General features: G+C 42.6%; 4 protein-coding genes across 5 annotated transcripts in view; 3 read left to right on the top strand and 1 right to left on the bottom strand.

Moving 5' to 3' along the window:
• Window positions 1-15067, top strand: part of man1a2 (mannosidase, alpha, class 1A, member 2) — a 131899-nt gene extending 116832 nt beyond the window's left edge. The window contains exons 11-14 of the mRNA XM_041951161.1: window positions 1-158; window positions 1464-1636; window positions 9357-9472; window positions 10528-15067. The exon at window positions 1-158 is cut by the window's left edge and continues 62 nt beyond it. Coding sequence (XP_041807095.1) covers window positions 1-158; window positions 1464-1636; window positions 9357-9472; window positions 10528-10663 — 583 coding nt within the window. The 3' untranslated portion in view covers window positions 10664-15067. The remainder of the gene's footprint in view (window positions 159-1463; window positions 1637-9356; window positions 9473-10527) is intronic.
• A 16988-nt stretch (window positions 15068-32055) lies between these two features.
• On the top strand, window positions 32056-38682 carry tent5c (terminal nucleotidyltransferase 5C). The gene is made up of 2 exons (XM_041951438.1): window positions 32056-32188; window positions 33174-38682. Exon 2 carries the CDS (start codon window positions 33196-33198, stop codon window positions 34345-34347), a length of 1152 nt encoding a protein of 383 aa, XP_041807372.1. The 5' UTR covers window positions 32056-32188; window positions 33174-33195; the 3' UTR covers window positions 34348-38682.
• Window positions 38683-58180: 19498 nt separating this feature from the next.
• On the bottom strand, window positions 58181-89664 carry gdap2 (ganglioside induced differentiation associated protein 2). Its single transcript, XM_041950606.1, has 14 exons — window positions 89466-89664; window positions 87255-87481; window positions 83539-83678; window positions 82684-82837; window positions 81874-81962; window positions 81158-81234; window positions 80089-80248; window positions 77037-77187; window positions 76623-76699; window positions 74615-74691; window positions 73637-73776; window positions 67805-67859; window positions 67032-67175; window positions 58181-61325 (listed from the first exon to the last, which is right to left on the bottom strand). The coding sequence occupies exons 2-14, from the start codon at window positions 87434-87436 to the stop codon at window positions 61284-61286; spliced, it is 1488 nt and encodes a 495-aa protein (XP_041806540.1). The 5' UTR covers window positions 87437-87481; window positions 89466-89664; the 3' UTR covers window positions 58181-61283.
• A 1803-nt stretch (window positions 89665-91467) lies between these two features.
• wdr3 (WD repeat domain 3) lies at window positions 91468-106503 on the top strand. 2 transcript variants are annotated; one of them, XM_041950898.1, is made up of 27 exons: window positions 91468-91548; window positions 92893-93094; window positions 93211-93420; window positions 93751-93869; window positions 95140-95218; window positions 95909-96004; window positions 96658-96759; window positions 97103-97204; window positions 98158-98258; window positions 99032-99136; window positions 99312-99542; window positions 99634-99727; window positions 99992-100093; window positions 100272-100354; window positions 100854-100992; window positions 101140-101196; window positions 101717-101817; window positions 102740-102851; window positions 103934-104068; window positions 104156-104206; window positions 104569-104634; window positions 104919-105011; window positions 105271-105321; window positions 105461-105504; window positions 105636-105764; window positions 105942-106035; window positions 106162-106503. In XM_041950898.1, exons 2-27 carry the CDS (start codon window positions 92921-92923, stop codon window positions 106315-106317), a joined length of 2826 nt encoding a protein of 941 aa, XP_041806832.1. In that variant the 5' UTR covers window positions 91468-91548; window positions 92893-92920; the 3' UTR covers window positions 106318-106503. The 2 variants fall into 2 exon arrangements, with proteins under 2 accessions (XP_041806832.1, XP_041806834.1); XM_041950900.1 differs by lacking the exon at window positions 91468-91548 and adding an exon at window positions 91975-92044.
• Window positions 106504-144179: the final 37676 nt, after the last annotated feature.

Here is a 144179-nt window from a genome sequence, read left to right as displayed (position 1 = left end):
GAATGGCCACCTGGAGAGGAAGATGGGTCACCTGGCTTGCTTCGCCGGCGGCATGTTCGCGCTGGGTGCTGATGGTTCGCCCGACGACAAGGCCGGGCACTACCTGCAGCTGGGAGCTGAGATTGCGCACACCTGCCATGAGTCCTACGACAGGACAGGTGAGGGCGAGGGAGCATGCTCAAACACAAACATGCAGACACACACGTACTTCTGGTATGAATGAAGTTGGTGCTGTGTTATAGTACAGATTTGTCTGTAAACAAATGTTAGAAGTTACTATTAAAGGCAAAAAGCTGAAGATGAGATTTCACATTAGATTACAGTGGTGTCTCTTACCTTTAAGCCATGATAGCTGCTCATTATTGTTACCATGCTCGGTAAAGACACACCTATGACCTCAAAATTAACTTGTGCTTTAATATCAAGCCAGACTTTTATTTTTAGTTCATGTTGTCCCCTGAACACAATCCATGGAGCAGGTGCTGTGATTTATAGGATCACAAGCAATAAAACACAGAGACGGGTACAATGAGTGGTCACAATTTTTTAGCAGGTATTACAGTTTCAGTTGCTGGAAGCCTAAAGGTATCATCATGATTCGAAGGAGGCCTTTCAAAATACCTGCGTCAGATGTTTTCCAGAGAGGATCAGTAGTTATCAGCAAAGCAACAGCAGTGTGTGAGCGTGCATCATTTTATATGTGCAAGTCTGGGTGCTTGTGCGTGTGTCTGTGTGCGTAGTCAGAAAGCGTGAGGTTGCACTGAGAAAGAGAAGAGGTTGCTGTGGCAACTAATGAAGAGAGAGAGAGAGGGAGGATGGGAGGGAGAAGAGAGAACTTTCTGGGTTGGTGGCAGGGAGTTTGATAGCAGGTCAGACTGTCTGAGGTTGGCCTGTTGAGTCTTAATGAGCAGTCATTCCTGGCAACCATTTTGTGTGTGTGTGTGTGTGCGTGTGTGCGTGTGTGCGTGCGTGCGTGCGTGCGTGCGTATTTCAGTTTGTTTTAATCATTTCAGGCATCCTTGTCACCACCTCTTCAGCTTCTCAGTAAAAAGATGAAAACCCTGTAGAGTCGGTGGTGTAGGAGGCTTTTCATTGCGTTATCACATAAGCACACACACACACACACACACACACACACACAGGCACTAATTCATATCAGCTCTGACCCGTAATCACCAGCTGCTGAACCAGAAAGACAAACAAGCAAAAGATTATGTTCATCTTATCTTAATCCGTCTCTCGCTCTTTCACCTTCCTTACTTTCTTCCTTTGTCTGTCCAATTACTTTCATTTTCTGCTTCTTTTCTGCTCTCTCCTTTCTGTCTATCACTCGTTTTTTGTTGCCTCACTTGTCTTCTTGTCCTTTCCTTCCTTCTATGAGACCTTTTCTCCTTTCCGCCCTCCATCTCTCTATTTCTCTGTTCGACTGTACTCACCCTCCACCTTCGTCTTCTTCCCTGAAGTGCTGAAGCTTGGTCCGGAGGCCTTTAAGTTCGACAGTGGACTGGAGGCGGTGGCCGTACGGCAGAATGAGAAGTACTACATCCTGCGGCCGGAGGTCATCGAGACCTACTGGTACATGTGGAGGTTCACTCACGATCCCAAATATCGGCAGTGGGGCTGGGAGGCAGCACAGGTAAATAATATGTGCATAAACTCTTAAACTGTTTTTTCTTTTTTTTAAAATGAATCTCATGGTCAGTTTTGATTTAAATGACTGTAGCCATTTTTTACACACGTCTGCAGTGCTTTGTACAGTGTGAACCACCATGAAGCATCTGATAAGACATCTGTTGGATTTGCTTTGCAGCACAAAACAAGTGCGGTATAAGACCCTGTTCTCCTGAACAAAGAGGAGCTAAAAGCTCACAGAGATGCTGGCATTTTTACATGGAGGACAGCCATGAAACAGGGAAAGCATGATGGCAGAGTTCTCTCCATGAGTCATCAGCTCTTACTCTCACATCTTGCTCTTGAGAGCACAGAGGAGGGAGAGGGGGCACAAAGAGCAAAATTCAGGTTTATGGGAAATGTGGTCGAATGGTTGTAAGAACTCATCCTGGAGTTGAGTTAGAAGTTGATTACGTAATGCAAGTGGGGCTTTACTAAATGACAGTTTATTAAAGGTTTGATGCTGAGCAATTTTAAAAGGGAGTATTTTTTGCATCTTTAGTGAGGTTTTGAAAGGGAAAGCCCAGACCATCTTCATATGCAGTTTTCCTTTTCAGTTGTTTGTAACACGTGTTCAAGCTGATCCAAAGTACATCTTCCAAAGTAGTTTTTAGAGTCCAAAGCAGAGTATATTCACAATGATTACCTAAAGGAATGCAGTAGGAAAGTACAGGCAGTGAAGTACAGCTTTGGGTGAATTTGGCACTGATTTTGGAGGCACTTAGAAATATAAGTGCATTCAGTTTCCTTTGTGACATGAGGTAAAGCATTAAAGGCATGGTCATGCAATCATATATGAATGGCAGGTTCACGCTCTGCAAAAATTCCTTTTAGCAATTCTAGTTGGAAATATGAAAAGCAGCCTTCTTGCACCATTGAACTATTAAACGAGTTCTGTATTTGGGTTTGGGTGTTGATCAGTAAATGTCAAACCTCCTGAATATCTTTTGCTTTGTGTCCGTTGGAAAGTGAAAGTGTTTAAACAGTGAGCCGAGCTCTTTTTGGTGCAGTTGATTTTGAGTCACTAGCTGACTTTAAGTTGGTGAAGGTCAGCCTGTGCGTAATTATGAGTCTCTGAGCGCGCATTTGTCTCCCTGCTAAAAGCATGTCAAAAGAAATGAAGAGCTGTTTCTGTGCCATTCCCCCTGTGCCTATGACAACCTCTGGCAGCGAGTTGTTTCAACCTCCATTTCTGCTTGTGAAACCAGAGGGGTGCACTTCTCCACCAGCTCCACCAGCTCCAGACAGGAAAATGCTTTCCTGTATGGTCTTCTTCAGATTGTCACCCTGCGGTACATGCAGCACATATAGATTCTTTGTGTGACAATCACAATGCAGAGTATCATTTTGTCTGCATTTTTCTTTGTTGGAAATGTGTGCCTGTAGGTGGATGTGAGACCTTCAGCGAGCCTTTCAGGGGTTATTAGTTATTTATTCCTCTTGTAGAAATGTTATTAAAAGCCTTATGAAAGAAGAACAGGAATGAAAGCCCTTTCTATCCTTTTCACTCCCATGCTCCATTCCTTCTGACAGAGGATTAGAGAGCTGGTCCTTTATACAGCAGGCGATGTGTCTTCTCTGTCTGAATCGCAGCTGGCCTGCCTGTCATCCTTTTTCTCTCTCTCACTCTGAGTCTTTTCATACTCTCCTTTCTCCTCTTTCTCTTGCCAATTTGCTTGTCACCTTTTTCCCTCCGTTTTTAAGCAGCAAAACTACTTGTCTTTGTTTTTCTGAAAGGGAGTAAGTGCATATGCACTCATGCGCCAAGTAAATACATTAGCAGCGTACTTATGATGTGTAGTTGTACCAAGTTTGAGTGACACTAAAGAGAGCAGGCGCTGAAGGCCTCATCTTTGTCTCTTTTGCATTATTTGATATTGCATACATACACAATACAAAGCAATGCAGATGACAGATCCTACATATTGTACTGATATTATTTAATTTGGCTGACATTAGATATTCAGCAGTCAGTAAGTTTAAAGTTTTTAAGGAAACATCTTAAATGAAGAAAAAGATGGTGTCTGACTTGCTGACTAACTGGACATTCTTTCCATTTAATCCTGTTATGTTATTTGGATAAAAAGAGAAAACAAAATACAGTTGAGGATGATGCAAACTGCTCTCTAACATAAGCAATTCTCTCTTTTCTGATCTGTTTTTATTAAAAGGTAAAATAGAGAAAATATTTTTTTTCTTCATCTTGCCATTTATGACAGAGTTCACAGCTCCCTGTTTTACACTTGTTTTTAAAGAACATGGATGTGCTAGCCTTAGCTGGTTCTGGTCTCCACAGCATGAAGTGGCTTTCTTGCTGTAATTACAATTTTTACCAGAATTACTATTTGTACAGAAAGGTTTTGGTTATCTATGTCATTCGTCTTTTACCAAGCTGCTCCACTCCCACATATTATAATATTCTACACATGCATTGATATGTACAACCCTGAAACCTCTGAAATCATGACTATTTATAAATTGAAGTCCTCGCCAATTCAGAACCAGTTGTGGATACGCAACTCTATCGCAGCATCCTAGTTCCACATTACATATTAATTGTATACGGCAGAGCTTCTTAAAGTCCAGACTCGGCCCACAGCAGAACCAAATGATAAGCCCAACACTTCGATCATCAACTGGTGGCCCGCAGACCACATCCGTCAGGCATATATTCATTCAAATAGGCACATCTAATGTTATTTTCACCAGCGGAAGAGATCCAGTCCATCCTGACAATGATCGTTAATTAGCTTACCAACCCCTGACGATGAGCCAGAAAGTCTGTAATTCAAAGTTACCTGTTACAGAAAGAGATTATTGTCTAACTCCATCCTCTCTTCTTGTGGACTCATCATTAAACCACCCTGGCTGGACATTCCTTGGAGCCGCCAGCAGCCCACTGGCCAGACTATGGGAGGTAACTCTGGAGTTGTCAGAGAATGACAAAGCCTGTCCATCAGACACAAGAGATGTTGCTTGGGTTTATTTTCATTGGCTTACTGTTGTATTCAGTCTCAAACTGAGTTTTCTTTTCTCCTGGTATTCTGAACAGGACTTTTCAGTTGAGATCAGGACTCATTCATTGGTGGTTGAACTGTGGGTTTTGTATGAGCACTGCCTGCCTCCTTGGTGGAGGTCAGAGAGCATTTTCCAGGTCAGTTTTTAGTTATCAGTATGGATTTTCCATGTTTATTCCATGTTTGTTCACACTGATGTAGACTCGTAAAAATAACACTCATTTTGTGAGAAAGTGAAAATATTAAAGAACAACTAATCATCTATCAATCTCAGTTGAGAAGCTCTGCCATGCCTCATGTTATGATTAGACTACCTTATGAAATGTACTATTTTCTATTTTGAAATAGATTTTCTACTGATCAATAAATTGTTCGGGACATTGAATATACAGTGTTGTTGGAGATGATTCACAGTGATCCTGTAATAGATGAAGGTGGTTTTAATGCGGCTTGTTTCCCTACGGGTGACATCGTTGTCCTGGCGACGTTAACGGCTGTAAAGAGTTTGTTCGTAAATCACAGATACACAATGTGTCTCATATTCTCTTGGACGCAAATTCCTACAGCTATGTCAGAGATAAATACGGACTAACTGTCTGAGCCTTGTCTGCCTCGGTTTCATGCTGGCCCAATCATTAGAGATGTGACTTTTGATTGATTGATTAGATGTGCCTGCCATACTGTCTGTGCTGGATCTGCTGTACTCTTTACAGTATATAATTTGGTGCAGCTTGTGTAAGAAAACTACTTCCTTTACTCTTTTATACTAACAGCAGGATATTAACCTCAGACCTGCACAGTCTGATGTCAGTCAAACTGCAACTTCAGAATGCCAAATGACAAAAGAAAAATGTTTTTCAGTATTTGACATGTTATATTTTGCTTTTAAAAGATTTTTTCTGGAGCTATCTTACCTCCATCCATTACAGTTTTTCCAGTTGTGAGCTGCTCCTCCGTTAAGTCAAGTGTTTGTCAGCAGGCATACTAACTTTGTTTTAGTACTTTTATTTGGTACTATGCTAGTGAGAAGATACTTAAAACCTGCCTAGAATTAGTATGTAGTCTGGAACTGGGTCATCTTGGATATTTCACTTATTTAGATGGTAAGACTTTATTATTCTCACAGTGGAGAAATTCATTCGGTCAATGCTTCCTCCTGCTTTTTCACTCTCTCTTCTGAATTTTTTTCTTTCTCCTTTCTGTACTGTTTCATTTCTTTTCACGTTTCTTGCTCACTTCTTTCATACAAACACTTATGCAGTAGCTTTTTCACACAACAGCTGAGGTGCTCGTCATCCCTCACATATACACACACACATCACTTACACAAACACCTGTGATCTTCTTTGTATGTTGCCTCAAAGCTCACACTCACACACACTCTCTCTCTGTCCCTGTAAGCCAGCTTCATCCATCTGGCACACCAAACCTGCCTCTGTGTGTCTCGCTTCCTCTTTTCTCAGCAGCCATTAACACTGGCTGGCTTTTACCTGTGAGTGAGGGAGGGAAGAAAACATGTGATCCAGGCAACATTCAGAGGTGGTTTGAAATGCGATTCCAATCACATTTCTCTGGATGCGTCTCAGTCCGGATGCTCTGGTCGCTCAAATCGGATTTCAGATGATTTTTGCTTTTGCGTCACTCGCAGCGTGACACACAATGTCGACGGCTTACCAGCCCCCTCCATCTGTGAGTAGGTCTGGTGCGACGGAGAAGTTGTGCGCCGGCGGGATTGTTTGATGGACAAGATGATGGATCTCCAGATCTTTTGGTTCTGTGTTGGAAAGCCATGTCACAAGCCTATTTTGTTACCATAGCAACCCTTGCAGCCAGGTTGGTGATGTCTGGACATACAAATCCAATCTGATCACTTGGAAATAACAGTGCAGTCGGTCTGTCTGAAAGATCTGCAGCCTGTTGCACCAGCTGTTTTTTTAGTTATAACCTAAATTATTACTGTTGTGATTCATTAATTACTAAAATAACAGCGGTTGCACCATGGTGATAAGTTACAGCATAGCTTCAAGCAATAGCTGGAGTGGTTACAGATGCCCTCAGGGTAGGCGTTCATAAAATGTCACAGAATTATACTCACTTATGGTAGAACAGCAGTTTCTCTCACACACAGCATCATTTTTTATTGACTGCAGGCCATTTTGCAACTCAGAAATCTAATTTATTGATATTTTTCAATATCAGTCTAGCTTGTTCTACAATGCCATCTGGCTCATGCCAGTCAGAAAGCTAATGCTCACTGTAACTATGACGATGGAACTCGTTGATTGGCCGCTTGCCGTAGTTACGACTTTACGTCCAAACCAGTTAGGTTCAGCCCCAAGTAGCTGGGTTGCAACCACTTTTGGTAGCTGATGTTGTTACAAACTAGAAGTTACGGAGCCTGGGGTGTGGACTGTACACCCTGACTTAGGAGAACTTAGACATAGCTGGTGCAACCCAGTGCTGATTTGAAAAACAAATCTGATTTGCCTGCAGTCCCACATAACTGCAGAGACCCTGCTCGTCCTCCCCCTCCTCCTCCTCCTCCTCCTCCTCCTACAGGTAGACTTTTTATCTGATCTTTTATTTAGCACAGATGTTTGTGGTGTGTTTGTGTGAGTGTGTGTTCTACAGTTACAGATATACTGGATTATACTGTAACCCAGTGAGAAGATTTAAAGCTCCTGCTGATTTGTTTGAGATCAAATGTGACTCGTCTCTTTTAAGCACACAGACATAATGAAGGATATACTCAGCTTGATGTTGGCGTGTGCGCCTGTGTGCGTGATTGTGTTGCGGGACACTGCAGTGTGGATCCAGAAGGGCAAATGCACGTTGGGTGCAGCAGCCCATTAATAACAGGAATTACTGTCCAAACTCCTCGCGACGGAAATCTGCTGTCAGCAAAATGGTCACTCGAGGACGGGATGGGAGGTGATTTGTGTGCGTGCGTGTGTGTGTTATGTGCATGAGAGAGACTGAAAGACAAGGACAGAGATAATGCTTTCAATTACATGTGTTAATAGTGAAAGTCGATAAGGTATGAGCAGGAGTGTAATGCAGCCAGAATTTTTATGGCGGCACCAAATTCACTGTAAGAAGTCTTCATTGTAAATCAGTAGAGCACAGAGGTGTAATAGCTTACTGTCAGTATCACCAGCTGGACGGTCGCTGCATTTTTAATGAGGTATTGCCAACTTGTGTGCGTGTGTGTGTAGAAAGGGGAAAGCACCTGCTCACAAATTGGACTTGTTTTGTTGTTACGTTTTTAGGCCTCAGAGCCAGAGCAGCACTCAGGATCTGCAGCAGGGCATCGTCAAGGTGTGCTCTGTGGGTGATAAGTGCCATAACTATATAGTGAAGACCTTTTCTTGGTTTTGCTAGCCCATTGATTTTGCCACTCTTTTGAGGAAACAAGAAAATAAAAATCAATATCAAAATTTTGCGAGTCGATATAAAATTACTGCCTCATTCGTTGTCATAGTAACAGAGAGGTTTTTCTCATTAACGACACTGGATGTAACAGGCCAGTAATTTGCTTATTCTGCATGTTTTTTTCAAGTTGCAGTGAAGGAAATGCAGACATCAAACCACTGAAGTGGTCCAGGTTCTGCTGTTATCTGACTGACCGTCCTCCATGTTTGTTGGTTTTGTTGTTGTTGTAACGTTGACATCACATCTATCGTGTTTGGAGCATAAGACACAAAAGCCTGGAAATCAAAAAGGAATGGGCAGAGAGGGGATTTACATCACAATCCAAGCCCCCGACAGAAGTGGTTTAAATTTGTCCTGAAAAGACTGGACAGCACGTGTCTTTTTGTATGACAATCCAAACTATATTTCATGTCAAACTAAATCAGATCCACCTGCGTTGACTGCAGATTAAAATCCATGCAAACACAGATTACATGTTCAGAGGCTGTGGTTATCTTAATGACAGACACAGCCCATAAAAAGGAATGAGAACGTCAAAGCTGAGATCAGAAGGCACGGTGAGAAAGAAACATCGCACAATTTTTAATCAGCTCTTACTTTGCTATATTTGCTGGAAGGGTGCAGACGAAGCTGCAAAGGTAGCGTGATTAGGAGAGTGTAAATATGACCCCTGAGAGGCCGCCACAGGTGCTGCCCCGCTGAAAGACATGAAGAGAACTTTAGCTTTACAGCTCCGCAGCAGCTCCCTCACATGCAGCATGATATGAAACAAATGAGTGTGTTCCCTCATTACAACGCTGGTCTGGTTGATGAGGGATGAAAAGAAGATGTTAGAGAATGAAATGTAAATGCAGGGGGGGCGGGGGCGGGGGCGGGGCGAGCCATTTCTGGTAATCTTCTTTTCCTCCTGCTTTCTACAGCTGCCGTTTCTCGTGTCTCCCCAGGACTCAGTCTAATCTGTCACAAGCAAGGAAATTAATTATAGCATGCTTTTGCAAGCTTATTAAACTAAACTTGTGCTCTCCACCCCCACCCACCTTTTCTCTTTGCCCTTTTCCTTTTGCTTCTCCTTGTTTTTTCTTCCTCCATGTGATCCCCCATCATTCTTTTGTCTTTTTCTTTCCAACTTTTTCTATGTCCATGTCCATTTCTATGCCATTATGTGCTCCACACCTCTTTATCCTCCATCTTTTTGCCACCTCCTAACTCCTTATTTATTCCTCTTCTCTCCTCCAGGCCATTGATAAGTACTGCAGGGTGAGCGGAGGTTTCTCTGGGGTGAAGGACGTCTACTCTTCCAACCCGACCTACGACGATGTGCAACAGAGCTTCTTCCTGGCCGAGACGCTCAAGTAAGTCACTAAGAGGTTGATTAACTGGCTTGATCTATATATATGTTGAGTAATAATCACTGTTTTGATTAATACAATGAATTGTTGGGTGGGTGAAAGGACAACATCATCGTCTCTGATGGATGAAGGGAGAACTGAATGCAGAATTTGACCCCAAGGGTTAAGTGAAGCCTAATGTGGCTCTCTGCTTCCCCCTGCTGGCACATCTTTGAATGTTATCTCCTCCTGGCAATACCGTACATGTACTGACCGGATATAATTCAGTGTACACAGCTGTGGCTGTCAGTCAAACTGTGTGTCAGGCCAAGATAATGATAAAACAGAGCAAACAGGGCTCTATTGGCTGCTCTTTGTTAGCAGACAGCTACTCATTAGTGCTCCATTTTTAACCTAAATGTGTCTGAAATTAACAACCACAAAGCGTTGAGCGCCAATAAAATTAGTCTTTGGAGTATAAGTCGTTAAAGGTCACCTGCCACACTGTACCGGTAAGGCTCTCCGACGGTGACATTTGAATGCTTCAGTGTTATGCAGCCTTTTCTGTGTATCTGCTCTCAGTCGTCCCTGCTGGCTGTGAGTCAAACACATCAAAGCAATGCAGCAACTGTGTGTCGGACAGGCTGCTGATTAGCTGCCAGTCACACTGACCTGCACACACATGCAGCTCGTGCTGCTGACGTGCTGTGTGGCTGGATCATTTGGTGATTATTGTTCAAACGTGAAACTTAATTACCACAGTTTGTGTGTTTGTCAGATTCATTTTAATTTGATTAGATTTTATCAAGAATTACAAGCCAAGTAGGCAGGTTTCAAGTAAAAGCTCTAAATCCCTGATTGAATTTTAACAATTATTGGAGTCTGTACACAGCGATGCATCAAACAGGAAGATATTTTTGAAACACCTAATTAGCTACAAATGTGCTTTACCTTAACAAATCTGCAGAAATGATTTGCAGCTTCTTTCTTCTTCTTCAACTTCCTTACCCAATCCCTCTCATCCTCACCCCCTTTTCCCCGTCCCCACACATATCCTTCCCGCCACTGACCCCCCTCAGGTATCTGTACCTGTTGTTCTCCAGCGATGACCTGATGCCATTGGAGAGTTGGGTCTTCAACACGGAGGCTCACCCGCTTCCTGTCCTCCACCTGGGCAATATCACCCTGCCGGGCAGCGAGCCAGCTCAGCTGTAGACAGACGGGCCCTCCTCCTCCACCACAGCACCAGGGGGCGCCACCTGCCCGCCTGCCTGCTTGCCCAAAAACCCACCCACCAACACTGGACAAACTTACATTCAGCTCTACAGACTCAACTGCTTTTGGACTGCAGACATCAACCAGAGGAGACTGAGAGAGCCTCCGGCACAGACCACTGCAGCATGGAGAGGATGATGAAGCTCCCTCTCTTCTTCTGCGTTTTTCTCTTTGACTCTCTCCGTCGATCTCTCTGTCTTCTCTGCTTAAATCAGAAAGATGGTGGATTTGCTGCTCAGCCTCACGACTGGCTTGAATTGACTCTTTTCTCTGAAGGACCGAGCTCCAAAACCGAGGCTTGATTGAATTTTTTTGTTCTTATTTTCAGTGTTTTTTTGAGATTTGACCAAGCTTTGCTCCCATACAGACTGAAGCTGAGGCACTGAGAGTGCGTATGAGGTTTTGTGAAGGATCACTCAGTCAGTTTGACACTTCACTGATGGAAGTGTCATTTTCCAGGCAGACAGACTGGAGGACTTTACAGGGTCTGTTGATAAGGTGTCTTTTTTTTTTCTTTTCTTTTTTTTTGACAAATCATTAATGAGGACACAGGGTTGAATCAAAGCCCTCTGCTTCCCCCTGACCCGTTCCCTCCCTATTCCACTTCCTGTTAAATCTTCATCAGATGAACTTTGACCTGGGACTGTTAGCAGCTCGTCACATCATCAGAGCGAGGGCGGGTTGTGGCAGCAGCCCCCACCTCCCTCTCTAATCCTCCTTTTTCAGAAAAGTGGACCATTGTAAGTGGAACAGTAATGACACAGGAAAAGCAGCAGGCCTCCCCATCTTCACAACCCCCCACCTGATATTTTTCCAGTTTCTCTTCCACTTAGAGACGTCACAGAGCCACGTTTTCCCCCGAAACATTCTGCTGCTACTTGTTTGGATGCTGCTTTTTTTTTTATCTCTCCTTCACCTTTTACCCATCACAAGCTTATCAACCCCTCTCGCATCTGCTCTATTCTCTTATGTCCCACCTTTTCATAAATCACTCCAAGTCATTTTCATTTGTGAGATGAGGTTTAGAACCCAACTCTGTGTGTGTGTGTGTGTGTGTGTGGTTAAAGTGACCTCTGCTGTAAATCATTTATTTGTGCACTTTGTATGGGAGGACAATGAGCAAGAGGAAAGTGGAGGTGTAGCACTGAAAGAGCTGAATAAATGAAGACTTTTCTGTGTGTCCCTGCCGAGCTCCCAGGCCACATTTTCTCTGTTCAACCCCACATCACTTATTGGACCACCTATCTGTAAGTTGCCGGACTCATTCTCCGTTTTTCTTTTCCCCTCCTCCCACAATCCTGGTATCTCATTTCAATTTTGGATATTTTCTCCATTTGCCTGCTGAGTTTACAGTACGAAGCTGCGAATCCATTCCCTCCTGTGGTTACTGCTTAGTGAACAATCATGACCAGCTACTGTATGTTGATTTGACCCTGTTCATTGTATTGTCCAACTGCTAAACGCTCACATCATATCATCAACCAGTCATCAAATCTTAATATCTGTGAAGAAACTGAGGTCTGGGAAAAGTCTGAAATTTTCAAAGAGAACAAATCAAGGACATTTTTGGCTGGTTTGTTTACATTTTGAATCGCGCCTTTTTCGGGTCGTTAGAATTTCTCCTCTCTGTAAGAGTTTGATAGTATGAATATTTTACTTGCTCCGTATGGTGCGATTTATCAAGAGCTTGGCCTTGTTGAGAGAAGTCAGAGCCACCACGCACCACGCTGTCTGCTCACATACCAGCATGACTCTGCCTCCAGTTATCGCTCCCGCCACAACTCTCTCTGCTCCATCCCAAGCAGCGTGAGGAATCTGGTGCTCGGGTTGCTCACATAATAGATATTACAGTCTGTTGGCAAAATGTTATGTTAGCAAACAACCAAAACAACTCGACTCTGAAACAGTCCTCCCTGGTGACAGATGTGCTGACTGCTGGACCTTGACTAAAGGGTTTACACATCTCAGTTCAATGTGACCTGCTGTATCAAACGCTCCTTCTAAGACTCTCTGTGCAGGATTTTATGCTAAAATCTACACAGACTTACAGACAACAATGGGGACTGTAGAATAAAGAAAAAGCATCTTATTCCTGTCAATTTAGATGCTGCAGATTCAGTCCAAACCCCACTTTAAACCTGAAATTTGGCATCTCAAACATAAACCTCAATACATTCATTGTACATCATTTAAAGCACAAGGAAACACTGCAGTTGTTTCTCCAGACCTGCTCCCATTTCTGTTTGACGTTAAAGAATTAGTGAAAACTGTCGAGTGAGTGCGAGTAATACGTTAATGAAGCCAACCAGCTCACAGAGAACATCGTTACTTTCCTGAGGTCAGATGATCCAATCTGACAACAACTATTTAAAGTCGGATTTTCAGTATGGAAGTCTGTGTTTGTGTGTGTGAGAGAGAGAGAGAGTGTGTGTGTGTTTGATGTGTTCTAACATTTCCTGTGAGCTGATTAATAATCCTGCAGGTTGCCAGTTTGTGTGACATGAATCTCCAATGTGTGCAAGCTCACTGTATCAACTGACTTTTAGGTATAGAGGAAACTGCAGAGTTTCACCTCAGAGGCTGATTTTAATGCAGGCTGATGAAGGACTTGCACTAAAACCAGACTTTTTGTGTGTGTGTGTGTCTGGCTTTGATTCTTTTCAGGCCTTATTGTCAAACGTGACGCTGTGGCCAACGCTGTGCTCTTTCACGCTCTTTGCTTTGTGTTTTTTTAATACATCATGATGATATAAGGTCTTTATTATCGTTTTTCTTTGCACAACCATGGATAGACTCTACTGTGATCGAGTACAAACAAAAAAGGTTGAAAGCAGACTTTGCACCAGCCTACAAGAGCAGAAGATAACTGTTCCACTCCATTGAAATGACAGAAAAAGGCTTTTGCATTTTGTTTTACCCAGCAACACGACTAAAGGTTCTCTAAAAACGTATCAGTATGCATTCACATTCACATGTCCCAACAAACTTCTGCACAGAAGGTCAGCTGCTCACCTGCAGGTGATGTTAACATTACTGACTGCAGAAATGGACACAGGCAACAAGGATTACATGGAGTGCTGCAGAAATCTAACATATAGTTGTTGCTCTTTGCCTCAAACTGCTGCACATCTCAAGTGAGCACAAACTGTTGACAGCCAACACAAAGACAGGATAAAAGCTGAGATTTAAAGGGCGAGGCTGGAGAGTAAGAATAAAAATCATGTCGGCTTTATTTGTATAGTACCGGATGTTCTTTTCTTATTGTCGACAGATCCCGTGAAAAGAGCAAAACCATCGATGAATTGATCCTTCTGTCTGTGTATCCAAAGCCTGATATCTCTTCTTCCTCTGTGCCATAGAGCTGCATTGTTCCAAACACTATTAAAACACACCAGTGAGACACACTGTTGCTTCACTACCACACACACCGTCCTCCAGCCAGAAATGTGCAGTTGGAAATAGTCCTCAACTAATGTGCTGTTTACTCATCTCTGAGGAACATGTGATATGGACAACGATGCCCAGCTGTTTTGGAATGGGTTAGAGTTGAGAGGCACAGATGGGAGAGAAGTTGAAAAGTGTGGAGAGACACATGGTTAATTCTGGTCTTTTCACGGGATTGGACGACAAACACTTAAAACCTAAACGTATAGAATAATATCTGCCTTGTACTTTGAATATGTTTGGAAATTGTCACCTGATTTCAGAAAAACATAGGTCCTGATCTGACAAACCAGTGTAGGAAGCAGTTACAGAGTTTGAGAAGAATGTCTTAATATCAAAAAGTTAAAAAAAAAAAAAAAAGCAGCTTTGACCAAACATCTGGCCGATGTTCTGCTCAGTGTTGAGTTTATATTTAATCGATTTACCTTTTCTTTCAATAAATGAAGCAACAGTTGTCCTCAGTTTTTGGTTCAAGGTTTATGGAAGCTCTCACAACACTGGTCTGCAGCATGGCTCAGTCTACGTCCAGGACTTTCTCTTCCCAGTCCCTCATTCAACACACTTCCTTCCCTCCATACATTTCTCGTCATCACCCATCCAGCATCCTCTCCACGTCTCGCTTTCATCTGACCTGTGGCGGCAGTCAGCCTCCAATCCATTGATGCAGTACAGTCCTGGCTCTCAGCCTCTGTCCCCCAGTCTCCGACATCATCACCATCTATTTCTGATAGGGAGGAGGCCCAGGCGAAACCTGGGCAGCCATCGAGTCGCTGGGAGCGACGTTGATTTTGAAAATTGAGTGTTCTGTATTTGTATTTTTACTGAACTAAAAAAAAAAAATACAATTAAAGTATCTGTAAATATGTTTAAACTGAGACACAAATTCAATAAAGATGTTATGAAAAGTGCTCAGATATGACGAGTGTACTCTGTGTGTTGTTAACTTTAGCGCACGATGCTTTGACAGTGGACGGTGTGTTGTTGCTGCGGCTCCATGGATGGCTCACCTGTTGTGTCCACACAAAAATATCTCAACAGCTATTGGATGGATTGCCGTGGAAGGTGGTCCAGACATTCACGTCCTGCTCAGGATGACTTGTAATCACTTTGACGATCCACTGACCTTTCATCTAGGGCCATAATTGGGTTGCATTTTTAATTTGTCCATTACTTTGGCTTGTGAGTAAACGTCTGGACGAGTCGTGACATTCCCATCAGCCTCAGCTGTACTCGATGGTGGATGGACAGACATTCATGAACCCCCATGCTTGTTCAGTGCTTTGGTTTACAACATGAGACCTGCTTGGCAGCAGAATGTTAGCATTGTAAAAGCATTATTATAGCAATGGTCGCCTGGAGTGGAGCCTGTTCAGTTGCAAACTGGCCTGATTGGACAGATTTCAGTGATTGTTAAGTGACAGGAGCCAATGAGCACCTTAGTCCAGTTTCTAAGGTCCAACTGAAACTGCTTGATTCAAACAATGGATCCTAAATAGCACCAAACCTGTGAATTTAACCACCGAACAGTGCTCAACGTCTCGATTGCGCCCCGACTTGTGTCGTTGTACATCATTTTAATCGAAAGGGTCGCTCAGATGTGTTTGAAAGAAGAATGTGTTCTGCTCTCTGCCGCTCGGCCCGTCGTCACATCCCTCCAGGATGCTGGCAGAGAGCCGCCCAGCCGTTTGGACAAACACACAGCAGCTCACGCTCTAACGAGCACCTTTCTCTGTGGCAGGTTTTGTTTGTTCACTCACTACTTTCTTATTCTGAGACTGCTTCCACTCATGTTCATCACATTTCTCTGGCTCTCCCTGATCACACAGCGTTCACAGAGTCAGCCCAAAGTATCATTTACGTTTCAGATGGACTCAGCCGTAGCCTACATTCATTTAATTTCACCATCATGTAGGCAATAATTCATCTCATATGGACTTGCTTTGAGTCCATTCATAGGATTGTTAAAAGTACAATAACATGAGGTTTTTATGTGAAAAATGACACATTTGCAGTGTTTCAGTGTTGACTCACTGTTCTGTGCATGAAAAATGACACACTGGTGCCACATGCAAACATTTCTGCTACATTTAGACATTTTTATTGTGTTAGAAGCAAGTAATGTAAAGTAAAAAAAATAATCAGCCCTATGTATTAGTTCAAAGTCACTGCTTTGGGGTAAATGAAGTGGCATTTGGTCAGCACTTCAAAACACAGTGGTACTGCTTTCTTTCCTTTGCATTAGATACAATAAAGATGGAGTATAAAGGAATCCTCCATCACATTACGTTAATGAGAGTTTACATTGTCGTCAGTTGATTGAAAATGAGTAATTGCAAGATGATCGAGGTCCGAGTCCAGGCGTCACCCATGTCGTGTTTAAACATGTCCTCCATGTGGTGGTCTGATCGTTATACGTAAACTCCAGCATGAGAATCAGACAGATGTCTCTTAATTGCTGTCCAGCAAGTTTTAGAACTGGTTAAATGTGATCCTACAGTGTGATCCCTCAGTTGGTGATCATGAAGGCAAATATCCATCCAGGTAAACTCACAACCAAGAAAATCAAGATAAACAATGCATAAGTGCTTTTTAGTCACACTTTCCACGTGTTAGGAATGGTAATACTTGTTGCTCAGTCCACCACTTTGGTACAGACTGAAATATCTCAACAATCATTGGATGGATGCCATGAAGTTTGTTACAGGCATTCATGAACCTCCTCATGAGGAAAGGTAATCACTTTGGGGATCCCTGAACTTTTCATCTGCAAAACTAATGACGTTCCCTTCAGCCTCAGCTGTACTTTGTTAAGTGCTTATTGGCAAACGTCAGCATGTTAACACACTAATCTAAGGTGGTGAACATTGGAAACATACCTGCTTAGCATCGGCATGTTAACATTGTCATTATGAGCAGGACACTGTGGCGTACTGACCCAAGCGTTTAGCTCAAAGTAGAAGTTGAGCTGTTAGAGCTGCTGACACGGCTGTCGTCTCTACGAGTCATGATTAGATTTTAGAAAAATGGAAATTTGATACTGAAATAATTAGTGATGTCAGGAAATGGCATGTTACATATGTAAAGCCAAAGCGAATAATCTGAAATTGAGAGGCTTCAGTGGAAAAGCTCAAACTGAAAGCTTAATTTGGAAATGGAAAGGAAACATTTGTGTGTTCTGCTTTTTTCTTTCATTTTTCCCTTTTGCATTTTGGAGGTTTATGTAAATGAGGTGGCGTGGCCGTGATGAAGACCGCCATGCAGGTGGAGGTCTGACGGTGTATTCTTTGACCCACCCTCACAAAAACAGCAGTACCAGATTACAGATGACATCAGTGTTTGATTGGCAATGGCAAAAAAAAAAAAAAAAATCAGTCAACACCTGATCTTAGGACAGTGTTTTAAACATATCTACACTCAGTGTTATTCAGGGAGGATTGCAATAAAAACCCCATCCCACATTCCGAACCAGTGAGGATGCTGCTGTAGTTCAGCACTACACTCAATGACTACGTCACTCTTCCTGGGTGAAATCACTCTCTATACACGACTACTAATATCAACAAAGCTCATGAGATTTTCAGGAAAGATGTCAAACTGCTTCACTGATATCTTCCTGTTTCCAGACTCTCTGAGGCTGTAAAGCTCTCCTCAGCTACCTTTCACACAGAGATGTTAACACTGCAGGGTGCATGAGGTTTGATTTTATCTGCGTGTACATACTGAACCTGCAGAGCAACTCGAGAGGTTTGTTATTTTGAATGTGATGGGTGTAGGGTGTAGTCTGTTTCACCACACCCGAGTACAGACTGACATTAATGTGTTTGATGCCTGCAGATCGTCTGAACCTCCTCATTAATGAAGGCAAATATTATAAGAAGGCAGTTCTGTCATTTACTGTATGGCAGTGAGCCCACATCCTCCAAGTGGGTGTGTGAGTGAGAGTAAGAGTGTGTGTTTGTCCTGCCAGAATGTGCGGCTGCCCTGTGGGGATTTTGTTAGTTTGAATTTTATCATGACCGACAATACTGACTCTTCTTTGTTCATCAACACAGAAACTTGGATTAATCCTGATGAATCTGCCCCCACAGCTTTTATTTTTCCACCAGCCAAGACTAACAGGTCGAGGAGGGATGATCTTAGATGCTCTCCAGTCTCGCTTGGCCGTTTCTCCTCGTTTGACAGTCTTAAAAATAAATATCCCATTTCACATGTTTTAATCTGTATTTATATAATATCTGGTTTTCTTCAGGACTTTTCTGAGCTTTTATCAGTCCGTATGTCACAATATGACAGAGTTCTTATTCTTGATGAGTTTGATATCCTCCTCACTCACCTCTGACCTGACTTTAACAAGCCTTTACTGTGTATATATATATTTAATCTTACCCAGTATGTTCAGCTTCCCAGCCATCACAAAGGACACACACTTGACCTTGCACTCTCCTACTGAGTGTGGAAGTTGAGAATGTGGTTGATTTCGCCTGTTTCCTCTGATCTTCAGGCCGTGGTCTTCCAGGTTCCACTCCTCTGATTTAAAAAATCACCCCGTGGTCTTTGTCCGTGTGAAGATGTTGATGCCTCAAACACATTTGTCAGTAGCAGTGAGGACCAGGGCCTCGCCACAGGTATAAAAACACAGATCAACAGCACATTCATTAAAAGATATTGTTGACTCCTGTCTGTCATCAGCATCTCTGCATCAACCCTCATCACAGCTACCGATTGAACAAAAACACTTCCATGAATACCTGCAGAACTACTGACACTCCCATCAGCCTCGAGCTGTACTTTGTGTTCAGTGCTAGTCAGCAAACATTGCATGCTAACATGCTTAACTAAGATTGTGAATCTGGTAAATATTATGTACTATTACTTGCTAAACATCAGCTTTGTCGTCAGGGGCATGTTGGCATGCAGCTGTTAGCATTTAGCTCCAAGCACCTCTGTGCCTCACAGAACTACAGACTCTTCATCTCTTTCCTCACTTCATGACCACTACATGTTTCAGTAGTTTCAGATTCTTTCTTTTTCATTTGTCCTTTTCCTTTAGTTGTGTTGATGACAAGCAGTGGCAATGGTAATGACAGTTTCAATTATCTGTCCTCCTTTGGTCTGGCTTCAGTTAAGTCCTTAATTCTCTTTGTTTGAGTCCAGCACACCAAGGCCATGTGCAAGTCGTGTCCAGAGCCATCACTAAATGTTGACGGATATATGTGTGTAATCAAACTTATCAAAGTATAGGAATATGACCCAAATGCTGGCAGAGCTGCAAGCAATGATCAACGTCGCTGTTCCCAGGCAGCAGTGCCTCTCTCTGCCTCTCTCGTAATATTCTGGAAGATACCTGTTCAGATAACTTCACCAAATCAATGATTTATCTGAAAACTGTTTCCAGCCTGCTGCCTGAAAGCATGTCAAACTGCCTGAGTCGACAAACTCTCTGCTTCAGGTTGATAAATCATCAGTGAGGTCTGAACAGGCTTACGTGCCAAAGCTAGACCCAACATCAACATCTGTATTTTAAGGCGGACACGAGAGATCATCTCACAGTTTTCTTTGGGCCTGAGGCTTCATCACTGTACTTCCTGTACAGTAAATTACATCCTTCATGATGTCAAATATTTATTTGAAATATTTGCACACCTGCCAGTGCTCTGTGTGCGTGTGCGCGTGCGTGCGTGCATGAGTGTCTGTCCTATGGCTAATCCACACATAACACAGGTATTTTTTTTACCTACTATGCTGTAGGCATCACCTGCCTTTGTCACAGTAGGATCCATAAGTCTCTGTACCTCAATAAAAGCAGCACAGTAACTGTACGTTTATGTGTGAACTCTTAATAAGTCCTGTTAACCAGGTTTGCACCAGCACTATCTTTTGCAACAAACTTAGTTTCCCCTGTGTGCAGATGGAGTTTCTTCTTTCCAAACGCTCTATTTTCAGACACCTAAAACTGTGTTTGTGCGTGGACAACAGCCCAAAACAGGTGGAAAAAGCTACGTCTTGGAAACTACCTGTGTCCGCATGGACAAGGCATCAGATAGTCGGAGGGAAAGTGAACAGGTGCTTCCTGTGGCAAAGATAGCCGTGAACCGGAGCTGTGATGGCAGCGCACACACAGGCCCCTGATAACTTCCTTTAACGCTGATCATCGCTTCCGCGTGTGAGGCCTTTTGTCGCGCTGGCCGACTGCTTCTCTCCGTTAGTGTCGGGTGGAGGAGGACGGTGTCGCTCTGTCTGCGCCGGACAGACACCGCAGTTGCAGAAAGCCAATATTAACCTTCGCAGGCATTTTGAATGTTGCAGCATTAAACGGACGAGATGATGGGAGCCGCGGGCTGTTAGCACACATGAGTAAATAGGTGCAAGTAGGTGCCTGCGAATGTGATCACACACCTCAGGGCTGTTCATCACACATCACTCATATTCATCAGTGTGACGCTCATCTGTCTCCCGCTCAACGCTGCACACTTTGTAAACTGAATGCAGTCTAGAGTAGAGCTTGGTATTTTTCTGCAAACTTCTCCAAAACTATAAATGTTGTTGAAACACAAGCTTTACCTGGATAAAACTGATGGAATTGTAATTTACATCAGTGTGGTCCAAGTATGTACTGTTTTACATTTTCTGTTTTCCCTGCTGAATTGACCTGGTTCTGCTGCCGCAGTGCAGTGCAGTGCAGTTTTCAGAGTGCTGAAACTCAGCACTCAGAAGTACAATTACAATTAGTAGAAGAGAAGACGACCTGAATAAATGATAAATAAGTTGTGCTAAAGCTGAGCTGTTGTTCGTTTGCACCACAGAGACGTGAGGGTCATCAGAACTACTCGTCCTCATAATTGGTGCAGGGGAATATATATTTTTGTATTTTTTGCATGAGTGTGCATCCTTATCCACTGTGTTTGTCATGTCAAGTTAGCATAAATATACAACTGTCAAAAGTAAAGCTTGCTGAGAAACTGTTCAGGTGACGGTCGCAGGTTGGTTCGGTTTAGAAAAAATAACTACCTCCTTGAAACGACTAATCACTCTCTCCTGTATGAAAGTCGTGTGCTTTCTTTAATGCTACACTTGTGTTTTGCCTCATAGGCATGTGTATTTTTCATGCGTAGGCGAGGCAAACTGTCGCGCTGACCTTTAGCGTCCATGTGTCAGAAGTAGGCCAAATGATGACACAGTAGTTGGTTGTAAGGCATTACTCCCAACTCTGCCAATAAAGCAGATATAATGTAGAATCTCTTCATGAAGAGAGTGTGCGGTTTAAAACTCAACTGGAAGTCTGCTTAAATAGTCACTTGATCCCATTTCAGATGAGTTGACTGTCTGTCGACAGCCGAGTGCGAAGCGGCTGGGATGAGAATCAGCACCTCCAAGTCCGAGGCCATGGTTCTCGACCGGAAAAGGGTGGCTTGTCCCCTCTGGGTTGAGGGAGAGCTCCTGCCTCAAGTGGAGGAATTCAAGTATCTTGGGGTCTTGTTCACGAGTGAGGGAAGGATGGAGCGTGAGATTGACAGGCAGAACGGTGTGGCGGCAGCAGTAATGTGGTTGTACCTCTCTGTCGTGGTGGAGAAGGAGCTGAGCCGAAAGGCAAAGATCTCGATTTACCAATCAGTCTACGTTCTAACCCTCACCTGTGGTCATGAATTTTGGGTCATGACCGAAAGAAAGAGATCTCGGATACAAGCGGCTGAAATGAGAGACAGGGTCAGGAGCTCTGTCACTCAGGAGGAGCTCAGAGTAGAGCCGCTGCTCCTCCACGTCGAGAGGAGCCAGCTGAGGTGGCATCTTTACCGGATGCCTCCTGGATGCCTTCCTGGGAAAGTGTTCCGGGCATGCCCCACCGGGAAGAGGCCCCAGGGAGGACCCAGGACATACTGGAGGGACTAAGTCGCTCGGCTGGCCTGGGAACGCCTATGGGAAGAGGGAAGTCTGGGCATCCCTGCTTAGACTGCTGCCCCCGCAACCCAGCCCCAGATAGGTGGAACAAAATGGATGGATGACTGTCTAATTCAGGACACATACAGGTGTGGATGCAGGTGTGTCCTCTGAAATGGCTAAGAATACCAATGCACTCTAAATCTCCCTCTGTCACCACTGTGAGCAGTTAACATTATACAATATACATTATACTACATCCCACCGTGGATGTTTAATTGATATGTTGCAAAAGGAAATCAGGAAACAGCTGCTTCGCTTTTCGTTTGGGGCACACGTCCCCATATTGTGAAAAATCTTTATGTGAGCCTCTAGAGGTTAGCGTGATGCATGTGCTCAATTATTTAGTATGGCCCTCAATGGGAGTTCTAAAAATGGAAGTTTCTGTATGTCAGCGACAGGTTTCAGCTTTCAGTTTGTGACAGTTTTACTACACGAGTGTGTCGACAGTTTCTGTGAACATAGCTTCCTGTTGTGTTGAGGGAAACTGCCGTACAGTCTGCAGTGCTTTGACACAAAGTTTACCCTGTACAACCCCAGCTCATGCAGTGCAGCATCGCCGTATGACTTTTAGCACTTACATCACAACCACAACAATCAGTCGTCCCTAAATTGTCACAGGAAGTGTCACAGAAAAACCACCACGCTGTTTCCATCAGTCCCAGGGAACTTCTGAAACTAACCACAGTTTGTTAGATGTCGGCACATCACAGTATGAAGGAAGACAGAGGCTGATCATGACCCTGGATTACCCGAGGAGCAGGATCTGTAGCTCTGAAAGGGAAGGGGCAGTGATGAGCTGGGGGAGCCTCTCTAAAGTCTGGATTGAATTGGGATGTTTGGGTTTTTTTAATGAGTTGTGGTGTTTCTGCATTGCACTGCAGTGAGTGCTTTCTCTTGTGATGCCCCCCATCAGCAGTCTTCCAAGACTCTTCCAAAAAACTCTGTGAGGAAGGTTTGGTTCAGTTTACGCTGCTAAAGCTACTTTGTTAAGGTTCGAGAAAAGTCACGGTAATTAAAGAAAACAATGCTGACAACTGATGCCAACTTTGTGGGCGTGGACAGCATCACCTCTCACTGCTGCCACCTGTGGCCGGCAGCTGTAACTGACATAGAAGCACATGCTTGCATGCTACATGTCATTGGTGGCAGCACGGAACACAGTGCCGCTACGCCGTCTTCCATTCAGTAAGCAAACACAAACTTAATATCTGGAGTCTGCAGTGTGTTCACACTGGAAAAGGGACAGAAATCTGTGTGCAAATATACACAAACCAGACTGTATGCAGACTAAATACAGAGGCTCTTTGAGTTCGCTGGCAATGTACAAACTCTTCCTCAATGCAGTGCACAAAAGAAATGAAGGAGCTTCTCACAGATGCACTGTGTATTTGTAAAGTCACATCCTGTCAGTTTATACATTGTCAGATTTTTTGGCTGTACTAACTGAGGGGATTTGGGACGTACCATTTGTGTCAAGTTTGATAAAACTCACCTCCACTGTTGTTTTTTTTCTTTTGGACTGTTTGTAAAAAAAAGTTTGGACTCTCTTTCAGTTTTTAGGTTTTCAACAAGCAAGTTTGTTCGAGTTGTAGAGCTCCTGGAGCGACATTTGACAAACGCTCATCTCCTGTCTCAGGTTCCAAGGCGCTCTGCCTGTGAGCACAGCTGTGTTTTGTCTGGGACAGCTCACAACAAGGTCGCCACGCGTCCTGGAAAGGGTTGAATGAAGAGGGCCCGACATGAGGTGCTCGGTCTGTCTCTGATAAAAGCAAAGTCACATCCTCACCAGGTTTATTTTGGTGATAAAAAGTAACAGAACTTCCTCTTCTATTCTCCTCTATTCAGCATGTATTGATCGTCATAGAAAAAGTGATTGTTTGGGGGTTGCTGAGGTAAATAGACTCCTCTGAACACCGGTAACACACTCTGAGACCATTAAAAGCTTTGTCATCTCTCTCGTGTCACTTTCTCTAAGACTTCCAGTCACTCCACAGATTTCATGCACTGCCAACATCGTTCTCTCTGTCACTTCTCAATCACATCCCAAACCTTTGACTCGCTCTCTCTCTGGATGGCTATAGTTTCAGTAGAAAATAGTCTCTCCATCAATGAGCACTCTCAGCAGACAGGCGGGGTTTCCCTCCAGGCCGGTCAGCTCTGTCTTTCCACTGTGGAGTCAGACCCAAAACTTATTTTTATTGTTCATTTATGCAAATGATAGATTTTGTTGGAAGGGACTCTGCAGGGGAAACGTGAAAGTACAGTCATGAAGCAGAATTTGACCTTCTGATGAGGTTTGAATGTGTAACAATGAGCATTTAGAGAAGGGGGGGAGTGATGTTAGCAATGACTGAATGATGTCAGAGGAAGCGCAGGGCTTTTAACCCTCTGACTGAGTCATTCTGAAAACATTAGCACGTTTTCCTCAGCAAATGTCGTGGAACCTTTAATGGCTTGCGTGTGTGTTTGCTTGCATGGGTACAATATGTGCATACAGGTTCATGCAAATCAATTCTGTGTGTGTGTGTGTGTGTGTGTGTGTGTGTGTGTGTGTGTGTGTGTGTGTGTGTGTGTGTGTGTTTAATGTGTTAATGGCCAGGGCTGCTTACCCATCCGTGGCCTGGACGCACTGAGTTACTTCTCAGGTGGCACAGAGCCGAGAAGCAGGTGGCAGAACTGCAGCTGCACAACAGGACCACACACACACACACACAGGGTTTAAGTAGACTAAGCCATGTATTCACCACAGAAACCGCCCACCTCATAAACCTGCTGCCGTTCATCCTTAAACAAGAGCATCATGATAACACTCTGTCGTCACCTTGGAGATGCTTAATTCAGGGTGTCTTTATGTGCCAGAGGGTGTAGTAGGCCATCATACATACTGGATATTTTCACAGCCAGGAGGCAGATGGCTTGGCACAAACAGATAAAATAACAGCAACTAATGCACAGACACAGGGATATTTTGTTCTGTCAACACAGGCCTTGCGTTTGTGGTGGAAATCTACCAGCAAACAGCAAAGGATTACTTTTGCGGTGCTCACCAGCCTGTAACCACCTTTGACACCTGAGATCGCTGATAAAGACTGTTGTGTGTGTGTTTGTGTAGGAGGTAAAATAAAGTTAATGTGAGCCAGTAAACATGTGTGTTTAGTCATGGCTGCTATCCAAAACCCCTTGCTGTGTTTTAGCTTGCTGTTTAACATCACAGCCTGTCATTTACCTTGGGAGACAGTTAGCATATAATTAGCCAATATGCTAATTTAGCAAATTCGACAGAGACGTACAGTCGCAGGATGTCACTTTTCATTTTTGATTGGTTGGCAGCTTTCAGGAAGATGGGTCTTAACTCTTTTGTTGACCTTGATGGACAATAAATGACATGCATCATTCCCGAGAGGTTTCGGTTTAGTTTTCGTGTGCGTCTATCTGATAACCCCAGTGGACTGAAACAACTGCCTCAAGCACACAGCTGAGTGAGCAGCACTGTGGGGAGCGAGAAGTATAATTGAAACACATTTATTACTCACAAACTCAGATATTATGGTTGTCTGTTCAGTTTTTTGACATGGCTGAGTTTAAAAGTACTTTTAGCTGTTTGCAGCCATAGTTGCCCAACATCTGACAGAGTGTGTGTGTGCATGCATGCGTGCTTGATCCATAAATCTGACAACGGTTTATTGATTAGTGGGTTTGAGAATTTTCTTTAATGCTCTGTGGTGGCTTTTTGCATCTCTGAGCTCACTGTTTCGTTTTTGCAAACCACAGCCGATCTGCTGGTTCGGTCTCAACACTCTCATCAGCGTCGTTTCAGGCAGCAAGCCTGCAGCAAGCAGTCTGTGAAACCTGATGTGTCTCATATGTGTTTAGTGCGCTAGACTCCCAGTGCAAAACAGCAGAAAGACGAAGTTAGTGACTTCCTGGTGAGTGAATACTGGACTTAAAACCATCACCATGCGGCCAGAAGCAGGACTCCAAGTGAGTGCTTATGCTTGTGTCTCCTGGATTTGTAAAAACAGAACTCTTTGCTAACATGTTGGCCATATCACCAACCAATTGAGTGTCACCAATTAAGAGGCCAAGAATAAATCACCCCAGGATTGCGTTACGTTCAAACCATCCGCAGAGTCACCGCAGATCAATGCAAAGTCCTCACAAGTGTAGCAAAACCAATTATTGTGCAAACTAAAGAGCACATCCCAAACAGAAGTCTAATGACTATTGCAGTCCAGCCTGTTTCTTTCCCGAGGAAAATGTCCTGTGGCGAGAGGAAGTGTTGGAATGTGACTGCTGCCTTCTGTCACCGAGTACAGTGAGCACGTAATAAGTCAGCGTGGAGCCCACAGACAGCAGGTCTGTCCCAGGAGTGGCCTCTCAGAAACACATAACGAACAGTCCACACACTATCATTTCCTGTCAACAAACTACCCAACCCACCACATCCTCAGTCTCAATCTCTACTTATCTTTGTGCTCATAGCCCCATGCACCCCCCCATCCCACTGCACCGCCTCTCATTATACAGCCGCCAAATCATTGAAGGATCAGTTCGCTCACATCACAGGAACACATACGGTGGTGCAGGTAGTTTCATCCGATGTGGGTTTGAGATGTCTGCCTCCGCCCCGACACAACAGAGGTGAATGGACTGCTGGGGGTGTTGAACATTTAAAAATGACAGCTGCAGCGTCTCTGTCCGGGACCACGTTTTTCTTGCTAATCCGCAGACCTCGCTGTGGACCTAACTCAACTTCCTCCCACTGAAGAAATGGTGAGTGATGAAAACTGCTGACTCCGTGTTTGGTGGATGATCATCACATTGTTTGTCAGATGCAGCTTTTCCATGCTGAAAGGCTACACGACAGTAGAGCTGAGCCTTTGGGGGCGTCCTCCATCCGCATCCGCCACCCTAATCAGGCCGCTGGCTGCGCACTAACAGTTTCTTTTCTTTCCTTTTTTCAAAGTTGCCATTGCTACTGACACTTTGCTTAATTTGATTGTGGTTGCATAAAACAATCTGAAGATAGACATTTTTATCAGAATAAATCTTCATTCGAGCAGAAATCCTGGTATCAGTTGGAAATCGAACACAACTTGTTGCAGATAGCAATGACTACAGCTTTCTGCTACACATTTTTTTATCAGACCACATCTACCTTTATCCTCTTGTGCCTCCTTTATGTCATCCTGTCATGTTGGGAAGGACTTCCAGTACTCACACACATTTCAAGGAGATATTAAACTGGCCAGATCTAGTTGGTCTACCCTTACTGCAGATTTAGAGTCATTTCTACAGCGAGTGTGTACATTTCTACACCTTCTTACTGGCGACTTCTTGCAAAATCAGACACTGAGAATCAAAATCGTATTTGTTTTTTCTGCTTTTGCTACTCACACTACTGTCCACATCCTCCCTGCTTAGACTGCTGCCCCCGCGACCCGGCCCCGGATAAGCGGAAGAGAATGGATGGATGGACTACTGTCCACATACTTCTGTGTGCTTTCAGATTGGCCAATATTTGTGGTTGTATTTTGCAAGAGAAATTATTTCAAAAATTGTGAAATTAAGCAGGGTGTAGTGTTTATGATGGGGCAGGCTCACACGCTGCGCCACTCCTCCACCTCACATGTCTGCTTCTGCTTCAACCCTAACACTGTCGGCCAGGATTCACAGGTCAGAGGTCAGTGTTGATAGCTAGCATCACCCTGAGAAAAAGTGTGGTCTTAGCAAGGCTCTGTCTAGGCCTGGAAATAAGCACAGACCTGGTACTAAGACCACAGCAGAGGTGGCCAATGCAGCTTGATTCTGTCTAAATCTGCAAGTGAGGCCACATCACACCTCGAAAAACTGATGAATAACTTGTTAATGAACAAAAACAAAATGTCCAGAACACATAGCCTGTGCTTCATGTGTATATGTGTAGCTGCAATGCTTATACTTTGAGTATGTTTACCTTCCTGAAACTGGAGCCTGAACCTTACCAGGATTTTGATTCTGACACCGACATTTATACTCTGAGTTTGAAGAATCTGCTAGCGATACAGCCGCTGATCTCAGAGCTGTCCTGAGGTATTTATATATGAAAGTCCTCCTGTCTCATCAGCTTTCATCGTACAGATGTGATGAAGGCTCCCTCATCCTTTCCAGCTGACACTTTCTGCACCTTAATCCTGTTTGCTCAAATGAAAACTTATGCATAAATGTTCACGAAGAGTCAGAGTCTGACTCACGTCCTTTGTAGGTGGTTCTTCATCCATTTGTTGCGAAGACAGAACAAAAGCTGTGTGTCACTTCTGTGCGTTTCACATTAACATCAGCTGTAATGAAAGTATGATGCACGTATCAAGAGGGAGGAAACCCCCTGTGTGGTCTACTAGTTTCCTATCAGTGCTGCTGCTGACTCACCTGCAGTGAGGTGATGTAGGGCCCACTGCCTCGGGGGCTGCCCTGCACCACACATAACCACGCACACACAACCACAACTACAGCTGACACGGCTCAAACACCAGCCATCAGCGGTTCCACCTCACCCCCTCTTTTTTCCTGCAGGGGGGGTGAGGTGGTGCAGAGAACAGAGAAAAGCTCTTCTGTGGAAAACTGCATCTTCAGCCAGATCAGTTCCATATAACCTCCAACTCTCCTCCTCATTGACTCACTTATTTCTGTGTGTGTGTGTGTGTGTGTGTGTGTGTGTGTGTTTCCTGCAGCTGTCATATGTCATATCTCATCACATTTTCTAGTCGAGCAGAAAACACACTTCAACATTCACAGCCAGTTACGCAGCTTTAGAAAAGATCCTGACAGTCCAGCTCTAACAAAATGAAACTCACCTGAAATGATAAAGTGGAAGTTATATGCGACACCATTTTTTTAACAAATGAATATTTGACAGTTGCATGTGATCACTGCAGGGAAGGTCCAGTTGACACAGAGCTGACTACCTCTTTCATGGGAAAATTACTAAAGTTTCCAATTTCTTATCTCCAGCTGAAGCCAACACATGCAGAGCATTAAGAACTCGCCATAGAAATAAATTCTGATTCAAAATGTTACGCCAAAAACATAGGTACTGCTGCATGACTTGAGTTTTATATTAGTGACTATAAAGTCGAATGATATTCGCTTGCAGAATCGATTATCAGAGGACGGATGTGCAGCCGACAGAAGTTTATTCATTGGCGTGACTTGTCGGGGACTCGTCATGTGAGATTTTCCAGCAGTAGGAGCTGGAGTGGGTCGAGAAACATTTGAATGAGGGCGCCAGACAGCGGCACGCCCTCAAAGAACTGTTTGTTCACTGTATGAAATCCCACATACACAACTTTAAGTGTTCTGGTGTGAAATAAATAACTACCATTAACAAGTTAAAGTGGCTTTCAAACTGGGTTTCTGTTGGACTTTTTTCCTTCATGTCGTTGTAAAGGACAATGTGAGCGATTGATGCAGGAATAAGAAACTTATGGGGTCAGTGAGAAGCAGAGGATTTATTTTCTCATACCTGCATCTGTCAGTGAATTTGTCCTATGGACAATTCAACATTTTAACAAGATCAGAGTTTAAAATTGCACAACTGTAGTGCGACAAAAGGCATGAAAGACCCCTGAATTTATCTATTTAGCTAGTTACTATTATTTACAATGATAATGATTTATTTTTAGCTCATATTGTGAAATGAGCTAAATATTCCACACACACAAGCAAACACCTACACGCTCTGACCATGGCAGGGAGGACTGGGGGTGGCCGGTCCTGGACTTCACTTGGTGGGAGATTAGTTGGCCCAGAACTCCTGTGCTCATTGTGATAGATTTATCCAGAAGAATACTATGTTTTGTCTGCAAGTAATTTTACCTTTGCACCTGGCTATAGCTTCAACAGGTGGGAAACTAGACAGTGAGAGATATGGAGTAAGTACAGTTACACATTTTAATATACATGCTGACAATGACATCACGGTATAAAATGACATAGACTGATACACAGGATATTGTCAGTATACCCATAGCTGCCATCAGTGCCAAATGTGGTAGTCTATGGAAGTAAAGCCACTATTTTGCCTCCAAAAATTTCTGCCTATTATTATATGTCTTAACTTTACCTTAACCTTAACTTTGAACTGATCAGCTATTGTTAATTATCAAATCTTCTCTTTCAAATTAAAATCACTTTTACAAAGCAACAGGATCTTATTGTTGCAGGGGGGATTCTGTGGTCTGCGTCTGTGTTTTACTTTCCAAATAATCATCACACTCACACACTGTCTGTGGTTTCCTCACATCATTCATGATATACACCTCTGGCTCAGAGAGGGAAGAGCTGACTTCCAGAGTGTGTCACAGGGGGGTTCGACAATGCAGCTGTGCACTTTATCAATGTAGAATATGTGTGTGTGTGTGTGTATGCACAAAAGATTTACAGAGGAATGTTTTTTTTTTATGTGTTCTAGTGAAGTGAACTTTCTTCCTTAGAAATGTGAAGGAAATGGAAATTCTCCCTGTTGTGTCAGTGACAGCATACTGTATCTACCTGCAGCGTTTGCTTTGTAGTAGAAACGCCCGTCCCATCAGCACAGGGACTGAGTCGCTGGCCTCTTCTGCCATTAAACAACAGCCTGTTCTTCCATTTCCAGAATAGACCACAAGAGTTTTATAGGCCTAACCCTACGCAAAGGTCGCTGCATTAAACACTGAACAGCTGATTACAGTTGGACATAAGCGCTCAGATACCGTATGCTTTGCTGAGTGACTCAATGACTACATGATTGAGACAACACTTACTACTGTCATTTGGACTGTTTGAGAGAGAAATTGCAATACATCATGTGACAAAGCTGTATGCCTGCCAAATATTTTGTATATAGATAGCAATGTAGCCTCTCACTCGAGCTAGACCAGCAGCAAAATCAGTGCAAGGTGCAATGGAAGACATCAGCGCCACAGATTGTTGGTTTTTATGTTGCACTTAGAGGGTATTACAGATGGCTGGAAGTCACATGGACAATGTTCATACAATCAGTTGGCAGTTTATTAAAACTAGTATCTGCACAGGTTGGAATGTTGAACTGTTTGAAAGATGAGTTAATTCAACATTAGGGAGCATGTACTTTGTGGTGCTTTCTAATATTTCATCCTTATGCACTGAGGGTACACTACATATGTAGACAGGCGTGTAAATACAATAATCTGACTACTGATTTGTTGGAGTCATTGATCACTGATAATAAATTAATACTTACCAATAACCTTATACCTTGCCAACCATGTGTTGAAGTTCAATGGGTCATACCAGTTTGACACATTAAAAATAAAACATAAACTAGTAATTGGTCATTGGTATTATTGGTATTGGTGCTTTGCCGGTCGTCTGAGGCCCTGTTGGTAAACTTGTTATTTTGTATTTAAAGTCTCTGAGAGCCTCTGTCCCTGAGTCCTCCGCCCGTTTGTAAACAAATCTGTATTTTCTACAACATTCTGGGGCAACAAAAATTCGGAGTAGTAGATAACAAGAGCGAGAAAAGCGTGTAATTAAATGTGTAGATGCAATTAATCCAGCAGAATCTGCAGCGGGCAGGTAACCGTTTATTGAACTGAGCTGCAGCGACAAACAGGGAACGTCGCTCGCCTGGAGACGTCCCCGTTACTTGGCAACGCAAAAACCTTGTTGACCAATCAGACGCTTCGGCAAGCGCATTGGTACGACCAAACTCGACGATTTTACGAATATGTCATCTGCGAATCAAGAATTTTGACTTTTTGGGTAAATATATAACGTTATAGTTTTACTTTCATCATACAGCGTCGTGCATTATAATCACTGTACTTCAGAAATGTAAAAGCCACACTACATAGTGAGGGACTATGTCGTGCCACGGCTGCGCATCTGTTTCAGTGGGTCGTACTTTGGCTTTATAAGAGAGGCGTGTCTTCGGCAACGAGAATGGTTCAAAAATCAACTTCTCAGCGGTAGCGTCGCATGTGTGTGTCTTTCAGCCAGTGGATTATGTGGAAGTGTCTGCACGGAGAGCAAATTAACATCTTCTTTATCTGCCTTTGAATGCTTCCCGAGCACGCCTTTGGAAATGTATGTACTGCTTTCCTTCCTCATTTGAGGGGAAAACTATTTTAACTCCGTAGTTAGTAAAGTAAGCTAGGTTAAGTTAGACTGGCTACATAAAAGTTTAGATTCAAAAACGTGACATCAGTTAACGTTATGTTTTTCTCGGTTTAGACACTAATTATAATTTTCTTGATGCTCCAAATGTATGGTACCTTGATGAAATTACACGGGGATCCGTCGCCATATGGACTGATATTGTCAAACTTAATTTAACCTACCTAATGGCGTAACGTTAATGGCAACGCAAGTTAGCGTTAGCTTTAAAGGCCACTCTGGTACTCGTTTCAAATGGTTATGTTGGTAATCAAGTATCGCTATTTAGCACCGAGTAAAGTTAGCCTTTAACATTTGTAGCTCAACATCATCGTCACGTTGATAAGTCAGCTGGAACAATTAATCACGGGTGATGTTTTGACGAAACGTGCGTCAGGTGAACTTGTGTAGTTACTATTATTTTTTGGATACGGCTCTTTATAGAGGAAAACGCCGGCTCGTTGCACTTTGAGCTAGCTCGGTGTTTGTCTCTCAGCGGTTCTGGAATAAAAGGCAGGCTCGCGCTGGGAGCTTTTCTGGAAGCCTCAGGGCTCTGTCCTCTGCTGTGTGTGTGTGTGTGTGTGTGTGTGTGTGTGTGTGTGTGTGACGGAGAGCGAGCAGGTTGTCTCGTGCTCGCATTCTGCTCGGCTCGTGCTGAATGGCTGATGATGCTGCTGCTGTTTCATGCCATACTTTAAAGCCTGCAAGCCATTAGTTTTTATTTAGTTTAAATTCTAATTAATTTAGTTCACATAGTATTGATGTTGGAACATTTTTACATCTAAGCCAAAACTGCTTCTATTGTAGTTTGTATTTTTGTGATAAAAGATTGGTTAAAATAGATTTCTAGATTTTGTTTGGTTTTGTCACATTTTAAAGCCAAAACTAACATATTTTTTCTCTCTTGCCATCTTAGTTGATCTGAACTTTGTGAGGAAATGGATAACAAAGAGGAATCAAAGAGCTGTTCTGACAGCATACTGACCTGGGAGCAGGTGAGCCGACTGAATGAAGTTCTCACCGAGGTTGTGCCTGTGCATGGACGGGGGAACTTCCCTACCTTAGAGGTGCGGCTGAAAGACATTGTGGCGCGGGTGCGCTCCCGCCTGGAACTGAGCGGCATCACAGTGAAAGACATACGCCTCAATGGCTCCACGGCCAGCCACGTACTGGTGCAGGATCTTGGTTGGAGCTACAAGGATCTGGATGTCATCTTCAGGGTGAACCTGCCGCATGAGGCAGAGTTCCGCCTCAGTAAGGACGTGGTGCTGGGTACCCTGCTGGACTTTCTGCCTGAGGGTGTGAACAAAGAGAAAATTACACCCATGACTCTCAAAGAGGCGTACGTCCAGAAACTGGTGAAGGTCAACACAGAGCAGGACCGCTGGAGCCTCATCTCCCTCTCCAACAATAATGGCCGCAATGTGGAGCTGAAGTTTGTGGACTCAATACGCCGGCAGTTTGAGTTCAGCGTGGACTCCTTTCAGATTGTGCTGGACTCCATGCTTGCTTACTACAAGCTGGAACAGCCGCCCATGTCACAGGCCTTTCACCCCGTTGTGAAGGGGGAGAGCATGTACGGGGACTTCAGCATGGCACTCAGCCACCTGCGGAACAAGCTCATTGCCACCAAGCGGCCTGAGGAGATCCGAGGTGGCGGCCTGCTGAAATACTGCAACCTGCTGGTGCGGGACTTCCGGCCTGCCAGCGAGGAGGAGTTCAAGGGCTTGGAGCGGTACATGTGTTCTCGCTTCTTCATCGACTTCCCCGACATTGGTGAGCAGCAGCGCAAGGTGGAGGCCTACCTCCAGAGCCACTTCATCGGTGAGGAGAAGAGCAAGTACGACTACCTCATGATCCTGCGGCGAGTGGTCAACGAGAGCACGGTGTGCCTCATGGGCCACGAGCGGCGGCAGACCCTCCACCTCATCTCACTGATGGCCTTCCGAGTGCTGGCAGAGCAGAATGCTATCCCAGATGCATCCTGCGTCACCTGCTACTATCAGCCAGCGCCTTATGTCCGAGACCACAACTTCAGCAACTACTATGTGGCTAACCAGAACATTCCAACATGGCTGCCATGTAACTGACAGGACAAGAGTTGAAGGATGACAAGAGGACACTGCTGCTGCTGCTTTAGAGGAGAAGAGAGAGAATAAAAAAAAAAAAAAAACTTCCCCCCCCCCCCCCCCCCCCCCAAAAAAAAAAATATGATTATTGAGGCAATAAATGCAATGTTCCTCTCAAGGCTCAATTATATTTAAGTGGACAAGTGTTTTGCTTTGTTTTTTTTGAATCCTTTCTCATTCCTTATCTACAGAGTTGTCGAGGTCATTGAATAGAAAGTGATATTTTTAAGTGTTAAGTTTTTTTTTTTCTCAATGTTTGGTTGTTTCCCTGTTTATCAACCTTATTCTTAATGGAGTTGTGTTTTGTGCCTTGCCTCCAGGTTTACCCCCCAATAATTTAGTATGGGCTATTATTTTGAAAGGGGAAAAAGAAAATGTTATAGCCTTAAATTTGGTTTTGTCCTGTGATTAAAAATGTGAAAAGGCAGAAAAAAAAACTGAAAATATTGAAAAATAGTATTATTGGGAAAGAGGTAATAATAATAATCAAGGTGATGGCCAAAAAAAAAGCTGAGCACCAGTGTTAAAGTTAAAAAAGTTTATTTCACTGGGGAGGGAAGAAAGGTGGTACACTAATAACTTAGTTCACATCAGAAATGAAGGGAAGCAGGTAGAGTCAATTTGTTTTAAATTCATTTTGACATGTAAATATCTCCCAGACGTTTGTGCTCTCACCAACATGCCGGCAGTGCCTGCGCTTTGTAAACAATGCAAGAAAAGTGTGTGTTTTTTTATTTTCCACTGTGAATTTCAGTGTAAGACAAGCTCTCCTCCTCCCCCTTTATCCAGTTTACTCAGCCCTGTACTTTTCAGTCAAGACCGGCTTTGAGTGGAAATCTGCAGTGAGTTTAGGCCTCAGATAGACGGGCTCCTGTGTGTCTGAGGAGTTTATTTTCCCTGTGTTTTTAAAGTCACTTCCAAAGCCTCACCAGTGACCTCCAGATGTCACGGTCGTCTGGCTATTGTGGGAGGCCGACTGACGGACGTGGGCCCGTTGAGAGAATGCGCTGGCCTCGTCGCCTGGAGCGAGAGCTGGCTGGGAGTCTTGGAGTGACAGGCTTACTGGCTGTCCCTTCCCTTAAAAGGAGCAGCACATGGTGGGCCTGCAGGGTCGTCCCTCACCAACCATTGCAGGCTCGAAATGGGATCCTCCTCTGATGCAGCTCAGTGACTGGCTCTCAAGCTACAGGCGGCCTATAATTATCCTCTTTTTCTTTTTTTCCCGGGGGAGGTACGTTCAGAACAGGGAACCGGGGATGGGTATGCGACCAGCAGCAGCCCTGCCACCTTACGTGTGTGGGAGCTGAATCACTTCCTGTCCAGTGCCTGCTGGGACCACGCGGTGTTTGAACCCCTTTTGTGGTCATGGGAAGACAGACACGGGGGAGTGTGACTGGTATGTTAAGAGACATGCCAGCTGTGGGATAGCACTCCCCTTTCAGACTTGGATTTTGATTTATCCTGGAAGCTACTGCTGGCCCCCCAGAAGTTCGTGACGGAGTTGCCCCTCCAAATCTCTGACTTTCTATTTGTAGCCCGAGCCTATTATTAGCTGTTAATTTTGAACACTTGCAGTGTGGCATTTCTAGCAGTTGGCCCGAGCTGTGACTTGAACTTGTCATCTCTCCTGACATCATAGCATCCAGGTTTGAGAGGAGAAAAGTTGCTCTTAACCTTCTTATGTAAGTGGCAGCTGCTCTGTCTGCTCCCCCTCGCCCCTCAGTTGCTCAGAAACCCTCGCTTATTCCTGCTGCTCATCTCACTGTGGCCCGTGTTTATCCCAGATAACCAGGAACGCCTCTTATCTGGCTGGCCCACAACTCGCGGCTGGGTAGAGAATTGTTCGAGGAAGGTCAGCTCGGCCTATTCTGCATGTCACACCCGCAGGGTCAGGGCATGTTCTGCTGGCTCAGCTGCTGAACTTTGGTATGGGAACTGCCATAGTCTTTTTAATAACAAGTGAGGTGCCACACACTGTCTCACTCTGGACCAAAGTACTTTACAACCAGCAACTGAAGCATTCAAGTGCCTTTTGGAGAGTGATTAGCTTTTTAAAGGGTTTTTTTTAATGGTGATTGGGAGGGAAAGGGTTAAGCCAATTAATTTTTTCAGCCCCTTTAAAGCTTGTGAAACTTAGTAGATACAATATTCATCTCTGTTAAATACCAGTTAATGGGAGAATACATGCATTTTTGCTTGGGGAGCAAAATCATTTTGGTTTGAATTTGAAATTTGAGTTCTTGGTATTTTACTTTTATTTTACCATGTTTTTTTTCCCTTTGTTTCTTTTAGTTTCAGTCCCAAACTATACTTTTCCTTGAAACCCATCTGTCTAGTCATTCCTCTCATTCTTTTCCGCCATTTCATTTTATTCCCTTTGTTGTCTATTCCTGGAAATGTTGGCCTTGTTGTCACTGGCAGCCACGTTGACTTCTGCCTCTGAATTAATTCAGATTTTCTAAACACACGTGATGAATTAACACCCTTATGGACTGCCTAGCATTGTAGCTCCACCTGCTCCAAAGCAACCTGGCCAGCTTTGTCCTCATCCAAACCAAAGCAATACCTTAAGTGCCCTGATGAGCCATACTGTGGCACAACAGCTGGAGACCCCATACTAACAGAAGCACTTTAAAGAGGCCTTGTTTTACTCTAAACCCAGCCACCTGAGAGGAATGTCAATGAGCTATTGTGGTCAATTGCTGGAGGGAATTGAGCTGGTTCTCAGGGACATAATGTGTTTTTGAGAGCTTTGTTTTGTCCCTTTTTTATTTTGGGAGGGTAAATTGGTTTAATCTGCCCCTGACATTGAGACGTCCCCTTCTGATACCAACCTTCATTTTGTGCCTTTTTTCTTCTCTCTGTGTCAGTTGTAAGTGTTGACTCCTCTTCTTACCCAAACTAGTCGAGTAGATGAAGGTTGAGGTAGCCAGCAGACTTCAACATGCTGCAGCCTGACAGCAGCGCTGGGTTTTATCTGTGCATCCATTGGCTGTGAAACCTTATCATCACTCAGTGGCAAGTCCTTCCCTAGTTTAGTGCTAACATTTATTACCACACTGTTAATCCTATAATGATCTTTGCTTTGTTTAAAGCCAGGGGACAAACATTGATGTAGTGCTAAAATCCCTGTCAGGGAATGACAGCCCTGAATCACAATCATTCCCCGGTTTGTTTACCTTCTGTGAGTGATGATGACTTGGTTTGTCAGAGCTGGGAGCCACATTGAAACCTGCAGCCCAGTTCTGCTGCTGCTGCTCGCGGGTGCAGGTTGAAGTCCGGCGAGCAGTGTGAGGACGAGTCTCTTCTCGGGCTTCTCGCTGACACCGCTCACTAAAAGTCGGTGCGAGTGTGCTGAAAGAAAATGCAACAAACGAAAAACATGTTGTAGACAGTCGGTGGTGAACGCAGCCTGGAATGTAAATCTTCTGCGTTTTGAGTCCACTCCACTTTCAGATGTTTACGGTTATTGTGGCTTTTTTTTCCTGACGACAGAAAATAGTTAATGAAAGCTTTGCCAGGGCTCACGCGAAATCACTTCCTTCATCAGGGTCGATGTGTGTGTGTGTGTGTGTGTGTGTGTGTGTGTGTGTGTGTGTGTGTCGATGTGTGAGCTTGTGAAGGACGATGTGGGGAAAAAAACAGGATGAAGTGTACTTTGCCTTTTTTATTTTCTGGCCACACTTTTTTTCTGCTGTAAATGTGTCAGTGTTATTGATCCTGTTGCTTCTCCCTCACCTTGCCTTTGGTTGTCCGACTTGTTCGGGCCGTTGTTCATTATTACAGCGTGTTTTTATTTCTGACACCTGTAGATGTATTCTTTGCTGGAGGAGGTGCAGAGCAAGCTGTGGATTAGATATTTAGTGGTTACGCTTGTCTGTAGTACAAGTCTTACACCATAGAGATGTGACGGGGCCCTCTGGAAGCTCTCCTACACCTTCTATATGGAGAGTTGTGAATTGTTTTGCAGCAGATCTGTGTTTACGTTAACGTGTGGAGGTGTGTGTGTGTTTGTTTGCATGTGTGTATGAAGGGATGCCTGTGGCCATACAAGTTTAAAAAGTGGGGAAAAATATGAAGTTTGTCGCACTATATATTTTTTTGAAATAGTTAATGCAAAAGAGCTTTTTTGTCAGCTTTGTGATTGTGACAATGAGTTTGATGGTTACAACCATTATACTATTTCATTTTTCAGCACTTTTACCTCACTCGAGTTTTTCCTTTGAATGGAAATGTACATGTACATCAGGAAAATGTGTTTGAAGAGGAAATAATGAATAAAGATTATTAAATGCAGTATCTTCTTTCAGCCCTTTCTGTTGACTAAAATCTCACAGGTCAAGATGCACCTTACAGATCTGTCCCTAACTAGCCTGTCAGGCGGCACCACACTTCATGTTCAAACACACCTTCCAGCATGAACCTGCCAGACATGTCCGACTTACTCCTGATTTCATGGCCTTCATGCTTTTAAAGTCAGACTACATTAGTATTCTGCTCTAGCCAGAGGAGATTTTCAAAGCAGGACTAGAAAGGTGTATGTCTTATTTTAAAAACAGCTAAGTGAGACTTGTCTGTTTGGTTTAGAAATATGACTCAAGTTCAGTAGATCTAAATGGAACTCATTCTTATATACTGTTCATGTATACGCTGAATGGACATGTACTTCCTCCAGGTCTGCAGTGCTACAACAACAATTTCCCTTACAAAGTGAAACAAGTATTAAACAGTGCAGCAATATACAACACAATAGTGAAGTAGCTGGAAAAATAAAGGCTAAAATGAGACCCAATAAAACAGCAGAGAGCAGCAGGAACATCCTGAAGCATATGGCACCATAGTCTGCATGAGCTGACCGGTGACTGAAAGGGGTCAAGGTGCCCCTGCCTCAGAGCTTCATTACTCTTAACATTTATTGTTGGAGAATGAAGCTGCTAAATCAACCTGCTGTGAAACATCTTTCACATTTGTATCGCTAATTATGTATGTATGCATGCAGGGAACAGGAGGACTATGAGGCATCTGTGCCCAGAGCCCCATCATCCTGCATGAACATAGCAATAAAACATGTGGAGAGCAGCATGAAATACAGTGAGCGCAGGGTAGAGGATAGATAATACTGAGCAGTACAGTCCTGTGAGTGAATTAGGAGGGTGTGGTGTTCATTTGGCTTGTTGAGAACTGATAAAGGCAAGCAGAGTTTCAGAGGAACAGCAACATGTTTCGTGTGCACTATTTCTTCAGTAGCACATGGTGATGAGTGTAGTGTAGTGTGTACGTTAGGAAATTAGATTATCTGGGTGAGACTGATGATATTCTGTCTGTAGATACATGCAATCATGCTGCAGTAACAGACAGTAACTGAAGCACTAACCCTATGGCTGTATTGCACTGACAAAGAATATGTCATCAGCATATTTCTGATAGCTTTAGCTCTTTCTAGCACCGCTACCATTCTGTGCAGTCCTCATTTCCTGACTTCTTCACTTCAGCCCTGCGGGCATCCCGATGGTGGCTTTGACCAGACATGTTTTCCGTCTCCACCGCTGGAGAAGCGGTTAGTGGGGGGGATCGGCCTGCTCAGCATTCAGAACTTGAAATCCTGTTGCTGCTGATCTGAGTGCAGTGGAAAACACTGTCTTCCTGCCAGAGCTTTTATTGCGTAATAAAAGACCTTGACGCTGCTTTTGTGAACACGGTGCTTTAGGAGTACTTCAGAGCATTTAAGCCCGTCTCCCTTCAGCCTCACCATACATTTGCATCCCCACACACTCCGCATTGCTGGGAGCTCAACGAGAAAAGGAAGCTTTAGTTGCAAATGGACTTCTTGTGTGTTTTGTTAATTATTAATTTCTCTCTTTGCTTGCTGGCTTTTTTGTAAAACAAACGTACGTAAGGCTCAAAGTGTGTAAAAGGCTGTTGATCCTTGTTGTCAGGGGGCCCACCTCCACCCCCGAGCCACTCGCTGCCATTCATAAAACACACTGACTTATCTGCAGGGAATGACTCACTGTGTAGACTTAGGTGACGCGGCGATCTGCCCTCGCCAGCCTCTTTTTTCCATTCCTCTCCGTCCACGTGCTGGTGCTGCTTTACAGGCCGTATTAACCTTTAATTTCTTCATCCAAGCCTCACTTCATTCCTCCTCCTCCTCTTTCCTCTGTAATTTGTGGTTTCATGTGAATAAAGCTGCAAAACTCATAGAGGTTCTTATCTTCCATCCTCTAGAGAGTCCCCTCTTTATTGTGAAATGCAGTAAATAACTCCTTGACTGTACAGACTTGAATTCAGTCCTTGAAACCAAGCCTGCCTCACGGTCTCTGTAAGAACACTGCAGCTGGACCAGTCACCTGAAAACAATCTTTTCCCAACCAGTTATTTTTATAACTTGCAAAGCAGCACCTGGCCCCTCAGTGCTTCAAACTGTCTGGCAAAGCTGCAGTGGTTCAGCCTGCCATACCTCCCAGCTACGTGTTTTTTATGAAACTAGCCCTCTAACTTTTTCTTTCTCACAACTCAGTTTGTCATGTCCATACTCCAGAGTCATTTTGACGAGCTGTCTAATGAACTCTTCTGTTGCTCCAGAAACTGAGGTACGAAGGATCAGGAAAAAGCAAGAAACAGTGACACAAGCAAATGATCTGAACCAAACTGATGCTCATACTGTATATATATTTATATTGGAAGATTTAGCAGGATTCGCTACCTTAGGAGTAGTAGTAGTGTATTTAGGTAAGATTTTACAATAGTGAAGTGTAATTTGCTGCCTTCTGAGCATTTTGCGTGATACATAGAGCCAATTTGAGCACTTTACCTCAAGATTTTCCCTTCAAATGACACCATATGTTTCTGTTAAGTTGGAAATCCGAAAATAGAGACGTGAGTTAGTAGAGAAGGAGCCAGTGGTGAGTTTGTCATAGTTTAAATCGAGCTGTCACAGATGCACCAGTCACTTTCACTGTGTGAACTTCAGCTCTGTCTGGATTGTGCTTCTTCAAGACAACCACCATCTCCTGCTGCACTCTAACTAGCCCTCTCTAATATAGTCACTAAACACTCTACCTACCTCTTTTAAATTGTAGGTTTTATTAGGAAAGGGAAAGGCCTCCAGCCGTGTTTATGGCATTTCAGTTGAATGAACTGAATATCACAGTTAGCGTGATCTGGGTCAGTGAACATGCCACATGTCTGCATGTATAGGTGGTCTTACTGCAGGCATAACGAGCTCTACTCTGTTCTCATTTTAACCACCTTAATACAATAATGACAGGATTGACTCCTTTCTTAATTTACAGTCGATGCCTCTAAATTATTAGCAAATGCTCTCACTGTGTATTGTGAAAAAAAGTATACATTTTGGCATTTCCCCCACATTTTTCAGTTTCATGTGAGGGAGCCCAGGCCTGATGCTCCCCGTTTGGTGTTCGATCGAGTTTGCGACCAGCACCATGTGATATCGGATCAGAAGCAGCAGTGTTCTCATTTAATAAACTCTGTATGAGATTCACATATAAAGTGCATGATCCCTGCCCGAAGCTGAACTATAAATCTCTCTCAGGTTCAGGAGGTCGTGTTCATGGAATCCATCATCTTGAGAAATTTGATGACATGGCATCCTGAGAGATCATGAGACCTACAGATGGCTTGGCTTAGTTTCCCTTCCTTCCTCCTGTCCCTTCGACTTTCCTCATTTTTCTACCCTATATCCTTTGTGTCCCCTTCCAGTATGTCTTTATTTCTTCACCCTATTTCTTCAACCGATCTTAAAGTTTTAATAGGCAAAATCACATAAAAGCATGATTCCACCCTTACTTCTAGTGGTATCTGTTTGTCCTGGTTTAAAGAAAACAGTCTCTGGTATTTTATGGAGGAAAAGGAGAAAAAGAAGAAGAAACCACGTACCGCCTCATGGTATCTCAGAACTGTGGAACATTCAAGCAGAACTATCTCCTGTATGTGGCTACATCCTGTTGAAAAAAGTTTTTTTTTCCCCATTAATCTGGCTGAAGTGACCCCCTAAGAAAAATGTTGATTGCATGGCTTACACCTTTACACAGTGTTTTCATTGCTACTGGTAGCCGAGATGACAAGAATCCATGGCCTCTGCCGAGCGACCTGTTGAACTACTGAAACTCAGTCTGTTTGTTTGGCGCGGCAGGTGCTTTTCCAGTTCAGCTCACCTTGCCCCCCCCCCCCCCCCCAACCCCCCCACCTCATACGATACGTGATGGCAGCTGATGTGCACCGAGTTGTTGTTAAACCTGTGTAAATGCGTCAGCTATGTGGTTGACACAGCTATGTGGAAAACACTGTCTGTTATGATGCTTGCGACTGACTGAGGGATGGAGATCAGTGTGTCACCAACAATGACAATAATCACTCATCATCATCATCCCCTGCTTCATCCTCTGCTAATTTCTTCTTTCCTTTCAATTTCTTACTTTCTGTCACTTCCAGCACGTCCCCTTTATGTCCACCTCTCTCGTCCTTTCTGTCTTCGTTTCTAAAATGAGACTTTGAAGCCTCAGTGTTTGAGTAATCTCCCTCTCTCTCTCTGTGTATATACAGTATATATGTGTATATATATGTGTATATATGTGTAATGGTTGGTCTGTCTTTTGTACTGTGTTGTCACCTTGTCACAGTCACAGCTGAGCATCTGGTTTCAGAGTTTCAGAGGCAGAAACACAGAGTGAAGTGACATCTACTCTCCATGAGGGAGTTTCAGGGCTTCAACAAACCCCTCAAACCCCCCGACCCCCCCTTCTCTGCACTCGCAAACACAACCCCACTTGCCACGCAAACACACACACACACACAGAGAGAGAGAGAGAGAGAGAAACAAAACCCCCTCCAGCAGTGTTTGGCCGGGCCAAACAATGCATGATTTCTGGAAAAATACTGATACAAGTGTGCCGGGGAGAGCGAGACAATAGGCCATTAACACAGAGCAGAGAGCGCGTGGGGGTGCAGGGAGTCACCGGCCGTCTTTCTATGACCTGCCACTGAGTTTTATTGTCATTTTACTGTCATCTGCCGTTCAGTTTTTATTGTTTGATTGCAGTCATTTTGCTTTTATCACTTGTTCAGTGTCTTCAGTGTCCATCCTTGAATATAACTAATTTTCAGGAGAGGTAGAGAGTAATGACCCCAGTCCTACCTCTGTAACTGAGTACCCACACTGTGTCCAGCACCTTGAAAACTCACTGATTGCTGTTTAGTACCCTGTTGTTTTTTGGGGAAAACAAGACTTCCAGAGTGGTCTGTAATCTGAAGAATTTTCTGTTTCATTTTCCAGTTTTCCTTTGAGAAGCCTGCCTGAAAAACAAGAAATGCAGATTAACTGTTTAAATGGTTGCTGCTGGCATGCCAAACTCATTTCATTTATTTATTTGGTGGAAAGCAGGTCCAGTGGAACGTTCTGTAAAGACGTGTCTCCTAGAAAGTCTGTTTATATGCTTCAGAAAATATGACTGACAGTAACATTATGCCACCCAGGTGACATCTTTATCAGCATAATGAGGAAATGTTTTTATGACCTTATCTGCAGTATCTTTTCCCTGATCACAGCTAAATCCACTTCAGCACACTGAATGTCTCTGTGGTTATGTTCAGGCACTCCAAACCTGCCAAAGGTTTGGGAAGGATACAGGTCCTGGTTAAACATTGAAAAAGTCAGCAATTATTTAACCTTTTTCAAGCCTTAGGCAGAGTTTTTGTTGCCTAAACCTAACCGCAGGTGGCCGTAGACCTTGTTGTTTCAGTTTTTAACTACAAACCACATGTCCTGAGTGCAGGTACGCAGTCTGATCCACGGTGCAGTCGCAGCTCCTGAGGGAACTTCTGATGATGTTTAGAACATGCCGCTATTAAATACTTAATTCTGATTGGTCAGTCAGCAGTGTTTATGTAAGGGATAATATATAGTGAGCAGGTTTATTAGCTACGTCTCTCTCTAAATTTGACATGAATTCTCTGAATAACAGTAAAGAAAAAAGTTTCCTGCCTACGCCCGCGCACAGTAAGAGGCGGTTGCTATGAAATGTATGTATTTACTTTCAGAGCGATGACAGATGAGAGTAGGCTCATTTGAAATCAATAAAATAGGTTTTGATCACGATTTTGTGTCACACTATTGAATGCTTTCGTAGTAAGCCGTGTTTTAAGGATGAGGGTTTATTTCTCCAGAAGAACCTGCTCACTCTACATTGTCCTGTACTCAGCGGCTTGTGCACCAGCAGTATTTACAGAGGATGTGAATTTTTGAATGTGTTTGTCTCACAACGCCCACTACTGCTTGAATGTGTGGGCCAGAATAAAGTTAGCATGATCAGTCATTACCAGAAATGGCTGTGTTCCAGGAACCGTCAGTCGTGATACTGCTGTTGTACTCTGAAACCTGCGAGAAGCAGGAACAAAGTGGAGTATTTCAGCCTGGTGTCGTGTTTAGAAACACTGAAACAGGCCCAAATGTTGTGCAGCTGCTGCTCGTCCACACCGGCCCTGGCTGCTGAGGAGCTTGTTGCCACCAGGTAAATCTGACTCATTTGTGTGGTGATTAATGTTGAAAAATGCTTTCATATCGTCTCAGTTCCTTCCTGTTTTCAGCACCACTGTGCGGGGTCCTCGGGGTCAGGGCAGATTAATTAGGACTTGGCTCGATTAAGGCCGATGTCCTGCAGATCCCTGAGAAACCTCATCAGCATTCATGCGAGCGATCCAAGAGTAATGAGCTGTGGCACTGATAGCATCTGTTTTGTGGGATGATGATTTTGCTGATGATGTGTCGTGTGTGTTTTGTGAGTTAGCGTCAGTGAGCTGCAGCGCCGACGGGGGAGCGTGTTGACAAACCTGCCCGCTCACGTCTGGTTCTCCTGGCAGAGGATGAGCCGCCGTTACCACCGGGCAGGAGCAGCCGATGCTGCCTCTGTCCGTTTGGACGTCCACGGTGCCTCTGATCGTTTCAAACACGTCATGCTGTCTTTATTTCATTCCATTTAATTAATCTTCACTTCGTCAGCAGCATCAGTCAGAAATCTTACATGTGCACAATCCAGGTTTTGATCTTTTTTCAGAATAGGTGACCAGTGACAGGACAAATCAACATAAGAGGGACTAACGTGCAGTGAATCTTTACCTGGGTAGACAGTGACAAGTAGGAAGTACCCCGGGCCCACATTTGTTGTTTAGGTTTCTAAATAATAATGATAGTTATTTATACCAATAGCTTTATTAATATCACTAAAATTCTCAATATGAATGAAAAGTAACAGGACACCACTCTGAGATCAGGGACCAATAACCAAACTGTGGATACACTCTGAAGAAGGGCTGTTCACTTTAAAAGCCATTATCAGGCGAACAGTGAAGGGTTGAGTCTGAGCGCTGACCCCCTCAACCAGCTGGTGCCACAACACACACACACAGATAATCAAAGACAACGGCTCTTTAAATGTACTTCAGCAATACTGATCAAGAATCAATAATACTTAAAGAACACAACCAGCTGCAACACTCCAACAACACAACAACAAGCACAAAGAAATTCAGCTGTTTAATGTCAAGAAAGGTTCAAAATATGGGAAAATATTAAAACAATTAAACGACTAAATACAGTTCAGAAAATTATAAATTCTGAATGAGAAGAAATGCTCAATAGCTACAACTGTCATGTCATGTCATCATTTCTCTTTGGCTTTTGTGAAACACTGCTTACCCCGACTTCACGTCACTGATAAGACGTCTCACAAATGTGAGCTACAATACTCCTTAACACAACTTTCCTGGCGGGATGAACACCGTCCTGTCAAGAGATGCTCTTTCATCTGCTGATTTCATCGAGGATCGGGAGAGCACAGTCTCACAAATCTCCCATCAGTTGGATTAAGACCTGCTGACTGTGAAGGACATAGTCGTAGTGTATAATCAATGTCATTTTAATTCTCATTGAGCTGCTCAGAGAATCCCCTGCTCCCTCTATCATTAGCATTTTTTTATGTTCTTCCACTTAATCAGGTTTTTCCTTTCATTTTCATTTGTCACCCTCAAATCCTTTAAAGGACCCCTCTGGTTACTGTGGGCCATGAACTACAAGCTGCATTACTGCATCTGCATCACTTTTCCAGCGGTTCCCTGCCACCCAGACACCCAGCGGTTTCTATGTAAACCTCATGTCTGTGACCAGCTTGTAAAGCATTCGGTTGGCTCCTGTTTTTGGCAGCGGAGGAACCCGTTGTGCCCAGAGCTGAGATGGAGATGATTATGTATGTGTTCATTTCCTCCCATCTTCATTACTGCAGCTCCCTTTTCACCTGTTTTAGTAAGACAGCCCTAAACAAGTGGTTCAAAATGCTGCTTCTGACTAAGTCCTCCAAAAACTCTCATCTGACGCCAGTTCTGATGGTTTTACACCGGCCTCCTAAAATCCAGTATCCACTTCACCGTCTTGTAATTACATTTAGAAGCGTGTGCGGTCAGGCGGCGGCCTGCTTTAAAGAGCCACTGCAGCTGTATAATAGCAGTGGGGAGCTGTTGTCCTCTGATCACGTTTTGTTGGCTCTTTCTCCCTCCAGGCTCTGAACAAAAGGACAACTGTAGCTCCTGCACTTTGTGTCTGTCTCTGATCTGTGGACGCTGTTGACACCTTATAAAGCAGATTAACACCTGTTTGTGTAGACCTGCTTCTGTTTCATGTGTTCTGTGTATTTTTTGTTTATGTCTCTTGTTTTTAGCTGATTGTGTGCTTTTAAAATCTTCTTTGCTTTTTTATTTCTCTTCTCTTTGCTGTTGTGAAGCACTTTATGACTGCAGATAAACTGTCCATATGAGCTGTACTGCTGTGCTTTATGAAACATTTCTATATAAAAAAAACTGTAATTTGGTTTATTTCAAGAAAATGTTTGGCAAATGGAGATTAGGAGAGGTTGATTCGAATCTAGTATTCAAAGAATTTATTTCAATCCCTAGTTCAGTAAGTAGCATAAGTAGTAGTAGTAGTATAAGTATTTTATCCCTTTGAAGTTGTGCTTGTCACAGTTTAAATCTAATCTGTGTGGCTATGAAGCAAAGAGAAGAGTGTCAAATCCCCACAAATGGAAACTCGAGATACTCTGTGTGTGCTCAGATTAAGTTATGGTGTTCAGATGTGTAGAGCACTCTCCTCTGCCCAGTGGACGTGACAAAATAAAACTAGTGCAAACCTGCCTTTGGTGTGTGTGACAAGGAGCCTCGTGGACCAGCCGGGCAGACATGACTAACATGACTGTACAGTTTATTAACTTCACCTTATGGGTCATTATTTGTGTGGATTTAATCAAAAAGCTAAACATATCTTTGTCTTGACTAAAGGTATCCTGCTCTTTACGCAGCTACGTCTACTGAAATCCATTTACTACACTTACTGTTACACTACGTGGGCAAAAGTATGTGGACATCCAAACACTTCAGCTATATGTCAAAGTTGGAAGCAAACTATTATCTAAAAATATTTCACTGGTGCCGTAGCATTAAAATGTATCTTAACTGAAACTCAGCACCTGTGGAACATGAAAAAGCACCAGACCAGAACGGGAATGTGGACTGTCCAAAAATTTGTTCTTCACCATGGGTTTGCAGTACCATTAAACCCTATTTGGGAGATCAAGTTCACTCTTCTAAGATCATTTTAGTAAGGTTTAATCAGAAGCTTACACTTTGTGTTACATTGCATGAAAACACTAAGATCCCTTTATGGAAATGTACAAGGATTTAAAAGCAACTCTACGTGAGAGCTATCCCCTTCAGCCTGAAGGTCCGTGTGCTGCCTGGACTTTGACCTGAGAAGGAAACAAATGAACATAAAAAAGACAAAGTGTGAGAAGTTGAGCAGCACATGTAAACGCTTCTCGGGAATCGAGCAAGCTGTGCAAACATGTGCAGCCACTTCCCCCACACGCAGAGCCCCAGAGGAGGGCCATATATAGGAGGACATCTATGTCCCGAGAAACAGGTGACGGCTGGTGCGTGGAGGGAGAGCGAGGAGCGACCAACATGTGGCTGAAACAGAGAAAGAAAAAAACGAGAGAGAGAGGATTCAGCATGTTCTCATGTACCTTTCCGTGCACCAGTGGTTTGCTTCCCAGAAAGATTTGCACACACACACACACACACACCACCTTGTACCCATCAATCTATGTAAATGATACACCCACAGCCCCACAGATCCTGCACCGAGCATGATGGGATGGCCGAGCCTGCATGTCTCCTGAGGATTTACGTGGTGTATATCTAACCACCAGATTCACGTGACATAACATATGCGTGCAATGCATCCTGCATATTTCCAGCCCAGCGAGGCCAGTGCAGAATGTTTGGCTATAAATGCTGAAGAGCCTCAGCATCAGTCTGACCGTGTCGTCTCCTCTTACCTCCAGTAGTTGTTGGCCGAGAGTGTGCCGCTGTACTTGTAATGTAGTCTGACACGCTGCTCGCATTATGTTGCTTTCATATACAGTACATACCTCTTTTTGCAGGGTGTCTGGTCCCCCTCCAGATGAATAAGAAGGTGGTCCTTTCTCTGAGGTCTCAGTCAAACAGCACTTTTCTGTCTCTCCTGCAAAGTGAAGAGCAGACGTCAGACAGGGTAATAACGCCATTAAACTATCAGGCTGTCACTACACCAGGACAATGTGGATGATCACTTTTTTACCTTCAAGTTCAACAGGTGGATTTTCTTGTCAAATTCAAACTGCACAGGACAAATGTCTGATGCAATAAATCACTCGTCACCAGTCTAACTCATGAAGTGGGATCATAGTGACACAAAGACTCGAGACATAAGAGACGGTGTCATAACCAGAGATGGAAGAAGTACTCTGATCCTTCACTTCAGTAAAAGCAGTAACAGCACGACTACTCCCATGTAGAAATACTCCATCAAGTACAAGTCCTGCATTCCGAATCCTGCTTTAAGTGGAAACAGACAATTTTTCAAACCCCCCCAGCATTTCCAAGTGCTATTATTGTTGGCGCCGCCGTTGCAAAGACAAGCGGATCGTTCCATTTTCCTCAGAGCCCAGCAGCTACCCAAAAACACAGGACACGCTGCATTTGCTTCCAAATTTCCACGAAGAACCGATCAACACCACTTTGGTACGAGAGAAGAAAGAAACACGTTCACTGAAGAGGTGAAGTCAAATTGTCGTAATTTTACATGGAGTAATGACATAGAACAAGTAAGTACAGCGGGGGTTGGTGTCGGGGTGGAGGGGGACTAGAACAGAACATTGGGAGGAAAGTGAATTCATTCATTCAGTTAATCTCTAAAGGAGAAATGAGAGCAGATAGAAATGGTATCAGACTTCAGTTTCCCAGGAGGAGCAAAAAAACTTCTCTGCTCCAGTTTAAGTAAAAGTACACAAGTATTATCAGCAAAATGCACAACGTGACAGATTTATTTTTATATACGACAGTATTAGATGACATTTTTCTGTTGTCGCTGCTCGAGGTGAAGCAGTTTTTACTGCTTTGTATACAGTTCGGTGGTTCAGTCCAGCAGATCCCAACCTTGGGATCGGGCCCCTCCAGAGGGCCACAAGATTAATCTGAGGGGTCATGAGATTATTATGGGACAGGAAAGAAGAAATAACACTGGAGATTGGGAACCACTGGTTAATGTGTTGTATTTTAAAAGCCTGTCCTATGTATCTGAAACTGAAGAGTAACTGTAAAGTACAGTATTCTGAAATTCTGAAATCTTGGTGCAGTACAGTACAGTAAATGAACAGTACTTTGTTACTTTCCACCACTGGAGATGACAAGCATCTAGGCATCAAGGGAGATTTGTATCCTGTTGTGTTCATTGCATCTGCTGAGTTCAGGTTCAATATAAAGAACAGACAGGAAATACAGAATGATCCGTTCAATCCACCAACTGGGTTTCACAGTGTCCATCAGTCACTGCGTTCAGCTGCGTGCAACACTCGACTACTTGGAAGAAGATGTTTCTCTGAGTTTCTTGTCACCTCACAGGCACACATTTGCTTTCTTTGCTCTATTTCAGTTTCCAACCACTGCAACTGAAACTACATTCAAGTGAAACTTGACTAATGTGACAGAGTTGGGGTCTTGTTTGGCAGTTGTACATTTTTAAAATTCTGAAATAAATCAGAAGAGCCCAAACTAAACTAGTTCATAGTTTATAACTAGTTCAAACACAGTTCAGACATGTAGCTGCTACATCCTGGCAGAAAAAGCTGGAATGAGTACGCAGGTGGAGGTAAAGCTTTGTTCTCATTTACAATTTATAATGAACCTGCTACCTTTCAGTTGTAAATATTGAAGTATTAAAAGCCTTTAGTGAAGTAAAATAGAACTGTTTCCAGGAAGAAAGCTGCTGTTGGAGTGTTTTCAAAAGTTTAAACATTTTGCATGTTTCAGTCCAATCAGCTGTCAAAGGCAAAACACCTGCTGTGATGTCACTGACCTGGTTGCAAAACTCCTAATTTGCCTAATTTGACATTGAAATAAACAAGTTTTCAAAGGTAATTCAGCAGGTTTGCAACCACAACAAGGCCCACACTGGACTCTAATGAGAACGTGTCAGAATTTTTGCAATAAGTAAAGTTCTGTAGCTTATTGTACAAAAAAGTTAGAAGACTTGTGAGAGACAGTTTCTAAAAAAAGGAATGATCAAAATTGAAGCAACAGAGGTTGAGATAACCTGACTTTTGGTCCCTAATACGAGTCAAGCGACAAAAACCTGCATCCTACATTTCCCATATAATTATTTGAAGTATAGTAAGAACTGTAAATATATATTGTCTGTATGTACAGGAAGAGTTTGCAGACTGGAAGTCAGTGCTGCCTGGGCCTGTGTGACCACCCTCTCAGACGGGCTCTTAGTTTCTGAGAGAAATCGTTACACTGACGTTTACTGCGGCAATCCAGAGCCGGTCAGCTGATCAGATCACTGTGGGACTCCCTGTTCTACAGCCGGTAGAGTTAATATCTGCTGGATCATCCGTTATGTCCCTGCTCAAAGTGTCAGCTGCAGCTGTAAAAGACCTTGAAAATAACAGTTAGTTGTCTCCTGTGGCTGAAACCCCTCATTAATTTACATAATGGAAAACAAAACCTGAACAACTGGAGACAGAGCACAGATGAATAATTGCAGGCTCACAAATGACGTTTTGGAGTTCAGAAACAAGTCACCGTCTGTGTGGCTACACAGAAAAAGTCACAGAATCATCTCACTGTTGTTTTTTGGTTTCTCTTTATTTATTCAGTCATTACTTTGCAGATTCTGATCAATAACACAAAATAAAATCAACAAATGATTTATGATGGAGGTCTGTGAAGTCCATTCCATTGAAAAAAAAATGGTGCATTTGGCCTGAAACCAATAAACATTAATGCACAGATGAGGCATTTCTAAGACTAGACAGATCCTGGCTTGTGATCTATAGTTACTAGATGTAAGTGAGAGGAGAGCTGTGAGGGAGCTTGGAGGCTTCAACAGCAGATCTTTATAGATGAGGAAATCCATCCAACTGTGTGATGCACAGAACAATGATGAGTGTGACGTTTGTCATTAGTGATAAAGCGTGTACACATCTATGTATGTCGCAGCCATAATGGCTTCCATATAACCTTCTTTATTGGACATTTTTGTTTCATTGCAAGACTGTTTTTGTTGTCTGAATTATTCTAGCAAGGCAGCACAGAGGACGGTGGTTGCTTCATTTAAATTGGTGAGCGCCCATGTAAAGAGAAAATGGTTAATATTCAGTTTAGACCATAGACTGTATACATGTTTAAACAATGAGTGTATTGAGGCATTTTAAGGTTGTGTTTGTTATTTGGAAAAGCTGTTAACCCTGCCTGCAATGTTTTGTATGATAGAGCATTCAAATGTTCCAAACACACCTGAAGCGTCACATAAAGGCAGACGACAGTGATAATGTCTTACATGCCTCAGTGTCTCAGTGACTATCAACAGACCACAGAGCTACTGGAGCGTCTTATAATCTGCACAACAGCTTATCTGCACTACTGATACAGCTACTGTACGTGTGCTGCATTCAGATACAACATGCCTGAGTATCCCGTGTCAGTGCTTGTTTGCATGTGGACACAGTCAACAGTGAATTCATGCACTGACACACCTATGTCTCATTTTGGCAGACCGAAGCCATCACTCCCCTCTGAAGCCCAGCTTGTCCTCTGATTGGCTGCATCTCTTCGCAGTGATCTGACTCCATCCTGCTCCCTCAGTGTTACAAAGACAGGCAGACCAGGGGTGGCGCTCGCTTTTAATCAAGCCAGCACATGCTGCGACTGAAAGCCTGCCACATATCTGAGCTGTGATATAAGACAGACCGGACAGCTCCGCTGACCAAGGCTTATTCACACACACAGATAACAGCACAGAGCCAGCTGACCCCGAAATGTGTTATCTGCGATAAAATACTGCTTCCACATCTTAAACCAATCTGCTTTTGCTTATTTCCACATGTAATCTGTGTTTTATGGAGCAGTGAGGTGGACTGTGGTCTTCAGTTCTGAGCTGGCGTGTACAGTGTGGGGGGACTACATGTTACCGTTTTCAGTTTGCAGTCAACAACGACAACACTATTGGATGGGTTTTTGTGAAATTTGCTGCAGACATTCATGGTCCCCAGAGGATGAAACCTGCCGACTTTAATGAGCCCCTGATTTTTACTCTGGTTAGGGTTGACATTTATTGTGAAATACCTTTTGATGAATTGACATGATGTTGGCCACAGATATTCAAGGTCCCCAGTGGATAAATTCTGATAACATTGATGATCCTTTTTGTCCAGCGCCACCAACAGGTCGAATTTATAAGTGAAATGTCTCAACAGCTGTCACATGGATTTTTCCTATTGTGCCATCTTGAGACTGATGTGTTTTTATTAAGAAATCCCAAACTACCGGATGGATTGCCATGAAATTCGGTGCAGACATTCATTGTCCCCTCAGGATGATGGCGGCATCAGTAAGTCAAAGTTTCTTAATACTTTACTTCTTTGGCTTTTGGCCAAATGCAAGTCAAACTATTAACACTCCCACCAGCCTCAGGGGCACTTTGTGCTAATTAGCAAATGTTAGCATGCCAAAAGTGAATATAGGGAGAGTGAATATAGTAAACATTATACCGGCTAAATTATGTATATGTGAGAATTGTTTTTGCGAGCATGCTGATATCTTAAAGCTGTGCTGTGCCTGAGTGCAGCCTTGCAGAGCTCATATCATGGCTGCAGCCTCTTGTTTGCTGCAGATTCTTGTTTGTTCTTGCACTTTTGTGTCACCTCAGTGTGCTTTTCATCAGATTTTCCTCTGGTTTTTATGCTATTTGCCTCTGTAGGCATTCAAGTTTTTTTTTCTAGCTCTGTGTGTATTCATCTTCCCTTTTATTATCTTGAAAACCCGACATCTTAGACCAAACCAGACTTGACTTGTGGTCACAAACGTTTGGAGTGCGGCTACCAGTGGTAAAAAGGGACAAACCTCCATACTGGATGGATGACAGTGAATAAAATGGACATCCAAAGAGAGTGACTCATTCTCAACAGCAGTATCGGTGTTCAAATCTTAGCATAAAGAAGGGGAAAATGTCAGCAGGCTGAGAGGTAATGACATTGGAAAGTACTCAACCACTCTGCATTCTGTAGGAGGTCTCATTAGTGCAGCCACACACTTTTTATGGGTGTGACCGTGATCTTGACCGAACACACACCAAACAGGTCACGCAGTCGCACAGCTTCCAAAAGCACTTCAGCATTCTCCTCTTGCTCTGTGTGCTGCTCGTGATTAGCTTTTCATTTTTTATCATCTGGAGATCAGAGCAGGTTCAAGGGGTCACACTAAATCTGAGCTGCAAACAAAATGCTGACACCTAATGGCTATGAGCTCGTGTCAGCCATGAAAACCCCAGTTGCATCCACACATGGGTGCTGACTGTGGGGTTAAACACTTTGTCTTTCTTTCACCTTCATTGCACTATTGCAGGCCATAAGTCTGCATTTCATTTTCATGTTGCTGTTCAGCTAAGTTGTCATGAGCTGGTCACGTTTCTTTCAGGGTATTTGAACCTTCTGTGGTACAAAAAAACAGCAGATGAATCATCTCCTGCAGGAGTGCATGGTGGTGTGAAGTTAGAGTGGATTATCTATTAGTACACAACAGACGGAGATCACATCCCCATCAAAGACAGCGTCCCTATATGCAGTGTGGCATCAGAAACACTTAGATGCTGAAAAATACACTAACCAGTACAAACATATACAAAAAAAACCCAACAAATTAAACAGTAAGAACAAGAAAAGGGGGATGAATCAGGGACAGCATCTGAGTCTTGTATTCCTTTACAGTACAGCATCACCAACACTTATATATATTCTAATCTGTATGTATGTGTATGTATTCCTACCCGTGATCCACCAGACCCTTCAGTACAATGGCCACCAGACTAGATATTCCTTAGGTATTTTAAATTTATTATGATCCATTTTATGTCTAAGATGAGGAGTAATCTGCAGACGGTGTAGTAGTACATACTAGATTTTCCTTTATCAGTTATAAACTGAAATGGTATTTGCAGATTTCCATTTGTAACCAGGTTGCTTCATCAATGTCCATATTCCAGTTAGTGGGGTGATGGCGGGTTTTCCTTTATCATATTTGGCTCCACTTTTCAGGACTAGTACAAAAAACACAAAAATAAAATGGCGAGTTGTGCTTCAAAGGGTGGAGATGTGTTTCTTGGCCGTCACTGTGCTTGGCTGAGAAATAATCCAGCACATCCCCGTAACACGGTGAACTGTTGTTTGTGTTTATGACAGTATTGCTCAGATATAATGTGATAATTAGTGAGCTTTTGAGAAGCTGGTAGGCAGATTTTATGACAGTTGGACAGAGCCAGGTAAGCCAAGACTTCAACCAAACTCTAAATTGTAGCTCTTTCAGGTCTTTGAATAGGCTCAGGCATTTGCATATTTTCATTTCACAGCTTTGTTCACAGTGTTTTAATGCTCGCCTGAAGTTTTACATTAAGGGTGTGTGGTCATGAGGCCTGTTTTCCTTTAAAAAAAAAAAAGACCATGACTTTAATTGATACGTTTCATTGAAAGAGCTACAAATGAAGTTTACAGTCATCAGTACATTTTTTTGATGTGCACGTTCTCCTCATAAAGGATTATCAGCAATGCAACTGCATACTGACCTTTGCATGTTACACACTCACACACTTCTGTGTGAGGCTGATGTGAATGACGACAGCAGCTTGTGTTCGCTGGTAGTCTCATCAGTTCCGAGTACATTTACTTCTCTCTGTGTGTGTGTCTTAGCTATCTGTGTCACTTGAACACCTGCCAAAGGCGACTGATGATTTCCTGTGTTTTCCTGCTCCGCCTGCTTTCTGACCAGCTAATCCTGACCTGTCGTGGAGGCAGGCCCGTAAAAGATGGATTCTCCCCTGCACTCAACACAGCTTTTCATTTACAGAAGAGACAGCAGCATCCTCCCATGCTCATCTCCCGCTCAGCACTTTAATCCAGGCAGAACGAATAGAGAGATTAAAAGCCGAAGATGAGACATGATGAAAGAGGGTCACAGCGGTCAGCAGGATGTGGGCAGGTGAAGAGACGGGAGGTGTTGAGGACAGCGGAGGACAGGCGTGCAGGTTGGATTAATCAGCACGGGGCCACATCTTCACTTCCTGGAACATGATGCTGTTTTCTGTGTTGGGAAGGTGAGACTACTGGGGAAAAAAACACTCAGAGTGCAACACCTGCTGTTGATCCTTCTTATTCAGCCACTTATGAGTTTCCATCCATCCTCTGTTCTTAAAGGGAAAACACACACGAGAGCTCTGGATTTGGTATTTTTTATCTAATCTTTGCAGGTAAATTGCTCACACCAGTTTACAGTTTATAAAGATAACCTAACATTCTACCTGTGAAGAGTATTTAACCATAGATGCTCAGCATAAAAGACTGGAAATGACAAAAACATTACAACAGTATGGGGAATATTTGGCAAGTGAGTGTGACAGCTGTGACAAACTCTCCAAGCCTTTAAATCTGTCAGAAACAAATCATGACATGATGTAACTTACACCATGTTGGTTAGCTATCCTGTCATTCCTCAAAATGTAGACATTTGCATCCCACTTAAAGAACAATGCTGGACATATTCTAAATTTTACTGTCGTCCAACAAATCGCATGAAGAGACCAAAGCCAACACTGAATCTGTGTATCTGAAGCCTGATAATATCGTACTTTGTGCCATCGAGCTCCATTGTAAAGACATCAGTGAGCCACACTGTTGCACTGGGTGACATGTTCCCCACAAGCTGTAGTTTACTTCGACTCTGCTGTTTAAAATTCATTCCACTTTGACCTGCTACGACATGAAAATGATGCTTACACATTAACACATCAGTAACAATCTTATAATATGACATAATATAAAACTAACTGGGGTCCAGCCCCTGAGTGATGACTACTGTTACTTCTTAAGCTTTAAAACAGAGGTGGGGAAACCTTTTTTCTATCAAAGGCCATTGTTTTTGGCCATGATTGACAATTGCTTCACCCACCTCCCTGATGAGGTCTGATGATCCATGTGCAATCGTGAAATAAGATGTGTCACCCGGCCAAGACATGGCGAGAGTTTATGGCACTGTGGTCTTCAGATCTGACACAGTGACCATATCTTTTTATTTTTTACTTCAACAACAGACAAAAGGTTTGTCATTTGTGCATTTCTCTTGGAAAACACGACACTCTGCATCTGCTTTTGCTTTGTTGATAGTCGGCATGATACATTGATGGGACATCAACCGCTATGTGTGTGTGTGTTGTGTTCAGGGACCAATCAGAAAAAAGTCTACTATTTATTATTTTCCCTTATTGCTGAAAAAAAGTAATTGCTTTGTTGTATTTATGAACTGCCCACTGGCTGTATACAGCCTGAAGGCCGGAGGTTCCCCATGCCTGTCATAAAGTCACATCAGCCATCTCTCCTATCAGGATGAAGAAGCTCACAGGTCGGTTTTACGTCGTCTCCCTGGACACACACACCCTGAAATGTCACAATGCTCGAATTCAAGGCCACAAAAGGCTCTTTGAACTTCAGATTATCTATCAAACGCCTGACAAGTAGATGCTGTTTGAACGAATATTTTCACTTCACAGGAGTTTGGCTGCAGCAGAGGCCAAAACTCTCCAACGTCCAACAGCTGACTGTCTTGGACTTGGACTCTTCAGATTGTCATCTACAATATTTCACCAGCAGTTTTTTTTCATTCATCAACTTTCAGCTGCATGTGATGGATTTCATTATTTCTGTGTGGCTGGCCTACATTAACAGTTACTGAGCACCGTGGTCCAAGCACACAGACACATTTACACAGCTTATTTCGAAAATGCATAACATATGACTTTCCATTTATCTTACTATTGTCATTGCCGACAATTCACAGGTTGCCATCGCTATTGCAAATGTCACTTAGGTCCCCTAGTTCAAGGTGGAGCTGAACTTACTGTGTTTCATGCTGAGAATAAAAGGAGATTTAACCGTTTCTAACCAATTTGTGAATGTCAGGAAAATAAAATGTAAAAATAAACTGCAGTTTGAATGTAAGAAACTTGGCTGCAAGTGTGATAAAAACAAATTAGTCTTCTACAGCGTGAAAATTGTGGCAAACGATGGATATGAGCTTCACTGTCTTTGTATTCAGCTTCATACTTGCTCCCAAACTGAAGATGCCGACTGTTTGATAACAAAACTCTTTATTAAAAGGACAAGCAGAGCGTTCAATTATCAAACTGAAAAATACACAGGAACAGGGAAATCATTTTAATCAGTGTGTATAAAAAAAAAAAAAATCAAGAGACCTAACAGGAAGTGTGAACAGAGAGAAGTCACTTCCTGTGAATCAGAGGTTGTTGACAACCAACCCCTATTCATCACTTGAAATAATAATAAAAAAAAACATAATATACATTTCCAGGAAGTCAAGATTTGGCTCATCATTTAGTACATACATTCTGACATGATCACAGTTCTTACAATAAAGTTAATGCTGATGACTTCACTGATATGAAGCCTGTAACAGCCAGATTTACTCAGATGCTCGTATTTATGGCATTTTTAAGAATCCATTGTCATAATCAGTCTTTAAATCTGTATTTTTGTAAAAGCATGATGTGAGGAAATTCACTAGTTTTCAATGCAGTTGTACATGGAATCACCCCCCAACATTTTTTTTTTTTTTTTTGGAAAAATAAGATTTAAAGACATTAAAAATGTAATTAAAGTTGATAAAATCTGCTTCACATTGACTGCATTTTCTTTAATTGTTTATTGACATAAAACAGAGGGCAGCAATCGCTGAAATGTACTTAAGCAAGTGATCCAACAACATGTAAGTTACAATTTTAGAAGCCTCAAATTTCAAGTTGAGCTCTCATGATGTCACATGACTTGCTCCTGTGTCTGGAGTTCTCAATGACTGATATTAGTGAGGATATCGAAGGGTAAGAGCTTTACCACGAGCAGCTGGGAGAGGCTGTTTCTCGCCAACAGAACTCAAATGATTTAAACGTGCAGATTCCTGATGTTTAGCTGGTATGTGGAGATACAGCAGACAGGACAGGTGAAGACAAACGACATGCAGGTGAAATCCCTCAGTGACAGACATCAGTCAAACAGGATCTACATTTGTTGTGATAGTGTTACCTCTTGGGTGCCAGACAGATGGGGTTTGCTACATACAGCAATGACTGCTTGAAAGTTCAGACAATCACAGGAATGTTTTCAAAGTTTAGTTTATCTGATTTCCCTGATGACGTAAATCCTGCTCGTCTGGGAGTCCAGGTTAAAATCAAACTACTTGTGCATTGTGAAAACAGCGAGCAAAGCAGATAACTGTGCAAATAAAACAGGAAATTGCTGACTGAGGAACATGTGAGGGTGAGGATTTTCATCCTTTCAGGCTTGTGCACCCCTAAAACAAAGCTATGCCTTCTCATGAGTGGAAACAGTGAGTATTTAACAAACACGATGTAACACTGTAAGACAATTTGGAAACATATAGACGAGACAATAAGTTAGTGCAGTAGGGACATTTGTTTGTAATCCTATAGGTCATCTCCTGACTGTCATAAAGCTGTAAAATGCATCTGCAGACAGAAAGCACTTTCAGCTTGACACTCAGGATGATTTAGCAAAGGCTAGCTATCTTTACACAGGCACTACCATAGAAGAAGAGAACTTTCTGCCTGACAGCCTTGTGCTTGGACTTCAACTAATGATTATTATCATTATTGATTAATGTATTGATTTTTTTAAAAATCGATTTATTTTTAAGCTATAAACCTATAAAAGGAAATAATGGAAAGAAGCAAAAAATGTGAAGTTCCCAGAGGCACACGTGACGTCCTAAATATGCTTGTTTTTGTGCAACTTAAAGTTCAGAACCAAAAAGTATTCAACTTGTGAGGAAACACAACAGAAAAAGCAGCAGATTCTCTCATGTGGCATCCTTTGCAAAATAAGTGTCTCAAAATGATCTTTGTTGACTGACTAGTTTTAACAAGGTTGGTGACAAAAGTTCACAGCGGTGGTAGCAGGGCATAGTATATGCTGCCTTCCAGACACACCATAGTGAACAATTACAAACCTCCCGCAAGGAAGAAACAACAGAAAAGGAAGTGGTAGTCAACAAGGCGTGTTACATTGTTAACACTGAGCAGCATTATGTCAACAATCCAGTCACTTTGTGTGGATCGAAAGCTTAAAGAATTAAAGGTTAACATTTTTGGGGGAATATGCTCTTTTGCTCTCCCGCCAAGCGTTAGATGACAGGAGAGATACTACTCTCTTATATGTGAGTTAAACATGAAGCTACAGCTAGCTGGCTCTGTTTAAAGGTACATTTACAGCTCACAAACATGCATGTTGGTGTAAACTGTGCTAAGTGTACAAATGACACGTTGTGGTTTTACAGGGACTTCTCTGTTTCCCTTGCTCCCAGTCTTTATGCTAAATTAAGCTCACCGTCTCCTGGCCACAGCTTCGTATTCAACATACAAGTATGAGAGTGGTACTGATCTTCTCTTCTAACTCACGGCAAGAAATCACATAAGAGCATTTTTCAAAATGTGATAGAAAGTTAATGTCCTATGTTACCTGGCAATTATAAAAAAAAAATGACATTAGTTGTTGCACAAGGAGCAGTGTTTTTATCCACTGAAGAATATCTCCCAGGTGTTAATTCTTCTCCCCTGGGGTTTTCCGATTGTGACGCAGAGGTTGTGATGTCAAAGTACAAGGTGGAAATTCCAACTTCTGCTTGAATGCAGCGTACGTCTTTACTTCAGCCAGAGTTTCTGCAATCCAATGTGGTATGGTACAGAATGAAACAGTGCGGAAATCCAGACAGACGTAGTCTTAGTCTCTTACTTCAGCATTTTAAAAGTCTGACAAAATTCTGAGACATGGGCGAGGTCGTCTGATATGACCACACGACGGAAAAGGCTATGAGCAACTGTCAGGCTTGACATGATACTTCATATTTAGGGATGTTTGAGGAGACTGCTGAATAAGAACTCCTGGCGTAAGGCATAGTCCAGAAACCATACGAGATCCACAAATAGTCTGTGGTGAGTGAGGATCACCGCTCACCAGGCCACATGCTGCTAAACGTGGGCTGTGACTGTTAATTTTGTCCTTTTGGCGGTGACAGAACAAAAGGAGAGTTTCCCCACTATGGTTCAGAGGAGGTTAGGAGTTCAGACCACACGGGAAACATGATGTCCATAAATGGCCTCAAGTTGACAGTCTGACACCACCTCATCAGCCCAGCAGGGAGGGCTGATTGGTCTCCTGTCACAGACCGGAAGACTGGGAAGGATGGTAGGGTCCGTTCACCTGAGATGGGGGAGAAAAAAGCTGAGGTTAGCACAGATCACAGGAACCAGAGTTGGTACATATATGGTCAATTTCAAACTGAGATGTTATTCACAACCTGGACATACAAAGAGTGGAATAGAAGTATGTAGAATTGTCAAAATGATAGAAAAACGAAAGTCTGTCACTAATAAAAGACAGCTAAAGACATTAAGGAGGGGTGGAATTTCCTGTACAGTACTGTATATTATAATGTACTGTATATCGCTAAAGCACTAATTACCACAAGAGAGTCATACTCACTCTTTTTCTGCTCTCAGTCTTTATACCATACCGTTTTAATTCACCAATTTGAATTGCTTGATTGGTTCCTGTCACAGCATTTCTTGCAAATGTTGCTAATTAAAAGCCTACCAGGAATGGGATGGAGGTCGCCCAGTGAACTGCTAGAAGAGTTTTACTGTGAAGTATTGATGCAGGAAGAGTTTCATTTACAGTAATTTGATTGTGCTCAAAAGATGGCGAACAGGACATGAGTGGCATTAATTAAGTGAATGAAAACATATTGCAGTTAGAGAAGAGAAAGAGTGGTATGACATGACTATTTTGTTGTACTGGTGGAATCCGTGCTGCTAAAAAAAAATGTTTTATACTGAAGACAAAACAATAACATGGAGGCAGTTTTGAGTTTGCATTAACAGCAAGCATCAACTGAAATTTAAAACCAGATAAGACCAGTAAGCAGGAAGGCTTCCTACCAAATCTAAAATTATAAAACAAGGGAAATTAGAAATAAAGCCATCACTCATATATAAGCCTGTTCTGACTAAAGGCCTGGCTCTCTCTGTAAAGGTCACTATTTGGGAATCTACACTAACCAAGTCAAGTGTTCAAGGAAAATGAACATGCTGTCCCTTTTAGGAAAGACTCCATCCCCCTATGGGCCTGTCAGCAACAAAAATGTCACCATGACACAATAAGCCCTTGACCAACTGCAATAAACAGAGCAGCTAATTAAGGACTGGACATGAATGCCTCAGACATGTACTGCAACTGCATTTCCACTGAGATCTTGCAAAAAGTAATAATAAACACAAAAAACTTCCCTTTCTTTCTGGATGGGAGAATATTTATTTGGGTGAGCCGAGTCAAAGAAGTTCCATATTTGAGAAACACTTCTCTCTGTTCTTACTTGTTGTCGCAGTTATAATAGTGACTGATGAAACCAGAAAAGCCTGCAGATACAACTCAACTTCAAAAAGATGGGATGCTGAGTCCATGTAGTAATATACTTTATACAGCCATGTGTTCACAAAGTGTTGATCCTTCCTCCATCCTGGCTTGTGAACCACTGAGTCTTTCCAGGATGCTCCTTTCATACCCAATCATGATGCTATCACCTGTTACCAATCAACCTGTTTACCTGTGGAATGTTCCAAACAGGTGTTTTTGGAGCGTTCCACAACTTTCCCAGTCTTTAGTTGCTCCTGTTATTGCTGGCATCAAATTCAGAACAAGCATATATTCACAAAAATCAGTTAAGTTGATGAGATAACACGTTAAATATATTGTCTTGTTTTTTCTCTCTTTTCATACACTCACTGACTGTACCGTATGTCAAAACAGGATTAGCAAATGACCACTTTCTGTTTTATTTTTGCTTTAACACAGCGTCCCAGCATCCAACTCTTTTGGAATTGGGATTGTCATCATAAGAATGGACAAAATAATGTCACCTTTGGTCAGTTGTGATGGATGTTAAAAGATCACAGATGCCAAAGGCCAACAATCCTTGTCAAACCTGGTTATTTTCCTGGACCTGTGTGCACACTCCACCTTGCTGGTGACAGTACCCAGTGTAACCACATTGACTCCAGAAAAAAGTGTTACGATAGAAACAAAGCAAGAGGTGGACATAGGCTGGTTTTCTTTTCTTTTAAATGAAACATCATCTACCAGGTTGTAAACCTTTGAATGGGAGGCAGAAGTGAAAAGTAGAACTGATTGTGGTCTTTATAGCTTTACAGTGGACTTTGCAAGAAAGGTACAATTAGCCGGTTTAAGAGGTAACTCAAGTTCACTCAGATGCTCTCACACTTCTTAGCAGTGTTACTGGTGATGTATCTCAGTGAAATACTATGATCCTCAGGCTGTGTGTGTGTGTGTAGTGTAAGGCGGGTGGTCTGGGCCTTTCAAGCCCTTAGCGGGGGTTGGCAGCCCTCATACAACATATTTGGGGGCAGCGGAAACAAGCTATGAACACAACAGAGACATTTCATTGCTTTTTAAATAGAGATGATGATCATTTGCGTTTGCAAAATGTTCCTTATTTAAACATCGAGCAGATACAGAGCTACATTATCATTCGTCTCTGGCCTCCTGGCAATCGTGAGTCCAATAATCACTCTGTTTCAGCTCTGTTTTTGGTCTCCACCAACTCCTGATGGAAATATTTGGCTCTATAGCTGCTAGATGTTCAATTATAGTTATTAGTTTTTAAAGCCTTTTTGCTGAAAACAGCTGTGTGCTGCGGCTGAAAACAACACAATTGGAGAGAATGAGCGTGAGCCAAAACAGTGAAGTTGGGGATCTAAACAATGAGCCGAAAGTCACTATAAAGCTCCATAAAGACAAGTAGAGGTGCACATTCAGCTGATATTTCTCTGTAGGTTTATTACTATAAGCAATGCCATATCATATGTTTTCATTTGATACATATATATACATAAAATCTACATTTTAGTCACTCACCATGTTACAATGTCAGGCCAAATCAAATACAGTCTATATTTTCTGAGGTTACCAATGGTGATGTACACCTCGTATCCGATGTGGTGTATGCACTGTACGTGCTTCTCCTAACAGGCTATGTTTTTAATGAACCAAAAGGATCATTATTTCCACCAGCACAGTAATTCAGCCCATCAGTGCAAACTATTTCTGGGTAACGGTGTTGATGTGAGTGTTACTGGCCAGTTCAGTGGCTGGCTGCAGTGCTGAAAAGGGTAAATGCACCGCAATACAGCCTTGGGGGAGGCCAGCCCATTGTGTTCACATACTGACAGTTAAATTACCCGCAAGAGACTGAGGCTGACTGAAAATAAGTTCCTGACGAGTAAACAAATCTAAAGAGAGCACTAATACACTGGAAGTGAGAGCGCAGCACCTTAAGACTGCTGAGCGAGACAGAGGGAAAATAAGCACTTATTATAACTGCCCTTACCAGCTGAAAATATCTTTATAACATATTGCAAGATAATCGATAATCACATTTTGCCATGTTTTCATCCCGCCCCTTATCACTGCAGTCTGTGAGTATTAGGACAATCTTGTTATGGCTCTATACTCCAGCAGTTTGGATGTGAACTGAAACAAGGAATGTGAGGTTTAAGTACTGACTCTAAGCTTTAATTTGATGGTGCCTGCACCCATATCAGATAAACACAGTAGGAACTGTAGCCCTTTTTATATAAACCCCCAAGAGAGCTACACTTTAACCCAGTATGGATATTAAAGGTAATGTGTAACATGTGGCTAACCTGTTGAAGGTTGCTCCAAACAAACAAGCAAACAACTCGCTGCTGAAGCGACGCAGGGCTACAGTATCTGACCATTGCCTCCTGGAGTACAAAGTGGTATTACAAGACGGGATCGGCTGGGCTAGCTGGTTAGCATGCTAGCTACACCGACTTGATACATAAAATAAAATTCATTCTTTAAAAAATCAAACAAAGTTTTGGGGTGCCAAATTCCTTTTTATATTATATGAAATATGTGGGTGTTCCCTCATCTTGCAGCTAACACTACCAGCACTAAGATAGTGGATTTACATAACATGTTGTTTCCACTGCTCATGTGCGGTCCAAACAACTAAAATTGATTCAAAGAGGTTTTGAATCTGTGGAAACAAGTTTTTTTCCATTATAAATAAATTGCCAGAGAGTAGACAAGCAAATGTTCCTTGAGGGTGCGTGTGGGTCCAACACTGTAGCTTTCACTTTACTTTTGAATTGTCATCAATATTCAAATGAAGTCCCTGTTGATGTTAAGTTATGCCCTGACATCTTTGTTTCATGTGCTCACGGGTCACTACTGAAGAAAATTACATCAAAGTCTTTCATGAAACCTTGTGTGAATCCTGACAGAAGAACCCAAAGCAAGACATGAACTGAAGATCACCGCTCCGTTGGACAGAATACCTCTCAATCCTCATCCAAGATTCGACGAAGGAAAAGACACGTATTCACGTACGCCTTTTATATGCCAGCAGAAACTCCAAATGACCACACAGTCAAAATACAGAGTCAGATGTGAGCCAATCACGGATCACGGGGAATCCAAACATGATCACTGGATCTTTTTTTATGCGTTTGGAGAACTGGGCATGAAACCTTCCTGATGTCTTAATCTGACATATTTCTGTTTGAACAGCTGGCTTGCATTCAGAACAGTCTCAGGCCTGTCTGGTGTTCCTCTTTCTTCAGATAGACTAGCAGCACTTTCCTGACAGGTCAGTGCACAAGAGTTACCTCTTCTTACAGCGCCACAGCCATGTTACATCAAAGCTATTGGTACTCATGACTTCATGCAATTATCGTCACATCTGATCCCAAATTTCAAAGGGAAACCAATGCAGAACATTCTGGACAACCTCATTTTAATAGAGTTTGTAGGCTAACTGATTAATAGCTGTCATTTCTACAAATGCACACACAAATACACGCAATAAATGAGCCATTAGCTGATTGTTACTCAGTTTTCCCTTCTCTGGTTTTTATCAATAAGAAGGGAAACATCAAATGGAGATACTGTAAATGTTTTTTCAGACGTTTTTTTTTTTTTGTCCCATTCCTGCTCTGCTCTGCTTTTCCTCCTTTATAAACAGCTAATGACTAGTGCTCGGAATAAAACACACTTGGGTGTATGAGAACATGTTTCAGCATTTAGATTTGGCCACGTGAGGACGCAGGGATGTCAGCGGGAGTTTAGGTTTCCATTGAAACACAATAAGCTGGAGAGCGTATGTGAGGCTATACAGTATGTAACCCCCAAAACCCCTGTGTCTCTTGCTACCTGTGACTGCAAGAGTGATCGGAATTTAAAAAAGGGAGCCATGAGCACAAACACTCAAGTATAGATCTAAAAGGAAGCTGGTCACTTTATGACATCAGGGCTCTTTAAAGCTGCAGTATGCATCTTCTCAAATTAAAACACAAGATCATCCGTCTTAAAACCAAACTGTTTTCTAGACAGTTACTGGAAATATTTCCTTGCATGCAGGCCAAAAAGGATTGCTCTGAACACCCTGAAAATGTTGAAGGTGGAATTCTTCTGCAACTTACTAGAGAAGTTTATGTTTATGTTGTTTTGTTAAAGTAGTGAAGTGATTCAGGCCTGTTTACACTGAATGACAACGACCAGATACAGCTTTGAATTTAATCTGTCATCTGAACAGGGTTTATCTGAAGGTGAGGGACTGAATCAACAGGTTGGAGAGCTACTTTCTTCTATGTTATGTGATTCCAATGTACTGTTGTTGACAGCTTTCAAAATGAGAACTATCAGGATTTCAGGAATAAATCACTTTACTTTCACAAACAGTCATAGGCGTAAAGACTGAGGTGGATATAGATTATATGCCAATGACGACTATGTGTGCATCTGTGTGTGTGTGTGTGTGTGTGTGTGTGTGTGTGTGTGTGTGTGTGCATTCAATTTGCTGCTTACCCGTGTGTCATACTCCAGGACGAACGGAGGGATGTCGATCTGCTCAGGTTTGATGCAGGTGAAGAGCTGCTGCAGGTTGTCCAGGTAGCGAACCTTGTCCTTCATCCCCGACACACTAAAGGTGGTGAAGAACCACGTTGAGACCTGGAATGAGCCGAGAGAGAGGATATATGAAAGGAGCACTTCATCATATATAGGTCTGATCTTGGCTTTATATAACCCAGATATTAATCTTGCCATAACCAACAAAGACAAAACTTAAACTCTTAAACTCTCTAAAGCAAACGACAGAGCTAGATTAATGCTAATGAACCTTTAATGATCCCGAAGGGGAAGTTTGGTCATTGGAGCAAAACATACTGTGATTCCACTAATCATCGACAGCAACAACAACAAAAAAACATGACCCAGAGAGAGAGCATATCTCCGCCTGTGTGAAGGAGGACACAATTGGAAAAACAAAATGCCAACCGAGTATAAAAACAGTATTTCACATCAAAAATCAAATGAATGATAATTTAGTTTTGAGGTCACCCAAATGTTTTACCAAATTGATGAAATGTGGTAAAAGTGGTGTAATGGAAAGGAGTGTAAAAAAGCTTTTGGCTGCCTTTATGAACCAAGACACAGAGTGAAAATTTCAGTTGAAATGTATAAATGAAAATGTGCAATCAACAAGTAAATCTAAAGCTTGTCAATGACACTTCTGTGACTGCTATGACCACTACGATGACCAGCACTGCTTTTACTACTGAGACAAGACGTAATCTTACCTTAGAGCGAAACGTTGGATGTACAAAGTAGAAGGCCTTTATATTCTTTTTAAACCTGCAATACATAAATAAGAAAACAGAGGTTGCATAAAATTGAGGACTATGACAAAAATGAAGTGAAATGATTAATCGGATGAAAGAGTAGTGTGTGAAGAGTTGAGTCTTTGTGTCTAGAGTCAGCTCAAGCCCATACATCAGCAAGGAAATATTTACCACATAGACACACACAGACACACACAAACAGAAACATCCTACTCCCCTTCAGCTTCTAATGCAGCACACCAGCTTCTATAGATGTGACTGTGTGGAGACTGCTTAAGGCCAAGTTCCTTGTTAATGAACGACTCATGATTGTCTTTGCTAAGTGTCCAGTTCCCATGTTTGTTCCAGACTAAATGTTCATGTTGAAGGACACTCTATATTTTTCTTATATTATCAGATGCTCAGTATCTTATCCCCCTGTGCTATAGGCTCTAAAGACACTCAAATTACCCACACTGTTGCCCTGGGTGACATGTCCCTTCATGACCATGACCCCCCCCCTTAATAGAGCTCCAAATGTGTATTAATCTGCAGTTGGACATTGCACAATTTCCTCCTGTCTGAGTAACACCAGCCACTCTGTATATGTTCAGATACTGAATAGGCAAACTCTGTCTTTGGGAATTTAATGTAACATATGTCAGTGAATCCAACAATCAGTTGCTATCACTCAATCCACTGATGATTAATGACTTTGTAAGATTAAACAGGAATTTTTAATGACACTACCAGTGGACTTCAGGACACTGCTTACTGTCTGTAGGGTTCATCAAAAGTTAAATGTCCCAACAGCTATTGGATGGATTGTCTTTTAAACTGGTTAAGACATTCGAGAAGTGTGAGGAAGTGGCTTGTGCTCGAAACATCACAGCATCAAAGTCCCTCTAACGGGTGCTGATGTATTTGTTTCACTATTTGTTTGATTCTGAAAGACATTCATGGTCCCCAGGTGTTTACTGCTAATTATTGGAGGCTTTGAGGTTACTCTCACTTTTCCTCCAGTGCCCCCATGATGTCAAGATTAATCCAAGCACTTGGTTCTTGATCAGAAATTTAACGCAGAAATTCCCAGGATGTCTCCGTGCCTTTCCTCGAGCACCACCCACAGATCAGACTGTCAACTCTGTACACACGATATCTCAAAATAACAACTATTCAATTTGAATGTGGTTTTAAAGTGTTTTTCATTGTCAGGATTTGTTGAAGTGTTCTTCAAATGTTTCTGTGATAATCTGTGTTGGACAAAGGGTTAACGGACCGTGTACTTATGCTGCACCGATCAGAACTAATCAGATGTCAGAACCACCTTCACTAAACTTGTCTCCAAGGTTAAGCCCAAACAGCCGGCAAAGGAAAGTCATTTCAGTCAACTGTCTCCATGATCTCATACCCAGAGGAGGATTGGAATAAATTGAGAGTTTCACCTTCAGACAAAGCTCTTTTTACCACGAACGCCTGGATCAACGCAGCCAAACCCACAGATGGTGCACCAATCTGCCTGTCAATCTCACACACCTCACCATCACTCCTGAAAAAGACCCCAAAACACTTAAACTCCTTCACTTGGGACAGCAACTCAGTCCCCACCAGCAGGAAACAATCCAAGATTAACTGCCAAAGTACCATGAACTCAGAACTGGAGGTGCTAACTCTCATCCGAACCACTTCACCCTCGGCTGCAAACCTCCCCAGTGTGTGCTGGAGGTCGCGGTCCAATGAAACAAGAAAACCACATCATTGGCAAAAACTAGAGATGCAATCCTGGGGTCTCCAAACCAGTATAAGACAGTCAAGTTGGTAATTTCCCATTACAGTACCTGGGAGCACAGTCTCAGCATCCTTGTTTTAAAGATGGGGCTGCAGTCAGCAGTCACTGTCTCTGATTTCCATGAGACAGTGGAACAACGACAGCTCCCAAACTCCCACAACCTCAGGGTGAATCTCTGAAATCCACAAACCTAAATTAACCTAAACTGCAGTTACAAACTGATCGCCAGGCAAATCTCAGCAGCTACTTTCAAATTTCAGTTACAGACTAGCTTTTATAGAAAGGTCATCTACAATCTGCTCAGCAGTGGTAGTGGAGACTTGGCTGATCAGTTTATGGAAGTACACAGACGATAACCCGCCACATTTGCAGCAGTTTGCATTGTCATGCCACACACACACACACACACACACACACACACACACACACACACACACACACACACACACACACACACACACACACACACACACACACACACACACACACATAGTGGTGGTCTGGCCGGGGTAAGCTGCATCTGTTCATATAACACAAAACAGTTGGCAAAGAGGAAGAAACTTGGTTTTTCAGCTGACAAACTAACTCAGAGGGAAATCAGGAGTACTAAACCATGACGTGGGGATTCTGCTCTGGTCCAGTCCCAGACCCTGAGGGGACAAAAATAATGATCAACCTCACAAGCTCATCTGTCTCCTGGAGAAAGTAATCAACATCTCCCCACATAGCCAGACAGTTTTGGAAACTTTTGTGTTCATGTTTGGCTTTAGTCTGCTGGTTAGGTTGTCTGGAGCCAAAATGCATCTGCAGCAAATCAATAGCTTGCTGGGTTGAACATGCTGGACATGCCAGGCCAGGGTTAGTGGTTCCATTTGCCTGTGGAGATCGACACTGCCTCGTTAAGACAAAAGAGCAGTGACTGCTTGAGAAGGGAAACTGAGAAAAATTTCATAAGAATTAGTCACACATCCTGACAAAAGCATTGGGGCATAAGCAGAAACTGTAAGCCTTTACTATCACTTACAGATGAAAGTTGTGTTGATATGGACTTAGACGCCTATACATGGCCTGAAACTAAAAGAATTTTGTGCTGCTTGCCCTGCAGATTACAATAAGGACAACAAGTACCAGAGGAAAGGGTTTCGTTTCCACTGGGACTGCCTCACCCCATGATGTTGTAAGGTGCATTTTATCAGGACGGCCGATCAGACTCATGCAACTGACACAGATCTGACGCTCTCACACCACACATGCCGTCTCTCCTGCTGACGTTTCGTCTCAGCTTCCTCTGATGTAGGTTCTCATTAGAAGGGTTCATGAGCCAAAGCTAAACTTTGCACAGAACTTGCTGAACTTTCAATAACCTTGACATTTTAAGGTGATTAGCATAACACCCCGAGCTGCAACTCTGTATTAGCAAAGTGTGCTAAAGCAGCCACGGGTATTGTTTACGACTGAATCGAGTTTCCCTGTTCCGATGAAAGAGGAAGCTGGATGAAGGGGGCTTCACTCATATTCAAGGGATCAATGGGAGATTTTGTCACTTGTCTACTATGTGACTGAAATGTAGCACATAAACAACACATGACTTTATGACCGCCTTTGGGGCACATTTGACAGTGTTTTGACACATTTATCATGTAAAATGGTGAGCAAACAGCAGGAATATGTTTCTACATATTCTTGTCTTCAACAAGGCTTAGGGTTAAGGTTAAGGTTTGACTGGAATTTCCAGACAGAAAAGGGTTACGAGAGGTGTGGTAAAACCAACTGAATAACTAGTCTCAGAAAATGTAATGAAGACAGGAACACGAGGGTTGAGAGGCACATAATGACTGCATGGAGTTTCCCACTAGCACAGGAAGCGTTATTGTTTGTGGTTGCTAAAAACTAGAAAGATGCTAGAACCAGAAAAGTTCTGTTGAGTCCTGGTGTTTCTCTCCAAGTTTGACTGTAAGTAGCTTCCAAAATGAATTTTTCAAAGATATGACAACATATTCCATTTTTGTTTTCTGTTTTGTGATTTAATGCCTTTGTGTTGATGTTGAAGTGCTTTCTTTATTATTTCTTTATTTATTACTATTTGGATCTAATTTTGGTAGTTTTCAGCCAGCTTATCTAAACCACTTTATTTGGAGGTAAAACTGAAATTCAGGGAGACAAAAATGTTACACACACACACACACATATATAGAGGGGTTTGTTGAAGCCCTGAAGTCCTCATGGAGAGTAGTTGTCACCTTACTCTGAAACATATCTACACACACACACACACACACACACACACACACACACACACACACACACTGTTTGGTTAGTTACTAACTTCTGTTTGCTCTTCCAAATTAAAGTAAACTCTGGGTTTGTCTAAACCAGTCTCACTATCTGGCTGCCTGTTTCTTGACCTGTGAGATGCCCTCTAAAATCTAAGATTTCACTTTTCCATGATTGAACCATTCACTCAAACAGGTATTTTTCTACAATTCAACCTGACATATTGTGCATCTTGGAAAATTTCATTCCCTCGGCTAAAATTTAAAGTAGAGTCAAACAATGCTTGGCTGCACACAGTGTGAAAAACAGTGGATCTAACACAGAGTTTGAAAGGGTTGAATGTACTCTATCAATTTACAGTAGATAATAGAGAGCTGTGGCTCTACTCTGACTCCCGGGATGAACTGTGAATAATTCTGGTTGTCATTTAGCAGACGTGACTCCTATTCAGTGTAATAAAATTTTCATCGATGGTGAATCTCACAGCAGTATGTTTGTGATGACACAGCAGAGCCTTGAAGAAAAAATAGCATCTTTGAAGTTTCTCAACAGAATCACCGATTTGGACTCAGGTCTGACTTCTGGACAGCATCTGTGTCTGTGACAAATCATCATTCATATGCTGATCTTAAGATAAGTAGGAATATCTTTCACAAACAAATCTAATGTCTACCAATTAGTTTTGTAAGTGATTCCTATGGAAGGCCTATGAAAAGATCCACTTTCAAAACTTTGAACCCTGTGATTAAAGCTGAGTCACAGCCAATACTTCACCCCCAGAACACACTCCCAAGTTTTGGTTTCCTGTTCCAAATATGGCCGCCAGATTTCCAAAACCCACAGTGCAACAAAAACGTTTCACAGCTCGTTTTGCTTTTCCAAAAGTCTAAACACTGTAACCTTGGCAGTGTCATACTGTAGCATGAACAATGTATCTGAACTTGCAATGCAGCTGCAGATGGCAGATTAGTCAGAGGGGGACCAGAGCCAAAGGAAGGCCACAGGAAGGTCAAACGACAGCCAAGCCTCACAGAAGATGTTGCATTTTACAAATATTATCACATCCAGCTATAGATTTGTCACTGAGAATTACACATTCTATTAAGATATTACACCTGGACTAGACTAAATTCCTTATTACTATGAACAGAGAAATAAAAAAATGCCAGGGAGCTGTCAAACCTTTGTTTCATCTGGAGACTTTTTGTCTGCTTACTTAGAAGAAAAAACTTCATGCTCTATGTCTGATATGCAGTTCTGGGTATTAAAGAGCGAAGACATAGCTGGCCAGCAGATTTAGCCAAATGACTTCACACCAGAACAGCACAGAACATTAATGTCATGCCTTTGGGTGGGTGGAAGGTTAAAGCCATAACAGCTCCAGACTTTTCTGATTCAACCACTGTGTGTGGCAAGGGGATAAGACTAAATGGAGGGGAGAAAGACCAAAACAATGGGACCTAAGTCAATGTCTAAGGTAAGCATCCTTCTATTTGACTTCAAAGAAATCTCATTTTGGATTATAGCACTTCATGTGTGTTAAATGACCAATCCAACACCTGGAAAATGTAAAAATATTAGTATAAAATGTCGCACATCTATGAAATGCAACATATCCCAGCATGCATTTGCCGTAAGGTTTAGATTATGATCATTTGACTTTTCGCTTCATCGATGTCCAACAGGAAGTTACTCATAATAGCATTTGCTGGCTCAGTAGAACGAGAAGTGTAAAAGGTCAGACTGACTTGACATCAACGATGTCGTAGAGGTTCTTAAGGAAGTCGGAGTCCAGGTGGTTGTGTTCGCCGGTGAGGGTGTGGAAGTACACCATCACATATTCCTTCACTGTGATGTGGTCCATCACATGGATGAAGTACAGCAGGGCCTGCACACACAAACACAGACTGAATCAGGGTGCATACACGTTTATAGTCCTGGATTCGCCACTATTTTTTTAATACACAAGTAAAATTTTATTTTCTGTTGGGTCGAGTTTTAGTATTTCTGGTACATGGTAGTAAGAATTAAGTTTTAAGAGGTACTGAGCAACACAAACAAATGCACACACAAAACACATTGGTACAATTTGCACACGTGTCATGGGCACATGTGAATACAAATGGACACACACACACACACACACACACACACACACACACACACACACACACACACACACACACACACACACACACAAAACAGAGGCACATGCACACGAAACACATGCAGACATGTAAACAACCACACAGCTCAGATTAAAGGTCGGGTGAGTCACTCTGGAGAGGATTGTTGATACTGCTTCTCTCCTTCTTCACAGTGTGATTACACGTTAGCTTGCATGAGAGATTTACCGGCCCTCTCTCCTTCCCTTTGTCCTGTGCACGAGCATGAACGCCACCTGTTGCTGATTGGCTGGAACAGTGTTGTGTGGCTCGGTTTGAGCCACTTTGTTTCCCATTTACAGAGTCAGGGCTGTGTACAAACACCATACACACACACAGGACAGACAGCTAGCAGACTGTGAGGGTGTTTTTTTTGCTGTAATCCGGTTTGGTAATATGTAATCACATTGTGAAGAAGAGGAGATAGCAGTTTCAATCTTTCTCCAGAATGCCTCACCCGTCCTTTAATATAAAGATGAACAAGATGAATATGAGCTCACTGATACACACATGAAGCCAAACCTGACTGTTTATCTTTAAATCACTACTTTGATTCGTTACCTTTTCAAGGTCAATAAGGGTCACTGGGATGTTTCGTCCAACCAGAACCATCACTGTCCTGCCACACATATCCACACCTGGGGACACACACAATATCAAAGGTCAAACACACACACAGGTTCAGACTAGAACACAGGCAGATGAACCACGGCTGGTGATGAGCTTGGTAGCTGCACAGCCTTCATCGTTGCAGTGTTTCAGTGCTGAAATCTCTAAACGCCACCTCTCAGTTCAACACAGAGGGTGCTGGATCTTCTTCACTGGATTTCAGGTTGATGCAGTAGGACTTCCTGTACCTGCTGCTCCTTTTCTTCAGCTATGATCAAGTTGATCATGGCTTGTGGTGACAATGTTCTGTTTAATATTTCTCATAAGTCAAATGCTTGTTTTCTAAAGGGAATCAGTGTTTTAGTACAACGAGATTTAATACACTGACAGATGACTGACAATCTAAATTATAAGTCAATTATAATTATAGCTTACAGTTTCTCAGATTTGAGGACTGCCCCTTTTCACAGTTTTATGTCATTATAAATTGACAATAATAAAAAATCTAAGATGTCAGAGAGAACTTGTAACATACACACACACATATATATACACACACACAAACACACAAACACAGACACACACATACATATATATATATATTTATAGATATATATATATACACACACACACAGACATATATATAGTAGATTACATACATATATATAAATTGTTTTGTTCATTTATCTTGCAAACATTCTCTGGTCTAGTGATTCGTCACTAATGCATTGAAAAATCATTGCTCGATTAATTCATTAGGAAAATAATTGTTAGTTTCAGTCCTGATTTATTTGCAGTAATATGACACAGGCCCTCATTCACTCAGTCATCACTTTTGTTTATTCCAAAATGCCAAAAGGCCTTCTGTGCAAAGTCCTGCAGCTCGCAGCTCATTCTGCCTCTCCAGCATGAATGTTTTGCCTCCCCTTGCAAGTCAAAACCTGCCCCCACAGAGGAAGTGACGACGCTACTTTGGAAAAGACTGAGAAGAGGTCGGCACTACATCGCATGTGTGTCTGATGATCTTGATTTTGTGTTTGTATTCTGCGGCGCATGTGAAATTTTTCTGAGGGCTGTGTTTTGTTAAACCATTTTTTATGCATGTTGTCTGTGTCCAATGGACCCAAGCTGAAACAGAATGCAGTCCTTTCAGTCCTGTTGCGTGGCCATGAAAAGCACACACTTTCTCTTCATGTAAACCAGTAGTATGCCAGTGTATTCAGAGTCTACCAGTGGTAACCATCCCGTATCACCTGACATCAGAATGGAAAACTGATCCTGTGTCCTGTGATGTTGGCTCTTGTAAGAAAAAATCATGTAATCATTTTTTGTCATGTAAAGACACAGCAAAAGAAAAACTGAGGTTTCTAGTTATGATCATCATCACAAGACAGCTAACCACAAGAGGGAACAGAGATCTGCTTTCAGAAAAGCATTCTACTCGAGGCTTTTCTCTTTTTCTAGGTTTGTTTGCAAAATTAAACTTAGTAAAATTGTTTCTATGCTGTTTATTGTTTCATTTCAGTTAGAACAGAGCGGGGTCAGTAAGTTCATACAGGTTTAAAAATTTCCCTGGTGTGAGAAAGTAGGTTATTCAAAGACATGGAAGTTTTCAAATATCATTCTAAATCTGATGGTGACCATCACCAAGTCAAATAACAACAGGGCTAAACTGTATAATAACATTGCCTCCTACTGGTAATGAGAGTGAACTGCGCCTCATAAGAGCTGAAACTGGGAAACTGTAGCCCATCAGAGCTGAGGGGAAAGCAAAAAGACGGATCACTCGTAACACACACGCCCATGCACGCAACTTGCACACAACACACCCTTGGATAAACAGCCTTTTGTTTCTGTTTTGTTTTAATGTATTACAGAGGCGACACATTCACACTGAAAAAAATTTAGGATCCAGTATAAGACTCCTCTCCCTCTGTTTCTCACACTCATTCACACATACCAGTTTGGTATAAGGCTTTCAGTGCGGCGATGTCGGACAGATCCTCTGCTCTCGCACGACACAGCCAGCGATTGTAACTGCAGGAGATAAACACACACACACACACACACAAATGGCTTTAATTTATGGTTCACAGCATATAGTACAGATTGGACCGCTGCCTCGTCATCCCTATTATGTAACAATATAAAATATGAAAGTTTATCTTGTAAAATTTAAAAGCAGGAGGGCCACAACCCTCTTTTAAGGCAACCTCTGCTGTTACACCTGTGATTTTCCTCATGTTTCCTGTTTGTCCCTACTGTCAACCACCCAATAAAAGTGCAGTGCTGGTGTTGCTAGTGCTAATGCTAATGTTGTTAATGCATGTCAAAGTTGCTGTTGTGTTATTTTAGAAGTTGGCTGGACTCTTACTTCCGCTGGTGTTGTTTCTGCATGGCTGCCTCGGACATCTGGCCCTGAAGGATCTGTTTCCGCTGTTTGTCCACGTCACCCTCCATCCGGGCGAACGCGTGATTCCCCACCTGACCCAGATCTGACTCCAGGCTATCCTCTTCAGAATCATCTGTGTAAACAAACAAACAGATGATAACTAGTTATTTACTGTAATTTACCTTACAAGCTATAATGGATTCCTTCTGGCAGTGGTAACATACATAAGAATTATGGTAAAGATAAATGCACATAGGACACATATTGCAGCATATTCAGCTTTGGGGCATATTCAGTAAAACACATTCATGCTTCCACATGCAAAACACACTCATGAGAACCTAAGTAAACTTCTTTCAGAATGGAAGTGGTAAATAATCCTGGCTCTTTCTTCATTTTGATCTTTGATATGATCATTTTTCTGTGTATTTGCATTGAAGTGACTGCTTCCTTGTCTAACTTTATTTCACACTTATTTGTGTGTCTTTGGGAAAAAGCTGCCAGCGAGGTCATGAACTCAGACGACAGAATGGATTTTTTGTTATTCTACAACCACATGTAAGGTCACATGCATGTCCATGCACTTTAACTACATCCAAATGGACATGTGTGTGTCTGTCAGTGTGTATACACCAGCATGTTGTTATTGGCGCTCTGCTTGCTTTGGATCAACACCGCTAAGCCACATCTCGCCCCTTTGAAGCGTTCCGCCAGCAGACTGGAGCTGGGCTGGAGGTCAATGGAGGCAACAGGCTCAATGCAGAAACCACAGACACTTCCTAACGCATGGGCTGGTGCTACTTTCACAATCCTCTTCACCAGAAACAAACATTTAGACAAAGTGCAAGCAAAAGCTTAGGTTGCTAAATTTAAGAGGTCATACAAAATACAGTTTATATGAATACTGAAGGACTAACAGGAAGTTTGAACTGAAGCTTCCAATAGTACAAATGTCTTCTATTCAAAGCAACAGAGTCATCTAGTGTTCCTACTGTCATACATATGTAACATAAAAGCTCAACATATAGATGGAGGAAAAATGAAAGTCAAGACATAACAGTAATTTGTTGGGTCACACAGAGCCTCCAGAACAGCCTCAATGTGTCTTGGTATAGCTTCTACAAGTTTCTGCAGCTCTACTGGATAGATCGTCCCTTGTTTGGTACCGGCATGTTGAACATCTCTAACTATCATTTAGGAGCGTGTGAGTAGCCAAAGGGTTTAATAGGCTGACCGTGACATTGTGAAATTCCCAGTGAGCCTTTCTCTATGTGTCTCTCTCCCCTAGTTTCCTGTCAGATCTACTGTACACCCTCTAATTAAGTAAGGAAATGTCAGGGGAAAAGTCTTTCATTTAGAACATCAAGACAGTCAGTGGAGGATGGAGAAATCGCGGTGGGCCTGTATTGTTCCGGGATGATTAATGTGGGCTGACTCCAGTACGGATTGAGCTAATGAAATTGACCATTGACAGTCTTGGAGTCCTTTTACAAACGCAAACATTCTCACTTTGTTAATAGCCAGCTCACCCCTTTGATCCGTCACATGAGCAGACATCTGAAAGAGGAGGGCATCACTTGTGGTTTCAGTGTCCAGTACTTTCACAATTTCTGCACTGATTCTTCGCTTTTAACATCTACAGAGGAAACCTCCCTCATATGACTTGACTTAATAGATGTAAATGATTTCTGTCTCCTGTCTAAAAAGCCCTTTAAATAAGATGGAAATCACTTCATACCCAATGTTCTGATTAAGATTCTCCTCTGAAGCTCATCAAGACTCCAATGGGCTTTTTTTTACTTTCTGTACTTTAACCTGTTTGATGGTACACGCTCATATCACTTCTCTCTTCATTTATTCAGATTTCTACCCTCTATTTCTTTTCTATAAAATCTATGAAAAACCTTGCACCACCGTCCTTGCTGAACAGAACTAATTACAAAAATGTCTTGTGAACAAAAAGACTAAAATTTAAATTAATGCAATTAAATGGAATTAAAACATTGTGTCCTAAAACAACCTGTGAGTTCAGAACAACCGAAAGACGCCTGCTCTGTGTTAGCCAGGCATGCCGGTCGCAGACTGAAGCGCTTCGTCATGTGCAGATGAGCGTGTATGGAAAACATCCTCCAGTGAGGCACGGCCGGCTGGATGAGAGAGAGAGTGCTGGTGTGGGCTAAAGGATCCAGGAAGCCAGATGGTCCACTGACCCGCTTACACAATATGGTGCTACACTGCTCCTCCATGTCCTCTGACTGACTCACTGACTGACTGAGCTCTAACACATCCTCATCAAAATTGCGGTCTTGTCTTCATCTTTGGGCTATATTTGATGTTTTGGCTGACAGTTTGTCTTGTCTGACTGGTTGATTTTGGCACTGGATGGGTGATTGACAGGTTGGCTGTTGGCTGACTGACTGTGTGGTTTGTTGACTGACTTGCTGGTGAACTGACAGGCTGACTGACAAGCAGCTGAATGGGTACTTTGCCAAATGTTTGACTGACTCACTACTTGGCTGATGGATTGAGTGACTAACTGACCAGCTGGATAACTCTGAACCCAGAGAGAGAGAGCATAGACTGTCCACTCTGACCGAACAAAGCTGAAGGTAACTTGTTTGAATTTTTTCCAAATTAAAAACAGAAACAAGGTCAACAGGAAAAGCTTCACCTTATTAATCCAATAAAACTGATGCTCTGTCTTTATTGTTCACTTGACACCTCAGTTAACTTTGAAGTGCCGAAAAACCTGCAATAAAAGCCCTCATCTGTCTGAAGTCAAAATAAAAGCACAGGGGAAAAAAAAACAAACGGAAACGGACAGAAATGGAAAGGAATCAAACATTAAACTGTGCCTTGTGTGTTTATTTTGCTGACTCAAACAGCCATAAAGGCACATCAATTGATCTTGGACTATTGTTCATTGGCATGAAAAGAGTCAGGCTCCAAAATTAAAAATCACCCAGTTGAAATAGATTGCTGACATGAAAAGTGCAGAACACGACCAGTAAAGACTTGAGTTGAAATTGTGTACCTTCCAGGGTGCCTGGTTTCTCGGCGATGCGGATCTGTCTCTCTGGGACGACCGGTTCACCCTCAGAGTTGCCGATGTCAGCTGGGATGAGAGGCAGGCAGGCCTTCTCCTCTTCCTCAGAGCGAGGGTAGTACAGAGGCAGCAACTTCTTGTACGCCGGCTATAACAAAAAAAACACACACACACACACACATATATATATCTCTACGTATATCAGTATAAAAATATAAGTACAGACATATTAGACAGCACCGCAGCATAAGGAGACTGATCTAACCAGCTAACCTTCTGAGCTGGCCTACAGCGAGGCAATAAAAATGTCAGTATGCATCAACCCAAGTGCTTTTCTGATGGTCAAACACTGTCTGAAACCCCTCCCTCCAAAATGACTGTAACCTTTTCATGCAGCCAGGTGAACTTTGACCTCTCTTAAGTTCCTCATTCTTTACACAACTGCTTCTGTCACTTTTTGTTTGTACGATGAATGCTTGAGAGGAAATACAATCCAAAGGTGTACTCCGTTATCTCCGTCTGAATGAACGAATGAATGAATGACAGTCTCACTCGTTCCATGAGACAGGCTTTCGTCCGGCCTTTGAGTGAGGCCATTCGGAATTAATGTGGTTTGATGGCAGGTCATGTGAACTCAATTGCTTTGAGTGTATTGGCACCTTAATGCTGTCTCAATTAAGGGGCTGCACCGTCTGAAGAACGCAGTCCAGAAACGTGGGTCCTTCAGAAGACCCAAAGGCCAGGCTGAAACTAATGGTGCATTTGGGTGCTTCTCATCAACTAAGAAATTTCAGTGTTTTTCATCAGGAGGATACTCATTTTTTAAATTTTATTTTATGGAATGTGTCGCTGGCATTAATTAACCTCTTAGTGGCCGGTGGGGGTGAGAAAAAAAATCTTTTCACAGCAGGTTCAGCTGACACTGGTGAACTAACTGCTGGTCCACATTAACCTGAACACGAGCGAATAAATTCCTGTCAAGTTGGCTTTTGTGTGAATACACTTTACAGTGACGATTGGAGTTGAAGGAACTGGCTCAGACTAAAGTCATACAAACCTCCTCTGCGTCCGACACTGCGAACACCACCGCCTCTATGCTGTTTCCATGATTCTCCAGGAACCTGCGCACTGTTCCTATAAAAACACGAACACACACTCACATTATCTTATATATTAAGACAAGTCACAGACCTAACGGTTAAATCAATTAGAAATTTTGATTGATCAACTATAAATTATGAAATGTAAAAAAGTAGTGAAAAATGTTTATTACAACCCGCAAACAACAGATCCACACATTGATGAAGATCAACAGTTATTAAGTGGCATAAACAATTAATTGATTATGAGAATTTAGGTAAATCAACTAATCAACTGTCAGCGTTACCTGGACAAATACTTTGGAAACTGGCAAAGTGATAAAGACATATGTGTTTACTTGTGTATTGTGTGTCTAATCCAACAGTCCTGCAATACCTCCTCCCTTTATCCCGGTGATAACGCTCAGTTGTGTTAGAGCTGTTTCAGAGGTGATTTTTGGAGGCTTGTGGTGCACTTAAATTATATTGCATTATAGTGAGAGGTGTTTTGACTTTTTAAAGAAGCAGCCCCTAATTATGTACTGACTTATTGTTTATGTGCCACGATGCATCACCTCTGCATCTGAAATATGGATGTTTTAGTTGTAGCTATCAGGCCATTGTGTATGCTTAAGTGACCATCCTTGTACCTCACTGATAAAAAGCTGTGTGTGTGTCTTTGTTCACGTCTTACTGAAAGCGATGTGCGTAGCGTCCTCCAGTGGGTAACCTCTTTTGGTCGTGCTCACCACACAGAAGCCAAGAGATGCCATCGACTGCTCTCTGAGGCGACAAGAAAAACAATCTCACGTACTGTGCACCACATCTGCCGTCCACACCAGCAGCTGGTTACATGGTTTCCACTCACTCACACACACACACATGTATGCACACACACTTTGTATATTTTAGTATCAACACATTTCACATTATCCTTTTATTCTGTGTGTATAAATATGTTCAATTAATTTAATGTTGAATAAATAAAGAATATATTTAGATTTTTTGCTTCAACGTCTACTGAAAACCACTGTGGCCACTTTCTAGACCAGATGCAGATCTTCAGTATTAACCAAACAGACAGGCATAACATCACAGAAACATCCACCTCATGAAGTAAACACGAGATACAAACAACCAGTCATGGTTGGCTGAGAGGCTTCGGTAGCTTTTATGATGTGGTCTGAACTTTTACACTGAGTTAATATATTTGGCTAGTTTCAGGTTCTACCATGGACCCCAGAGACAGATGGATTTTAGTCCTGCAGCCTTGCATTGAAAAACTGGGAAGCTCTGAGTGGCTTTCATTAAATCATTGTTTATTTACACCCCGAGGCACAAATGTTGTTTATCAAACAAAATCTTATGTGACAGGAAAAATGAAAAAAAATCTGAAATCTGTCTCTCCAGGAAATGCATGTGTTGCACCTCATTGATTACATTAACAGTGGTTAAAGATGGACTCAGGGGCTAACTGAGTGATGGTTTATCTGATGGTCCTTACGCAGCTAGCTGCATGATGTTCCTGTAGCAGCTGTACAGCGAGCTCTCCGCCGCTGTCCTGTACTTGGCTTTGTATTTTGGTCCCACCGTGTGGATGATGAACCGCGCCGCCAGGTTGAAGCCTTTGGTCAGCTTTGCCTCCCCCGTCCGACATCCTGCACACAAACATGCAAATAAAACTGATTCACCATTTAGTATGATGTTGATAGACAAAAAAAAAAAAAAAGGTTATGACTATAATGGCTGTAGACCAAACATCGACTCCTCTACGTCATAGCCTGGTGGTAAGGCCTCTACAACTGCGCCAAAATAAATTCCTGATTTCCTTTCTTCCCTGTTTGAATTTTCAAGTATGGAAGCTGGCTTTTACAGCTTCAGGTTGCAGATATTCTTCAGGTTTGAATGCCATTTACTTGCCTTTAAGCATGAGTATTTCTTGCATGTTGCCACCCCAATATCATTTTGGTGAATGACAAGGCATTGATGCTAAGCCCAATAAGATATATAACAGCAGCTGCTGTAATTAGTAATGCTTTGAACACCACAAACACATTTTTTCACCTCTTTGTAATTGGGTGGCAGCAGAACCCAAATATCTCATAGCACTCTCTCCAAAGCTGCAGAGTCTTTGTAGAGCTGCACTGTTATGACCCTTTATATTAGATTCAGCTGATCATCATGTGCACGGTTGTGTAAAACCATCACAGAATTCACATTCATTTCTTCTGCTCCCCCACTGACATTTATGCTTTCTGCCTCCAGACTTGAGCCCGCAGCATCACTGAGCAGGCAAGGCTGAGGTCGAACTTTTCTCGGGAGCAGGAGCTCATGTTTCCAGCTTCTCCCTCAGCTCTACCTTTAAGTTTGAGCAGCTCGTCTCGCAGCTCAGGCCCCGCCAGCTGATGGATGCTGTCAGACACCGGGTTCTTGTCGTTTAGTGACTCGTTGCTGGTGTTCACGATGAAGGTGCAGTTCAGTAGGGCCACATCACCAGCACTGTGGAGGGAAGAAAGACACACACCTCTAATTACAACTATCCTTTATTTTTCTCATTATTTTAATGAATCTCAAACAGACACCAAATTATTTAATGTCATACTTTTGTCTGAGGTTCCTCGTGTTATATTGCTACTGATGTGCACTCTCAAATTGCTTCAGCCAATAGTTCTCTAGCAATTATTCTCTAAATCTCTGTCATACCTTCTTGAGACTAACATTTATTGCAGTGAATCTTCAAATATAAGCACAAGGCTCACTCCAAGTTCTATTTTACTTCAGTACACTGGAAAAGTGATAGTGAGCACATACAAAACCATTAGTCAGGTAAAAAGCTTATTTTAAGTAATTTCTACACCCTGAAGCTCTGCAGGGTTCAATGAGGAACTGCTTGTGTTGAAAGCATTTGGTCACAGGACAGACTCTGCCTCCAGGGCCGCTTTATGTTCACATGACCCCTCTTAGGTTAATGAAAAAAAATGAGTCACTCTTACAGAGAAATAGAGCTTGTTGGCAGTTGCAGACTCTCAGATCCTCTTTTACTGAGTCTTACCTTCATCTGTCTAAATCTTTAAGGTTAGAAATTTGTAAGTAATTGGCCGAACAAGCAGCTTTATTTTCACTAGATTATGTCAACATTCATCAAATTCTTTGCATGCCAGTGTGTGACTCACAGTGAGGGGTGTGGCATAATGAGCTGTTCGTGACAACAGTGGCATCATTTCTAATGTGCTAAACATTGTGACATGTTGGCATATTTATGTCACAACTAGCACAGCAACAAGCCTGTCTGAAAGAGAAAATAACACTGCTGCCGGCTCTGCTGTGTTTGGTAGTAAGAGGTCAACCCTTCCACCATCCCTGGCCAAATGTGAGCAGTAAGACGATTTAAGAAGACGGGAAGAGCAAAAGCCGAAGACAGCCAAGTTTAATAATATAATAAATCAATAATACAATTCATCATTTGTATTGAGTTCATTAATTTCCATTAAAATCATTGCAAAAATTCCCTGTCAAACCATGATACATGTTTTTGGCAATATCACCTAGTTACAGCAGTGACTGATGTTTGTTTGTGGGATAGGTATAGGATATTACTGTAAATCATCACCGTTTCAGCTTTCTACCATCATCCTCGAGAGAACTGGTTCTCAACCACAGGTTACAAGGTACAGTCGAAGGTGGAAGTTTCCACACACCTTAGCCAAATACATTTGATTTGCTTCCACAGGTTTTCATAATTCCTAACATTTAATTCTTGTAAACATTCCCTGTCTTAGGTCAGTTAGGATCACTACTTCATTTTAACAATGTGAAATAGCAGAGTAATTCATTTCATATTGTATTTCTGTCATCACATTCCCAGTGGGTCAGAAGTTTACATACACTTAAGTAGAACATGATAGTATTGTTCTACCTGCATTTGTGAGTGGATGAAAGGTCAAAACACGATTAAAAAGAACTTGTCTTGAGGATTAGGCATTATTCAGTTTATTCTAACCCACTGGAATTGTGATATAATGAATTATAAGTGAAATAATCTGTCTGTCAATAATAGTTGGAAAAAATACTTGTGTCATGCACAAAGTCCACTTTGCAAAAGTATTGTGTAACATGAAATCTGTGTGTTCAAGCAGTTTAAAGGGAGTTTTAATGACTTAAACCAGAGTGTATGTAAACTTCCAACTGTTAATCTGAGGAGCAGTAAAATGATGAAATGTTCGGGTCAATAAAATCCAGTTTGTTTTGGTAAGAGGCTGAAAGGTGCCACTGCTGGCGGGTCACTTCCTGGAGCTCTGCTCATGTTAGCGCAGCAGGAATGTGCTTGCTCCTGATGTTGGAGCAGGGCAGCAGCGCTTCAACAACAAGGCTCTCACAGAGAAGCCGCTGCCAAGTCAGGCTGCGGACGGTCATGTGTTCCTCCACAAAGAGGATTTATGAGGTGATCCGGACTCTGAACTGGTCTGGGTGAGCATGTGGAGTGACGCAGGCAGCTTTCACACTGCAGACACAAAACCGCTACAAATACCTGATGAATCTGTAGGATGTTAATCACATGTGATAGTAATAGTATTTAATAATAGTCTACTAACTGACAGCAATGACCAAAACACATGCATACGTAGATTAACAGTAAACACTGTCACAGAGACTCCTACACTGTCTTCGTCTTCACTTCACAGCAAACTGTCAAAACTGTGCCTTTTTCTCTGGTGATGGGGCATAGTATTTACAACACTTCCCTTCACAACACAGTAACCCACAATCTTTCATGCAAGCTGCATGTTGGATTGGATATATTGGATCAGGTTTCGGAGCATTTTGATGCTGCAGTGTGAACATGGAAGAGTGGCTCAGATCAAATGTGATATTTGACATGTGGCGGTCTGAAGTTATCCATAGTCTACTGAGCTGAGATGAAAAAGTAAAAAAACAAACAACAGACAAATTCAGTCAAATCAGAGGAACATCGATGTCATTTTCAATTTCTGGGTCCTTTTATTTTGGAAGAGATCAATCAACTACAGACAGGTTGAACTGAGAGGAACCACCACACCACATAATGATAACATAGCAAACATTAGGCTTTAAGGCTGAAATACAGAGAACTAAGAAGTCCAGTTGCTTTTGACTCATGGCTGCCACGTAACCTAAGAATATTCCCAGATACGCTCTTCGTGAACGCTAACTGGTCTCAGTGATGGGCCTTTTCACAGGCAGGTAACGGGTGCGATGGGTGCAAATCTAATTTTAACACATGGAATTCACGCTGTAAAGGATGACTAAACGGGTTTGACCCTGAGAGTATGAGTCAGATCAGACTTCTGATGTAGGAATCCCATAACTCTACAAGATGGAGGGAAACAGGCCAAAACATGAACATGTAGGCCCAAACGCAACAGAACAAACTGGTTTAATTCATGCCAAATTGAGAACAGTTATGGTGATGAAGTTAAGTTTTGGGCAAAACTCTGAATCAGCATTTCAATTTTAACACACACCTAAACTTTCCACAAGAGCCCAGACTGATGAAATTTAGCTTTTGCTGGCAGTTTTCAGCAGAGTAACTCGGGGAAAGATTCAGCCTTTTAATAAAAAACATATCTTCATGGTTGAATAAATACAAAAATTATGCAAAGATCTGTGTTTCCATAGTTCATCACATCAGAAATCCAAAATGATATCCAAGACAACTGATCTACGAGCTCCATGTTTTGGCTAACCGACACGTTGGTCAAGCCTGTTCTACACTGTGTGTGTTATTTTTCTGAGCCAAAGCAGAAACACACACATTTCGGCCTGTTGAAACCAGGTTGAAACATTAGAACTCAAGCTCTGGTGATTCATATGTTGGATCTTCATTTAAAAGATTATATGATCCTCTCCTGATGGAGAAAATCTACTACAGTCTGACTTTATTTAGTCGTTTCCAAATGTAGGAGGCAAACTCTGAAAAACAAGACAGATAACCTCAAACCGAGGCTGACAGTAAGAGCTCCTGAAAATGTGACAATTCAAAGAGAGGACAGTTTCACCCAACGGCCACAAAGTGAAGAAATAACGTGAGTCACTCACAAGAGGATGATCTTGCGGTTGATGTCTGGTCTGAAGGGGAAAGGCGAGGGGAAGTCCTGCTGGCTGAGCAGGCTGTCGCTCGGGTCCAGCGGCGGCTCCTCACCATCCTCACCCAGCTGCTGCTGCCACGTGGGGAGAGTCTGGATGTCCACGAACTGGGAGCGAGCACCCAGAGGATCCATCCCCTCTGGCACTGCAGGCTGACGCTGGATCTCCAAGCAGGTCCACTGCAAACGTGGGGGGGGGTGTGAAGTCAGTATCATTCACATCTACTTTAATTTGATTTTCATGGTTGATTTAGCTGCTGATTCTTTTCTCGTTTAGCCGAGTGATCAGTCCCCTCCACCAGAACTAATTCCATCATACTTCACTCCATGATTTCCCACTTTTCGCAGACTGCCTGCTGACCCTTCAGACTGCAGCATGTCTTGTAGGCACATTGCTGCATTGGTCTACTTCCAGCTGCCTCTTCTCTGGATAAAGTGCTGCATGTTGGCGAAAATAGAAGCTCTGGAAAAACAGCCTGTGCTATTTGATTCTGCAGGACACTTGACGTTTGCTATTTGAGTTTGCGTAAACATTTTGTGCCATTGAACTCCATCGCGATTGCTGGAAATGTCTGAATATGCTGACATTGTTTAAACTAAAAAATAAAGCTTAAACAATTAAGTGACCCTCAAAAGACCGGATCCCAAATCAATCAATCAATCAATCAAACTTTATTTCTATAGCACCTTCCAACATCCAAAAAGGAGCACAAGGAGCTTAACACAGAATAATAAAAATCAACAAATAAATAAATAAAAGAATAAAAAGATTTAAAAAAAAAACACAGTCAAAAGGAGACAAATGCACTTGAAAGTCTCTGATGGCAATGCACCCTGCAGGTGATTAAGTGTGGATTTCTCTGGGGCTGCAACTATAGATTATTGTCATAATGAATTCATCTATAGACTATTTTAATGAATTATTTTGTCCACAAAATGAAAGAAAACCATAAAATCTAAAATAGCTGTAAAAAAGGCATTCCATTTTCAACGATATCAAACATTTTCACAGTGAGAAGCTGGAACCAGTAAATGCATGTTTAATATTTTTGCTTGAAAAATAACTAAATGATTATAAAAAAATGTTCCACATTATTTCTGTCAATAATTAGTGTGCTTTTAGTTTTAAAATGCGGTTTCAAAGATTTGTCTAACTTAAGAGGCAGAAAAATCTGAGCGAACGCTGAAACTCGTCATCTCCAGCTTGAAATTGGTCAGATCAGGAGATAAGTCACATGAGCACAGAGCGGCATAACAAACCCAGCGCTGATTAAAACACTTACAGGGTAACCATCAGTCTGCAGCCACTTCAATCTGTACCAAACTTTCTGACCCTGCATGTCACAACATCACCAGCAGGTTAGAGGAGATGAGCTCCCACGCCTCATTCAATGCAAGCATGGCAGCAGTCTCTTGTGACGTGACAACCTCCACTCCACATGCCATCCTTTCCGTGTGCAGAGCAGACCTCATGAGTCAGACAGTCACTGTGTGACAGAGGAAGCTGCATCAAACCCATGAAAGTTAGCAGAAGAGGACTGGCTCTCACAGCAGAGCTCACACAGTCAGGTGACATTATCATTCAACACCACTTTTGATGAAGCTCTTTGCAGTTTCTTTTCTCTCCACTACATTGTCCTAATTACATTTTTGGGTTTGGGACTTTTTGCTTGGCCAGAAAGAGCTGAAACAATTCACACCAACAATTCTGATCATTTATTCACATAATTGTTAAAAATCAATCAAGCAAAAACATTTACTAATCCCAGTTTCTCAAATGTGAAGCTTCCTTTCTTCCTCTGCTTCACATCAAAGGGAATAATAGACAGATTAGTTAATAGATTCTGCTTGCTATGTGATAAACACATCACTATTCTGACTTATTTGTCAGTGCTGCGGTTTTGAAGGCAGGGCTCCGGAACAGCTGCATGTCATTAAATAACCAAAACACAGGATGACGGTGAGAAAGTAAGAGGCAGCACTGGTCCAAAGAGACAGTCACGCTGCTGTCCAAAAATGAATTTTCACCTGAAAACTCCTTTAACTTCCTAAACGTTATTCATGACAGACCCCAAGAGGAATACTTAATAATAAAACGATGAAGACTGTATTTTGGCCAGCCGGTGTCTCTGTCAACAACAAAATCAGCAGTTAAGCTACCTACCTAGCCAGTTGTATTTCCTGCAGGCAGGGGTGATGTCCACGCCGAAAAAAAAAAGAATCAATTAATCTTGACACGACAGTTTATAGACTCAAGGTGTGTTGTCGTTCCTCTGGGTCCTCATATTAGCGAGCAAAGTAATGGCAAAAGCAGTGAAAAATGAAGTAAAGCAGGCTTACACATTTAGCCAGTATGCTAGATGCTGAATGCTGCAGCGTCAGAAGCTACAGTTAGCACAGCGACATCCAGTTATGACTTTCAAAATAAAACTCCAATGGAGTCCTCACACCTAGACAGGCAAACTTAATGTCAGGCGGTGTTTATTTTTACAGGTTTGCAGAGGGACTCATTAACCTAAAACATTCTCAAATACATGAGACCTTTATAGAAACACAAGCAGATTTTTTCTGTCCCCATAGTTCACACATTCTGTCTAGCTTTTTATAATATTTCCATATTCTGATCACACCATTTATTATGGTCAAATAAGAGCAGGATGCTTTTGGCTGCTTAATGTTTAATTTAATGACATACAGGGGATATCAATTTTTCTCAGTAACTCTGGATAATAACTTTTAGATAGATAGATAGATAGATAGACAGACAGACAGACAGACAGACAGACAGACAGACGGACAGACTTTATTCATCCCAAGCTGGGAAATTGCAGTGCAGCACAGTGAAATAAGTAAAAAATTGTGAAAAAAGACTATGAACAACAAACTATACATAATAAAATATCAAAATAGCAAACAGTAGTAATGAAAAGTATTGCACAAAAAGAATATCTACAGCAAATGGCAGTGTGTAGAAAATAAAGTGTGCCGTGACTGTAAGCACATTTTAAGTTGGATGGCTTTAAGACACATAAAAACATCTGATGTTTATCCACAAAAAATAAAAACTAAAATTACATTGACCACGACAGGTTTCAAACTTAGTTGCAGTGTTAAAAAATCCTGCACGTATGTTCATATGTTAAACTGAAATTGAAAATCAGCACACAGAAACTTTAGCCTTTTAGCAGAGGAATGTAAAAATAGCTTTCTAGTGTCGAACTCTGCACTTACATCATTTTGCACAGTGAACCACAAACATGTCACTGTAAGTAGCAAACAGCAAAAAGAGGGACTTTTAAGTAAATGCCAGGGAAATCAAAGAGAGGCCACTGTATCAGTCAGTGGTGGAGGAGTAGATGATGACAATGATAATTGCCATTATTTTTATTTCATTGTATATCATCATATTTCTGGCACGTGTATGATTTATGACAAGCACGGTGGAAAGCTGTTTCTTTGAGCAAAGGACACCGTTATACTGTAAACTTTGATGTTTTGTAAAGGTGTTTTATCCCACAAAGGAGGGTCCACATCATCGGACTATTCATATAGAAACTCTCTATAAACCTGACTCTGCGGATATGTTTAATACCTTTTTTGCCCTGCCCTTTCCCCCATTGTGATGCTAGTGAAGTCATGCCCTGCTATCAAAATTACACATACTTTTATTTTGTACAAGCCATACAAACAAACTTCCGGTACTGCTTCTGTTATTTCTGTGTATTTGACACATTCGTACCTCACCTCCTAATCAGCTGACTAATAAGCGAAAAACACTTCCGCTGTGGTTGTTTAGGGACCAGTGAGAAGCCACTGCACTTTTCTAAACTGCAAAACCGCTGACTATGAGCTAAACATGTTTGACCACAAAAAAAGATTATCTGCAACAAAATAGGACTAGTATTTGAAATTTATTTTCCAAGAACTGAAACAGGTCAATAAAGTTAATGGTTTCGCAAGTCTTTGGGCAAGTGTGGTGTCTCCCTAAAATGTCAGCCTAAAATAACAGAAATAAATCGATCGACAAATAAAAAAAGCACATACACTAGCTGTCGTTCAGCACACACGGTTATGTTCCTCTACTGCTATTGAACATATAGCTTTTGTAACAGTGGATAATACTTTGTGGTGCATGGTGACAGGATGTTTTCTTTTACTGTTTATAGCGATATGTGATCGATTGGTTGGGTCTGAAACGGGAGCAGAGGCAGCACAACAGAAGTTCAGCTAGCACCCGCATTTCAGAGGTAAGAAGAGAGACTAGCCAACATTTAAAATGAATTACTTTGACGGAAGAGATGTTAGCTTGATGTAAAACATACACAGACATAAATATACTCCATATCATATTTTAGGAGCTACATTTAGGCAGGAAGTTCACCACGTGGGTTCATGTACAACCGGTGTGTCGTGGATAGATGTACTCGATTCGTTGTACAGCAGGTCGCCGGGCGGACGGGGTTTGCCGTGTATTGACTTATTTCAATGCTCTTAAACTCTAACCCCCACCACGCGGGCAGTTGAGTATTTCAAAACAAACGTCCCTCCGTGTATCTAGCGTGCTAAACCTAGCTAGAAATTTACAACAGGTAGCCAACATTTTTGGGATAATTGTCGCTGAAGTCATTTGAAAAGCATGACATACAACCATTAGCTACAGAATTGTTGCTGCAGTAACATTAAAGTGACACAGCCAGAGATGAAAATAGCACGATAAGCTTACTTTGGACCACAACAGACACGGTAACATTATAAATTGTTGTAATGTATGCATTATGATGATAGCTACTTCAACACGTTAATGATGACATATAGCACACTAAGGTCAGTCATACATTTAGTGCCTTATGTTTGTATGTTGTGATGTGTTTAATTATTTATGTCAGTTAAGCACTGTTCTCATTCAAACGTGTCATTGTTGTTTTATTACATTATGGTGTAAATAATATGAGAGATCACTTGAGATAGCAAAAGCTCGAAAACATGAGGAAGAAAGATTATCACCACCACGTCTTTGATAGTTCCTTTAGTTATCGCATTGTTAAAAAATGTCAGAAATAAAACACCATGCTTTTATTTCTGTCATTCCCACATGCACTTTTTGGCCAAAAGTATGTGGATACCTATGCATACCTTAGGTCTGGGGCCATGTGTCATGGTTTGGTCTAGACCACTTTTATGCCACAGCATACAATGACATTTGAGGCAATATTGCGTGTCTAATTTTGTGGCCACAGTTTGGAGAAGGCCTGTCCCTGTTTCAACATGGCAGCACCCCCGTGCAGAAAAACTAGGCCCATAAAGAAACCGATTTCCCAGTTTGGTTGGAAAAAGTTGTCCGGGCTGGTCTTTGATAGTGAACATAATTTTCAAAATATTTCAGAATATGTTTGCTTGTACAGACACATATTAAGTCTTGTTGGCTTGGGCAGAAGAAACACTAAACAAAGTAATAATAAGTAGTGTATGAATGGCCTCAGACACACTGTAGATTCCTGTGGGACTAGTTTAGGAGTACTACAAAGTTGTATTTTGCTTTTTCCATGAATAGCATTATCAATCAAAGTTTTTTCTGTGTTTTTGAAAAACAGGATTCATCATCACCTAAGGCTGCCGGTCATGGGGTTGACCAAGCAGTACCTGCGCTACGTTCCCAGCGCGGTGTTTGGAGTCATCGGTAGCCAAAAAGCCAACATCGCATATGTGACCCTCCGTGGTGGAGAGAGGGGGCGCTATGTTGCTGTGGCTGCGTGTGAACACGTGTTCATCTGGGACATCCGAAAAGGAGAGAAGGTGAGATTTTGAGGACAGGTCCAGATCTCCCATGAAGAACATTTGTAGAAACTTAAGAAACCCCTTCCCACTTAGATCGATACCATATTTCATCCAGCGTCTGTCTTTCTGTCTAGGTCCTGATCCTGCAGGGCCAGAAGCACGAGGTGACCTTCCTCTGCCCCTCACCCGACGGCATCCATATAGCTGTGGGTTACGAGGACGGCGCTGTGCGGATCTTTAGCTTGCTGAACGGCGAGAGCAACGTCTCCTTCAATGGGCACAAGTCTGCCGTCAGCGTCATACGCTATGACAGGCTCGGAGCTCGGCTCGTCACTGGTTCCAGGGTAAGCAGGCGGGTTTCTCTTGGTTCTTGTCAAGGTTTGTGTGGTATGATTTTTACATGCTTTTAGAATTGTACACAGGGATGAAGTGTTCAGGAGACAGCAGCCTTTGAGATCAAGATGATAATGTGCAGTCTCCTGAGGAGCATAGGTGTTAGAATCAGTAGAATATAAATTGGGTTGAGGGAGTTTGTTTGCTCTCAAAAATACAAGCAAACTCCTTTGTGTCCAGACTAAAACCAGTCGAACTTCAGTCTGGACTCTGGGCTACTGGTTTGTTGCCTGTCGCTATAGTGCATGTTAAGCATGTCATTACTTTTTCCTCCTCTTCAGGACACAGATGTGATCGTGTGGGACATCATCAATGAGTGTGGGCTGTACAGGCTGAGAGGCCATAAAGACTCCATCACACAGGCCTTGTTCCTCAAAGACAAGAACCTCCTGGTCACGAGGTAACGCACCTTTTACCTCATTCCTTTGCTGATTGGCTAATTAAAATGTAGATCATCACTGAGGGCACAGAAGAGTCAGACTTTTGTCCACTGTGTAAAATGCAAACTGTACACAAAGATAAGACTTAATTAATTCCACAGTAATGCCTCAGAGCTCTGAATGTCTCAGATGTGTATTTAGAGGTTTCTGAAGCTCTGTGTTAATTCCACTGACTTAGCCTCCACTCTGTGTTGAGATTTCTGCCTGTAAAAACTAGTGTAGTGTTTCACAGTAAACAATTTTCCCCTATTATAATAGTTTAAAGAGAGCCCACCACACACACACACACACACACACACACACACACACACACAGTCAGTTGTGAGGACAAGTAGAAATTTCACTTTCAAGCCAAAAAGCAAGTCACAGGTCTTTGTTAGTGGGACAGTATTCACAGTCAGAGTAGGTAATGTCTATTAGAGGCATTGTTTTATATATTTGTTGAAATACTCCTTACATCCTGACAGCAATCAATAAATGAAACAGAAAGAAAGAAAGAAAGTCAGTCCATCTAATCATTTCAGTCGGCCCCTGGGTACCAGCCCCAGGTTTAACCTCATGGAGCAACATGAGCAGGTGTCTGACATCAGGATAAGGTTTTTAAACTTACTTATTACAAATGTAATGGCATAGCAAATTTGAAAAAAGAAAACAGTGTCTAAATAAAAACAGCTTGCTTTTTGCAACTACCATGAAAAGTTATCTGATACTGAAGAGCAGATTCTGCAGTTTGAAGGCCTTCATATTCACAGATGAAAATAAGAGCTTCAGGGCACCTTTCCAGCCGACTTTCTGGGGTGTGATTTTTACACCATCTGTCTTTTTGACCCTTATTTACTTTTGGCAAATGAGCATATTTCTACTTTCACAATGCTTTTATATTGATTGGGGACGGTGGAATTCCCCATATGTTATCACTCCATAAATATATGCATGGTGTTACTTTGTATGGACAGTAGATAATGTGGTGTTTGTGAGTTTAAGCTGCAGTACATGACTTCACCCTGCCGATGATGCAACCCGACAGCTTTATGGACCTGCATGTGGCTTTGATTAGTGCTGTCATGTTTCAAACAATTTAATCCTAAGTGTAATATAATTTTTAATATGATATTTGCGGTTTTTAAGGTGATATCCTTAATGTTAAACACCCCCCCAGGCCTAACACTTTCAAAACAAAAACTGCAGTGTTACTTACAGTGTGTCTGTCTGTGCTCTGCTGCTGTACAGCTCCAAGGACAGTTTTGTGAAGTGGTGGGACCTGGACACACAGCACTGCTTCAAGACCCTCGTTGGCCATCGCAGTGAGGTGAGGGGCTTTTTACTCTGCAGTCATTTACATAAACAAATGGATGCCCTGACTGAGGAAGAGGAACTTAAAATACACGGCACAAAAGCCAAATTTTCTGTATGGGAATTAACAGCTGCTAATATGATGCGAGCTGGCTAACATTTACCGAGTGAGGCAGCTGAATCCCAAAGATCACCTGAGATCATGTGGGCATGAGATCAGTGTCTAATGAGCATCTGCTGGTCGCTACAAGTGTACATGTAAACTTAACCATTGTTGTCAGAGGACTCACAAGCAGGTATCACTCACACGCCTTGATTTCTGCACCTCTGACTTTTCAGTTCTGCTGGTTTCTGATGTAGAGCCAATGCAGTTACAGTCTCAATTTTGTCTGAAAAGAAAATTTTATTGTACTGCTGTTGACGTTAGACAAGGGAGGCAGCAGGTCCAGCTGTGTTTTTTTACATTACATTTTTAGCATGATATATTTCCATGCTTATTGACTGCTTTAAGTTTGCAATAAGGATGGGAAGACATTTGTTGGACAGCGACACAGGTGTGAACTAAACTGTGAACTGTCTCTTTGGTCTGCATCACTGATGACATAAAACAGACCATGTTCAAGTTGACTTTATCCTGCGTTAGTGAATGAGATGAATCTATTTATTTCCCTCTGTGTGTGTGTCTGTGTGTGTGTGTGTGTGTTAGGTGTGGGGCATGCTGCTGCTGAACCAGGAGAGCAGGCTGTTAACAGGCTCAGCGGACAGTGAACTTCGAGCCTGGGACATCAGCTACCTCCAGGAGGTGAGGAAGAGCTCAGCTTTGTTCTCAGGATGTGCCAGCTTGTTCTCTGTCACTGACTGATACGGAGAAGAACTGGGAAGTTAGCTTGAACTCTGATAGCCACCGTGGCTGAATAAAGCCCCACAGGTGGAAACTCTACCAAAAGAGCAGGGTTAGCCCTGAGCTTGTGGGGTTTTCCCCTCAAAACTGAGGCAATATTTAACCCAGGGCTAGTAGAAATGCAGCTTGAATTGTCTAGTGTGAAGCTTAGGTTAACCCTGGATTACCAGTGTGTTTGTGTGAAAAGGGGCTAAGAATAGTCCTGGGCTACAATAGTGTGAACCAGTTATGTGTTTTTACATTGGATGAAGAGATACAAAACAAGTTTTTGTAAAGGCTCTGTCTGTCTGTCTGTCTGTCTGTCTGTCTGTCTGTCTGTCTGTCTGTCTGTCTGCCTGCCTGCCTGTCTGCCTATATGTCTGCCTGCCTGCCTGCCTGCCTGCCTGCCTGTCTGTCTGCCTGCCTGTCTGCCTGTCTGTCTGCCTGTCTGTCTGCCTGCCTGTCTGCCTATATGTCTGCCTGTCTGCCTGCCTGCCTGTCTGTCTGCCTGCCTGTCTGCCTGTCTGTCTGTCTGCCTGTCTGTCTGTCTGCCTGTCTGCTTGCATCCTGCTCAGGAGAAAGCTGAGGGTGAGCCCAAGGTGAAAAAGGGGAAGACTCTGCTGGATGATGACGATGGTGAAGACAATGACGAAGGGGTGGATGAAAGTCTTGAAGAGGTATGAGGGCAGTCATAAAGATGCTCTTGTGAGAAAATACTGTAATAAGATGATGAAGAGTACATGAGTATGTAATGCTTTCAACGGTTGAATTCCTTATCAAGCAGTGTGTTTCTCAGAGTGCTAAACAATCTGGATCAGTAAGACCAACCTGAATGTCACGTTACATACATTAATACATGTCCTCTGACCAGCGGCCTTTAGTGTTTTAGAACAGGCAGCAACAGTCTGTGCCTCACACTGATTAATCATGTATTTTTCCAACAACAGCAGTACACCTTCATGATCTGAAGTGAATCTCCTTTGCTTGTTTGTGGCCTCTCTCTCCTTCTTCCTCTCTCAGCGGATCTTAAGTTGTAAGAAAGCCGGTTCAGTCCTGAGAGAGGCCAGAGACCGAGTCGTCTCACTGACAGCAGACACCAAGGCCAGAGTCATCGCCTGCCATGTGAGTGTTCAAGTGTCTTCTGGTTCCCTCTGAAAGATCCTAAAATGTCTGAGGTGCACACTGCAGAGGATGTCAGGCGAAAGATCTGTGAATTCAACAAAGATTTTCTTCTCAAACCAAGCTTTACATAAACAATGTCAACAAACTGAGATGGAGTGTTTTTAGTTACTGTACGTGCCTCATGGTGGGTACAGGAATTACATCATAGCCACAATAAAGCAAAGATGAAGCTGAGTTGTTTTCTGCACTCTTTTGGAATCATTTTACAGCTGACAGCCTAAATGTGAGATGTTTTTTTGTGTTGTGCAGTAGGGCCATCTGAGGCCTACCATCATCCACGGTTTTGAATCAGTTGGCCCTCCTCAGTGGCTGTGTGGCTGACTTAGCACATTGATTTAGCATTAAAGGCGGTGTTGTGGCTATTCAACCAAGTGAATTAGTGATTTTGCTCATTTTGTGTGGTTTCTACTTATTTTTTCCATTTTCTTTGTCCACAAGCAGAAGACCACAACCTGACAGCCAGCCTCTTCGAGACTGTTTCATATGATTCACAGTGGCGTGAAAATTGCTTGTTTTGTTTTTCTTTCTTTAATGTTTTTTGGACTAGGAACACTGTTTACTGACAAGTCATTTCCTGTCGTGCAGGCACAGGCAGAGTGAATGTGCTTGTTTGCAGTCAGCTGGCTGTCAGCTGTAGTTTTTATAGTGTGTTCACTTAACATGAGGTGAAGTGAGGTAGTGTGAGGCAGCAGTGGAGTATTGTCAGTGTTAGTTATATGAAGTTGGCCTGTAAACTGGAATTACAGAGGGATTTGTTTCATTGTTTAGTGGTTTTATACCTAATCAGTGCACATTGTATTTATCAGAATTTGTGACTTAAAAACACATCATTGATCTTGATATTTAATATGTAGGCAGTTAATGGTACACATACCCATTTCTCCCTGCATTAGGGCAATGATTCGATCCTGGAGCTCTTCACTGTGCTGTCAGAGGAAGAGGTACAGAAGAAAATGACAAAGAAGCTGAAGAAAGCCAAAAAGAAGGCAGCCAAGTAAGCTCAAGAAAAGACAATATTTCTCTTTCATTCATTTGGAAGATTTACCTGCTTATTATTACTGTTGCCAGAGCTGCAACTAATATTACTTCAGAGAACAATGTAGGATGTGGAACTTAGTGCTGTACTTTTTACAACAACTACTTTTCTACTGCTACCACTATAATAATAGTAATGCATTTTAATTATATTGCCCTTTTCTTAAGAATGTGACAAAGTGCTTCACAAATAGATCAAGTACAATAAAACAATAATAATAAAGTATAATAAATAAATGTCATAAACACAAAGGTGAAAGCTTTTTTAAATAAGAATGTTTTAAGAATAGATTAAAAGCAGGGACTGAATTAGTGACCTTAATCTCAGTAAGTAAGTCATTCCAGAGTTTGTGGGTTTGGGTTAGTTAGATGCAAAAGCATTTTTGTCCTCAGTCACCAGTTGGAAAGCGTCCATGAGCTGACCTAAGAGCACGCCCAGGCTCAGAGAGAGTTAGTAGATCTTTGATATAATTAGGGGCCTGGTCACGTAAAGCCTTTGAGCTCAACAATAAAATTTTAACATCAATGTGAAAATGACACATTGAATTACTGCTGTGATGCATCCTGCCACTACTGCTACACCTTTTACTAATGTTTTATGGAGTATCTATCGTTGCACTCACTTCTACTACTTTTAATACTGCTGCACTATAGTGAGTATGCAGTTAACTCACTTGGGGTGTTTTGAGGTCAGCATGCTGAAGCTTGTTGTATGGCTGCCCCCTGCTGTAGAGCTCAGGAAGATGCAGGCGAGGAGGCAGCAGAGCCGGTGGTGGAGAGGATGCTGAAGGACGAGATCATCAGACTGACCAACATCAAGGCCTCTGCCAAGATCAGGTCAGTGTGGAGCCAAACGTGACGGTAGCTTAGAGGTTAGAGGGCTGAGCATTGGACAAGCCCAACACTCAGAAGCTTAATCATTCATCCAGCCTGAATGTACAAACACTGATGTAAGCCACTAATTGCATCTTTGCTCCTTAACACCTCCCACAACTGTCCCCCGCCCTCTCAGATGGGTGGAGTGCCTGTCATGTGCAGGCGGTGAGCTGAAGGTGGCGCTGCTGCTGCAGAACAACACCATTGAGACGTACAGCCTGAAGACTTCAGACAAGACCCCCACAGCCAATAAGACGGCTCGCCTCACACTCGGCGGCCACCGCACCGATGCTCGCACGCTGGCCTTCAGCTCGGACAACCTGGCCATCCTCTCCGCCTCTGGTGACACTGTCAAAATTTGGAACAGGTGAAGCCGCTTCAGTCCCAGCAAGGCCTGGGGAAGTCTTTTAAGTGTTAGTGAGTGGTGGTCTAACAGGATGTTTGGCCCCCTGTTGCAGGTCAACTCTGCAGGTGATCCGCACCATGGCCTGTGAATACGCCCTCTGCTCCCTCTTCGTGCCTGGAGACAGACAGATCATTCTGGGAACTAAGGTACCCAGACACTCATGGTTCATGGTAGAAGTCCGTCAGATTTTTGAAGCCAAACTATGGATTCATGTTCGCCTGTGTAGATTACACCTTTCTATGAATTTGCTGTTGTATAGGAGTCAGTTTTGTGTTTGAGTTTGTGTATTTCTGAAGTTTCAGTGAAGAACTGTGGGACAGGAGGACAGGGAGGCTAGTGTGGCTGTCGGCATTTAGACCTGTCGAGAAAAGTCTTCTGTAGTTCAGTGAGTGTTGTGTTTTTCCTGTCAGAGCGGGAAGCTGCAGGTGTTTGAGTTGGCCTCAGGAAGCCTCCTGGAGACTGTGGATGCCCACGATGGAGCCCTGTGGTCCCTGTGCCTGGCACCAGACCAGGTGAGCCTGATTACCTGCAGCACTCTGCTAGCCTGCCTGTCTGTCTGTCTGCCTGCAATCCCACCTGACGTACCCTGTTTTTTACTGTTTCTTAGCACGTGACACCTCTATGTTTTTAGGAATAACTAACGTTTCTGTGCTTTTTCACATGTTGTGTGTATTTGTGTCATTCCTGTAGAGGGGGATTGTCACAGGAAGTGCAGATAAGACCGTGAAGTTCTGGGAGTTTGAGCTGATAAAGGACCAAGGGACTGGCCAGAAGTAAGTCACCACCTTGTTCGATGTTCAGATATCAGTATGGTTCATTTAGGATGATCTCGTATTTCCTTGCACCTCGAATAAAGTTGTCAACTAAAGCAGAGGTGCTTTTATAACGTTTTGATACATTTATATTTCATGTCTCTCGACTGTGTCGTTGACCTTAAAAGTCAGGAAGCCCCTGATCTCAGTGTCAGGGAATTCTATAAAATGTTCAATTTTTAAGAGGGTTACAAAAAAGTAGTTTGTCTAAAGTCATAGCAGGTTACTTAGAAGTGTACTTGTAGATGATTTCTATACTATATTCAGTCTGCTAAATTAATCAGCATATTCTTTGTACCAAGTATAAATTAGTCTTTATCTGTGATGTTAAATGTGATATTGAATGTGTGTAACAGCACTCAGTAAAGCACAAAAATGCTCAGTAACAAGACGTAGGCATGACTTATATTTAACTCTGCCTTTAGATGACAGTGTGTGTGCGCCTGTGTGTGTGATATAGGAGGCTGACAGTGAAACACACTCGCACTCTGCAGTTGGAGGAAGACGTTTTGTGTGTGAAGTTTTCTCCTGACCACAGACTGCTGGCTGTCTCTTTGTTAGACTGCACCGTAAAGATCTTCTACACAGACACACTGAAGGTGCGTCACAAAAACACACATACATATACAACAATACAACTGCCTGTACTGCCTGTCTCTCATATAACAATGAATATTGTATTGAATGCATAATTGCTTCATTATAGCGCCATCATAACTGAACATTTCTCCCTCTGGCTGCTTCAGTTCTTCTTGTCTCTGTATGGACACAAGCTGCCTGTGCTTTGTCTGGACATCTCACATGTGAGTATCCTCAAGCTACTATCAGCTGCTTTTAGGCCTCATTAATAAAGGTGATGATGCACTTTATTTTCAAGATGATCACAGTTAAACAACTGTGAAAAGTCATCTCAGCTGTAACAGTCAGTGAAGAGTCAGGGGAGTATCCTTTTGTATGTGTGACTCACCTGACACTCGTTTTCTCACAGTGTTAATGACCTTCTAATAGAGGCTTATTGTAAATAGACTGTTGCGTAAATCACAACAATGTTAACCCCTAGTAGAAGTGTAATATTAGCAGCTGGATCTTCTTCAGTTTCAGATCATTATGATCACATGCCAGCTGAGCCGAAGGTGCCAGGTGTTCTTAGACAGCCATTGTTGATTGCTTGTTGGTGATTAAATAGGTGTAGTTTTGATGTTGGTACCCGCTCTGTCATGGCTGTCACTGCCTCAGTTTGTGTAATGGACTTGGTCTTAGGTGAGGTCATCTTGACCCACGGTCTTGCCCTGCAGACTCTGATCTTGTGTTTCCGTTAACCAGGATAGCACGCTTATCGCCACTGGCTCCGCTGACAGAAACGTGAAGATCTGGGGCTTAGACTTCGGCGACTGTCACCGCTCCATGTTTGCTCACGACGACAGGTAACGCCCAACAATGCACACCCGAACCAGTCGTGTGTTCATTGGAACAGAAAGAGTTTTTATGAATCATTTTCTAGGCAGTTTCCAGCTCTGACTTCATCTGTTGTGGTCAGGGACTCTGATCCATGTCCTGTTAACTCTGACTGCCCTGTGACTTCACACCAGCTGCTCTTTCATCTCTCCGCTCAGCTGTTTTCTCATGGATCATCTCGCTTTTTGTCCCTGCTGTTTTTTCTTTTTCTGTTTCTGCTTTATTTCCAGGATCTCTGTGTTCAGCTATCTTTCAACCTGCCCTTTTCATCTTTTCATTCTCTTGTGCTTTACTTCTTGCTTTACCTTTCTCTGTGTCTTTCTCTCCTGTCTTGCCGTATCATTATTTCCTGCTTTTCTTTGTTTCCTCTGAGCTTCCTCTGAGTCTTTTTGTCACTCTTCTCTCCTTTTCAAGCTTTTGGATTTATTTTCTATTTTACCTAAACACACGTTTGCATTTGCACTGCACTTTTTCATTCTCTTTACTAATACTCAACCTATGCATATATACTTTTTTCTACTGTGACACATATATATTTATTATTGTGCAATTAAGTAAACATTGGGTGGGTAATTAGCCGTACCCACCATGTGCAATTTCTGTTAAAACTGTGAAATTCTTTTTACATTTTTGGCAATATATTTTTTATAGCTCTTTTGTGGCAATATATATTTTTCTTATATATTTTATATAGTTCTTGTACAAAATGTACATATATATAGTCAACTTTTATTTTGTATTTTTCTATTCTGCTATTGCCTGCTGCCTGTAACACTTGAATTTCCCCGGCTGGGGTTTAATAAAGTCATATCTTATCTTATTTAATCTTACCTTATCTTATTCACTTGGCTGACTTTCTCTCTCTTTCCTCACTCTGTTTGTTCCCTAAAGCGTCATGTTCCTCCAGTTTGTCCCCAAGACTCATCTGTTCTTCACAGCAGGGAAGGACAAGAAGATCAAACAGTGGGACGCCGACAAGTTTGAGCACATCCAGACGCTGGAGGTGAGGCTCTCATTCACACCATTGATATTTGGGGTTGAGTGGCTTAGCCCAAGCCAAGCTCCCTTCACCTAAAATGCAGCTGACAAATGACCTAATTTTTCAGCTGTGAAGCAGATTTGTCAGACGGAGTCCAAAACTAGATCTGGTGCGTTTGCTGATAAAGCAGCAAATGGTAGCCTAATTTGACTGCGCCGTACGACTCTGCTTGACTCGGCTCAAGTTGCTTTTGGTACTAGGTACCTTTCTCGATTTTGTTATCCACTGCAGGTAGTACCAGCACAATATAGGCAGGTGATCGTCATAGCTACGCAGTGTGAAACTGCTGTGACATTATCTTCAATGCCACACAATAGGATGCTGTTCTTCATTCTCAGTATGTGTGACTGTCACAGTACGGAGACAAAAGGCTGAAGGCAGTAAGACAAGAGACTGCTGAAAGCCCGGAGAGTCTGGGAAATCCTACATCCTACATCACCATGTCATTCTCTCTGATCAATCAGTAGTCTGCAGTGCTTTCACTCCACCTTTTAGTACCAGTTCAGTACAAGTTACCAGGTAATATCCACAACTTTTGCCAATGGAAATCCAAAAAAAAACGAAGGATTCCAAGGCAGCCGAGCCGAGCTGTACCACGCAGTGGACAAGAGGCAGATTTGTGGGTGATCTCTTGTGTTGTTAGGTGGTTGCAGCATGAGTTTTTTGCAGTTGACAGGCAGTTGTAATGCACATTACACATCAGAATATGTTATCCTTTGATCATCATCACTAGTGAGGAAAAATGTAGGCTTTCATCACAGGAAAGGTCATGTTAATCAGTAGAGTTGATCCTGTATGTTTTTGTGACAACATACTTGATCATACTCAGAGCTGGGTTCCTATTGTGGCGAAAAAATAAGGACTTTAAGATATCAGTATCGAGGGTGTGACTAGTGGTTGTTTAGTAGTTGGTAGGTGATACAGTTGTGTTCCTGGGCAGTAGTGACTTTATACATCATGAATTGTGTTGTGTTGTTGCTCTGCTGCACTGCGACAAGGGCTAAATGGTTGCAGGCTGACATTTGGCTTTTGTCTCTGCCTTACAGGGCCATCATCGGGAGGTTTGGTGTATGACCATCAGCCCAAATGGTGACCACCTTGTGTCGTCATCCCACGACAAATCCCTGCGTCTGTGGGAGAGGACCAGGGAGCCCATCATCCTAGAGGAGGAGCGGGAGATGGTGAGGTGGAGGACAGGGTTAACGCAGACAGTTTGACAGCACACTCTGTCTTCATGTCTCTAAATGACCGTGTTTTCATATCAACAGGAGCGAGAAGCAGAGTTTGAGGAGAGCTTGGCCAAAGGAGATGTGCCTGTGGTGAGTGCTCAGTTTTCAACTTCCAGGCATCATCACCGTATTTATTCTATTCACCAGATATTACCTGTGATATTGCTTCACACTGGCCTGTTTTAGGTGAGCTGGGGTTGAGATTTTGCTGGTGGGTATGTTTAAAAACAGATTTCTGTCCCTGTAATATTAAAATGCAATCTAGCTGTTTTTAACATAACTAATGCTGCATCAGTGAAAATGTTCAGATTCAGCACGAGGATCCTCACGTCCTTTAATTGTTTCAGAATGCACTTTCACCCAGTTCGGCTACTTTTTTAGACCAAAGCAAAACCAGTTGTACTGTTGTGTTAGATGGATGTAAGTGATGCCTTAATGTGTTGTATCTACAGGTACCTGGAGAGACTCAAGGAGAAGCAGCACCAGCTGGCAAGAAGACCATTGAGACAGTCAAAGCTGTGAGTTGACTTCACCATTCTCATTCTGATTAGCACCTGTTGGATCTTGCTTGGATCACCAATTGAATGTGAATATTTAGATTAAGATTGCAGTCTTATGCCATAGTTGATGTCATTGACAGTACAATACATCTGTGATTGGCCAATAGTGGCTTTTAAATCACACCCATTGGTCATTCAGACCCTTGGCCTTGACCCAGGTCTTAATAGAGTGAAAGCTATGAATTTTAATTACATTTTTATTGTCTCATTGATATTCTTGCTGTCGTGTGATATCTTTACAGGCAGAGCGAATCATGGAGGCTCTGGAACTTTACAAAGAGGAAACCAGGAAGATGGAAGAGCATAAATATGCTTGTGAGAACGCAGGCAAAGAGGTAGACACACAAACCAGTCATCCTACTTTTTACAACCTCTGTTGTCCCCATCATAGAGTAAAACATCCCGTTTAACAATGCTGAGCAGGTGTGACCCGTCCAGCAGCTAAGCTGCACCGACAGAACTTTGGATTGATTTCTGTTGTGTTTGTATTGATTTCTGAATGTGTGGTGGAAAACGTTTCTATGTGTTTTTTGTTTTTATCAGTATTATGACTTATCAAATAAATTTGACAAACTGATGTCCTTCCTCCTCCAGCTTCCTCCACCGAAACCTAATCCTATTCTTGTTGCCTTTGGAAATGTTTCAGTAAGTAGAACAATGCTGAAGAATAAATGTTAACACTGCCTTCAGTAACTGAACATTTATACCACTGAGAAACCTAGACTTATTGTTATGATGATGTTTTCCACTGCAGTAACTGTGTCTGTCTTTGTCCCTCTCTCAGCCGTCCCGCCACGTTTTAGATGTCATAAAAAAGGTCAGATCGAGGTAGGACGTGAGCCCAGGGTGACGAGACCAAACCCACACGATATTTCACTCTGGCTTAACCCGTAATCACCATCTGCAGTACATATAAACAGCCTGTGGCTTCTTCTTTCCCTTTGTGTCCTGATCACCAGTGAGCTGGAGGTTTCTCTGCTGGTCTTACCCTTCCCTTACATCCCTGAGCTGCTGACCCTGTTCAACAGCTACATCCAGCAGGGCCTGGAGGTGGAGCTGGTCTGCCGCTGCCTTTTCTTCCTCCTCAAGTAGGTGTTCTACCTTTGTGCCAAATGTTGTTTTTGAATAATGAGAAGGACCTTGATTCCTTTCCAGAGCTGATGGAGCACATATAATTGTAAATGTAGTCCTGCACAAGCTGCGGTTTCTTGCAGTATACAGTGTTGGGCTGAGCTGACGTTGTCTGACTCTCTGTTTGTTTGTAGGATCCATTTTGGTCAGATTTCCAGTAACCAGATGCTGCTGTCTGTCATGGATGAGCTAAGGACCAATACTCTCTCCAAAGTGCGCCAAATCAGAGTAAGCATCATCTGGAAAAGAGAACTTTGTCACAAAGAAAAGCCATTTGCCATCTTGATCGACAAGAAGACAAGATTTTGTCTTCATCTTCGTTTCCTCACCGCCTCTTCTGTCTTTGTGTCTCAGGACGTGATGGGCTTTAACAGCGCAGCGCTCCAGTTCCTCCAGCGGGAGATCGAGAGCAAAGAGGATGTGATGTTCTTTGCTGAAGCCACAGGCCAGCTGAAGGAGAAGAAGAAGAAGAGGAGGAAGAGAGAGCGAGCCATCCTGACCATCGCTTGAATCATAATGGACGTTTTTGACTGTGTATAAACATCCACTCCCCTCTCCTCCCAGCCAGGCTCTGGTCCAGGGGTGGACCAGACGGTTTATACTGTTGGTTTTTGTATGTTATGGAATTCTGGTAGGATGTAACACAGTGTTTTTCAGTGACATGCTTCATTTCACAAATAAACTGTGTCTGACTTTTTCTCACAGCACTTCAGGTTATATAGAGGTTTTCAAAACAAATCAATCCTCCGCTGCAGAGAGAAATGTCGTGTGTCTACACAGCAGTTCCCTCTGCAGCTTCAGCTCTCTATGAAGTACATTCTCATACAGTTAAGACCTAAATAGATGCATTTCATGTTTAAAGCAGTGTTAGTGCTCCCCCCATGATCACCACACACAGAGGACAGGTATGATTTAAACTGGTTTCTGTTCTACAGGCCTAAAGGGAGCGATTTAGGCTTGGAGCCAAGTCGGGCTAAAGATGGTTTTGACATGGCAGAGGTTTTGAAACCTGTCAGAGTACCTGAGCTCCAGACCACCTGGGTGTGACCATACCGTCCCACAGAGAAGTCTCTTGCTAGTTGCAGAGTAAAAACTCCCCTGATCCCCGTTGGCCGCGCTGCAGCCATCCAGCACTGAAATCCGGTAGATGTAGCTGGACTTTACAGCCCTTGTAACTTTGCCTGAATTTATAGTCCCAAGGCCTGGTAGATGTGGTAAACATATTTCATAGCAGGGGAGAAAATCTTGGTTCTCAGCTTTCACCTCCGTGTTTCAAATGTGAAGAGTGTACGTTTTCTCGTGCCAGCCCTCTAATCCTGTGACCTTTAGAAAAGTTTCACACCCACATCAGACACTTCATTTTCCACAAGTGTGTTTATTTCCTGACCGTGGGGCGCAGTGGAATAATGAAATGAACCCTTTAGAACACCTCTCGCTCACTGTTCATGTTTTAATCTCACAGCGGACAAAAAACAAATTAACTCTGTATTTACAGGGTTGTTAAAAAAGGGGCCAGCAGCTCTTTATGGGGCTGGATTTGGTCTCAGGGCTGTAAATGTCACACCTACCAAAATTAAAAATTCTTCAGGAAAATCCCAGGCCGCACTCTCACACTCGCACAGCACTCACACCGTATTGGCACCCAACAGCAGGTTAGATTAATCATCACAAACTGTTTAAAAGAGGAAAAATGTAATGAAGTTGAAGTGAAGGTCCTGAATCTGTGTGTGTTTCACCTTAATTTGTGCCAAACGTGTAAATAATTGTGTGGCATTTCATTGAATTTGCAGTGAGGTTACAGTACAAGATATAATGTGTTTTGAAATTGCTCAAAATATGAAATCCCACAGCAATATGTTGTGGCGTGCGTTGAGCCCGATAACAGAACCTCATACAGTGTAAATGAAACCTTCACTTCACTCATCTGTGCCCTTTCCTGCAGCCAGTCCTGACTTTATTGTTCATCTGAGCATTTTTATACAACCATTTCCTCAGACACCAGTGAACCAGCGATAGCAAGCGAGTTGTTGCGTAGCCTGACTTAGATCATTTTCAGCCTCATGTTGTCAAGCTTTGGTCACAAAGTTAGGTAAGAATAAGTGTTTATGTCAGGCTTCAGCACTGATTCGTAGAGACACAACCTCAGAACCTGGGAAAACAACCTTGAATAACTTAAAATCTATACAGAATCATGATTTATGACAAATTGCTGAAAATCTGAAATATCACAAAGACAAAGTTCATCCAAGGATTTTTGTATCAAGTAATTTTTCTCCATAAACTTAAATAAAACAGTTTCATATCAATTGGCAGAAAGGGACTTAGACAGATAACAAAGACGCCAATGGTCACTATGAACAAGATCTGGAGTTCCTTTGTGCTGGTGGGTGAAGCTTACACCATCAGTGCAGCTCTCCACCAATCAGGCCTGTATGGTAGAGGGCAGATGACAGCCTGCCAACAGACGCCTGAACGACTCTGAGCAATAATAAAATGAAGGTTGAAGTATTTGGCCACAGTTTGTGCAGATGCAGAGGAATTTAGAGCAATCCTGACTCAAGACCTTTTCCAGAATTGTCAGGATGTCAGGCCTCAGCGAAGGTTTACATTTCAACAGCACAACGACCTGAAGCGTACCACCAAGAAAGCACAGCAGTGGCTTCAGAAGAACTCTGTGAAGGGCCTGGAGTGGTCCAGTCAGAGTCCGGACCTGAACCAAACAGAGCTTTTCTGGACAGATCTTAAAATTTACCACTTTACTTACTAACTTAACTTAGAGAAGAAAGGTGTGCAAGCTTGTAGGATCGTTTTCAAGAAGATGTGCCAACGGTGCTTTAACCAAGTACTAATTGAAGGGTCTGAACACCTGGCTTAGTAAACGGCATATTTGAGTCTTTCATTTTTAATACATTTAAATAACACTCAAAAAACCTTGTCAGGATCAACCATGTCAGGACATTGAGCAGTCTGCCTTTGAGTCACTAGATGGCAGTCTTACCTTTTCTTAAACTGGTTCCAGACTGTCCCCTTTGCTATCTGGGCTCATATCGTGCTCCATGTTCGGAGCTTCCACGCCACCTGCTGCAGCGCTCAGCTCATGATGGTGGAGAATCCAGCGCTGGCTGCGGGCCACGAGTCAGAGATAGTCAGGGCAGGGCCAGTCATCTCTGCACCGATATCCACACATGGCATTACTGGCTCTTCTACTGCGGAGCGGCTGTGGGCCAGCAGCCGCCATGTGAGCACTCCAACAACACAATCTGTCTTTTACTTGGATTTACTCACTGACAATGAACCTTTTTTTGCTTATGAATATTATCTAGTTCTTAAGCTATTTCCAGTACAAAAACAAAATGGGAAGAAGGTACCAGGGAGTGAGTGTTAGTTCCTAGAATGTGCAGTGCCTCCATAATGTGTCATTTTACAGCCGGTATTTGCATTACATCTTGATGGACAGGAGATAGTGTTACTTTTTGTGGGCTACACTACTATAGTCTGTCATCATATGGTCTGCATGACATTATATACGATCAGCTCACGGCTGCTGACTTGATTTGGTGGTGTGTATAGCCGGCGAATGTGATACGAGCTATAAATGTGTATGACCCATACTTGAGATAGATGTTGTTGGCAGTGACTGGCCTCCTGTTACAGCAGCACTTTGCACGGCAACTCTTAAACATGCTGAAGTGCAGACGCATAACCACCTAGAGGTGTGTGGATATGTGTCTACTCTAGATTAATAAACTGAATTTTATAAAAAATGCACATATTTAATGTGGAACATATCCTGAAAAATAAGCATCTAAATTGTGGATTTTTAAATTATGTCTATATTTAGGGCATGCTAGGTTAGAATAGAGACTGTACATTCAAAAATATATTATATTTCAGGCCAAATACTATATATTGCAACACAGCATGACCTGATGTCAGTAGTTTATTGTTGAAAATCTTGAAAGAGTTAAAAGAGAAGGTATAATGTATTGGTTATAAATTCTAAATATTTGCAAGAGCTCCAAATACATATTATATTTATACAAATTATATTATACAAATAGTCCCCAACAAAAACACTATTTTCTCCTGTTTGAGTAACATTTGCTAAAAACGACATGGCCCTGTCTTGGGAAGTTCCTCAACTCCTATAAAAGAAGGAAAAATAAACTATACATGTGTGATTCAGTTTTTAAAGATCTACATTGAAATTTTGGAGTGAGTGAGAGCCACAGACAGGACAGAGAAGTTAGAGAGAACACATTGATGGTTTTGCTCTTCTGATGGTGTTTGTTAACAAGAAAAAAGTTGAATGTTGTCACACTCATCCTTTACCCCTTTACCTTATCCTTTAAGGCTGAAACCGTTTTGGACATGTACGACAAACAAAGTTATCATTGCTTAATCTTCCATCCATCCATTATCTATACACCGCTGAATCCTTTGCAGGGTCACGGGGGGGCTGGAGCCTATCCCAGCCGTCTCTCGGGCGAAGGCAGGGGACACCCTGGGCAGGTCGCCAGCCTACCACAGGGCTACACATACAGACAAACAACCACACACTCATTCACACCTATGGACAATTTAGAGTTATCAATTAACCTAAACATGTTTTTGGACTGTGGGAGGAAGCCGGAGAACCCGGTGAGAACCCACACTGCACAGGGAGAACATGCAAACTCCACACAGAAAGCGAGCCACCGTGCAGCCCTTGCTTAATCTTCCATAAGGCTCAAAAGATTTTGCGGTTGAGCAAATTATGCAGAGCTAAAATAGTTCCTAAAGTCAGTTGTAACTTTAAGTCAATATTTGACCTTCCTTGGTTAGTTAAGACTGATAACTATGACCTCTGACCTCATGTGAAAGCCTAAAGCTGCAATAACACGATCTAGAAATTTCATAAATTATGCAATTATTCACCGTCCAGCTCTGTCCTGAAATTTTGCAGTAGCTGTGTGACCCTTGAAACTCCAAATGTGATGTGATTTAATCTTAATATTTTCCCTTAATCTAAAGTAATACATCTTTCTGTGTTGCACCAGGAATACATGTCTTCTAACCCTGAAAACAGATTTAATCAAACCAGCCAACTAGCTCATCAAAATAGCTTCTAATTTCCAGGAATATTTCCCAGCAGCACATTCGTCTGTCCGCGATGACCTCAGCACCGTCACAACGGCATCCAGTCAGACGGCAGAACAGCTCCAACTGACAGGCAGGCCGTCCATCAGCCTGCCAGGCCACCAGTCATGCCACCGACGGGCCTCGTGTTAAATCTGTGTCCAGCACTCATGAATGAGGCCATACCTGCGCTGAGATATGAGGTGGCGGGTCATTCTGATGGGCCGCACTCGTAATGCGGCTGCAGCGGCAGCAGAGCGGGAGGGGCGGGCGGCGGCGGCTGCTGGGCGTCCAGGCAGGCCGGTGAGTGATGAGGTGATGGTGCATGCGGAGGAGGCCAACAGACCTGACTGGCCACTGACTGAACCGTGTAGCTGCACACATGCGGCCATGAATGTTTCCTTTCTCTGCGTTCTCTGCCTTTTTCCACCCCTCAGCTGTCCTCAGACTTTTCACACTTCATTCCTTGATGGTTGTTTGTCTTCTCTTGCAGCTGATTTCTTCATACGCCAGTGGTTTCATAAAGATTCACGCAGATGCAGGACATCCAAAGACAGAAAAACTCTTAGGAATTGAAAATCTGTTCATGCAAAAAAAACCCAAAACCTGACAATTTTTTGTTAATTAGTTTTTGGTGAAACAGTCAAAGGTCATTGTCAATGTTCAAGTCTGAGTCAAATCCAAAAAGGTGTTTTTCCAAGTGTTCCGACCTTAAAGTCTTGGATGTTTGAGTGAGAAATTGTCCTTGATCAAATCCTAGCAGTGCAATCAATCCAGCAATAAACCCATCAAGTTAATCAATAAAAATAATGTGATCTGTTCCTGTGTAACAGTTCCTTTCCATGTCAGGGTTTTAATGGTGCTGTTGGCTGAAAAAGTCGTCACTGCACGCGTCGAGGGGGTCGCCAGCTCACCTCCTCTCATCTCAGCGGAAGAGTGAAACATGTTTTAATAACCAGAGTCTGCAGAGATCAGGGGAGAGGAAACCGTTTTTTTCCCCTCCTGCACTGCACCGAGGTCAGCCCTCTGTGGGCTGCTATGAAGCCACACACACATTACATGTGCACATATGTACAACACACGCAGGCTCGTCACACGCAGGCATGAAGTTAAGACCAAACAAACGGACCCACGGTTTTTAGAAAAGCGTAAAATTGACCGAGAGGCATGAGACAGCCAAAAGGGCAAAAACACATCAGACATATTAGCTTATACAAGCCTACACACACTCAAAGACAGACACACACACACACTTAGAGCTACCAATACCCCTTTTAAGAGCTCTCCCCAGAAATCCACATAGCTGATGTAATTAGTGATTTTAGAGCTCTGCACTTCATATTACAAGTCATAAACAGACATTCAATACCGGGCTTTGAGAGAGCTGTTTATTCTGGAGTTTTATAGTCCACGCAGGACCCTTCTGTGTTTATTCTCCAGGAACAATAATGCCACTATGCTCCCAGGCTGGAATGCTATTCATTTGTCCAATTAAACACAGAAAATAAATACAAAATCGAGCCGACCTGTTCTGCTCCAAAAACACTTTAACAACGGCGCTCGGCTGGGGGATTTACAGGGTGGCGCTGGCTGAACGATGAAATGACATGGAAGCGAACGCTAGCCGAGGCATAATCTGTGTTATTATGTTATTAATACGCCGTGGCATGAATGTGGATTAGCAAAGTCAAACACAGATTGTTAAACTGGAAGATCCTGGAACTGGAGTTTGCTATTTAACTTTAAATTAAGTGGCATAAAGCCAGCAGAAGTTTGCGCATTAAGAGTAAAATCCAACGATCATCACACAGAAAAAGGAGTCAGTTTGTCAGCCTCTGGTAATATGAATGTTGTTGGAAATTAGGGACTTTTTTTTTAATCAAATGTGGCACAATTTGGTGAAAAATGACAGTTTGTTTAACAACAAACTGAAAGGAGCAGAGCGATTTTATGCAACTTGAAGTTAGTGCACGGCCACTGTTAGAGCCATGATTTACGAGCAGGACGCTGACCCACAATCCTCCTGACAGACTTGCAATTTCCTGTGTGAGAAAACACTAACTTAATCCATACAGCAAAGCAAGCCACGGACAGAAACTATTTGTTCATGAATAATGGTCAAACCGCTAGCAGAGAGCACCAGACGAGACAGTTGGACTGTCACTGCTCAACTCATATTTTCCTCTGAAAACCTCCGACTATTTACTTTTACGGTACTTCCTGTGAAAATCCATAAACACCGACAGCACAGTTGGGCTGCAGAGTTTACTTACTTTATGTAATTCCACAAATCTGAAGGCACACATCGTAAATACTCTGCACACACATCAAAACACATCTTAGTCGAACCTGAGTCAGACGTTTCATCCGAGCACTGACATTATCATAAATCTTCCTGTGAATAACTTAAAAATAAGCAACAATAATAATAATAATAATAAAATACTCCAAGTCTTTGAGCCGTGTGTTTTGAAGTGTATGAGTCAAGATGGAAGCACTCTGGTTTGGATTATTAATATTTTAAACTATCACAAACCTAATGAAAACACATATGGGCAACAGCGTTGGCTTCACTGTCAATTAAATGAAATCAATTAGATTAAAAAAAAAACAAAAAACGACTCATCTGTCTCAGTAGTGTCACGTGTTACACAAACACATTTGAGTTTATCTCAAATGTCAACCAGTAAAGTCATGTCCAAGGGCCAAAAGAGGGAGTGCAAATCTTGTTTCGCTGAAACATCAAGTTTTATGGGAAATATCAGGTTATAATTTTTGTCATTGTCAAGTCATTGTTAAAAAGTATGAAATAGCAAATAGTTAAAAATTATAAATGTGCAACAGTAGAAAGAGAAAATGAAAAGAAAAGACAGGTAGAGAAATCTTCCGCCCCGCATTGTTGCGTCCTGTGCACAGAAAGTGTTTTCAAAAACCCACCTGTCTGAAAGTCAGATCCCCTCCTCTGCAGACCGCACTTGGTGTTGCAGTTCCTCTGTGCTACAGCAGAAACCCAAACAAACAGCCAATTACCGCTTTCAGAGGGGAGGTCCATTCACTCCGTGCACCCAAACAACCTCCAGGGCACGAAGACGGCCGCGATCGCTGGTCCATCCCTGCGGCCGTGTCCAAGGCTCTGTGTTTGGTCTAGCATTGGATCAAGGTGTCAAAACTACTGTGGACTCAGTGAGAGGAAACAAGGAATAATCAGCCAAAATGAGAAGCACTCTGAGGAATGCCTGTGAAGTGTGGTAGGTGGTGAAGCCCTACATCTGGATGAGGTATGACACTTAGAGGGTAGCAGGTCAACGGCTGCTTTAGCCTCTAGCGGGGATACGGTGATCAGCCTAGAGCGAGAGGCCAGCTCATGAGGGGATGCCTGCCAGGGAAAACTCATGATGCAGTTAGAAAACATGGAAGCAGAAAGTCTGACTCTCGTCGGTCTGCAGCGACAGCCGAGGCGAACGTGTGGAGCTGCTGTAGTTCAGATACAACACAAATCGAAGCAGAGTCTCGACTGGACTGAAACGTTAGCATTAGCATTAGCATTAGCATTCCAGTCACACAGCAATAGAGGCGAGACTTTTGGCCCCAGAAAGACTTCCTGCACAGGTATTTAAGAATTTTAAAACAACTTTTTAATCTTCTGCACAGGTGGAGATGGCTTTAAACAATGACGTGGTGCGAGAGGAACGAGATAATGCCTGAACTAACTGAAAAAAAATATGTCCAGCCTTAGCAATTTATCTAAGTTAGCTACTTAGCTCAACTTGATCTACTTCAAGCTAGAACTACTTCAAGGAGTAGCATCTTAGCTGAAGTGTAATAGAAAAGCAGCCAATGAATGGATTCACCGGGATTTAAATTTTGTCCCACTTTGACTGGACAGACTAACAGTTCTTTTCCCTCCACCTACTGAATTTACATTTATTAATAAAACAATTTCGCCTCCAGAGCAGTTCTGCCTTTGAGAAGCTCGATACCAGATCCCTCTCTCATCGCCTTATTCACTCTTCCCTGCTTGATAAACAGTAACTTGTTTATCCTATAGTGACTTATTGTGACCTGTAGTACCCTCAAATAACCCTCGGACCCTCAATTAAAATGTCAGTAAATATAAGTAAATGTAGTGCACTACAGGGATCTTTTCATGGGATGAAGTATCATATTAAATATGTGAATTATTACCAGATTATTTTCTTGTCTCAGATTACCTTGTGTATCCCTACACAGCATACATTACCTCTAATTTCATTCATTACTGGTTGATTGCACAATGCAGCTGACTCAGTGTGGCTACACTATTCACACAGAGGTCTGCTTATAAAACACCGTTCTATAAGCAAAATCAGGCTATGACCTACTTCAGGTGTTCACCCATATTTTCACAAACAGTCTCGGATGTTGTTAAATGTTAAATATGGAATTAGCCCATAAAACCTAAAGCTAGATGAAAGTGATATTAAACTATATTAGAGCCTTCAGCGATTTCAGGGGCTGAATGTTTGAAATCGTCTTCGGTAACGGACTCACAGCCACAGTCGTCTGTGCCTCCAGGGTGAACCACGTTAAATAGTCATATTATCCAAAGGAGGGAAAGAGTGAAATCTGTAAAGAGGGCAGAGTGTCTCTTAAAGGGAGTTAGATCCTGTGTCCGACATGTCAGAAGCGCCTCTGGGGCTGAGGAACAGACTCATGACATTGGTAATGTGGCCACGCTCTTTAAAGTTTTTTGTGGGGAAAAAACGAGGGCTGAAAAATAGCTGAGAGGGTAACATAGAGCCTGTCAACCCCCTCACCCCCGCTACTAGCACCACCACCACCACCACCCTGAGACCACCCAGAAAGAATAGTGAGCTGTCAGTCATTTGATTTCAGGGGATAAACATTGCAGTATTTTGTTTCTTGGTGAAGTATTGCTCTATTTTGCTCTTTAACTCATATAGGAACATCTGATATATTGGTGTGGCGTGCAGATGTTTTTTATGTCCGTGAGTGCAGGGCTTTACGTTTTGTGGTCGTCAACATTTATTCTGAAGATATCTTTACGGGAACACTAAACTTAATGCATTTGTCCACCAAGTCAACTCAGATTCATTCAAATTCAATCCCACAGGTTTTTATGGAGCTTTTTTTGTGTAGAGATTAAATTTAGAGACTTCAGACAAACTTTTTTTCAGGATCCTTTCAAGCAAAAACACCCCTCTGCGCATGTCTATGTCATGAATTACAGGCAAATCCTCACACTAAAACTGTTAGACAGAGAGTCTCCAGTGGCCGCTGCAGATTTATAGGTGCTGTTATCAAATGACAAAGACTTTAGAGTAAAGAAATACTAATATAAAGGGAGACTGATAAACTTGATAAAGACAGCCCTGAGGTGCTGCCCAGTCATCACCCTGACATAAACATACACATCAGTGTTAGGTGAGGGCGCAGGCGGCGTGTGTCTCCAGAGTGTGTGTTGACTCTCAGGGGCAAGTTGTCTGTCAGCGCAGAGGCTTGAACTCCGAGCTCGCCATAATCCCTCTGTCAATAACCGGACCTCCTACCAGTTACACACACACACACACCCACACACACACACACACCAACCATTGACCAACAAATCAACCGATCCACCCAGTCTTCTTACATGAGTCCAAACATAACCTGCTGCCTCAGTCCAGACCACCACACAGCCCTCTGGCATCTGGCTAATCTAGGGAGATTTAAGAGAAGTTGATGTAAACGGCGTTCCTTTCGTGTAATGACAGACAAAGTGAGATACGATTACATATCGAAAAACACTGAGGGCCACTCGTGACCGAGTTGTGAGACAGGCACTATGTGAACCTGATAGGAGCTATTGTCAAAGTGCTAGCAGATGCAGAGGACCATGCATGATGCACAAATGATGAAGGGTTATCTGAGCAAATTCAGCGAGGAATGGAGCGACACTTTGCAGAGAGCTGTGCTTTCATGTATGTTTAAATGTGATGGTAAGTGACAGATTAGTCGGAACGGTGAGACGGGCTCTCCAGTGAAAGCACCACCTCATGCCTGTTTGAATATGGAGTACCCCACATTCAAGATCAACCAATTTCAAGGACCATAGCAGTGGTCAGAGTACTCAGAAAGTATTCAGATCCATGACTAAAGTAAAAGCACCAATACAACGTGCTCCATTAGAAGTGAAAGTCCTGTGTTTAAATTGTACCAAAGCATTGTCAGATAGAAGTTCTTAAAGGATTAGAAGTAAAAGTATTTTTTTTGCAGAAATCGGTCCCTGTGACTGGATATTTTTATATTTTTCGATGATTAATACTGATGCAGTACTCCAACTAGTTTAATCCAGAGGTTACCAAATATCTGGATGCATATTTTCATACCTTTCTCTAGTCTTTGCTTTTTTTGTGCAATATTTGAGTCTTTTAACCCTTTCGCCTCAAATAGTTATTTAAATGTCACCATGTGAGAGGTTTAGAGGGGAAATGTCTTTTTGGTGGACCTGCTAACAACTCACAGACAACGTGACAAGGACCCCCAGCCAGACACTGCTCTCAAATACATGGAGTGGAGTAAAAAGTACAATATAGAAGTAGAAGTTAAAGTATAAAGTAGCATAAAATGTCAATTCTCAAGCAAACTACAAGCACCTCACTGTTGTACTTAAGTACAGTACTTCAGAGGAAATATAGTTACTTCAGCAGTGGTTTTGTTCTTGTTATTCCATTAACTACAAATCTGCCATGTCTCGACAGTACATCAAAGCCTCTGCAGGTTGATTTTCATACTGTACTGACATGAACTAAAACCAGTGGCTGCTTGGCTTACAGGAAAACATTCAGCTGTGAAGTCTGCATGTTTGTAGCTAAAGGGCTAAAACATTCAAAACCTCTGGTGTGGTACCGTAAAGAGATCAGCAGCAGATCTTGCCTGCAGTTACTTGTGACCTTATAACTCAACTTCTAGTGGTTGTTCACCAAAATTCCTGGTGAAGCATTGCTGATTTTCAGCAATTTGACTCTGAAAAATCTAGACGAAAGGGGAAAACAGAGCTAAAACATGCCAAAGGCACAATAATACACTGTGTGTGAGGTGCACTCAGCATGACACATACAAATTACAAAACACAGAGGATGACAGTAATAAAGTAATAAACACTGTAACTCAGTCTTGATACTGTATTTGTTCCTGTTCTGATTCAAATTTAGGCAGCGAGACTGTATATAATACATCCCACAAAATGCAACTTTATTTGGCCAAAAGTATGTGGACACATGTGAAAGCTGAGCATCTCATTCCAACGTGACGGGCGTTCATCAGCTGCTGAAGGCTCTCCACAAGATGTTGGAACCTGGCTGCAGGAATTTCCTCCCCATTCAGCCACAAGAGCATTAGTGAGGTCCAACACTGATGCTGAGTGATACGGTCTGGCTCTCAGTTTGACTCCAGTTTATCCCTGAAGGTGCTGGATGGGATTGAGGTTAGGATTCTGCACAGGCCAGTCAAAACTGTGAAAAGCATTTCTTTAAGGCTCTGCATCATCATTTCCAGCAGATGTATAGTGTGTATCTTTGTTTATGAGAGAGTCGGAGCGTTTACAACAACCCCTGATGCCAAAATGTCTTCATGAAGCAAGTTGTTCCACAGTCGAGGTAAAATCAGTTTTTAGCTGCGCTGAAAATGTCAAATATCATTAATATGTTTTTCTTCAATGTTTTTTTCCTCCTAAAACAAATTCTCATGACTTGAGGGCTCAGCTACACAAACACACACACGTGCACACACCTACATACACACACAACCTTGTGGCCTCTGACTAATCCTATCAGACAAATGCTATCAAAACACACACTCACACAGTGCCGCAAGCCCACACACACACATGCACGTATGCACCTATGCATACACACACACACACACACACCCATGTGGCCTCTGACTAATCCTATTGGACTAATGCTATCAAAACACACACTCTCACACAGTGCCACAAGCACACACATGCACACACACAAACACACACACTAATCTTTATATCCTCATCTAATAACACCTCTGACTTGGCCAGCGTATGAGACTCCAGGGGGTCCGAGCTCACAAACGCCTTTGTCAAAGACTTCACCTCCAGCCCCCTTGAAAAAAAAAACAAGAGAGGCACTGACTGCTTCATATTAGTGTTTAATTAAGTTAAAACCTCTCTCGCTCTGCAGTCCAATAACTCAATTGAAGTTGTCTATTCTTTCATGACTCTGAGCTGGTGTTCCTGCAGCCTGGGATCACAGGCCATAAAAAGCAGTTCGTGGCATCACTGCTGCAGCCCTGACAGACGCCTCTGGCCATAGCTGATGTCTCACTCATGTCATTAACTTAATAAAACTATTACACAGACCCCCCTCTATCCACAAACCTTTCTCCCGCTTTGTCTTTTGTGCCCCCTCTTTTTATTTTCTTTTCATGTTGCTCTCCCTCATCTCCGATCAGTGCTCTCTTCTCTGACAGTGTTCAAACTTTACTTTCTGAGGTTCAGGTTTTACCCTCCAGCCGTAAGCTCAGCCATAATGCTGCCAAGACAAGCAGGTAGCAAGTAGGCAGAAATTCTCAGCTGCTTTTCAAAAGTCTGATCTTTAAGGCCGACTTGAATATACAGAAAAATGTACAGTGGAATATGTAGCAAGTTTTTTTTTCTTTTATAGCCATCTTCAGCTGTTCATCTGCAGACAAACAGCATCATTCATGCATTTGGGGGAATTAAAATGTAAACATAAGAAATGGAATATAATATTCCTAAATATACTTTCATCAGAGGGATTAGGTCCTCCCCCATGATGTCCGCCATGTTTCTACAGTAGCCCAGAACAGACCAACCAAACAGTGTCTCTAGGGAGTGCGGTTTGTGTTTTTCACAAGTTTTGTGGCCACCGTAGGTTCTCCTACATGTTTGGAAAGGGAGGGGTGAGACGAGGGGTGTTAAGCTGGTCACAATGTGCAACCTCACTGCTAGATGCCACTGAATCCTACATGCCGGAGCTTCAAACAGTGCATGGAAGAAGCTGACACTTGCCATATTGTCTGTCTAGGCAGGGCTATACTGTATCTCTTCCTGGCTCTCATTTTGTTTGTTAGGTAAGAGAAACATTACACAATCATCATGTATAGGTGATTTAACAGAAGAAAATAAAACCAAACACAGTGAGACAAATGTAGACTCTTTTTGTGTAATAAAGTATGATGTTGAAATGTAGAAAACCCCAAATTCTAGATGTTTTTGAAAGAGAAAGAAAGTTTCATTGTCAGTCACCACCAAACATGTTCTCACAACTTCAGTCACTTAAATGCTTATTGCATTGCATCTGCATATTGTGTCTGTGTGTGTGTGTGTGTGTGTGTGTGTGTATGGTGGCTAAAAATGCTCATTGCAGCTCAACTTGAAAGGTGGAAGTCATACACAACAAAGTGTTCTAACACAAAATGAATGAAGTAAGGCTAATGAACATGCTAATATGGCTGTTCACATTAAAACAGAGTGTATAATCTTATTCTCCAACAACGATTGCAAGTCGTCAGCTTCAGAAAATCACAATTGGGTGTACTCTTCTGACACTAGTGTGCTAAATGGCTATATGTAATGCACATGTTAGCTCCTTAGAGGCTTTCAAAATTTGTTCACACAGAGGCTTTGCTTAATGTGTATTTACAGAGAGTGTAATGTAAGCCTATACTTCAGTCAGAGACCCTCACAGTATGTCAAGTAATTGGCTGTTTGTAGCCAGTTCGACTGGCTCTGCTGTGCAAGGAGCACTCAATTCAACCAGTGACGGGGCTTCTCCTGAGAGAACTAATCCTACAACAACATAAATCTTACATTTTAAGTTGACAATGCAAAACACCACATGAGGTGGAGGCTGTGGTGATGAAGGAGGCTTAGAATTTGCACGAGTGTAGTCAGCAGAGTACCTGTGATAGTGGTCCGTTTGAATGTCTGTGATGAACACCTGCATGAATATGATTGGACATAACTAGCCACACGGCTGTGAGTGAGCCAATCATTGTGAAGCATACTGCAAACAGTTGACTCAAATCAGCCAATGCGAGAGCAACTTCAGTGCCCTGCCTGAGCCAGCGCTTCATATGTGGAAGACAGTAGTCCACCAGTTATCTTCTGTTCCATTGTGTTCCTCGAAATCAATAGATTTAGATTTAAATGTTTACACTGCTGATTCCAGTTGTATCACAGAAACTGCTCCATCAAAACTAATTAGAGGTCAAAGAACAGAGAACGGTGGAAACAAGCTTGACCTTGTATTTCCAGGAGTACTGTATGTTCCTCTATGTACAACAGATGAGTAAGAGGTCATTCTTGTGAATAGAAACTCTCTCTCATGGTCTTCCTCAGCAGATGGAGTTTGCTCAGTCTGGTCATGTGACAACAGGTGGTCATATATGAAGAGAAATGATAACCTGCACTTCAGACCACAATCTATTCTTCGTCCTGCTACTCATCGGTCAGAGTGAGATATACAATCTGAATCGCATACCTTTTTCAAGCTGAAAGTGTTCGCTAAACTTGTCCTTTCACTCCCCCCCCTTCCTCAAATACATCCTGTCTTTTTCATCACCTCTGTTTTTTTTTTCTGCGCCAGAACTCCCTCCCTCTTCCTCCCGCTCATCAGCTCCTTCCTCCCGATCCTCCTCCACAATGACAGATCTCTGCTTAGCACCTTCATACGTCGCAGATAACCTTTTTTAGCGCCGAATAAACACAGCCGGGCCTCGTCTCCGGGGGCTGCCGCGGAGGTTCTGATCGGGTGTCAGGGAGGGAGAGCAAAAACAGATGAAATCTCTTTGAAAACTCCTCTCCCTTCCACACTTGTTTAATCAGCCTGGGGAGAGGAGAGGAGAAGGCTTTTCAGCTGCTGCCGAGATAAGATAAGCTGCATGTGTGAAAGATCATTAGATAGGAAGGCCAGGGATTTCTTTTGGTTCCACTTTCTCTCTTCACCTCAGCTTCTCCCTTTCTCTGTCATTTTATACCTCTTTATCCATCAACATCTTTCACTCTTGGTATCTCGCTCCCAGCCCTCGGTGTTCATTTTTAAACACCTAGCACTTTAACTTCTCTCAAGTAACATTTTATCTGGCTAACATGCCGCTGTACGGGCGATAAATCTTCCGCCGCGCTCACTGCGACTCCCACGGTTTGATTACACCGCCTTGGCAGCACATTTTATTTCATATCCCCAAATTACTGTGTCAAAAAAAAGTCTGTGAAGCTGTATAAATCCTTCATTCATCACACTACTGTTAAAGTCCAGTGAACGTCCATGTTGATTCAAGCCCTCGGTATTTCATCCCTGGCCTTAGCTGAAAAAGCAGAAAGAGCTGACATTATAACCGCTGTGCTGAGGGTTATGTTTAGCCTCAGATAAATCAAAGCCTTAGAAATGAAGAGATCTGAGATGAGGCTGCTCCTGAATTCTGGCAGCGTGGGGGTGTTGAGAGGGTTAAGGACCACTATCCGCCAGTAGTAGAGGTGGTGGGGGGTCTCTCAGGCGGAGTGCCATCGACCGGCGGGGGGCCTCCTGCTGAAGCCACCTTATTCCCTGCTTGAATAGAATATAAATTTACACCCGGGGAGATTAACCACCCATATCGCATGAGAGCGTTGTGTGTCCGAATTGTAAAAATAAAGTGCGTGTGACACCGCCGCTGCTTTCACTTCCTCTCGCTGCACACTTGCGGCACATTTTTGCTAGGTTCTGTAAGAGTATCTTGTTCAGAGATACCGGCAATGGATACATCTACTTGTTGCACAAATGGGACAGTAGGGAGGAGAGAGGGAGGGGCAGGGGGCGAGAGAGGTGGATGGCCAGTCCTAACGAGAGGCAGTAATTCATGTCAGGGAACAGAGTTGTGAGTTATGACCTTCTACGCCACGGTGGGGTTAAGTGTTTTCATTCCCAAACCAGCTGACACTCGACCTAAGGAGTCTGCAGACAGCTTGATGTGTCTGCAGCACAATTTACAGCCCCGATCACTGTCTTTGTTGTTTTTGCCCTCTGAACTCCTGCCTCCCACCTCATCTCCAAAATGTGCCTTTCCAGCTTGCCGATCTGCAGCTTGATAGTCTCGGATTTTCCTTGAAGTATTCTGGTGTCAGGCTGGAAGTTTAGGTGGAGGGCAGAGGTGGCGGGGAACTGGAGTGACCTGGGTCCTTGGCTGACATTTGGGGTTTTAATTAGCATAACAGTGACCCTGCCTCATCTTCAGGGGTGGGTTTCGCTTTGACGCAATGAGCCGAGGAGTTAGGTTGTTCTTGATGTGACTGATAACCCGCTCATGTGTTGCCGGTGGAGCTATTCTTTCGCTTCCCTCATCCATCTGCAGCGCAAACTACAGTCAGTTGCACGTCCTGGCTGAGGCTCAGCCATTTGCTTGAGCAACACTTTTTCCATGAGCTGTCAATGTGGCCCGACGCTCAGTCGAGCCATCCAACTTTCCACCGGGCTCCCCTACAAAAAAATTGATCTCATCACCAAGTAAATAAACTTGGTGATGGATGGTGGAGGTAATTTTTTCTGTTGCTTGGACCCTCTACTTTGTGTGAATCCATCTGTCTTTGAAGGCATTATGTGGCGGACGTCTGACAGACTTGGGCAAAACAGGACTTCAAGCCTTTCAAAAATGTTGGAAAAACATGAGGTTCAGATGATTTGCGCTTATGTGGCAAGCAGTCTTTCCATTAAATGGTGTGTGAGTGGTTGAGATCAGCGATGTAGTCGAGTGTAGCTCTATTTACTGACCTTTTTATTTGTGGAATTTAGGCAGCTTCAAGGCAGCCATCAGTCTCGTACTTTACACGTGTACCAATTAAAGTAAGATGAATGAAAAATTGAGATAATTATCTATAATATTTGTTTATATCTTTGTCTCTTAATGATAATCCCTGACTGACGATCATACGCTGGCCTACCTACCAATGAGCAGTCACTGCATGAGCAGCTGGCTTTCTAACACACAAACACACTCATTCCTGTTTAGCAAGTCTAAAAAGTTCTGACAGTAACATTTTAATTATTTTAAACAGAGTAAACAGTAGAAATAAGGTTTCCATGTAATAAAGTTATCTACAAGGAACATGTGCATACACTTATATTTGATGATGATGTCACATCGAACGCCTGCTGCCTCAACGGATTGTCCTCATTGAAATGAATGAGGAGGTTTGATGTGTCTGAACAAGCCAATCACATTATATTTATCTTATATTTTAGCTCCTTGTCGGGTATGCCCTATAATAACACCAGCAGCTGTCCAGCAAATTCAAAATAAAAAACCCTTCTCGCTTTCACTTTTGCCATTGATCCGAATGACAGATGTAACCTGATCAGTCCAGGCTTTGTGTCTGACATTCAGTTGATTGGCTGACATCAGGTGTGTGCTACCAACCAGCTCTACTGTTCAGTCTGTGATGTAAATGAGTTTAGTTTCTCTGGTCTCTCACCTCTACAGGAAACAAACGGACCCCAAGTGATTCATCCTCACCTTCCTCTCAAACTGTCATCTACATATTCTTGTTTTTTTTTCTTTTTCTCATCTCTTCCCACCAGTTACTGCTTCTCTACATCCCTGTCACCTCTGCTCCTCTGTCGCTCTTTCTGCATGTCTTTCTGTGAAAGTCTCTACATCTAAGCAGGAGAGCAGAGATGCTGAGTGCTGAGCTCATAAATTTTGCCTTGTGTGAAACAGAAGATGGATTCCCAGGACGGCTGGGAGGTTTTTCATCACCAGAGCCTTTTTAGTGCCGTCCACTGCCACCAGCACATGTCACCAAACCCATGCGGCGCTATGTGTTTATGTGTATGTATTTGGGACTTGGAGGTCTAAGTGCATGGCAGAGCTAAGAAGGCAGAAGTGACCAGCAGAGGAAGGAAAATGCCAGAAAGAAAAGGATGGGATGATGAGCAGTGGAGTGGCCATGTTCATAAATTTGTCAAGTGACTGAGGTGGTGGTTTGAAAAGAGACAACCACAAAAAAAATCACTGGGCCATTTACTGACAAGATTAACATGCAGTTGATGGGAAGGTTTTCACGACAGGGTGCCAACAAATAAACACAATTCAGAGATGACACCTCCCCCGTGGAGTGGGCACGGCGGAGGGACAGCGCCATTCCCCAAATTCCATGCGGGTGATCCGGTGTCAGATGGTCCCAGCCGTTCTGTCTTGGTCCCCATGGGACGGAAAGGTTATCCCATTCTGCGAGAAACACGAATATGGAGGCACGATAAAGTTCGCTGGGGCAGCTGTGGCCTAATTTCAAATCCACGCCAGCCGTTACATGGTGCTGGCAGATCACAGTCAGTCATCTGATAGCAGTGTGAAAATGAGACAATTTGTTTTAAGATACATACAAATTGATTTGCGTGCACTTGTGGCGTCTGATTACAGCTATCGGGCTTGACAATCTGATTGAACAGCAGAAAGACATGAACTAACTGACTGCACAATGAGACACGAGTGCATGTTTTATCAAGTCTTTAACAGCAATGTCTCAAATTCATTCTCCACTGCTGTAAATCAAACATGCCTTTCACCCTCATGCAGAGACCTTTTGTGATCAGAACTTTCTGTTGCAGTTGTGTTAACACTGAGCCGGCGGTGATGTGCCGCTGGAATGTAGTGAAGATGGTAACAGTTAAAAAGCTGGTCTGTTAGTCATTCTGGTCCTCCTGTGACTGCCAATAAAAACCAGTATCAGTATGACAACCCCCGGAACAACCGCAAGAGACTCCTGGCACACACAATGCTTTGTGTTTCCCCAACTAAGTATTACTGGTATCATAGTCAAACATTCAGACGATCACGTTCATTCTTTGCCCTTCATGAGTCTTTGTTCCTCCCACAAGACAAGAGGATAGGTTCACAATTTTCAAGTTCGTCTTAAAACAATACTCACAAGTCTGTAGAAGAGATATTGGCTGCTGTAATTGTTCATCTTGCCCAGAACAATCAGGCACAGATCCCTTCCTACAGAGATTTTTTTTTTAATCAAACTACATATATTTATTTATATAATTTTGACCTGTGCAAAAATCTATTGTGAAGCTAATATAAAGCTTCAGCAGCCTGAGGTAAACAAATGCAGAGGTTATCTTCCAAACTTAGTTTTTTTAGAATAGAATTCCTTCTTTACCCCTTCGTTACTGTCCCTCCGCCGCAGCTCAGCAAGGAAACACAGTAAAGTAGGAGTTTTGCACTAAAATGATTGTAAACTTTAAAGATAACAGCTTGATTTGGTCTAACATGCTGCTGAGGCCTCATATTAGCTTTTGTTGTACTGTGGGATGTGCAGAAAGAGGACTCTGGACTTGAATTGAAATTGCATTGTAGGCCAGTATGGGCAGGGGAGCTTATTACAGCCAGGCATAACTCTTGGAAAATACATATGATTGAAGATGGACTTGAAAAATGAGAAGCTATCCTATAATGCACAAAAAACAAATGTGTCTGATACACAAAATGTTCATGTGGACACAAACAAACATAGCAACTGGAAACAGCACTGAAAAAGCACAATGTGTAGATACTAGATAAAAGTCTTGATTCAATGTCTACTTACTAGCTTTTCCCTGGACTTTCAACTGCATTTCGTAGTTGTACTCAGTGGTTGGAGTTTGAGCAAACTCCATCCACTGGTGAAGAAATGTAGCTAAAAGCTGTACAAAAATCTGGTAAGTAGACCTTGAATCAAAAGCAATTGACCATGATCAACCTGCTATTTCCAAGGTCCATAATGAATAATGAATGCCGTGTCCTCATATGGTGTACAAGATATTTAAAGCACGCCTCAAAAAGCAACTGAGGGCACTAATTTGAGAAACCAGAGGAAGCAGAACTTGATGCAGATGAAGCTATGATCCCTCCCCAGGGATGCAAAGTGTCCCGCTTCGCCAGCTTGTCCTGACCTGCGCCAAGCTAAATCTTCACCCTCCCAAGTCTCGCCTGTTACCATCTCACCGTGCTCTAGGCTTTCTAGTTGACTGGGATGGAAATAATGTGCAAGAACAGGTGCTGGTGCACATGCTAAGGACTGCACAACAAATGGTTAAGAACCAACGAAGCAAATGTTGAAATCTCTGGATGTATTTTTTTTTTCATCATGAATGAACTCTGGGAATGGGAGACAGGTGTGCAGCCATTCGCCCCACAAGTCCTCAAAAAAGAAAAAAAAAAAAGGCTCAACACTAGTTCTAGAGCCACTCAAACACCTACTTAGCATTTGTGTACATGTGAGTAGGAGTAAAAGATAGATGGAGAGAGAGAGCTGAGACACAGAGGGAGAAATACAAAGAGACAGCTACTGTGTGGAGGACAAACAGACGGGTCGATGGACAGTCTGTTTGTCTGGATGCAAACAGACGTTATTTATGTGCGACTTGAGATGTGGACTGCAGAGGATGAAGTCCATGAGAGTATCAGTTCTGTTTCCACTGACATTGAAAGTCATGGCTTTCTCATCAGTGTGAACAGGAAGACGCTATACAGAGTGACAATTCTGATAGGAGGTCAAATGGATGTGCCACAATGTCACATGTCACCCTACAAATCACTTCTATTCAAACAAACTGTAGTGTTGTCCATGTGGCCCTTAAGGTACCAAAGGTGGATATTATAATTGTGGTATCTTGGCAAAACAGCTTTTAAAAAAATATATATATTAGAAATGGAAACAAGACACAATAGTGGACAAGTTTTTTTTTTCAAACGCTAAGTTGCATAATGTGTCACAGGATGGTCTGTGCACCCTTCAAAAGGCCAGTTCATGGCTGTTATTGTTATTGTCATCACTTGTCCATGTACAAGCAGGCCCGCTGCTCGTGCACTGGAAAAGCAAACGAGCCACAGTTTCATGTACAGCATGCACATCCTTGGTCCCACACAACATTTTCTTTTTTGTCTTTTTTTTGTTCAGCCAAACACAACAGAGACGCTCTTATCTTGCTGTTGTGAGGTCGCCATATTGTCTTTTGTTGTGGATGTATTGACTGTCCAGGTCTGCAGTCTGTGTCTGTCCTGAGGTGTGGACAAAGCTCTGTTGCTGGGTGAATGCATCAAAGTAGTTTAGTATATTAAACTGCTATTATGGTCTTGTTGGATACCCTGCCTTGACCCATTTACACAACTAAACATTTTCTAATATGGTTGTTTTTGTTGTCAAGGGATTTAATCAGCTCATTTTCTGAACTCATGGGCCCCGATACAGAAAAGATGGACACACAGACACACAAAAATGCAGGGTCTAGCAGCGAGAGGTCCAGGACAGTGCTCCCAATCATCAGATTTAAATTTATCCTGGAGGTTGAGGGGGTGGACGAGGCTGTCAGAGTTGTCACCATCCTCCTTCCCTGCTCCCTGTCTCTTCTTCCTTCCCCTCTTCACTCCATCCACTTGTCCAATCACTCATCGTCATGCGAGTGCCTCCTCCGTCTCCTCTTCATCTCCTCACATAGCAATGTCTCTTTTTCTCGCATGTGGCATTTGGTGGATACTTTTATCCCAAGATCCGTGCAGTATCACGGCTGTGTACATGTTTTGCGTGGTAGGAAAGGGACTGAACATGATTCTCCATGCAAACATCCTCCTAACTCCAGGACAACCTCTTAATCTGAGTTTAGTGTCTCTCTCTATTTTAGCCTCATAAAATGCACACTAGCACAGACATTATACCCTCTGCATGCCTCTCCTGATTTCTCTTTCTTTCTTCTATTTTTGCTGCAACAATTTAATAAAGAAACAATATGTGAAGAACATTCCTAAAAAAGGAATATTGTATTTTTACAAAATAAAATGAGTATGATCACAACCAAATATCATTGAGAATATCTCATTGTGATTTCTTATCATAGGTTTCTTTCATTCTTCTTCTGCTGCTTATCTTCTGCAGTACTTCCTATTTTTTTTGCATTATTCCAAGTGTAAATGTGCTTTTGAATCACATTTTCTTTCACTTTGATATTTTATTGCCAACCCCTGTTTTGTTGCTGTGGGTGTCCTGCGGGGCAGGTTGATGCTGACAGCTCGTCTTCATCAGGGCTTTTGCTGTGAGCGGTCAGCAACAGTGCCACTTCCTGTTCCAAGAACACAAGAGCATGCTGGGAGATGTAAATGATCTGTCTGCCCTGTGACCTGTGCCAAATAACCCCCAGCAGGCCGCTGCCGACCCCGTAAGCTCAGCAATCGCTTGTGCACTCGAACACACACGCTGTCATACAATACTAAATACAAGTTAATTGAAACTCATGCATTTTAACAGACAGACAGGTGCACATGCACATGCACATGCATGTAAGTGAACATACACACACACACATAGCAAGCTTCAGACTCCCAGTTTGCTCATAGTGAGCTGGCACTTAATATATTCGAGTAAAAGTGTTTAGTCTCTCTCGCATGTGGACACACACACACACACACACACACACCTGCTAGTGCAGCAAACCGCTAACAGCCAAGGATCACAGAGTCCTTTTGTCAAACAGGGAAATTAGCGCTGGCTCTCACTCGTTAGAGACCCATTGTAGCATTAGCACATTGTCATGGCCACTGAGCCTCTTCACTTTAGCACCGTGGCACTCCGGCTCAAACATTTCTCCCTTGAGGGGAAACACATTTGCATATAAAATATCTTTGGCATCCCCAAAATGTGACAGCTGTATGGATTTCTCCTTACTGTTTTTCAGTGCTTTGGGAAGTCAGCTAAAAAGCACGCATAACGGAGGGATGAATCATAGGAAACAGTTTTGTCACATACCAAATCTCTGCCTCCTGTAGAAAATGCATCATCAGAACATGCAGAGAAGAACATGTGACAGTAAAGATAAAGAGTGTTTGCTCTGCACCTCTGGAGCACATATGAGAGTGTCTTTCATCAGCAAGAGTACTGGAAGCTACACACAGGAGGAAAACCAGAGTGCATCCAGCTATGTCTGAGGTACACACCTGAACTGTCACAGTGGGTGAGGTCAGAAGAGCAGGGCCAACAGAGGCTGCTGCAGAAACACTTTCCTCTGTAGCCGACAACATCGAGTTTGGAGTTACTCTCAAATAAGAAAGGAACTTGTGGGTAACCTCTTTAATCTTTAATTCACATTTCTGAAATCTTGAGAAACAGATGGAACTTTTCTCTGTGAGCTTTGAACAAAACTCCTGGCAGCTTCTCAACAAGCCTAGTTCTGAACAATAGATAGGGCTAATTTAAAAAATGTGTACACAGAACATGTGTTGGCAATGTAAAAGCAGTTAAAGGGTCAGCAGCCTCTGGCTCAGAATATGACTTAGCTAACTTTTGTGTGTGTATATGTGCATGGCAAGGTGTTGAGTATAATGTTCAGCATTGCTTTCAAGGTCACAGGCCCAGATACCCCCCACACACCCATCCACACGCACATACCCACACACATACACACACACACACACACACACACACACACACACACACACACAGAGGATGGTAATAGCAGTGTTGACAGACATGTGAGACCAGCTGAGCTGAAAGCCTCAGCGGCATTTGAAAGCTCTGAAAAGGCCGTCCGGACACTTTTAAACATCAGCGACTTAAAGCAGCAAAGAGAGAGACATCTGTAAACAAGAGCCGGGAACAGACCAGGGATTACTGGAAATGTCGAGGACTAGCTGTCCATCTGACCTGTTTATTAACATCAGTGTAAATTTGAAATATCAATTACCTCTTTTTCCATGATTCCAGTAATTCCAGTATTTGTGAGTAAATGTAAATATAACAGTCGTCCTCTATATATTTCTACAGATAAATTCCCGAATGATGTGTAAAACACATGTAAATATGCTGAGTGTTGTGTGCTTAAGGATTTTGATTTATTATAATTAACACATTAATGTTTAAGAAAATGTTGTTCTGTCCGAATACTTCCTGTTTATTTTTCAGTCTTTTAATTGAACATTTGGAATGAAGTGAACGTGTTCAGTGTGTGAATGTGTTATTAAACCATTTCTGATAATACTATGCTGTAAGTTTGTTTTATTTGTTCAGGGAATAAGGTAAAATTTGCCTCCCACATTTCCAAAAAAGAGATTTGTTTAATTAAATTTTTTGACAAAAGTACAATCTCCACTATAAAGTGAGTAAATGAAATGGGAATAAATCTCACAAACATAACTTCTTCATATCTAGATTTAGAAAATATTAATCTGAATGTGTTTAATGTGAATGAACACAAATGATAGTTGTACAATATGATGTATACTAAAATATCATATCACTAAATAAGTTATTTCTATGATCTGTCATGTGTCGTGTAAAACAGAAATAATAAGAAGAATATGAAAAATAATGGAATGTGCACACACACACACACACACACGCACACGGCCTGGTGTGTTTGAGGAATCTGATGGCTCGCTATCTTGTACCATGTAAGACGAGCATCCGGGTTCGTCACGGTCATGCGCCAAATTCCACCTAACATCCAGCACCTGGCTGTTGACAGTCATGGGTCCCCTGCCATTTTAATTGGTGCATGCACATGCACACAGACACACACACACACACACACACACACACACACACACACACACGTTTATGCTTCTGCGACTGACATAATGCATTCCCTAGCCCTTTACCCTAACCTTAACCATCACAACTAAATGCTTAACCCCAACCCTAACCCTAACTAAACCTAGTCTGAACCCTTTGAAGGTCTGTCTGAAAGTCTGTCCTCGACCCCAAGGACTAAAACTCAGATTTGTTCACACAAAGCTAGCTGCACAATTACTCGCACACACAAACAGACACATGCTCACACACACCCACACACACACAGGCATGCACGCGCACACATGCACATGGAGATCAAAGTCTTTACTAGCGGTGAACAGCACTATAAATACCTGCTGTGAATAGCAGGAGACATGGCTGATGTATGATAATGTTCTCATTACAACAGGCTTTGTGTGTGCATGTGTGTACAAGAATGCGTGTGTTTATATGCGGTATGGGAATGTGTGTACACCCTGCCAGTGTTGTGTGTGTGTGTGTGTGTGTGTGTGTGTGCATGCGTGTGTGTGCGTGACAGCGTGAGTGTGAAGCCGACAGGTTTCACCACCTCGCTGATCGACGGGCTCAGCTCGATTCTCTCCTCTGCAGCAGTTTCTGGTCTTCAGTTCCTGTGACTGTCGCCTCGAACACGATGGTAAACAACTGCATCTTGGGAGGAAAACACTTTGCATAAGTGGAGTTGAACTACCGGTTCCGGTTCCGATTATTTTCTGACTCTCTGTATTCATACTGCATAAGAATACGTAGCAAATAATGTCAATCAGATGCAAGGATATATATGAAATTAACTTTGAACCACTGAATTTTATTGGAGCTCTGCCAATAACTTTCTATAGACATCTGTATTGTGATATTCTAGGAATCAGCATCTGATGCCCACTATTGGCCCAGTGGTGCACCTCTGTCAAACTAACTCTTTATGTGTCCTAACGGCAGAGATTGAGGGAAAGACTGGAGCGCTGTCTGTGCTGCAATGTCTCTGTGGAAGTTTTCCATCTTTCTGAAAGTGACAAAAAATGTGTCTCGAGCAAATGCAAAATTGTTTGAAAAAGCCAAATCAAATGTTTCCTATGTCTAAAGTGAAGTAATTTATGCTCACCGGTGATTACAGACACTTAGAGAACAGTTGTAGAAGGTGTGTAGTAATAAATCAGGGCAAGCATGACAGTAGTTGTGTATCATGGGCATCGCCATCTGCACCTAACACCACCTAAGATAATGGTCATATGACACAATAGAGAAGTAATAACTTCACCATTTTTTCCAAGTTTTAACAACACTATTATAAAATTGATCAATAATGGGTCCTTTTGTTTTAAGCTCCAAGGCTTATCTGCTTTATTGATTGATGAATTCAAAGCTAAGTTTTATTCTTTTTCAATTCAAAAATACTGAACCATCTCAGTGCTGAATTTCTGCAATTTCCCAGCTTGGGATAAATAAAGTATATCTATCTATCTATCTATCTGAAGCCAGTCGAGGATGGATCCGTCAAATCATTGGACGTTTTGTATTTGGTCTCCATCACTGACTCCCTGATGGACTCAGTTATGTGACTTTTTGAGATTTAGCTGCCTAGTAGCAGGATAAATCAGGAACAGATTTCCATGAAATGCAGTGGACAGATAGGTGGACTGTTTTGTCGTCATAGGGCAGCATTTAGCCATTAGAGAGGATTTAAGCTTAATTGAGTCAACCTCTGTGTTGTCAGTTTTTTTCTCTAAAAAGGGTTAATTCTTGTACCAGTCCAACGACTACTGTTACCAACAATAATAATCCTAAAAAAGAAAACCAGAAGAAGCAGGGTGAACAGGGTTGGGCCCATCCTGCGGGTCTCCTGGCAGAGAGAGCTGGTCGTTCTGATCCGAGAGCAGCTGGAGAAACACAAGGTCACATGGGATCAGGCTTTCCCTCCAAACAGCTGGTCAAACAAACCCAGGCTGGCCAGACACACACACACACACACACACACACACACACACACGCACACACACACACACACACACACACACACACACACACACACACAGACTGGGAAATACACAACACACATAAACACACATATTGTACCCTCAGGAAAGTGAGCATGAACATAGCGTGCATGCACATGCGCAAAAATCGTGTCACCGCTCGCCAGTCAGCGCACAGAAACCAAGTCAGCACAGCACAGAGCGTGTGAAAAAGTTTCCAGATGGGTAGAAAATGATAAATGGGCATTCATCACTCTTGCGTCTCCCAAATGTTAGCTTTTCAGGTGCAAAAAGGAAAGCAACCACCATGCATTTTTCAGTTTTACGTTCCAAAAGTTAAATTATGGCAACATGTGCTTTCCATATAAAAACATGAAAATCAAAGAATCTAAGCTTTTTTTTATAACCTTGATTCCAAAAAGGTTTGGAGGCTGCATAAAACTTAAATACAACAGAATGTGATAATTTGTTAATCCTCTTTCACATATACTCATTGGAAAACAGTGCAAAGACAATATATTTACTGTTTGACTTCACTGATTGTTGTAAATATCTGCTTATTCTGAATTTAATGCAGCAACACTTTTCAAACTAGTTGGGACAGGAGCAACAAAAGACTGGGAAAGATGTGGAACGCTCCAAAAACACCTGTTTGGATCATTCCACAGGTAAACAGGTTGATTGGTAGGGAGACTTTTTTTTTTTTAAAGATACTGCAGATGAATCTGTACTTTGCTTCTGACAACATTTTGCCATACCTGACATGCTCTGTATATCTTTGCTGATCTGGCTATCCCCCTCTCTCATGCCCACATGTGTCCGTCTCTCTGTGTCTCTCTGTAGGACAAACACATGCACTCACATACACCACTCTCCCTTCCTGGCTTCTTTCAACTTTGTCCTTGTTTGTCTTTGCCATCTTCAGTCGGACTAGTTTGAACTGAAACCCAGGCCGACCTTGAAAGCTGCTGCAGTTTTGACAAATTAAAAAAAAAAAGAAAGAAACGAAAATCTGTGTGTGAATAAGATTAGTGAATGATGACAACTCTGAATCCATGTGCTCTGAAAAGTTCAATTTGTCTGAAGCTTTTTCTCTTTAGATATGGACACAAATTAGGCAGAAAGTGAGACATTACCATCATGACTTTATATCAGGCACGTTTTATTACTGTAGTTTACTATAATTACCATAGAAGAATATTGATGGTCAACCAAACGGTCAAAATAAGACAGTTTGGGTTATGAACACCTTGAAAAAAGCATAAATACGACACCCTTGGGCTCTATGGGGCTCAGTACCATACTTCTAATGGAAACAATACATTTAAATTGGCAATAATGACCATTTATATGACCAGTGTCCCATACAAACCTGTGCAAAAAGTGGGATGAGATACTGCTCATTGTATCAGAAGTTGCTACAAGGCGTTAGCATGGATTCTAGCATCACTCCACATTGCTAGTGTATGCTATGCTAGTGAGCAAAAGGCCAATCTCCTGTTAAATAAACTAAGATTTATTAAATGCCTGTTGTTTATCTGCTAATGCCTGGTTCACAATGAAAATCTGTTAGCAGAATATCTTTAATCGTTTGTCCAAACGGAGATGGAGGGTGGGGCGGTGGCAGCATTTGTTGTGTGTGTAGGTGTGTGCTCATGTGTGTTTGTTGGAGGCATGTTTGCCGGCTTTATACATCACGTTTCCAGGCGGGATCATTAACGTGTAACGACATTGTTCACAGCTTATCAGAACATTTCCGTCTCACCATGAGATGTCTGCGCCCAGACAGATCACCCTGTCGTCCCTGACAAGGATGAATTGAGTCGAAATGCCGGTAGAGAGGGAGGCCGGGGGTGGGGCGCGAAGAATGGGTTGGAGTGGTTGCCCCAAATACACAGACTAAATTTAGGGGGGCACAGAGTGCAGAGGAGATGAGCTGAGGGACAAAGGGTGGGGGCGAGAGGGTCATTGGACGATTTTCTGCACGTAAGCTCCCAGAGCCCTCGGCTTTATTTCTCTCCACTCTCTCTCTCCACCTGATCCCTTACTGGCAGCGCCGACAAAGAGCAAAGCTTCTGCAGATGAATGCTGTCTGCGTGGTGTGAAACGTGTCTCCTTTTACAGATTACAGGAGATAACGTGGCTTTGCAGTTATACAAATGTCTCCCAGCAGCCAGCCCAACAGACTCAGTACTGTAGGTGGACCCAGAGGAACGAAGGCTCTCAGCTAATGTTCTGAAGACCAGCTCTCTGACAATGTAGCCGTACCACACTGAGTGACCCTCCCTAAAATACTACTAAAATGTTTCTGTGAAGAACATTTGAATGTTATACTAACCACAATCATGACCAAATGTTATTTTATCCTTCTTCAAATTATTCAGAGTTGTGTTTGTTTCAGTTTTTTAGTTGCTTTCAGCCCTTTATGATGATGAATGTGTTAAAATACACTCGCAGGGACGTCCTCTCCTCCGCAGCATCTTTTTAGAAGCTACCACTAGGAGCCGCCAAAGACAAATCATTTTGGGCCTTAACAAAACAGGGGTTCAGAGGATCAGCATCAAGAGACCGGCTCAGATTTACAGAGTTACATCCAACCTATAAAAGCCCGTAAAACCTCCCACTGAGGTTAAACTCAGCTAGCTCTGCGTCTCAGAAATGTGCAGTGAGGCAGTGAAGTGTTGGTCAAACGATGTGCAGTGAGGGAACACACGAACAGCTTTCTCAACCTGCAGGCGACCAAAAGGGTCAGTGGCGTTTTCCTGTGCACAGGCTCAGATGTGAGACGCGCTGTGCCTGGGGAGAGATTAAACTGGGATCTGCTCCATCTATGGTGAACTGTCTGTGCCGACTGATCGAGCGTTTATGCTGTAAAAAGGAGACCTCAAAGAGAGCAGCATGTCAGCATGGCAAGTCAATTTATAGCAATACATCCACCAGCTCCTCTGTCACAGAGTCACTGTGTAACCCTATCTGTTCAGTCCAGCCCCACCCACCCACCCACCCCACACACACACACACACACACACACACACACACACACACACACACACACACACACACACACACACACACACACACACACACACACACACGGCACATACACATTCCCTCTCTGTGGAGGATTTAATGGCCACTGGACTGTATTTGACACAATGGACACATTTGTAGTAACTTAAACCCAAATCTTATATGGTTTGCAATAAATAAATAGAAAATCATCCACAAATGCTGAGTGTGCTCTCAGGTAACGGCAGCACAAACATAAATCTGGTTACATTTTGCAATAACAATATCCTTGGCACGTCACACATTTTACAAATCATTTTAAAGCACCCTAACAACGTGATCTAGCTGATTTCCCTCCAAATTAAACATGGCAGCTCGTAATGTCCAGTGAGCAACGCCGGCTGATGCAGGCTGGCATATTGTTTGATGGTGAAATGCGTTTCTGCTGTTTATACCAACAAAAGAAATGACTGCCCTGATTGTTCGGATCCGTGTTGACTTAAAAGCCAGGATGGAAGCTCAACTTTTCAGCCCTGGAGAAGCCCTAAAATGCTCAGAATAATGAACATGTTGGGTTTCATTAAAGCTGAGCAAAGCGTATGTGCTGAGGAAGACTATGATGTGGTTAAAAGCTACAGAACAATCGAGTAAGTGCACAAAGAGTGGCGACTGTTTTGTTAATGTAAAGAGTTCCACTTGACAACTGGAAGGAGCTGAGTAATCATACAAGATGAAGAAATTTAATCAAGCCTGCCAAATTATATTTAGTCTATACTTGATATATAATCAATACTTGATTTTCATTAATTATTGGCACTATATCAGCATATCTATGCAAGTATAGGGCCAATATTAAAAGAGAAACGTATTGTCTAATTACAGCTGGTCACTGTCGATGCTAGGAAGCGATGGTTTTGTTGAAAATCATCATGAATGGCAGCTTTCTCTCTGTGCTATTGCAGCGGACCCCCCCTCCTGCTCCCAGGGGCGCCCAGAGCTTTCACCAACTTTCAGTGATTTACATTTTCATTGACACTAGCGTTTGTTTTCTGTCAGCCTGTGCATTTAAACGCCCAGCGACACCAAGACATGCTTCCCGGGGCAAAGGTCAAAGAGTTTGAAATCCGTTACAAGCTGAGCTGTTTCTCAAGGAGCTCAACACAAGAGAGAACGGATTGATGTGAAAACACGACTGCCAGTTTTTACGCTGTGACAAGAAATGGAAACAAGGAATGCAAACAATAGAACAGAAAGCAGATCTCTCCTATTTCACAGTTTATGGTCTAAATGCTGTGTTAAAAAAAAAACCCTGACACCGTCAATTCCCGCTCGATTCTGACACTATGTCTCTTTGCTCTTCCTCAGAGGAAGCGATGTGTTTGCAAAGCTGGTACAACTCTAAACAGAGGAAGAACTGCAGAATTAGCACGAGCAGAAATCACCAGAAATGAAAATCTTTAACTCACCTCGCTGTGGATTTCTAAATTTGTCCCTTAATAAAGAAAACTGAAAACACCTGATTAGATTTTACACAATTATCAGTTTAAGGTGTTATACAGTACAGTGCAAAATGAGACTGTACAGGCAGCCTACTAAAGCCTCGAATTAACAAATTAGTATATAGCAGTGCATGACTTTGATGATCAGGGTGAAGACACAGCGACACCGTGACGGAGCGAGCTGGAGGTTGGATGAGCCGAGGAGCTGCAGGGTGGGGGCTGCGGAGGAGAGGTGGTCTGCTCGACTCTGGCAGAGTGTGACTGCTGGCCTCCAGATGTGCTGCCGAGGGAAAGTTTCAGCTCTGGAGCTTCCATCTGAGGAGTGACACAGACCCTGACCGGAACCTAGCTCCCCCAGCGCACACATCAACGTGCACTCACATGTATGATGCAATCTAAACACGCATTCATGCACCCGAAGCGTTTGCTATTGAACGTTTTTGCATTTTCTGTGCATCATTGAGCTCATTTACTATGCATTTAACTTTAATTACTGCATTATTGAACTTCCACTGCATTGACTTTTTTTTTCCTGTGAAAAAGACAGTAATCAAATGACAAAAAGCTGACCAAACATGCAATATCAGTGATTTAGGATGTGACCTTTTACCACCACAGATATTAAGGGTATGCATAAATCTTTATGCAATTATTGCATAAAAATATAACTGTAAATACTGGGGCTAGATACACCTAACCCTAACTCTCACAGATGGATTATTAAAACCTGAGCAAATGAAAACATGGATACCACTAAAGGTAAGTGGGAAAACCAACTCTTATCATGGGATGTATATCCAGACTCCTGGAATATGGGGATTCATGTAGAAAGTGAACTTGCAAGACTTTCTTTTCAGTGTTTCATGAAAACCTTTCACTTGTAACGCAGGCCAAAGAGAAGCGCAACAAGCTGTCAGCTGAAAGTCATAAATTTTCTATGAACACAGAAGTGATGATAGCCATTACCAGAATTTAATTCTGGAAAATATTGTTAATTTCACTAACGTGGATGGGACGTTGCCGCCCTGCTGTGTGATTCATGCTAAGATGAGAGTGTTTTTTTTTTTTTTTCCCAAAAATGCTTCCCAGCTAAACTTCTCTCTTTCCACCTCTGTCTCTCATGCTCTTCTCTCCCTGTTTCTCCCTCTGGGAGTCAGAGTGCTCAGGCCTCGTCCACAAAAGCAAGGGGGTTATATTTACTGCATGTAGACACATGAAGGTCAGACACGTAAAGTGCTCCTGATGGCTTTGCCAAATGGCAGCTCTCGCCGTCCCCGCCAGACTTATGCGAGGAGCAAATGTCAGTTCCACCGTCCGGGGCTTGTATACGCCTCCTCAGAAACAGCCACTGTGAGAATTCAGAACAACTTTGGGAGGTGACAAAGAGTGGTCTGTGCTGACATCTCAGGAGTGATAATAAAACAAGTCAGGCGACTGGATCGAACACCATTGCGCTAGTAGACTGTTCAGCAAAGCAGGGGAAAAAAAAAGAGCGGGGAGGGAGACGCATTCTGTAGCTGGGAGCCAGGCTGTAAAGGGACGTCTGAGGCCCCCGAGTCGTGTCCAGTGAATAATTCACGTTGAAAAGTTTTTTCCTCCTTAATTTTTAGTCTGGCAGCCCTTTTCCCCTTCAAATAATTTAGGGCTTGTTCCTTGGGAGCAGTGGGCACTGGGTATGAATCACCCGCCGTCCACCGAAGCCTTGTTCAGGAGCATAAATGTCCAACTATCAGCGACGTCTTGCTGTGTGTGTAAATAGCACCTTCATAACCACTGTGTTCTCATGGAAACACTGTTAACTGGACAGCGCCTTTCAATCCATTTCCACATGGCCTTGAAAAGGAAGGAAAGTTCCAGAGACACTGAATGCATTCAGTTGTAGTTTGTTTCTGTTTCTCTATAACAACAACAACAATAAAAATAAAAATAAAAAACAACAACAACAACAACAACAATAATAATAATAATAATAATAATAATAATAATAATTATTATTATTATTATTATTATTATCTCATATATGGATTGACAGGTGCTGAAAGTAATGGTTGAAATAGCAGGGTGATGATCAGTCTCTTTAGCGCCACCTGCCTCCAGACTTGTAAAAGTTACGAGATTCCACAGTTCATAGTCACCTGCTGCAAGAGGTGTGTGGTCCGTCTGACCTCAGAGACCGGAGGGAGGGGTCAAAGGTGATCGACATAAAGTGTGGATATCACAGAGGTTATGTCTGGCTTCGACCTCGGGTCGAGTCTGAAGGACAGATTGACCTGAAGAGTCTGAAGGAGCCATGTTTACTGTGGAAGAGTCTTCAGCCATTTCTTCAACTTGTGTGCAAATGATAAAATCACTATTTACACGGACATTTTGTGCGAAATAACAAATGAACAATGACAGAAAAAGTTTGTATTTCATTTCATTGCAAATGCATTTTGTACATACAGGAGTATTCCAGCCATTTAGTATTTTAAACTGGGAGACTCAAAGAGTGAGTTTACTCGAGAGTTTACCAGAGATTTGCTGCACCTGCAAATGAACATGAACCAAATCGTTGACGTCGCAGGCTGGAAAACCAAAACAATGAGCTGAAAGGTGTTAAATCGCTCTGTAGAGCTGAGAAGAACAGCAGGATCGGGTGCTAATTCTCTACACCAGGCATGTCCAAACTATTCCATAAAGGGCCGTGTGGCTGCAGGTTTTCGTTCCAACCAAGGAGGAGCACACCAGCTTAATTAGCTGAGCTCAGTCTTCAGCTGATAACTCAGTGATCCCTTGATGTTGATTGGCTGGCCTGGTGTGCTCCTCCTTGGTTGGAACGAAAACCTGCAGCCACACGGCCCTTTATGGAATAGTTTGGACATGCCTGCTCTACACATACACACACAGTCAATGATCCGTTGGTAATATGAAAGCACTGATTATAGCTTAAACCTTAAATGTTTGCTTCCTTTCCAAATATTTCTTCATTACTTTGAACTTCCTTCAGTGCTTTGGAATAATACAGATTAAACTGAAGAATTAGCCCTGGAAACTATTCACAGATCTGGAATTATTCAGAGCAACAGGGACATTATTTCTGGAAAGTTTTCAATACTGTGAGCACCACAACACAATTTCATTCACCTCCATTGTAATTAAGTGGCAGCAGACGTCCCGGAGACAGATATCTGAAAACCAGGACAGACGTAAACCCTGCGTGGCTTGGTGAGGGAGGTGGTCCTGCACCGTTCCCAGGTTTCTCAGTACATCTGTAGGAATGAAGAGTGTGAGCGTTTTACAGGGTGATCACACCCCTGTGAAGGACGAGCCACAGTGAGCAGGCTCATCACGTCTTTTTCCATCTCCCACCACTGTCTCTGACAGCGGCCAGGGATTTTATCACATGGCTGAATAAAGATGATGGAATGGTGGAGCTCCACGGTTTAGCTACGGGCTGCAAGTGCTGCAGGCATCTAATACGAACAGGCGCGTAAGCTCATCCACTGCATGTATACATGCACGCACGCAGCTGATGGCTTTAACATCTGAAGTCCAGCTTTGGTTCTTACAGTCTTGGCTTGGCCGGCAGGATTCCTGAAATAGATATCGCAGAACAAAAAGTGGGTGAGACTACAATGTCAAAGGCAATCTCTCAGCTTCTCTGTTTTGCTTCAATAATTGAATCAGATTTTATTACTGGTGGCTACAAATATTGGCGAGGTCATAAGATGCTGAGCCACGGCTGTAAATATTTCCTGCTTGCTGTGAATCTCCCTCATCTTCCCTCCGATCTGTGGCTGCTGCATGTTGACCTGTAAATCTATTATTGGGGTGTATTTATAGTACAAGTGGAGAGCGTAAGACCCTCACATCAACAACAAGCTGACAGGCTCAGCTCGGCGCACAATAAAGCCTGTCTGTTCTCATCAGCCTCACAGCGTGACATTAAGTGGTGTCACTCACCAACACTCAGGCCATTTAACAATGTGACAGCATCGGCCACAGCATCACACTTTAGTTATTTAATACAGCTGCTGGGGCGACACCGTGTCACCTCTTTGTGCGTCTCATTGTGGCAGCGATGACCGCGTAGCGCCCCGTCTGCTCAATGTCGTCTCCTCCTCCTTCCTGTTCTGACAGCATCACACCCAGCAGCTGTCACCTGCCGGTAGATTCTGCTAGATCACTGATGGATCGAGAGGGAGGCCCTGGCACGGTCAGATCGTACTGCAGCAGCGTGTGCATCGTGGCTGCACAGGCCAGTGTTCACAACAGCTCAGGGCATGTTAGCTTCCACAGATAGTAGCAGGATGTCGCCATATTGGGTTATTGCTCTGCCACAGACTGACGAAAGGCAGAGGTTTCTCAGAATAAAACTGAAATAGACTGCTGACTGTTCCAGCTGACATGCTGAAGTATTTTGCAGCTCTTTTTTTCGTTTTGACAGATGCACCTGCAGTGATCACCTGCTGAGCACCAGAACTCTCTTACAGGTGACGAAATGTTGAGTTGCATCCAACCTGCAAGGTGAACTTTTCTAGCAGTGTTTGCGTGCTCTAACGCCTTCACTGGTAGAAAACATGCAACACTGAAACAACGACATTGATCAAAGCAGTACCAGCAGTGCTGAAAATTGTGTTTAACCGAGTATATCCAGTGGAATGTGCCATTTTCATTTCTTCTGTGATCTTCCTCCTTGCAATCTTCCTTTACTGTGGATCCTTCTGTGGACATTATGGATGAAATGAGCTGTTAAGTAACCAAAGCACATTTACATCACTGTTTCTCCCAATTAAATAAACAAATGAATAAAGGATGACAAGCACTCCATTAAACACTTCACTTCTGATGAAAGTATGGCAGTCTTATTATTTGCAGTATTAGGAACAGGGTGGCATTCCTGTATGAAGTGCTGCATTAAGTTACTGCTAATGCAAACCCAATTTCCTGCTGTTGCATCTTCACATTAAAAGCATTTAACTGGCGAAACATTTTTTTTCGATCATTCATCAAAAATGTGTCTACAAAACAAGACAATGTTCACTTCCTTCATGTTTGGACACTGGATCAGTTTGAAAAAAGTGAAGTAATGGCAAAAGAAGGAGCAGCCACAGTGAGCTGTTAGCTGAAGAGCTGGAGGTGCAAACCAGTGTAAACTTCTCAGCGATGCCTGTGAAACTCTTTTTCACTGTGTCCGAACTAATTTGCTGGAAGTGGTACTGGCCCGTCTGAATAGAAAATCCCAATGCCCCAGTGGGTGCTGGGGATGCTGTGCTGCAGGAGATGCCATCCTTTGGATGAGAAGTTAAACCGGTCCTGGTTCCCCAGTGCCAAGGCAGAAATCCCAACCTGGCTGTCTCTATCTGGCCACCTAATCATCCACCTGTGTAACTTGCTTAATGTCTCCCTCCTTCTCCACCTCAAGCTGATGTGTGGTGAGCGGTCTGGTGCCAAAACGGTTGCCATGGGTCACCCATGTGGGTGCTACACATTGGTGGTTGAGGTGAGTTTCCCTTCTTCACCAAAGCTCTTTGAATATCACAATAAAGTGCTATGTAAATGCTTTTCATTATTTAAAACCCACCACCCAACAGTTCAATCAACGGATAAACCAGTCAGCTTGTCCACAAAACATGTGGTCGATGGTATGACTCCTTCCCTTTGCAGCCAGAGACCACCACAAACACCCATCTCTGTGCAGACCCACAGATATGTTTACGCAAAGACTGAGAGAGAACCACAATTCCCCGCTTGGATGACACTTTCAGGCTGGTGCACCTGCTTGATAAATAACACACACGTCTCTGGTTGCAGAATGTGCCTAAAACAAAGTGCAAAAGCTTAGTTAATCTGTTCCTCTGAATCCACAGGCTCAGCAGGCATGATAAAAGCTTCACAATAGACTCACAATAGAGCCACTGTCTCATCTGCCAGCACAGAGACACAAAGCACAGCTGCACCCACTGCACCGGCCTTAACAGGGCTGACTCATACAAAATACCCTCTGTGTCCCCAAAAAACACACATGTAAGCATATACACGTTCTCTTTCTTACACACACACACACACACACACATATACACACAGATGTTCAAACCACATTCGGCCCTGCTGCAGAATGTGACTGAGTACGTGCTTATGTCACCTAGAAAAGTATTGATCGCATTAACATGTAGGTGTGAAGACAAACATGCTCAAAAACACATGTGCCTGAACAAA

Source organism: Chelmon rostratus, chromosome 13 (genome assembly GCF_017976325.1).
Source record: "Chelmon rostratus isolate fCheRos1 chromosome 13, fCheRos1.pri, whole genome shotgun sequence".
Lineage (NCBI taxonomy): Eukaryota > Metazoa > Chordata > Actinopteri > Chaetodontiformes > Chaetodontidae > Chelmon > Chelmon rostratus.
The sequence above is the reverse complement of the archived record's forward strand: the minus strand, read 5'-3'. Positions and strand labels throughout refer to the sequence as shown.

Excerpts from the sequence above, each read along its gene's own strand:
- tent5c (XM_041951438.1), top strand. The coding sequence starts at position 33,196 with ATGGATAACAAAGAGGAATCAAAGAGCTGTTCTGACAGCATACTGACC.
- gdap2 (XM_041950606.1), bottom strand. The coding sequence starts at position 87,436 with ATGGATCCTCTGGGTGCTCGCTCCCAGTTCGTGGACATCCAGACTCTC. Across the intron at positions 67,860-73,636 it reads TACGACATCGTTGATGTCAA|GTTTAAAAAGAATATAAAGG; the intron begins GTCAGTCTGACC and ends TATGTATTGCAG. Across the intron at positions 67,176-67,804 it reads ATCCAACGTTTCGCTCTAAG|GTCTCAACGTGGTTCTTCAC; the intron begins GTAAGATTACGT and ends GGCTCATTCCAG.
- wdr3 (XM_041950898.1), top strand. The coding sequence starts at position 92,921 with ATGGGGTTGACCAAGCAGTACCTGCGCTACGTTCCCAGCGCGGTGTTT. Across the intron at positions 96,005-96,657 it reads ACATCAGCTACCTCCAGGAG|GAGAAAGCTGAGGGTGAGCC; the intron begins GTGAGGAAGAGC and ends CATCCTGCTCAG. Across the intron at positions 104,069-104,155 it reads TAGAGGAGGAGCGGGAGATG|GAGCGAGAAGCAGAGTTTGA; the intron begins GTGAGGTGGAGG and ends TCATATCAACAG.